Below are 144,179 nucleotides of genomic sequence, written 5' to 3'. Positions count from 1 at the left end.
TCTCCCTGCTCTTAGTAGGTGCCATTGTCTTGTCACTGTCCTTGGGAGTGTCCCTTTCCTCTGCTGTGGGCCTGCCCTTGGGAGTCTCCCTGCTCCTAGGAGGTGCCTTTGTCTTGTCACTGTCCTTGGGAGTGTCCCTTTCCTCTGCTGTGGGCCTGCCCTTGGGAGTCTCCCTGCTCTTAGTAGGTGCCTTTGTCTTGTCACTGTCCTTGGGAGTGTCCCTTTCCTCTGCTGTGGGCCTGCCCTTGGGAGTCTCCCTGCTCTTAGTAGGTGCCTTTGTCTTCTGACTGGCCTTGTCCAAGGTACAGTCCATGGACATGTGAGTATCCCTTGCCTTGGGAGTACCTTTTGTGTTGAATGCCTGTGTAGCTCCTGAAGGCATGTCCCCCAACAACACTTGTGGATCCTGTGTGTGTACTCCAGTGTATCTGACGTCGTCTACGTGAACAGATTTAGCTGATCTAGGGGATGGGGTCTGTGCCCTGCGTGCCCTGACGTGCTGTCTGATGCTGCTTCTAGTGCAATAACCTGTATTTGAGTCCTGCTCAGAATAATCACTACCCCCTGAGACATCCAGTGGTGTAGATGGGGAAACAGAAGTAGCACCCTGTTCATGCGACTGTACTATTGCAGACGACACACTGCTTGCCAATGACTGCACTGTCCTGTGTAGACCTGCAAGATCGCCATGCATCCCTTCCATGAATGCCACCACCTGCCCCAACTTCCTATCATGGTCCTGGAAAGCATTTGTCATATTGGTCTGCCCCACACACAGCTGTCGCAGCAGATCAACGGCCTCAGCACACAGTGCATTTTGGCTCACCGTGGCAGGGGCAGCGGTGCCTGCACCGAACGCCACTCTGCTCCCCCTACTCCTCCGGCCACGAACAGTACATGGTGCAGTTGGCGGAAGTGTGGGCCCTGTGTGCTGTCTTCCGACAGAAGGTGATGAGTGCCCACTCCCAGTCTGTGACAACAGTGCAGGCTCACCAAGAGTGTCCGACGAGGAGGACGATGGTGTCTCCACATGCGAGTCCTCAGGGACGGTCCTGTCCCCCTCTCCGGCGCTGGCCTCCTCTGTGTCAGTCTGCGTGTGTGCGAAGTCTGAGCCGGACTCATTTCCTCGACTACTCTCCACCGTCTGTGGCTGAGTGTCCTCTGTCATAGCTGAAATGCACATAAAAGATGTGTGAGTCATGGGCAGACTGACGTACAGAAGGACCAGGATTGCCAAATTACATAGCTGACAAAGATTTTGTAGCCCTCATCCTGCACACGGCCCACCTCTACCAGTCATCCTCACATTTCCTGCCATGGGGCCATGGACCACTAGGGGATGTGCTTCAACACTCAACTACTAAGCTAGTGGCGTGTCAACATGGCGGACCTGGATGTCAAATGAGAACCACCCAATGGGACCAAAATGGCATCACAGACATACATACGCAAGACGGAACTCAATACTGTGTCTGTGCACCAATACATGCATAGCACTCACAGGTTTCCTACACAGACAGTATGCTCACCGCTAGTTTGCTGTCGATCGGCACTCAGACGTTCGGCCAGTTCAGGATGCGTCACTGCAATGATACGGTGCATGAGAGGGGTCATGGAGCGTCGGGCCAGACGGGGCGTCCTTGGAATCATCCCCAGTGTCACTTCCGCTACATTCTTGCTCAGCCTGGAAATGTCGTCCCAGCGTTTGTGGCAGTGTGTATGTCGTCTGTTGCACACCCCCAATGCCCGTACTTCCCGTGCTATGCTCCTCCACAGGTCCTTGCGAAGGTGCAGCTTGACCTACCATGATGGGAGACAAAAGGGTTTAAGTCAGTGGACAGGTGGCCTGTCACACACATAGGGGCAAGACGTAACTGTCAGCAGCCATGCACAATCAGGAACATATGTCTAGCCCACACTACACAGCTAAGATAGAAATAGGCCTGATTATTTGGCCCCCTCATGCACACCAACATGTCCCACACTGCACTTACCACCCGTCCTGGTGCGCCGTAGAGGCGTCCATAGTTGCGGAGTACACCGTCCACGAGGACATCAAGCTCCGCGGCGGTGAAGGGTCGAGACCGGATCTCTTTGCCTCTCGACATGGCAAGATCACGGAGTATGGCACTAGAGCAGCAGTCGGTGGTCAGCTCAGCAGCAGCAGCAGGTCGAGGTGATGGTCACAGGCAGCAGTCGGTGGTCAGCTCAGCAGCAGCAGCAGGTCGAGGTGATGGTCACAGGCAGCAGTCGGTGGTCAGCTCAGCAGCAGCAGCAGGTCGAGGTGAACAGGCAGCACTGGTCCCCAGGGTAGGAAGTGTCATTTTGGCCAACACACATATATAGGGCCCTCAGCACGTGTCAGTGGCATACGTCGCCAGCAATTGGTCAGCCCTGGAAGCGTGATCGTGAAATGGGCCAATGACTGGCCCTGTTGTTGCGGTGCACTGCTTCCGCTACTTGCGATTGGCCATATGCGGCCAGCGTCCCTCTTCCCATTGGCTGCATGTGCAGGGACCGTCACGGGCACACATCGGCAACCGCACGTGCAAGCCTCAGGCACGGATGCTTCAGTTGCAACAATGTTCTATCACTGGCGCCTCCATGGCGGTGCACGTACTCAGCGGGGGAGGTGCAGGCCTATACACCCTGTAGATGTACTCAATGGACATGCCAGTTCATGACCCCCCTTACAGTCACCTTGCATCATCCACCGTACACCGGCCGGAGCGGCCGGGCCTAGGACGGCCGTGCCCGGCCATGTCCACAACCGCCGTGCCCGGCCATGAACACAACCGCCGTGCCCGGCCATGTACACAACAGCCGTATGTGTGTCCATACAATGCCCATCGGTCGGCACACAATGGGCAACAGATGTGCATTTGTACGTGTTGACGTCGGGTGTGACCCTACAGACGTTCTTACATCTTCACAACTACACAGTACATCACGGCTGTATGGCCAAATTATGCATCTGTTGTCAGTGTCTTGTTCTGGCGAGGTGACTACAGTGGTGGTGGTACACATGCATTCCGTGTATGTGTTTTGGACGTTGTGTCACCATGCATGTAATTACCGTATGCACAACATTATTGGTGTTGGCATTTGTGCTTGATGACATGGCGTGTGTATAATTATCGTTTGTGTGCATGCAGTTGCATGTGTGTCTGTGATGTGGGTGAAGACTGAAGTTTTGTCAGTATGGTTCACATGTGATGGAGTTGTACACGTATGCGTCGTTTGTAAGTTGACCTAAGTTACATCTCTCTCCCACACAGGAGGGCTCCAAATGTGCATCGGCCATACACTGTGCTGGAGGATATGGTTGACGAGGAGGTGATTCGAAATTCCGGCTGGATCGACGTCGGTTGCTGGAGCTTGTGGCTCAATTGTCTCCTTATCTGCAGCCACGTAGGACGTATCCTGGGTCGATTACACCCACTGCAAAGGTCATGGCGGTACTACATTTCTTTGCTACTGGCACATTTCAGTACACAGTTGGACATGCCGGGGGGATGTCACAGGCCATGTTCAGCACGGTTCTTCGGGATGTCTTAACAGCTATGATGCTGTACAAGAATGACTACATACATTTCCCACGGCCGTAAGAGTTGGCAGCTGTCAAAGCTGACTTCTATGCACTGGGCCACATACCTCACGTTGTGGGCTCAATTGATGGCACACACATCGCTATCATTCCACCACGGGCACGGGAACAAGTGTTCAGGAATCGCAAACACTTCCATTCGCTGAACGTGCAGGTGGTGTGCCTGGCAAACAACATCATCTCCCATGTGTGTGCAAGATTTCCTGGCTCCGCACATGACGCCCACATCATGCGGAGCAGCATTGTCCCACGACTCATGGCAAATCTGCGACCCGGTCAAGCGTGGCTTGTTGGTGAGTGTGCAGTGGGGACTCTTGTGATCTCTGTGTTGCATGGGGTACCCACCATATCTTGTTGTGATGTTTGTGTCTGTCATCCCCCTACATAGGCGACTCGGCGTACCCAAACCGGCCCTGGCTCCTCAGTCCCCTACGTAATCCTAGAACAGCGGGTGAAATGCGGTACAATGAAGCACATGGAAGGACACGGAGAGTCATCGAACGTACCTTTGGACTGCTAAAGTCTAGGTTTAGGTGCTTCGATAAGACCGGAGGGGCCCTGCCTTACTCACCAGGAAAAGTATGCAGGATCGTGATTGCCTGCTGCATGCTCCACAACCTGGCAGTACGCAATGACATTGAACTGCTGTTGGACCCTGAAGACGAAGAAGTTCCTCGGCCTCCCATCCCACCCATGTCGACTGATGAGGATAGTGGTGAGGAGGAAGGTGTGGACCAGAGGCGCCAGCTCATAGATCGCTACTTCCCTTGAATGTGAGTAACTACCTCTAGTGGCGGTTGACAATGCCTCATGTATGTTTGCTGGTGTTGTGTGGATGTGGGGTTCATCAGCTGGGTGTTGTTTGTGATGCTTGCATATGTGTGTCTTCATGTCTTTGGACATACAAGTCTCCATGATGTGTGTGCTCTCATCCCATGCTTTTCTGATGGTTGTCGTTTGTGTAATGTTGCTGTGCATTGTGTTGTGATGTGTGTGAATCTGTTTCCTGACGTGTGTTTGCTGTCTCTGATTTTCTCTAGGTCACTCCCGCAGCGCCATGATCATGTACGACTATGATCCCTGAACCTGTTTACGTCTGTTTCTGAAGGCAATCATGTGAATAAACATGGAGGCAAAACATCATTGTGTGAGTAAGTGCAATTTATTTACAGGTTGTGCTTCTGTGCTGGTGAATATTTACAAGTAAGTGGGGTGGAGGGAGTTGGAGTTGAAGGTAATGGCAGATGAAATGTCCGTGCTGACACCACATTGGGGGGTGTCAGGGTAGTCCAGCAGACCAGTGGGAATGATTGTCTGTGGGACAGGATACTTAGCTGGGTGAATGTCTGGCACAGGCAGTGACATTGTCATGGTCGTCCCCTCTTGGAGCGTGTGGATGGCGCTCCAACACTGCTCTCAGCCACTTCCTGCCTCGGCCGGCCCCTCCGTCTCTGAGGTGGAACAGAGTCAGCTGGGAGGGCAGGTTGTTGATGGGCCACATCCGTCGCCAGGGGCACAGGTGGTGGTGGCGGCGGTGGAGGCGGAGGTGACGGTGGCGGTGGAGGCGGAGGTGGCGGTGGAGGCGGAGGTGACGGTGGCGGTGGCGCTACAACACTTGGTGGAGGGGGGGGTTGTTCCGGCCAACCCATTCCCTCCACATCGTTGCCTGCTGGCCCATGATCTGCAACATCTGGCCAAGGATGCCAGAGATTTCGCGCTGGATGTTGGTGTTGTCCACTGAGTCCTGGTGTGCACGATCAGCGTTTGCCTGGGACCGGTCGTATGACGCCTGGCACCTGGCAAGGGCTTGTAGGGACTGTGCCACTGGATGGGGTAGCTGTCCTTCCTCTGCACGGCGGTGTGTGGCTCGCCTGATTGGCTGATGTCCCGTTGCCTGTGTTTGTGGCCCACTCACCCTGCTTGTGTGTGAGGGCGATGGACCAGCGTCGTGCGCTGGGTTATGCTGGGTGGCACCGGCAGGAGTCGTGGTGCTGGTGGTACTGGTGGTACTGGTGGTACTGGTGGTACTGGTGGTGGTGGGGACTGTGCAGATCACAGAGACAGGTGTCGCTGGAGTCACACATGCGACGTTGGTCGGTCCCGGGAGTCCCTGTGAGCCAGATGGCCCTGGCTGCGTGCTTGGTCCCGCTCCATCCTCCACACCGGAGCTGCCTGTGTCCTCGTCACCAGAGAGTCCTGTAGGTGTGGGAGGCAAGGCTGGCGGCCGGGTACTGGTTTCCCCAGTCAGTTGACGATCACCTGAGGGACAAGATAGAGCTGGTCAGTAATGTGGACATTACATGGTTATATAGATTTGTAGACATTTCTGTTTCCTGTCGCACACACCCCACCCTCCACCACCACCACCCTCCCCGAGAACATGGGGGCCTGTTGGGAGTTGTAGTTTGGGCCTCTCACACACCCCACCCTCCACCACCACCACCCTCCCCGTGAACATGGGGGCCTGTTGGGAGTTGTAGTTTGGGCCTCTCACACACCCCACCCTCCACCACCACCACCCTCCCCGTGAACATGGGGGCCTGTTGGGAGTTGTAGTTTGGGCCTCTCACACACCCCACCCTCCACCACCACCACCCTCCCCGTGAACATGGGGGCCTGTTGGGAGTTGTAGTTTGGGCCTCTCACACACCCCACCCTCCACCACCACCACCCTCCCCGTGAACATGGGGGCCTGTTGGGAGTTGTAGTTTGGGCCTCTCACACACCCCACCCTCCACCACCACCACCCTCCCCGTGAACATGGGGGCCTGTTGGGAGTTGTAGTTTGGGCCTCTCACACACCCCACCCTCCACCACCACCACCCTCCCCGAGAACATGGGGGCCTGTTGGGAGTTGTAGTTTGGGCCTCTCACACACCCCACCCTCCACCACCACCACCCTCCCCGAGAACATGGGGGCCTGTTGGGAGTTGTAGTTTGGGCCTCTCACACACCCCACCCTCCACCACCACCACCCTCCCCGAGAACATGGGGGCCTGTTGGGAGTTGTAGTTTGGGCCTCTCACACACCCCACCCTCCACCACCACCACCCTCCCCGTGCACATGGGGGCCTGTTGGGAGCCATGGACATGTTAGTGAGTTGGTGTCCAACGTGCATGGGTTGGGGCGTAGGAGATGTTTCTTCTCAGTTGTGTGAGCCTGACCATGTCGTGCTGATCGTGGTGCTTGGTTTGTACTCACCGGCCTCTTCTCCTTCGTCAAGTCCGTCTAGGCTCTCTGGGTGTAGTATCACCAGCACCTTCTCCTCCCAATCGGTGTAGGGCATGGGCTCCGGGGGTGTGCCACCGCCAGTATGATTGGCTCTAGCAAAGTTTTTAGCTTGGATGCCCTTCACCCTGGTCTTCAGGTCATGCCACCGCCTCTGAATGTCATGCTTCGTCCTCGGCACAGTCCCCGACGCATTCACCCGAGTGACGATCCTGTCCCACATGTGGTTCTTTTGCGCCACGGACGCCTGCTGGAATTGGGCCCGAAGATGTGGGGCTCAACACGGATTATTTCATCTACCATTACCCTCAACTCTGTCTCCGTGAATTTTGTTTTTTTTTTGGGTGCCATGGTGTGTGGTGCTCAGTGTGTGAGTTGAGTGAGTTGGGGGGTGCAGGTGTGTGGTGTGTGATGTGTAGGATTTGTGTGGTGGGTGTTTGTGTGGTGGGTGTGGTAGGGTGGTGGGTGGGTGTCTTCTATGTGAGTTTGCAGTATCTCGAATAGGGCCTCTTGCCGGCAGCAATGCTGTGATGCAAAGGATTGTGGTAGTGTGTGGGTGTCATTTTATAGTCGTGTCTCAATGGTTGTTGGCAGTCAGGTGGTAGGTGGGCGTGTTGACTAGTGTGCATTATTGGATAATTGGGACGTGTCATGGTGGCTTGTGCTTGGTGTTGGTGTGTGGGGGGGGGCGTTGTCAATGTTCGTATGTTTGTTTTGGACTTGCGGTACACTTTCTAACATTTGTTTGCCGCTAGGGATGTTGTGCGTGTTGGCCTTCCGCAGTGATGCTGTGGTTATCGTAGCATTCTTTCCGCCGCGGACGTGGATGGCTGTGAGTTCCGTGGTACGGGCGGATTTATCCTAATTGCGGCCACGGAGTATTCACAGGTATGGCGGTACATGTGTTATTTTCCGCGGTCATTTCCGTCCGCGGCAGTGGTTGTTCATTGGACTCCGTCCGCCGCGGACGGAGTTGGATGTGTTTCGTCCACCGCGGACGGTGTTGGTTATGATACGTCCGCCGCGGTCGGAGTTTCGTGACATGATTATCCTAATCCCAACCGCGGAATCTCCGCGGCGCAGCCGGGAGTAAAATTTCCTCCACCATGGCGGACAGTACCCATTTCCGTCCGCCATCCTAATCGACCCCATAGTTTCTAGCTAGGGAGGGTGGTATACTAGGCACTATAAGTTCTGTTTCCACCATCATTTTAATATGATTTCTCCTTTTGTGTTTTATGGAATTGTAACAATGCTGCTTGTAGTATTTGAAATCATATGCCTGCTTATGCTTGCAAAAATACTGCATCTTAGAGCACGTCGTGTCTCTTTTTTACCCATGTTGTGGACTGGTATGAGAATAACAAACGAAAGAGTGTTCTTGATTCCCACCATTCCTGGGAGTAACCGAAGTCGCATGTTCTGGGTTGTCTAATCATTGGTTACTTTGCTATAGGACGAAGAGCTAATGTGACACTGATGCTAGTCGGTTAGGGGTTCTAGGTAGTAAGGTGAGTTTTTTGGTCCACCACAATTCACTGAGGTCCTGGGTCTCTGTGCACAGTTCAGTGTCTGAGCAGAATCCCTGCAACAGGTTAGTTTCCTGCCTTGGAACTCCTGTTGCAGAACTAGTGTCCCATGTGCTGATATGACAATTCTCCCTCTCTTTGGCCCTGTTGGAAGATAGGGTTGGTAATTTATCAGTGCCGGGCACACTTTTTTTCTCTACATACTGCTGCAAAGTAGGATTTAAAGCACAGAAGGCAGGACAAGGTTCCAGAGTAGTCAGCCAGCTCTGAACCTACTAGGGCCTACTGGGCTGCCAACCTCTGTGGATGTGGGCAGATGTCATCAGCATTGTGAAATTAGTCATCACTCCTGCCTTAATGCACATGACCCACCCTGCTGCAGTTGAGAGGCGTTCTGACGGTGCTGGCACGCTTCAAGGTCAGGCTGCCACAGGCATTTTTGTGCGTGAGAGGATGGATCAGGGCTGCTGCCAGCGAAACTGGCAAGAAGATTCCCACTGCCTAAAACAGGTGCCATGAGATTGGGCCGCAACCACGCCATATGTAAGCTGAATGTTGGCATGAAGCCCAGCTAGAATCAGATTGTATATTTCAACCCGTAACTACACTACCAACAGTGCTGAAACTGGAAAAACTACACTCTGAAAAAACCATAAATTAGAGCATGGGTACTCACAAACATTTGGTCAAGGCAAAATTACAGTGTGGTTTGTGGGTGAGGGCTGCACCGGTAGGGGTGGGGTCAGTGGGGGGTGGGGTCAGTGGGGAGGCGGGGCTAGAGTAAAAAAATCAAAACATTAGACAAAGCGACAATGCTCTATTTCAAATGCAGATGTAACTACAAAGAACACATCTCTTAGTCATGCAGTCTCTCAGTCAGTCAGTCTCTCTCTCTCTCTCTCTCCGTCAGTCAATCTCTCTCTCTGTCAGTCAGTCTCTCTCTCTCAGTCAGTCTGTCTCCCTCTCTCTGTCACTCTCTTTCTCTTTCAGTCTAACTCTCTCTCTCTGTCAGTCAGTTAATCTCTCTCTCTCTGTCAGTCAGTCACTCTCTCTCTGTCTGTCAGTCCTTCAGTCTCTCTCTTACAGTTAGTCAGTCATTCTCTCTCTCTCAGTCAGTCAGTCTCTCTCTCAGTCAGTCTATCTCAGCCAGTCAGTCAGTCTCTCTCTCTCTCAGTCAGTCAGTCAGTCTCTCTCACTGTCAGTCTCTCTTTCTCTGTCAGTCTCTCTTTCTCTGTCAGTCTCTCTCTCTCTCTCTCTCTCTCAATCAGTCTCTCTCTCTCTCTCTCTGTCAGTCTCTTTCTCTCTCAATCATTCTGTCTATCTCTCTGTCAGTCTCTCTTGCTCTCTCTCTGTCAGTCAGTCTCTCTCTGTCAGTCAGTCTCTCTCTGTTAGTCTCTCTCTCTTTCTGTCAGTCAGTCTCTCTCTCCCTCTCAGTCAGTCTGTCTCTTTCCCCAAGTCAGTCAGTCTCTCTCTCTCAGCCAGTCATTCAGTCTCTCTCTCAGTCAGTCAGTCAGTCTCTCTCTCTCTCTGTCAGTCAGTCTCTTTCTGTCAGTCTCTCTCTCTTTGTCAGTCTCTCTCTCGCAGTCATTCTCTCTTTCTCTCAATCAGTCTCTCTCTCTCTCTGTCAGTCTCTCTTTCTCTCAGTCAGTCAGTCTCTCTCTCTCTCTCTCTCTCTCTCAATCAGTCTCTCTCTCTGTCAGTCTTTCTTGCTCTCTCTCTGTCAGTCAGTCTCTCTCTGTCAGTCTCTCTCTCTCTGTTAACTTCTCTCTCTCTGTCAGTCAGTCTCTCTCTCCCTCTCAGTCAGTCAGTCTCTCTCTTTCCCCGTGTCAGTCAGTCTCTCTCTCCCAGCCAGTCAGTCAGTCTCTCTCTCTCTCTCTCTCTCTCTCTCTCTCAGTCAGTCTCTCTCTCTGTCAGTCAGTCTCTCTCTCTCTAAGTCAGTCAGTCTCTCTCTCTGTCAGTCAGTCTCTCTCTCTGTCAGTCTCACTCTCTCTCTCTGTCAGTCTCGCTCTCTTTATCAGTCTCTCTCGCTCAGTCAGTCAGTCTCTCTCTCTCAATCAGTCTCTCTCTCTCTCTCTCTCTAAGTCAGTCAGTCTCCAACTCTCTCAATCAGTCGCTCTCTATCTGTCAGTCTCTCTTGCTTTCTCTCTGTCAGTCAGTCTCTCTCTGTCAGTCTCTCTCTCTGTCAGTCAGTCTCTTTCTCCCTCTCAGTCAGTCAGTCTCTCTCTTTCCCCATGTCCGTCACTCTCTCTCTCTCTGTCAGTCAGTCAGTCTCTCTCTCAGTCAGTCTCTCTCTCTGTCAGTCTCTCTCTCTGTCAGTCTCTCTCTGACAGTCTCATTCTCACTCTCTCTTTGTCAATCTGTCTCTCTCAGTCAGTCAGTCTCTCTCTCTGTCAGTCTCTCTCTCTGTCAGTCTCACTCTCTCTCTCTGTCAGTCAGTCAGCCAGTCTCTCTCTGTCAGTTAGTAAGTCAGTGTCTCCCTCTGTCAGTCAGTCTCTTTCTCAGTCTGCACGTGTTTCATCGCCTTCGCGATTCATCAGGGCTGAAACAAACAAATAAGTAGCGTCTAGCATGTTCTTTGAGCAAAAACATTTACATACAAGGCCATAGTATCTGGCCGTTGTGTCACATGCAATACAACTTCCTCCTGCAGTGGACATACAGTGAATGTATCATTTCATAAGAAATGTCTCGCTCGTGCCACCACAACACATCCGTGTCGGAGTTCCGGTGTATACTACCGATTATCTATAATGACGTGACTATATGTGATAGTGATAGTAATGGACATGTGCAGGGACGAGATCACCATTGTATATCTTAAAGGCAAGCAATGACACATGCTCTATATTATGGCGGAAGTGTCCTAATCGTGTACGGCTCTTACAACATCCATGCTAGTCATTTCGTGAAAATAGTGAGAGACAAGTGTCATTTCAAGAGCATACCTAGAAGGCCGTATCGACGTCAGAAGGTCTGTATATATTAAAGGAAAGAAAGAAAAAACCGAAAAAATCTCATCACTAATTAAAATTCCGGTAATATTCAGGCAAAATGTCACCAAATGAGACTGTTCGCCACTAATTACATGACGGCTTACCGCTCAGCTGGTGATAATTCTCTCTGTCAGTCTCTCTTAGTCAGTCAGTATCTATCTCTCTCTGTCAGTCCGTCTCTCTCTCTCAGTCAGTCAGTCTTCCTCTCTCTGTTAGTCTCTCTCTCTCTCTCTCTCTCTCTCTCTCTCTCTCTCTCTCTCTCTCTCCTTCTGAGTCTCTCTCTCTCTGGCAGTCTCTCTCAGTCAGCCAGTCTCTCTCTCTCTTTTATTCAGTCTCTCTCTGTCAGTCTCTTTTGCTCTCTCTCTGTCAGTCCCTCTCTCTATCAGCCAGTCATCCTCTCAGTCCATCTCGCACTAAGTCAGTCAGTCTCTCTCTCTTAGTCAGTCTTTCTCTCTCTCTCTCTCTCTCTCAGTCAGTCAGTCTCTCTGTCAGTCAGTCAGTCTGTCTCTCTCTCCGTCAGTCAGCCTCTCTATCTCTCAGTCAGTCAGTCAGTCTCTTTCTCTGTCAGTGAGTCAGTCTCTCTCTCTGTCAGTGAGTCAGTCTCTCTCTCAGTCAATCAGTCAGTCAGTTAGTTTCTCTTTCAGTCAGTCAGTCTCTCAGTCAGTCAGTATCTCAGTCTCTCAGTCAGTCGGTCAGACTCTCTCTCTACTCTCTCTTCACTCTCTCTCCACCCTACTCTCTCTTCACTCTCTCTCCACTCTCTCTCCACTCTCTCTCTCTTCACTCTCTGTCCACTGTCTCACTCTGTCTCTCTCTCTCTCCTCTGTTTCTCTCCACTCTCTCTCTCTCTCTCTCTCTCTCGCTCTCTCTCTCTCTCACCACTCTCTCTCAACTTTCTTCTGTCAGTCCTAATATTGGGTTTCCAAAGGCTGGACGTTTTCAAAATTGCATAGGCAAAGCAAATAGCAACGAGCACCCCTTGCCTAATTTTGTGATGAAACTGTTACGGCGGGATTTCTGATCTATTCTATAAATCTAGATCCCAACTCAGGTCGACTGAACCGTTGATACCTGTCATAGAGTAAAAGGCAATCCACTACTAGGTCAATCAGTTAAGGACTTACACCACTCTAAAGAACCACTTACTATGAAATTTTTTTAAAAGTTTATTATAAAGCCAAAGTTAACTGGAGATACAAACATCTCAAAATAAGGTTCAAAAGATATACTGGTATCAATACAAACATACATTTTCTAAATGCTCTTAGTCGGCAGAAGAATATCACCAAAACCAATTCAAAAATCATCAGAGTTGCAAGAATAGACACAAGCTGTAACTTGTGAGTAATTTACAGAAAGGAAGAAAAATCCAGATTAGACTGTCCCTAAACTAGACTAAGTGACATCCCTACTTAGTAAAATCTTAACCTAAAAAGGTGTCAGCCGTGGTGACTTCCAAAGAAGATCACTCACTTCCCTTAGTCTTCGTTATGAATCAGTGTCTCGCAGTTATCCTATCTGCCTACCCATCCGCTCTCTTAGGTTCCTCAGACCATCTGCCCTAACTCCACCCAGGGGTGCTGTCCCTAATACAAAAATCACATTTACAATAGAAACGCCCTTTAGAGACGCCCCTCACGTGGTGTTGGTTCTGGCATTTTCCATGCTGATACTCCTCTGGGCCCATCGTTAGCGTTGACCTTGCTTCTCAGGCTCTTCTCCGGCAGGACCGTACCCCCCAGGAAATTCCTGAAGCCTCCTCCAGGCCGGTGCCTGGCTCTCTGAACAAAACCCTATTCATCACTCTCTTCATTGGAACCTCCTCGCACCTGCAAACAGACACTTGTACAGTGGGCCCCAAATTCCGGCCTCCACCGTATCTTCTAAATCGTAAACCTTCGAGCAGGCTCCGCAATTTATGCTTAACATGACATTCCTCTAACTAACACATGCAGATCAAAAGAAATGACCTTATCTATTCAGGCCTATTAGAATTACATGAAACGGGCCTGTGCACTCTGTAAACCTTTAATTTCTTAGTCTAAACAGTATTCTAACTTATTACACACAATGGTTATATGAAACACTTCTATAAAACATATATTTCAGTTCTATGATCAATAATACTTTGAATTACAACAACATTAAAATCCATATCATGTGAGAGTGTAACAGCACCTTTCATTCTCTGTGAACTGCCATGTGGCCTACACATTTCTTCGTTTAACAGCATTACATTCTCTTCTACAACAGCCACATAACATGGGATTTCAACATCATTCTAACATCTCTACACACTTCTACATTAGCTTTTCACACTGATATATGCATTCTATTTTAATTAAACACTCTTATGTATTTTCTCTCTATAAATTCGACACTCTTATGTAATCTTTACTAAACTGATGCAACGTGCTTGTAAATATGGTGCACTTCTATTTTTTTCTCGATTTGCGCTCTCTCAGTTCCCCCCTTTGATGACTTTTAGTAGTCATCACCATCACAACACCATCCCTGAGGTATGAACTGAATCAAACTGAACTCGTTGCAGTACTCTCTCGTTTCATCATCTCTAGAGCCCTTAGACAACTGTACTGATTATCCTGCATCGCAGCTAATCTCCTCTCCTGCTCTCTCATGGATCTCTGCAACCTATTTGATCTATACCATTGGTACAGCCGCACCTATCCCCACAAGGTGATTATACAAATCACTATTATGATAATAGGTTTCAGTATGTACCAAATGAAACCCTTTCCTAGGTTGGCAAACCAACCTCCAACTTTACCCATTCCATGACCTACTTTTTCCCACACATTTACCTGTGTCAAATCCTCAATCTCATGATGAATTTCAATGATGTTCTGTATATACTTTTCTAGAGGTTTTGAATTGTCTGGAATGTAAGTACAACATTCCTGAACCTTCAAAGCCTTACAGACTCCTCCCTCTTTGGCTAACAGAACGTCTAGAGCAAGTCGGTTCTGAAGAACCATTGCCCTTATCGATTGCATCTCTCCCTCCACCAGCATTAATGATCTAGCAGTACTGGCGGACAACCTATCTACAACTGTTGCCAATCTTCTGATCTTGACATCATTCAGTACTATCCCTAAAAGAGGAAACATAGCACCAAATACGTCTCCAACCACCTCCTCATTGCTTACATCTCTTCTTCCTCTAGCTTGAGTTCCTCCCTCTATAATTTCTAGATCCTTAGCATGGTATATTTTGGGGAAGACAATTGCTAAATAACATGATCCATACCAATTATCCGGTAGTTTCACGTATGCATTTCTTCCACAAACAAAATATACATTCGGAATCACCTGCATTACCTTCAAGAAATCCTTTGTATAATATTCTAATTGGAAAGCATGTTCACAATTTACTTCTCCCACAAACACATTCTCATCATAGGTTTTACCCCTATATATACACAGTTTCCCTTTTTGCTCTCGATCTAAAGCTATTGGACCATTACTACCCTTTCTTTTGTGTGAACTTTCTTCCTCGGTCCAATCTGTTTTCCATTGGCCTGAAGCCTTTAAGATCTTCTGTCTCCTATACCGATCATCCACCTGCCCTATAAACCTTTTCTCAATTTCTGACACTTTACAAGTCAAATTATTTCTTCGGGCATGTGAAGTATCCAACGTTTTCCAAGGAATGAAAAATTTCTTTAATCTATCTTCACTCTTATAATAATCCCACTTGTTCATGTGCTTGTAGTTTGGAACTTCTGGTAAAACAGCATCAAAATTTGAAAAATAATACTCAAAACCATCACGTTCATAAAATATACTAAGCAACAAACTACATGTGATTCCATAAGTCAATGGAAGATGATGATATCTAATACCTTCGTCTACAGAGGCTGGCAATTGCATGCACACATAGCAATCCTTTGCCTCCATAGCATCAATATATTCATAAAGCAATTTAGCATATGCATTTGATTTGAAATTTCCATGTGATTCATCCACATGCAACCTACGAGTCTCTGCTGCTAGTAAAGCTTTATCTTTCTCTGTATTGACCCCCTTTGACCAGCAGTAGTAGGTTTCTGTATCGATACAATTTTTGCTTCCTTTGTTGCCTTCTCTTCATTTTCATGTCCCACTACATATGATATAGTAACTACTAAAACTATAAGAAAAATTACTCCCACTAAAAGTGTGCCTACTATGCATTTTGTCTTGCGGTTTGGGTTGCCGGCCTCCATGATCTCAAGACAGTGTAGTTCTGAATTTCTTTCACAACACAAAGTCTCTTTTCTTTGCTTATTCAGCCTTTCCGAACCACACCTGGAAGCTGATAATCCCTTCTGCAAGATCAGTCTTTGAGTTCTATAGCAACAGACAACCCTAGCCCTTCTCCGTCCACTAAATGAGAAGTCCCTAAATTTCTTCTTCTTCCACTTGGCGCTAGGTTATCTTTCAATCTGTTTATTTACAAAGTCTTTAGCAATCTGGAATCATACGTGTTCCAGCGGCTCTAATCACGTATTCTAATATTTCTAAACGAAGAATGATCTCCTCGAGTGTTGGCATCGTTGAACAAAAAGTCGGAAATTCTATTCTGTTTAAAACCAGTTCTCTTATCCTGCTCAGATAAGGAGGATTGGGGATAGTGAGTGTCAGCAACCCTTCGACCTCCACTCCTGGTACCAACAACACTACTTCCAATGTTATGATTGGGTCAGTACTGGTCACTGTCACTTCCCTCACCCTCCCGGATCTCCGTGCACTGGACATCTGCAGCTAGGTAGGTCCACTCAGGAGTAGCGTAGCTTCTGCAGGGCACTCGCACCCTCCTCGATCTTCTCGGACCTTCCTGTTCCTGTCTTTGTGCACCTTCGTCCAAATCCGAGTCTTCAGATATAGGAGCAAGAGTTCTCTCTGGAGTTGGCTTCAAGCTCGGCCTCTTCTTTCTTTCAGGCCAACTAGCTTCTCCACGCCTTGTTCTCCTATTTCTTGTCCTCACACTCGGTTCTTGATCACTCTTGTCTTGATCCGTGTCTGAGCCGTATTCACAGCAACTTTCTCCTTCGGTGGCAACTTCAGTTTCACTGTCGTCCTGTCTTTCTTCTGCTGGATCTGTAGCACTCCCAACTTCTTCCGACACCCCCACAGCTTGACTGATCCCCTCTAGTGGTTCGCCGTCCACAGCTGGATTTTCATCTGTGAGAGGAGCTGTTTCTTCTAATGGTGCTGGAACTCTTCGAGTATGGGAAGCATGAATCCAGTTTGGCAGCCCTGCACACTTTACAGCAGTATTCGTTGTCAGGATCATTTGGTAGGGCCCCTTCCAACGCACGTCTAGGCGGTTCTTCCGGACGTGTTTTTTCACAAGCACCCAATCACCAGGGCACAAGTCGTGACATAGGTCTCTTGAAGATGGAACTTCAGCAGCCTGCACCTGAAGAGACACAGAATGAATGACATCAGAAAGTCCCTTGCAATAATCCAGGATCAGGTCATCTGTAATATTCAACAAAGCTGTAGTTGGAACAGACGGAAGTCTCATTGCCCTCCCCATTAAAACCTCATGTGGAGAGAGACCTGTCCTCCTGTCTGGTGTGCTACGCATAATCATGAGTACCAAGGGCAGAGCATCAGGCCAGCTTAAGGACGTCGATGAACATACTTTGGCTATTCGGGACTTTAGAGTTCCGTTTATCTGCTCCACGATACCTGAAGCCTCTGGTCGATAGCTACAGTGCAACTTCTGATCAATGTTTAATGCAGAGCAAAGCATCTTCACAATTTCACTGTTGAAATGAGTTCCTCTGTCTGATTCCAAGGAGGTCGGCACCCCAAAGCGCGGGATCAACTCTCTAAGCAACAACTTTGCTACTGTGAGTGTATCGCACCTGCGTGTAGGGTATGCTTCGACCCATCTGGAAAATATGCATACAACCACCAGAACATACCTGAGGCGGTTGATTTTTGGCATCTCAATAAAATCTAATTGCATTCGGTTGAAAGGCCCCCCAGACCTCCCAATGTGACTCATTGTAACTGGTTTTCTTTTCCCTACGTTCAATTGCTGACATGTGACACATCTTTGACACACTGCTTCTGCTGCAATCCTAAACTTAGGATTATACCAAGTCTGCCTAAATAACCTCAGCATGGCATCTCGTCCTAAGTGTACTGGACCATGTATCTGTCGTGCCATTGGACTCACTAATTCATCAGGTAATACTGCCCTTCCATCTGCTGAAACCCACAAATCCATTTCACTTTTCACACGCCTTTTTCTCAGAATCAGTTGCGTTCCCTTGCATGTCTTTTAAATCCTCCCAAGTATCAACTGTTTCTAGCATCATGTTTAACTCTGTCTTTTCCTGAGTCCCACCTACCTCCACTTCCGTGAAAGAATATCCTTGCTCCGCGCAATAGCGAGCAACTTCGTCTGCATATCGATTACCTTGCGATACAAAATCTGTATTTTTGGTGTGGGCTACACATTTAACGATCGCAATTGCTGATGGACCTTGTAATGCTTCTAACAACAGTCGCACAAATTCCCCATTTCGAATAGGCGAACCAGAGGAGGTCATGTAACCTCTCTGAGACCACAATTGCCCAAAATCATGAACTACACCGAAACCATATTGGCTATCAGAATAAATGGTGACTCTAATTTTGCTACCTGCTAAACAGGCACGTGTCAATGCAATGATTTCGGCTACCTGAGCGGAGTGTACTCCTTCCAGGCAAGCGGCTTCCACAACTCCAGTAATGGTGCAAACAGCATAAGCTGCTCTCAACCGACCAGTATCGTCTCTTAAACATGAGCCATCAACAAAGAAAATTTCATCAGGGTCAGTCAACGGCTCATCCACAATATCTGGTCTTGGCTTGGTGCATAGTTCAGTCACATCAAGGCAATCGTGATCTTCACATTCTTCGCCTTCTATATCATTAGGAAGTGGCATCAATGTAGCAGGATTCAAAACAGAGCACCTCTTAATGGTCACGTTCTCCGCAGCAAGAATAACTTGCTCGTAGCGCGTGAGTCTATTACTGGTTAAGTGCTGTGTCTTGGTCCTGGTCATTAACAGTTCTACAGAATGAGGTACATACACCACTAATTGGTGTCCCATTACTATTTTTTCACACCTTTCAATGCTGACACCTGTTGCAGCAACGGATTTGAGACATCCGGGCAACGCTGCGGCTACCGGATCTAAAGTAGCCGAAAAGTATGCAACTGGTCTACGGGCATTTCCATGAGTTTGTACTAAAACTGACAAAGCACAACCCTCTCTTTCGCAGCAGTAAAGTGAAAATGGTTTTTCGTAATCAGGCATCCCCAAAGCTGGAGCACGGCACAAGTCCTCTCTCAGCTGTAGGAACGACATCAAACAATCCTTGTCCCATGGTACCGGATCACTCACCTCCTTGTGCGTCAGTTTTTGTAAGGGATTTGCCTTCAGGGAAAAGTTAGCTATCCACTGTCGGCAATAACCGACCATTCCTAGGAACATCCTGACTTCTCTCTGTGTCGTAGGCGCGTTCATCTTCATTATCGCCTCTATCCTATCTGGTGACACCTTGCGCTTTCCTTTTTCTATCCGGTGACTCAAGTACTGTACTTCTGTCAGACAGTACTGCAATTTGCTCAGAGATACCTTATGCCCATTTTCAGCTAAATGGTTCAGCAAAGCGATGGTATCTATCTTACAAGCTTCTTCTGTTCCTGACACAACAAGTAGGTCGTCTATGTACTGGACCAGAACCAAGTTCTGTGGCAGTACTAGACTTTCAAGGTTTTTCTTCAATAGCTGGTTGAAAATTGATGGGCTTTCTGTATACCCTTGTGGGATACGACACCATGTTAGGACACGATTTTCCAGCTTAAAAGCGAAGAGAAACTGGCTCTCCTTATCTAATGGAATTGAAAAGAAAGCCTGACAAAGATCTATCACTGTGAACCACTCAGCTTGGAATGGTATCTGAAACAATATCACTGATGGATTCGGTACCACTGGACAACATGAAACAACTATGTTATTAATCTTTCGAAGATCTTGTACTATTCTAAATTTCCCACTAGGTTTCTGCAAACCCATAATCGGGGAGTTGCATGGACTACCCACGATTTCCTTCAGTATTCCCTGTTGAATCATAGAGTCGATTAAGTTTTTTTTCCTGCAATCGTCTCCGGGGTCAATTTGTATTGAGGCGTTCTTGGATATTCAACATTTGGTTTTACCATGATCTTCACTGGCTCTACTCCTTTGATCTATCCTATCTCTTCTCCAGTATAATCCCATACTTCTGATGACACTGTATCTCGTAAGTCCCGAGGAAGCTCCTCCCCAGTCAGGGTAGGATACAGTTCTACGCATACTCTCGAATTTGCAACTTTAAAGGTAGCATCCTCGTCTGTAGTCTGTACCTCCACTCCCTGAGGTGTGCAGTATATTGTGCAGTTCAGTTTGCACAATAAGTCTCTTCCTAACAGACACACGGGACTGGAATCACATATTACAAACTGATGTTCATCGGTGTAGTTTCCTATTCTCACTAGCACTGGTTCCGTCAAAGGGTTAGTCATTCTCCTATTTGCGACTCCTACCACTTGAATTGTTTCCCCCGACATTGGTAGATCTGGAACCACTGCCGATCTCAAAGTTGATCGAGTAGCTCCGGTATCTACTAAGAATGTTGTAGGACACCCTGCCACTTCAGCTTCAACAAACGGTCCTCTTTGATCTACCTCTAGAACTGCCCCGAGGGTACAGTCCTCCTCTCTACTTACACGTCGTCCCGTCAATGGATCAACGTAGTAACACTCTTCTTCGTCTATAAAAAGAGGCATTTGTCTATAGATCTTTCCCGCTGTCGTAATCTTTGGTGGCTGCGGGAACTGAGCTCGTGGAGCCGAAGTCCCCCCTTTGGCCACCTTACTCTTTGGCACTGTCACCCTTTGAACTGGAACTTCTTGAACTTCCTCCTCCTCTACTTCTAGGTCTCCGTTTTCAGGGTTATAGGGACACTCGCGTTTCCAATGTCCCACCTGGTGACACTGGTGACACTTTGTCGTTTTTTTCAATGTAGCAATGTCTATTCTAGGTCTCGGGTTTTCCTCGTTGTCCTTATTCTGACTATTTGATTTCCGGCCCATCGTCCCTGTTCCCTGTTGCTGCTGTCCACCCTTTCCAGCCGACTGCATCTGTACCATCATCAGTTTCTCCTTTAGTTTCTTTGCTTTGGAATCTATTTCATCACTGCAATACCTTGCGTATCTCAAAATTTCATCCAATGGTTTGTTTTGCCAACAAATTGAATGTTGCTGAATCATCAAACAAATATCAGTTCTCCACCCCAAAACGAACTTCGATACAAACTGTCCTATCTATTTGGGATCCATTACATCTAATCCACTGTATTGTTTGAACGTTTTCAGCAATCACTCATAAAACTCATGAACTGTCTCCTTGGGTTCCTGTCTTGTTCGGTCTATTTTTACCCAATCTATATCTTGTGGTGGCACCTTCTCCTTCAGCCATGTCATCACCTTTTCATATTTTAACATTACTCTTTCTGACGGTCCATTAGTACGAGCATCCCTTTCTGGTTCTGCAGTTGGCCATTCGACACTAATCTTGCATGCTATCCACAAGTCTCCTGGGACCACAATGTCGAATAAGGTGTTCAAATCAATCCACAATACTTTTGAAATCTTGACAAACCTCTCTACCTGCTTGTACCACTCTACGGGACTTTCCCTTAACTTCGGAAATGAGTTGGTAAATGCAGCCAAATCTCCCCTACTCCAGGGCACGTGTACATAACTCCCATTCGCTATTTCTCGCAAAGGGAATGCCTCCATCTGCAGTAGCCTTCCCTCCGGAGACATCACATTCGCGCTCCGCCTAACAGTTCCCTTTTTGGACCATCTCTCTTCCCATTTGTCCAGATCTCTCCATGCTCTTATTCCTGTGATCAATTCCGTTATGTGTGTTTTTAATGCAGTTGTCCTCCTCTCTTCTAAGTTCTGATCTGAATAATGCAACCTATGGTTACCCTGCAATGCCTTTGTTCTGGACAAATCTACCATATACTTGTTTGCCAGTTCAGACAGTTTCTCATGAGTTGCTCTTGCCTTTCGAGTAATATCCTTTGCTATAAACAGCAGCTCATCTTGTTCGTACATGTCAATCCTTTCTAAAGGCAACGCACCATCTATTATCTCGTCCAGGTCAGATTTTAAGCTGGTCACATCGAGTCTTTTGGCTTTTATCACAGCTTTCAGTATGCTATCTCTAGAGAGTCCATTTACAGCTCTCCCATCACAGCTCTGAGTCCTACGTCTGGGCTCAGGCGTGTTATGGGGAGTCCTCCCATGCTCCCATCTCTCCAGGTCCCATGCAGTTCCATTCTCTCTGGGTGTATAGTGAAACACTTCTCTATTTCCCATAGTCCCACATTTCCCATTCTGCCTGGTTTCTCTAGGTGCATGGTAAGACATTCCATTATTCCCCATGCCTTCGCAATTTGCCTGTGATCTCTGATCACTCGACGCATGGCAAGATCCTTCGCGATTCCCCATGTTCCCATGATTCCAGTGCTGTACGTTATCATCAGGTGCGTGGAGAGTGCACTTAAACCTATCCCTGTACTCTTGTGTCCTTTGATCTCCCTCACTTTGAATGAGACGCGACGTCTCTCCACACTCCGTACTTCTACCTTTTCGCTCCTGCCCATTTCCACCGTCAACATGACGTGTAACTCCTCTACTCTCCTGACTTTTACCGTCCCACTCCTGACTGCTTTCGCTAGCCCCGCAGTGAGATAATGTCCCGTTGCCTCGACTTCCCCATTCAGCTTCTGCTCTTGACCTGTTGCTCGGTGCTTCTGTGGACCTATCCCATTCCTTCAAGTCAGCCCTCAACTCTTTATAGGATTTCGGCCGTGGTCCCCTCAGGTCCATCGGTCCTCTCTGACCCCCCTGTTCTGTTACGGGATCCACTGCTGAATCCAATGGGGTGCTCCACGTTATCGGTCCTGGCAATTGCCTCCAGGCATTTGTCGTGTTATTCCTTCTTTCCATCTCAACTCTTTCTCTGTTTAGCCGTACCTGTTCTTCCTCTCTCCCTTTCTCTGGGTGATAAACTGACACTATAGGACCTATGGTAACGGGTACTTGAAGAGCATCTGGCAATCCATAAGACTCAACCCTCTCTGTTGCTGGCATCTTCTGCACCACAACCCTTCCGACTACTCTCTGTACAGGACTATGTTGAGGTGTCTCCTCACCTTTGGTAGGTACCCAATTCGTTATAGGGAGTGGCCTATTCCCTTCTATGTCAACCCTATCTTCCCTTGGGAGCTCAGTACCTTCTATCTCCCTGTTGTCCGGAGGCGGTCTATCTGTCAACAACCTATTTATTAGGCCATCCTCCGACTCGCTCTCGTCATCCTCTTCTATGGGTCTCTTTTCTCCTGTGACCTCTCTCACTGGGTACAACTTATCCACTTCAATCGTCTGTACCCTCCATTTCTTGGCTTCCGCATCCCATTTGGCATCTTGCACTGCCCTTACTGATCGCCTTACCCTTTCTTGGCGTCTGTTCTGATTCCTGTCGTGCGCCGCCCTAATCCATGCATTAAGGGCCTCAAACTGTGTTGGTCTAGGCAAAGGTCTCAATGAGGACATAACTGCTTTCAGCTCATGCAACACTTCTAGTCTAAACGTTCCGTATTTCGGAAAAGTCAGTTCCTCATTCCCTTCTGTAATCTTACTCCAAGTATCAAGCCACAGTATAGTATGCAACCCAACATTCGTTGCCATATAGTGAGCTGGTGTACCCTCTGGCGGTGCCTCTTCCCCGTAATAAGATTCTCTTCTTTTTCTCTTAAAGATCGCTCTCAAACATTTAAAACACTTCATGTTCAAAATCTACAAAATTTCTATTTTCTCCGCGTTCGTTTACTTCCTGATGACAATCCACCAATCCCAGCGTGGTTCTCGCTAACCGGCCTATCACAGCACGGCTTCACACCAACCGGCCTATCACAGCGCGGCTCTCGCTGACGTCACACCAACCGGCCTATCACAGCGCGGCTCTCGCTGACGTCACTCGTCTCCCCTTCGCAGCAGTTCCCCTCCTTTCTCAGCTCGTCTCCCGGTCATGCATGCGTCCCATTCATACTCTGAAAAATGATTACTTCCTTGACTGTACGCCCACAGTCTAACTGTAATTGTCACCTTAACTGACGAAATGCCTTTCCGTGTACGTCCAGACAATCGCCTTAACTGATAGGTTACTTACACACGGTAACTTTCGACCTGCGTCCGTTACCCACACACTCACTCTTGCGTTCCCCCTATCTCGGTCCTGCGGGCGATCAATGGTACCTCATGACCCCCTTTACTCTGGTCGACAACTACTCTGGATGTTCGATACACCAGAACCACTTAAGCTCTTCTCCGAACTTAAGATTTTCACCAGTTCACCGGTTCACCAGTTTGCCAGTTTGCCAGGTTGCGCGCGCTCACAACCCTCTCTCAATCACACTACAGGCATTCAACTCCGCATGACATTACAATACGGATACAACACAAACACCGCAATCTGTCAACGCATGACTCTTGTTATACTCACTCTCGTCCGACCCTGCTGCTTTTCTCTAGCACCGTCAGCACCTTCTTCGGCAGGCGATTCTTCCGCTGCTCATCTCTCGATCTCTAGGGACCTTGGGGTAATCTTAACCTAGTCTAGATCACCTTCCTCTAGAAGGTAACCATCCTCTGCTACCAACTGTTACGGCGGGATTTCTGATCTATTCTATAAATCTAGATCCCAACTCAGGTCGACTGAACCGTTGATACCTGTCATAGAGTAAAAGGCAATCCACTACTAGGTCAATCAGTTAAGGACTTACACCACTCTAAAGAACCACTTACTACAAATTTTTTAAAAAAGTTTATTATAAAGCCAAAGTTAACTGGAGATACAAACATCTCAAAATAAGGTTCAAAAGATATACTGGTATCAATACAAACATAAATTTTCTAAATGCTCTTAGTCGGCAGAAGAATATCACCAAAACCAATTCAAAAATCATCAGAGTTGCAAGAATAGACACAAGCTGTAACTTGTGAGTCATTTACAGAAAGGAAGACTAGACTAAGTGACATCCCTAATAGGTAAAATCTTAACCTAAAAAGGTGTCAGCCGTGGTGACTTCCAAAGAAGATCACTTCCCTTAGTCTTCGTTATGAATCAGTGTCTCGCAGTTATCCTATCTGCCTACCCATCCTCTCTCTTAGGTTCCTCAGACCATCTGCCCTAACTCCACCCAGGGGTGCTGTCCCTAATACAAAAATCACATTTACAATAGAAACGCCCTTTAGAGACGCCCCTCACGTGGTGTTGGTTCTGGCATTTTCCATGCTGATACTCCTCTGGGCCCATCGTTAGCGTTGACCTTGCTTCTCAGGCTCTTCTCCGGCAGGACCGTACCCCCCAGGAAATTCCTGAAGCCTCCTCCAGGCCGGTGCCTGGCTCTCTGAACAAAACCCTATTCATCACTCTCTTGATTGGAACATCCTCGCACCTGCAAACAGACACTTGTACAGTGGGCCCCAAATTCCGGCCTCCACCGTATCTTCTAAGTCGTAAACCTTCGAGCAGGCTCCGCAATTTATGCTTAACATGACATTCCTCTAACTAACACATGCAGATCAAAAGAAATGACCTTATCTATTCAGGCCTATTAGAATTACATGAAACGGGCCTGTGCACTCTGTAAACCTTTAATTTCTTAGTCTAAACAGTATTCTAACTTATTACACACAATGGTTATAGGAAACACTTCTATAAAACATATATTTCAGTTCTATGATCAATAATACTTTGAATTACAACAACATTAAAATCCATATCATGTGAGAGTGTAACAGCACTTTTCATTCTCTGTGAACTGCCATGTGGCCTACACATTTCTTCGTTTAACAGCATTACATTCTCCTCTACAACAGCCACATAACATGGGGTTTCAACATCATTCTAACATCTCTACACACTTCTACATTAGCTTTTCACACTAATATATGCATTCTATTTTAATTAAACACTCTTATGTATTTTCTCTCTATAAATTTGTTATGTAATCTTTACTAAACTGATGCAACATGCTTGTAAATATGGTGCACTTCTATTTTTTTCTCGATTTGCACTCTCTCAAAACCGTGAAAATCTGGGGGCCATGGGTACATTACCTAAAAAGGTCCGCGGGCTGCCACAGAAGGCCTGCCGGGTCGCTGGCAGCCCGCGGGCCATACTATGAGTACCACGGAATTAGAGGGTCAAGGTGCTGCAGAGGAAAGGGGGTGGAGTCTTCAGTGACTGAACTCGAAAAGCAGAATCTTGCAACTTGCACATTTATTTTAGAAAAAATCTGCGGTAAAGAAATTGACAACAAAGACAAATGTGATGATAACAAATATGTTCTAGTTTACTTAATTAGTCACAAAGAGCCTGCATTTTAAAATATCTTACAGGGTTCAGACACCTGCTGCTGGGATCTTTGTTTGCTCAGCAATTTTGAGGAGATTATAATGTCTGCAAGTTTGGATGATATTTGTGGTTCCTACACATCATAACCCTCATTGTATTATGTAACATCTCCTGCATATTTATTTTCACACTTGTATGATTTAATTTGGCTCTATGTGTGATGTAAAGCGCTCTTACACCCTACACTGGGGTGAGTAACGATATAAAGGAATTACATACAAATAAATTAGTGGGTGCCCTTGAAACCATTATTTGCATACTTACCCATACACACAGATACGTTTTGCATTCTTACAGTTTATGCACTTGTAAAGTGAAAGTGATAAGCAGTGTACCTTTGTTTCATTCCCTTGCATTGCCGTCTAGGTGTTAGGCTCCACATGGCTTCCAACTTGGTGATAGTGACACAAAGGAAAGGCTAACAGCTCTTTATCTCAGTCCTTTGTTTTTACCTAGCTAAAAGTTAATACAAAATGAAGGCCCATTAGCTGCTTACTGGTTGCTGCCCTGAAAGGAGTGCTGTCGGAAAATGACACAAGAACGAATTCAGCATAATTCCCTGGACCCTGAAACACTTCCAGGATCCACCTGCGTCCCCCGACTTTCCAGCACTGACTACCACTATTATCCATGAACTCTTCCCAGTTTGAGGTGAAGCATTATGTAAAGCAATATTCCAGTTGATAACCCTGTGAATGTTAAGTTTGTTGAAAAATCAAAAGAAATACATTCCTAAAACTCATGGCGAATAAATGAAAGGACAAAAAATGGGGAACTAAGGTTAAAAGCAGATAAAAAAGGTTGGTTTAATCACATAATTCTGACAAAGTTATCAGCATGAAAATATACAAAGAGAACAAAACCTTATGGAGAGTATTCAGAATCCTAAAGGAACAGCAATTCCCTTATCACACATTCCTGGTATTGCCCAGACATCATGTTATCCGATCAGAATAAGAAACGGGGCAGAACTTTGCACCAAACTTACACCTGGCCCAGCAAGACATGGTATGAGAGTTACCAACATAACAGTGATCAGGTCACTGAACACTTGGCTATACCTTTTCACCCAATTGCAAATGACGAACCCGGAAGCCTTCCACAAATGAAAAGGAATGCCATTTCAAGCAGAGCAAAACCTCAAATCACAAATAAATGACCAACGGAATATCATTATCATCAATTTACCAAAGAAATAGCCTTTTGAGGCACTCCGGAATAAGAATTTGGAATAGTTGATGGAGAAACTTGATCAAATGTAATCTTGTCCCAAGACTTAAGAGCCTTGATATGTTCAGATTCCATAATGGTCCAATATTGACTGCAGTACCATTGTCTGTGGAACTGAGAGCCTATCGGAATATTTATGTAGACGCTGGGATGTTTGCTAGAAACTACTCTACATTTAAACACTCTAGGGCCATCATAGAGATCAGCCTAAAAATCTTCACACCTTAAAAAACACAAGCAAGAATAACAAGAAGAGTATCCCATTTGCATACACATTTTTAAGTTGGTTTGAACATCAACTAATCTGCATGTTCTGTCACAAACTTGGACTCAAGTTTTCTCCACTTCTGTGGCACAATTTCTACAAGCGTACTACTTGCGAGAAAAGTATAATGAAGGTTTTTGTAGGTGGACACATTATGCTTTATGTGGACATTTTCTTCTCCAAGCTGAACATTTAGCCTGTGGCAATGTACATATCAATTTATATTGTATGATGTATGTTTCTCTTCCCTTTGTTTTTCCATATCCTATTTTCCCCTTTTACTTTTTGTGTTTAAAATATTTTAAGTGTATTTTGTCCAGTGCAGTTTATGATTTGGATTTATCAATCAATCAATCATAGCATTTATAAAGCGCACTACATACCCGTGAGGGTAGGGGATGCAGCTACTGTTCGAAGAGATAGGTCTTGAGGAGTCCTCTGAAGGTAAGTAGGTCTTGGGTCTGCCGTAGGAGGATGGGGAGGGTGTTCCATGTCTTGGCGGCGAGGTGTGAGAATGATCTGCCGCCGGCAGTCACTCTTCATTAAAAGTGTAAAATAAACTTAACTAGCTTTCTTCACACTGCAACCCTAAAACCAAAATTTTGGCAGGTACATGATACCAAAAAATAAAGATAGTACAGTCAAAGTCAATACAAAGAAAAGTCTGCAATAAGATATGTTCATTAAATGTGTAGGACATATATGGATCCCAGTCAGAGGATAAGACAATAGATATACAAAGATATAAAGATAGAGTGGAATCAGATATCTAAGGGGAAAAAGAGGATGACTATAACATGTCTATTGCCATGATATATAATTTGTCATTGAAGCTAGGACCTTAAACGAGTTGAAGGTTAACGTACTGTAGTGTGTATGATCAAAAACAAGGAATAAACAAGACTACAGGTCCTTTCCACCTATGCACCCAGGATCTGGAACAATATCCCCCTTATCCATCAGGACTGCCTTCACGCTGCTCAGTTTAGAAAAGAATAAAATACTCACCTCTTTAAAGAACACATCATCATGCATCCACAACCCAGCTTCCTCTTCTCTTACTCATTGATATTATGCTTGACTTGCACCACTGTATTTTGCCTAGGAGTGTGCTAAAGATATAACATTTACATACATCCCTAAATAAGTCATGTTAAGTAGGTGTTCCTTTAATTTAAGGTTTAGGTTTGCAGTGTGGAGGCAGGTTTTATGTGAATGGATAAAGCATTTTAAATCCACTCTGAGAAAGTGTGTTTGAGGGTGGACTTGTTTTTAAAGCTTGGTGTGATATCTTTTTGCTGTCCATCTTAAGGTTCTAGCTTTTCCTGACAGGTCCACTTTTTGAGTGAGATCAAATGTGGTGTTTATGGTCCTGAAGATGAGGCAGGCTGTTTTGTAAATGAATCGAGATTCAAGTGTTGACCATTTGCAGGGAATTAAGAGTAGCAGTGATATCTATAAAACTACCTCTTCTGAGTGATGCCTCTGGCAGCTGAGTGTAAAATATCTGCGAGAGGGAATAGGTGGGATTTGGGCAATTCTGTTTGTAGAATATTACCATACTCAATGTGAGTTAATATTAGAAGTTGAACAACAGATTTAAAGCTGTGTTTAGAGAAAAAGGTTCTGATGTTATGAAAAAGCTTTGAGAGGAATTGGGTTGTTGGTTAAAGGGGTGAAACCTTACTATAGCAACAGCCACAATCCTTGTCAAGGTGAACCACAAAAAGTCACTAAATTGACCTGTGCTTAACCCTCAGGTTGCTTGTAAAAAGAGTAGTCAGGCTTAACTTAGAGGCAATGTGTAAAGTATTTATGTATCACTTAAACAGTAATGAAGTAAAAATACAACACAATAAAAATGGCACACTAATTTAGAAAAATAAAATAAAATGTAATAAACTATTCTACATCAAAAGGACATACTTTCAATCAGTAGAACTGGAGTTCTACTGAAGCAAGATTGCCTTGTCGAAGGTATTCTGCACCTGAAAGAACATACTCCACAAATCAGGTGTTAAATGTGCCAGTGGAAGAATTGCTTGACTTGAGATTAGAACCGAGCCCCTATGACATCACACTAAAAACGAAATTGAGAAAAAGCTATTTGAAAAGATTTCTGAAATGAAATAAAAGTTTGAGAGACACTAGGAATAAAAAAAGTGCAAAAGACTGAAATAAACCAATAGTTTTATAATTTCCCTACCCCCAAGGCTGTAGTAGAAGGGTAGGGCTAACACATTTAGAAGAAGATGGAGTAGGGATAGGAACGAACATACCAAGACTGCTGTAAGTAATGTTGAAAACAAACTAACCACAAAAAGAACGATCCAAGAAACTGCTTTAAGAAAATCAGAACTGAACTGTTAAAATTATTGTTGCTATATTTTGTTTAGCGATTTCACTACAGGCAAATGTGTTTTCTAAATACAGCTAGATGCAAAGTCATCAATCTGGATGCCCCAGGACCAGCTCCATCCGTGCTGCTGCTGCATCGCTTTTGTTCCTGTCTTCTCCTTGCTTTTCACTGGTTTTCACTGCTTTCCCTTAGCCTTAGCCTTTCTCCCTGCTTTCTCCTTGTTTTTATCTCCAACAGTTGTTTCTCCTCGCCTTTCTCTCATTTTCGTTGCTTACTTCTTGTTTTTCTCACCGCTTTTGAGTGCCTTCTCCTTGATTTTTCCTATTTTTCACTGCTTCCTCCTTGCTTTTCCACATGTTTTTTGACTGCCTTCTCATTGCTTTCCCTTCATTTTCATTGTTTCTCCTTTTTTACCCCTGTTTTTTGAGTGTCTTCTCTTGCTTTCCCCTCGTATTCATTGCTTTCTCTCTGTTTTTTGCCTCCTTGCCGCTCCTGCCTGCTGCCTTATTACTGCCTCTGCCTAGCCTGCGCACCACCCCAGTGCACCTCCCTCCTCCCAGGACCTACTTAATAGAGGCTGCAGTGGCACCACTTTGAGAAGGCCCCAGGCCCAGCTCTTCCTGTCCTGCTGCTCCTGTCGTGGCTTTTCCCCCTGTATTTTGAGCTGCTTTTCCTTGCTTTTACCTTGTCTTCCCTGCTCTCTTATTGCTTTGTCCTCTATTTTTCCACTTATTTCTCCTTGCCTTTCCCTCATTTTCATTGCTTAATCCTTATTTTCTCCCCGGTTTTTTGAGTGCCTTCTCCTTGCCTTTCATCCCCTTTTTTGAGTGCCTTATTTTTGCTTTCCATTAATTTTCATTGATTTATCCTTGTTTTCCCCCCATTTTGAGTAATGTAATGTAATGTAATGTAATATAATGTGTATACTTGTAAAGCGCACTGTTGCCAGCCGGCGTCCTGGCGCTGTATACCGCGTTGGAACCCGTCCTGGCTTTCCCTGTGGGATGGTCCCTGCTGGGAATCCCCAAGGTAGAGCCAGGCATCCCCGGCGTTGATGGGGCCGTTGTGGAGATTAGGCAAGCTAATGCCCAGAGTAGCAGAGTGGGACCCCTGGTTAAAGTAGGCACCGAGGCGAGAATTATCGAGTCCGCTGACCCTGGTCCACGACCCTGCCGCGCCTGTAATCGAACCCTGGTCCCGGGCCGACTTCTGCTTCCGGGTCTGCCGCCTCTAACCAGTGAGCCACACCACTCCACAATTCACCTTGCTTTGCAGTGCTTTCTGAATCTTGATATATTTGATATGGGTATCAAACAAACCGTTTGATCAATCCAGGTTCCTGTGATTTCACAAAGTGGCACTAAAGTCTTTGAAGAAGAAGAGATAAGATTTCAACCTGAGAGAACAGTTAAAGCAACATCAGAAGAAATAGAAGACATAGTGAAGGAACAAGAACTGGATTGAGAAGAGTCACTCTCAATACTAAATGGCTACAGAATTATAGTCAAAAGAAATTGAGATCGAGTGTGTCAGTTAATCCGCATACAATTACTGAAGAAAGTGACTGACGTGCTATACGTGACACACAAGAAGATCAGCAGCAACCAAGAAGATCGAAAAGAGAAAGATTGCCTTGTAGAAGGTATTCTGCACCTGAAAGAACATACTACACAAATCAGGTGTTAAATGTGCCAGTGGAAGAATTGCTTGATTTGAGATCAGAACTGAGCCCCTATGACATCACACTAAAAACAAAATTGGGAAAAGCTATTTGGAAAGATTTTCTGAAATGAAATAAAAGTTTGAGAGACACTATGGAATAAAAAAGTGGAAAAGACTGAATTAAAAAAATAGTTTTATTATTTCCCCACCCCCAAGGCTGCAGTAGAAGAGTAGGGCTAACACATTTAGAAGAAGATGGAGTAGGGATAGGAACAACCATACCAAGACTGCTGTAAGTAATGGTGAAAACAAACTAACCTCAAAAAGGAAGATCCAAGAAACTGCTTTAAGAAAATCAGAACTGAACTGTTGAAATTATTGTTGCTATAGTTTGCTTAGCGATTTGACTACAGGCACATGTGTTTTCTAAATACAGCGAGATGCAAAATCATGACCTGGATGCCCCAGGACCAGCTTCATCCGTGTTGCTGCTGCATCGCTTTTGTTCCTGTCTTCTCCTTGCTTTTCCCTTGTTTTCACTGCTTTCCCTTAGCCTTAGACTTTCTCCCTGCTTTCTCCTTGTTTTTTCCTCCAACAGTTGTTTCTCCTCACCTTTCTCTCATTTTCATTTCTTACTTCTTGTTTTTCTCACCGCTTTTGAGTGCCTTCTCCTTGATTTTTCCTCGTTTTCACTGATTTCTCCTTGCTTTTCCACATGTTTTTTGACTGCCTTCTCATTGCTTTCCCTACATTTTGATTGTTTCTCCTTGTTTTTACCCCTGTTTTGTGAGTGTCTTCTCTTGCTTTCCCCTTGTATTCATTGCTTTCTCCCTGTTTTTTTGCCTCCTTGTCGCTCCTGCCAGCTGCCTTTTTCCTGCCTCTGCCTAGCCTGCGCACCACCCCAGTGCACCTCCCTCCTCCCAGGACCTACTTAATAGAGGCTGCAGTGCCACCACTTTGAGAAGGCCCCAGGCCCATCTCTTCCTGTGCTGCTGCTCCTGTCGTGGTTTTCCCCCCTGTATTTTGAGCTGCTTCTACTTGCTTTTTCCTTGTCTTCCCTGCTCTCTTATTGCTTTGTCCTCTATTTTTCCACTTATTTCTCCTTGCCTTTCCCTTCATTTTCATTGTTTCTCCTTTTTTTACCCCTGTTTTTTGAGTGTCTTCTCTTGCTTTCCCCTCGTATTCATTGCTTTCTCCCTGTTTTTTGCCTCCTTGCCGCTCCTGCCTGCTGCCTTATTACTGCCTCTGCCTAGCCTGCGCACCACCCCAGTGCACCTCCCTCCTCCCAGGACCTACTTAATAGAGGCTGCAGTGGCACCACTTTGAGAAGGCCCCAGGCCCAGCTCTTCCTGTCCTGCTGCTCCTGTCGTGGCTTTTCCCCCTGTATTTTGAGCTGCTTTTCCTTGCTTTTACCTTGTCTTCCCTGCTCTCTTATTGCTTTGTCCTCTATTTTTCCACTTATTTCTCCTTGCCTTTCCCTCATTTTCATTGCTTAATCCTTATTTTCTCCCCGGTTTTTTGAGTGCCTTCTCCTTGCCTTTCATCCCCTTTTTTGAGTGCCTTATTTTTGCTTTCCATTAATTTTCATTGATTTATCCTTGTTTTCCCCCCATTTTGAGTAATGTAATGTAATGTAATGTAATATAATGTGTATACTTGTAAAGCGCACTGTTGCCAGCCGGCGTCCTGGCGCTGTATACCGCGTTGGAACCCGTCCTGGCTTTCCCTGTGGGATGGTCCCTGCTGGGAATCCCCAAGGTAGAGCCAGGCATCCCCGGCGTTGATGGGGCCTTTGTGGAGATTAGGCAAGCTAATGCCCAGAGTAGCAGAGTGGGACCCCTGGTTAAAGTAAGCACCGAGGCGAGAATTATCGAGTCCGCTGACCCTGGTCCACGACCCTGCCGCGTCTGTAATCGAACCCTGGTCCCGGGCCGACTTCTGCTTCCGGGTCTGCCGCCTCTAACCAGTGAGCCACACCACTCCACAATTCACCTTGCTTTGCAGTGCTTTCTGAATCTTGATATATTTGATATGGGTATCAAACAAACCGTTTGATCAATCCAGGTTCCTGTGATTTCACAAAGTGGCACTAAAGTCTTTGAAGAAGAAGAGATAAGATTTCAACCTGAGAGAACAGTTAAAGCAACATCCATCAGAAGAAATAGAAGACTGAGTGAAGGAACAAGAACTGGATTGAGAAGAGTCACTCTCAATACTAAATGGCTACAGAATTATAGTCAAAAGAAATTGAGATCGAGTGTGTCAGTTAATCCGCATACAATTACTGAAGAAAGTGACTGACGTGCTATACGTGACACACAAGAAGATCAGCAGCAACCAAGAAGATCGAAAAGAGAAAGATTGCCTTGTAGAAGGTATTCTGCACCTGAAAGAAAATACTACACAAATCAGGTGTTAAATGTGCCAGTGGAAGAATTGCTTGATTTGAGATCAGAACTGAGCCCCTATGACATCACACTAAAAACAAAATTGGGAAAAGCTATTTGGAAAGATTTTCTGAAATGAAATAAAAGTTTGAGAGACACTATGGAATAAAAAAGTGGAAAAGACTGAATTAAAAAAATAGTTTTATTATTTCCCCACCCCCAAGGCTGCAGTAGAAGAGTAGGGCTAACACATTTAGAAGAAGATGGAGTAGGGATAGGAACAACCATACCAAGACTGCTGTAAGTAATGGTGAAAACAAACTAACCTCAAAAAGGAAGATCCAAGAAACTGCTTTAAGAAAATCAGAACTGAACTGTTGAAATTATTGTTGCTATAGTTTGCTTAGCGATTTGACTACAGGCACATGTGTTTTCTAAATACAGCGAGATGCAAAATCATGACCTGGATGCCCCAGGACCAGCTTCATCCGTGTTGCTGCTGCATCGCTTTTGTTCCTGTCTTCTCCTTGCTTTTCCCTTGTTTTCACTGCTTTCCCTTAGCCTTAGACTTTCTCCCTTCTTTCTCCTTGTTTTTTTCCTCCAACAGTTGTTTCTCCTCACCTTTCTCTCATTTTCATTTCTTACTTCTTGTTTTTCTCACCGCTTTTGAGTGCCTTCTCCTTGATTTTTCCTCGTTTTCACTGATTTCTCCTTGCTTTTCCACATGTTTTTTGACTGCCTTCTCATTGCTTTCCCTACATTTTGATTGTTTCTCCTTGTTTTTACCCCTGTTTTGTGAGTGTCTTCTCTTGCTTTCCCCTCGTATTCATTGCTTTCTCCCTGTTTTTTTGCCTCCTTGTCGCTCCTGCCAGCTGCCTTTTTCCTGCCTCTGCCTAGCCTGCGCACCACCCCAGTGCACCTCCCTCCTCCCAGGACCTACTTAATAGAGGCTGCAGTGCCACCACTTTGAGAAGGCCCCAGGCCCATCTCTTCCTGTGCTGCTGCTCCTGTCGTGGTTTTCCCCCCTGTATTTTGAGCTGCTTCTACTTGCTTTTTCCTTGTCTTCCCTGCTCTCTTATTGCTTTGTCCTCTATTTTTCCACTTATTTCTCCTTGCCTTTCCCTCATTTTCATTGCTTAATCCTTATTTTCTCTCCCGTTTTTTGAGTCCCTTCTCCTTGCCTTCCCCCCTTTTTTGAGTGCCTTCTTTTTGCTTTCCATTAATTTTCATTGATTTCTCCTTGTTTTTCCCCGGCATTTTTGAGTGCCTTCACCTTTCTTTGCAGTGCTTTCTGAATCTTTTGATAGATTTGATATGGGTATTATATTAACTGTGTTAGTGATAACAACAACATGAATAGGGTTTTATTTGACACCAGAGACAGAGAAGCCTATGTTCACCCCCGAAACTGCAACATCTGCACACCCAATAGATGAGACAAAATTAAAGCCATTGCTTTTGAGCTACATGAAAGAAGAATATTTTACTAACGTTTATTCTAGATTAGTTCAAGAATACACAGGTACTAGACGCAAAGTATTGTTCTGCCTGTGCCACTTACCTTCATCAGCTGCAGAGGTGACTTATCACCACATACCACTGTTGTATGCAACCACATGTAGTATTTTGCCTAATTAAGTAAAATAGACGAGAAAACTTTGAACATTTGTATTCAAATATGACTTAGATCTTGCTAGAGCTCCATTTCCCGCCGGACCGGGAGGCATAGCCAGTGGGGAGATTTACCCCGTCCCAGTGAGCAGCAACAAAGTGTCTGGCAGTGACAGGGCGCAAGAGCACACCAAAAGCAGTATACATTTGAACTGCCCAATTGAAGTTAAGGGGGCATGGGCGCACACGCAGCCAAAAGGTGACTGGGACAAGTGTTCCCCAGCATTGTTGCTGAGTAAAGTTATCAGCTGCACACCACAGGATCCAGGAAAAGACCAGAAAAGGGTTCATCTGGGCCCCTGTGACATGCAGAGAAGCAAGCGTCGCACCTGAGGAGTATCTGCAGCATCTTGATGATGCAGGAAAGGAGAAACACGGCTTCTGCACCTCAGGAGTGACCGCGGCATCTGACTCCGACAGCACAAAAGAAGTCAGTCAGTCAAAGCACGCTTTATTCGATTTTCAAAAAAACCATAAAAAGCACATACAATACATATACATTAAAATCACAATTCATAATTAAATATTACAACAAAATGACATATAATTTTACTAAGCTACATCACGGCAGATACTAATAAAAGATACCTTATTTACAATAAAATGTTCAGTGGGGCTCGTTTTTTCCTAAAATGAAAGGCTTCTGCTAGGAAACTGGCCACACTAAAGGTAATATAGATGTTGCCCAGCATCTGAAGGTAAAGTAAGGCAGGTGTAACTTGAATAAAACCCGCCTCCCTCAGCACGGGTAATAGATGTTTTTCCCTAGCAGCAGAATAAAACTCACAGAACATCATAAAATGCATGGTATCCTGCTCAGAAATTTTATCACAGTCACAAGGGGGTGCATCCTTCAAATGATTCCATGAAGGATAATAACCTAAAGAGAATTGGATTAGATTGAACCTGAATCTTGTTAATAAAAATCTGTGAAGGGGTCTTGTGACAAAGTTCAAATATGGTTCCAGGGTTGGGGTAGTAATTAACATGGCATGAACTCTTATAGATGGTTTCATCATTTCCCTCCCCTCTCTACTAAGGCGGGCCCTTTCTGTAAAATGGACTTTAATCCTTTTTACATCCTCTCTCTTGATGTTGCGAGGAGATAAGAAAAGTTCCACTCTACCCAAGGCTGAAAAAGTAGTTTTTAAAAACTTCAACCAGGGTATTTTCATGGCATGGTCCAAAGACATGACGTCCTCCAGAATAAGATGGTTTAAAGTTAATTCTGGATTCAGCCATGTCCTAGCCCAAAGTAAGAGAGGTGCCAAATTCAGCTTATCTGTGATATAACCCAAACCTACTTCCTCATGAATAGAGAATGTGGGGGTCGATTTTGGCACTGAGAGCAATGTTCTAATTAGCCTGTTTTCTACCCTTTGGATGTTTTCTTGGGTAACATAACCCCACAGGGCAGCCCCATAGGAGGAAATGGGAATGCACTTGGTGTTATAAACTTTCAAAAGTGCTTCCATTGGCCTGGCCCCCAACCTTTTGGTGAAGCCCAGCAACGCAGTTGTTGACCGTGCCAGGGCTAAACTCTTTGCCTTTAGCTGTGGGGCCCAAGACCCCCTTTTGTCAAAAAGGACCCCCAAATAGGGAAAAACCGGGACCCTGGAAACCACCTCCCCCTTACATTTAAAGGTTTTAGATTTTAATTTCACTCTCTGCTTCCCCACTATCATAGTGGGAGATTTTTTCGCATTTACTTTCAGGTCGAGTTTTTCCATAAAGGAGCCAAAACAATCCAGTAATGTCTGCAGACCGATGCCTGTACGGGCAATCAGTACTGCATCATCTGCGTATAGGAGGGCCGGAATCGGCTGACCTCCCACCCGCGGCACATCTGCACCCCCTTCCTCCAGCTGTTTTTCCAACCCATTTATATAAATGGTGAAAAGGAGGGGGGCCAGGATACACCCTTGGCGGACCCCTTTCTCTGACCTGAAAGTCCCCGTACATCTCCCCTCATTTGTGACCCTTACTTTGGCAAATAACTCCTGGTGTAGAGAGGCTAAAAAAGCAACCAGGGAAGAGTCTATCCCCATCTCGAGTAGGATTGACCATAATTTGGACCTATTTACCAAATCGAAGGCCGAGGAGAGGTCCATAAAAGCCAAGTAAAGGGAACCCTCCCCGGCCACCACGTATTTGGCAATTAGAAGGTGCAAATTCAAACATTGGTCCAGGGTGCCTCGTTTCTCCCTAAACCCATATTGTATGTTTGATAGCCCTCCGCAGGTCTCCAGATTTTCCCTGAGTTTAGCCAATAAGACTCTGCCCAGGATCTTAATGGCAGAGTCCAGAAGGGAAATGGGTCTATAACACCCCGGGTCATCGCGTTTTCCTTTTTTAAAAATTGGCACTATGATGGAGATTGCCCAGGTATTTGGAAACACCTTATCATTTGCTGCCCTAAAGACAATATCTTTGACCAGGTTTTCGGAGAGTATCTATATAGGTCCGCAGGTACACCATCAGCTCCCGGGGCCTTATTTTTTGATGTCTCCAAAATGGCCTTTAAAACTTCCTCCTCTGAAAATACTATCGAGGTGGCGGCCTGCGCTATCAATTGGCAATGCTGGACTATACCATTCTTCTCGCCATAGATATCTTTAAAGTGACCCACCCACTTCTCGTCTGGGATGACACAGTCGGTGGCTACATTTAATTCATCTGCAAAGAAAGGATGATTAATAATTTCCCAGAATTTTTTGCTGTCACGTAGGACATCAACAGAAAGCAGTCTATCCCACACTTCACATTTAATTTCATCTTTTCTTCCCTTTAAATTCTTTTTATATTCTCTCCTCAAGCTGGCAATAAGCAGCCTGTCCCTTGGTACAGCTTTCAGTGCATGCAATAACCGGGTATGTATCCATGAACAATCAGCATCAAACCATCTTGACATACTAGGCTTTTTCTTAGAGGGCATAACAGTCAAATCCATCATAACTTGGGCACATATGGATTCAAAGGCTTGAAAAATTGAGCTATTAGAGGCCTCTTGATCCAGACATACCTCTATTTCTCCCTCAATTTTAGGCAGTAAAATTGACATAAATTCTTCTGGGATCACCTTGCCCCACTTGAGCCTTCTCCCTTGATCAGAGGGCACGGGTATTGCCTGCACCTGTAGGCAGCCAGACGCCATTCGTTTAAGCTCCCCCCAACTCATCTTCATTACCACAGGATTATGATCACTGTAAGGTGACAGAGTTGTTCTATAGATTACTACCTGTGATAGAAGCACCGGCGTGGCAAATATGTAATCAATTATAGATCCTTGCGGAGATCCTTTGTATGTAGGGACTCTTTCCCTCCCATCTGTATTTAGGGGTTCGTAAAGGTTAAAACTGGCCATTAGAACCTTCAGGGCCTCACCAGATTTTGTATGTTCAAAATGGGGTATGGATGTTCCAGTAGGTCCTAAATGTTCACCCAAGTGACAGGGAAAATTGCATAAATGCGTATTAAAATCACCTAACACGATGAGCTCAGATACAGTGTGCTTACTAAGACTGAAATTATATAAGAATGTCTCTAGGTGTGCAATGTGATCAGTATCCATTGCCCTCTCCCAGGAATTATAAAAATTAAGTAATAAAACTGAATGGGTCGAAGAAACAATCCATTCTACAATTAATAGATTAGGGGAACCTGAGTCCAGCTGTTTAAAAGACCCTGCGAGGTTAAGTGAAAAGAGAAAAATTAAACCCCCTTTAGCTCTCCCAGCTTGACTGGGTATCGCTGGGACAAAGAATGTAACAAAACCATCCAACCAAACATCACATGAAGTTTCCCAGGATTCTTGTAACGCTATGACATCAAAAGAGGTGATAAAATTAATCCATAGCGGGTCATCCTTTTTGGCTCTTAATCAAGCAATATTCCAACTAAGGAATTTGCATAAGGCCGTGTCATTCTCCTGCATAGGCCCGGAAACAGAGGCAATTGGGGAACTCAATCCGGTACTAGACACTCGCCTCGCTTCAGACCTATTAACAGGGGGCCCGACCGTCATTCACAATCGTCTAACCCAGAGAACACTTCAAACCTATTCGAGGTTTCAAAAGGGGTGAAAGGCAACAAATGATTCATTCCACCTGCACTTTGTGAGTGGTCCATACCTCTATAGGTATTTCTGTTCTCCCTATGTGGTACAGTATTCCATGCAAATGGGTTTGGCATTTTGTGGTTCGGATCCTGCCACATATGTTGATTATTAAACATTCCGGGAGGATTATTATGAGGACCAAAAGGTACCCCAACAGATGTTATTGCAGGCACCTGGGGTCTAGGATAGAAGTAGGTTAAATCACAGGGGACAATAAGTGAGCCAGTAGTCCTTGGCATCCAATTAAGGATGTGTGTCACTGCCCCTGGATCTCTAAAATGTATAATTATTAAATCCCCCTCTATATCCTTTACTCTACTCCCCAACCAGGGGAGTCGCCTTACATGAACTATCTCATTGTTAATGAAACATGGGGAGCGGTCTATGTTGCCCCAGCCAATGTATGGTTTTATTTTTTAATTGGCTAAACCCTTCCCTCTTGTTGTCTGCCAACCTGGGGACTCCCGTAAGTACCACCACATAGGGGACTGCCTCTGGTGGTAGTTCAACATGGCGAACCCTCTGGTTCCCTACCTTACCCGGGTATACTTTTCCACCTACCTCCTGAATATTTCTAGCAACCACTGTATAACCCCTTTATAGGTGTCCTTATTACTAGTTTGGGTGGGCTGACGCACTGCCTTAGATGGATTTACCCCTTGGTCGGTACTACTGACAGGGTTACTTGGAGGCTTTCAAAACCTTTTGTGTCAGGACTATTGGCGTAGGGGCTACAGCTCTAGGCGTTAAAACTTGCTTTGCAGTTACTGCCAACTGACCCGTTTTTTTAGTGATTGTCTATTCTATGACCCCCAAACGATCCTCTAACCTCTTCAGCCTCTCTAATATAGGAGATGTAAATGCCCTCAGTAGGTGTTCAATATTTTCGAGGGAGAGTGTTGATAGATTATCAGTAGGAGGCGAAATACTACCAGGTGTTAAATTTAGTCTAACTTCAGTTGATATAGAGGTATTTGGGGAAGATGGTAAATCATGTGGGGCAACCTGAGCCAGGTCAGAGGGTAGGATCACAATGCTTGTGGGTACGGGAGCAGCTGTCACTAATCTACCCTTACCAAAATCAGTGTGGCAGATTTTGGCTCTTTGCTGAGCCCCTCCCTTCCTCTGTCTCTTGTTTGGTGGTGGCCCAACAGTTTTGCCAACCCCCTGTTTCCCAGGTTTCTTTTTCCCAGGTGGCGGTACTCGTATGTTAGTGGGTATGGTTTCAATTGCGATGGTAATATCACTTGTACCCACAGTGTCACTTCCTTCTGTACCACTAATGACTAATAATGATGGGGGGGTCTTTTCTCGCAAAAGCATGGGATAGCCCTGTGATAGTTGCGAGTCATCATTTACTTGTAACAAACCCTCACCCACTTGCTCTAGACTGATCTCTGGTGATATGCCCCTAGTCAAAAGAAGTCCGACAGCAGTGGATGAGAGCAGATTCCCTGGAGGAGCAACTGCAGCATCCTGGTAAGGTGGAAGAGGATGAATGAAGCTCCTGCACCAGAGGAGCCACCGCAGGGTCCGGCGCTGACTTCTTCGCTGCCAATCAGCCTCAAACGTGGGGGGAGAGCGCGGCTCTCTGTTCATCAAGCGGAGGGGAGACAAGGTAGCACAGTGGCTTTGGGAATTAGGCACTGCCTGATTCCTCACTAGACACACTGGTGAGAAGAAGGAGCTCAAATTGAAAGCTTGCCCCAAGCTGTGAAAATTGTGATAACTGTGATAACCGAATCCCTGCTTGAAGGTGCAATGGCTCTTTTGCATTGCATAAGCCCTGAAGATTGGCAGGGAAAAGCACATGTAGCACAACCTTTCCCCGCTACTATACGAGGATGAGTGGAGGAGTGGGGAGTGGCACAAGCGGTCGAAGAAGGAGCAAAGAAGTTTGTTGCAAGGCCAAGTTTGGGCCAGGATAAAGAGACAGAGTAACCATCTTGGTCGTTTGCCCTGATACTTAAAGGGACCAATTACTTTTTTTGCCCAGAATTTCGAAGGCACCGGTGCTGGCAGGGGGTGGAGCCATAGCACTAGTGAGTCCCATGAAGTAGCCCATTCAGTGTGCTGAAAGGCACAAACATAGGTAAAATAAGGGGGCCAGTACAATTGTTCCCCCGAGAGGACAAACCGGAGAAAAGGGCCAAAAAAAGCCCACATAGTTCAAGTAGAGGGCCAGAGAGACAGACTGCCATGGAGCCAGCAGGCGTGCAGAAGAAGCCACCCCTCCCAGCTGGCAGGGTAAAGCTCTAGCAATCACAAAGGCCACAATAATCACCAGTGCAACCCATGGGGCACATGTATTACTTGCTGCCCCCAATGAATGATACTCCCAGCATGGTGGCCGTGGCAGGTGGTGGGAAGCCTAGGAGCCTACCTCCCTCCAGCTTTCCCGTGGCCGAGTCCTTCGCACAGATAAGCAGGGTGCCCAAGGATCAAGAGCACCGGAGGGGGTGAAGCAGGATGCCCAAGGGCCAGAGATGCGTGACTCACAGTGGACAGACCCACCAGTTGCATGGGCAGGCAGCTCTGCACTGGGCATGGCTAATGGTAAACCGGCTAGAAAATTCATTAGTCCTTCCCCAGGTGATCCACGTATAATAGCGTGTGAGACTGAGCTGGCAATCCTGGGTCCCTTGGCCATTAAACAGTGTACGTGGCAAAATAAATTCATCGATATATTTTCATTGCTTGAGGCCAGACAGACAGGGCTACATCTTGTGATACAAGACAAGAAATAGGAGCACAAGAAGGAAAGGTGCAAGCCTGGGCTAGAGAGGTCTATTGAAAATGGGTTTTCGCACTTAAGTGTGTTTGTTGAAATATTTCCATACAATGCAGCAGCATTGTTGTTAAATGAGCAAATGGTGCATGCAGGGGAGTGCAAGTACCAGTGGGAGTCTTGGTTTAAGTATGATAAAGGCTTTAGGGCAAAGATTCAGACATAAACCATCATGGACTGGGATCACAAGGATGTAGCAGAGTTCACAGAACACATGTTCAGTACGCTAAAGGGGCTGTAGACACATGAGTAGTCCTTTCATTCACACGGGGGCAATCAGAGAACAGAGTGGTACCTGCAAGGCAGTAAAGGCAAAGAGAATACAGGGAGTAAATACTCATGGTCACAACCTGTTGCCTTGCTGCCTGCTTTAAATTTGAGAAGGGTTTGGCTTGCAAATTCAAACACGCTTGCAGCAGTTGTGGGGAGAGCCATTAAAGCCAGTGAGTAGAAGAAGGGGAAATGGAGTAGGGGGAAAAAGATTTTCTTCAGAAAGTGACTGCGACCCAACAAATGAAAGCAGGAGGGCGGGGGATTGGCGCTGACCCAAATTTAATACCAGTACCTACTCCAGTTACTCAACCAATACTATAGGAAGGGCGATGCAGACTTACCAGCGTAGGGCTTCAGGAATGATCATCATACCTTGCGTAGGGCCTGTAGAAGGGAGGCTCTGCAACAACTTTAAATCTGTCACATAAAATGCCAAAATGGCAAAGCAGAAAGTGGCCAAAGAATGATAATTGTTCTGTGAGGGCGGCCCATTTGAAAAGCCATCACCGAAAGACTTTATTCTATCTTCTCTAGAAGTGGTCCTCAAGAAAGAACTGGGCCAGTTCAGGCTCATCCACCATTTATCCAACCCAGAGGGAGTTTCAGTGAGTGATGGTTTAGATCAGGAGTGGAACTCTGTGTCCTACGCCATGCTGGATGAGGCAATAGACCTTTTGAGGATGGCGGGTATGGGAGCACAAATCGCAAAGGTTGTTATGGAGTCCTCCTTCTGGCTCCTCCTAGTACATCCAGACAGTCATCATCTCCTGGGTTTCCATTTGGATGGAGCCTTCGAGTATGATAAATGTCAGCCTATGGGCTATGCTAAATCATGTGTGTACTTTGAGGCGCTTAGCACATTTCTTGGAGGGCACTGGGTGAGAAGTTACTAGAGGAGGGAAAACTACACTACTTGGAAGATTTCCCCTTTGTTGGAACACCAAACACGGAGCATTGCAATGTAGTGTTGGGGCAATTCAAATCCCTGACAAAACAGCTCAGGTTGCCACTGGCACATAATAAGAAAGTGGGCCCTGCAACATGCCAGACATTCCTAGGGATAGAGCTAGATTCAAAAGAGGGAGTAAGCCGACTACTGGACCAGAAAATAAATACCAGACCTAAGGCTGGATATTGAGGTGCTAATACACATGATGATGCAACCAAGCTAAAAAGCCTTTTGTAGACCATGCATAAAGACCTCATGCAATTGCGAAAGCTTGAAATCTGGCATGCTGCAGCACTTAGGCAGGGTGATACATACATAATGGAAATATATATGGAGAGCTCCTGCAAGGAAGGGTTTAAATTAATGGTAATGTCAGGGATAAACCAGCTTCAACATTCTTACTTAAGAAGGGGAAGGTAGTTGGTCAGGTATTGTCACACAGGTTACAAGAGTATTCTAGTAAAACCAGGATCACCCGACTCAAGAATTCCGGGGGGGAAATATTAGCAAAAATTGTGGTGAAATCTTAACTCTATTCCAGGAATTCTATGAGTCATAGTAAACTGAAAATATACCCAGTGATGAAGTGTGTATGACTGAGTATGTTAATATCACCAATACCACACCAGTCACAAGGAGAAAAGTTAGATAGGGAATTTACAAGGACAGACATCTTGAAAGCTATCTCTTCACATGCAAGTGGTAAGGCGTCGGGGAAAGACTGTTGATTTTTATAAACACTTTTGCTTCTAAGCTGATTCTGGCGTTGCTACTGGTACTACAAGATATAGATAAGGGGCTTGGAGTCCCGGAGTCATGGAACTGTCTCAATATAACCATGTTTCTCAAAAAGGAAAAGCTGATGGAGGATTGCCCGTCCTAGACCAATAACAATGCTTATTGCAGATGCAAAAGTTTATTCCAAAATCATTGATGGGAGGGTTGCATCAGTAGTGGGCCAATTAGTGAGTCAAGATAATCATGGTTTTATTCGCAGCCAGGAATCCTCTATACACTTAAAGCTGTTAATATGCTTGATCAAGCACATATTTGAAACAGAATTGGAGGTAGGATTTTATTGGATTCCAGAAAGGTCTTTTAACATGTGTCATGGCAATATTTATGTATTATTCTTCCTAAATTTGGCTTGGGGGATAAACTGATCAATAGCATATAGGCACTGTATGTTAAACCAACCACAAGTCTGGTTACAAAAAAGGAATATGGGGAAAACATTTAATATTACACTAGAGAGAGGTCCTGTCATCTACTATTGTCATATGAATATACCCCCAATTTCTCTAAATAATGTTAATCTGAAGGATTCACCTTATGATGATGATATCGCTGTATAATCAAATAATGTCAATCTGGTTGTAACAACAACAGAGTTTGATGCGAATACATTTGGAGAATTTTCTGTTTATAAATAATATTAAAAAGGCGCAATATATATCAAACTATAAGGATAAACTTTGGTTTCCTACTTGGAAAATGCAGTGAGCGTTGTAAGAATTGGAATTGATTGCCTATTTCTATTATGGGCTGATTTAATATTGTTTAAATTAATTTGCTCTCAAATTCTTATATTTATTTAGGTTGGTTTGTCCTTCATATTCCTAATAAATTTTTTCAACAACTTGAATCAGCAATTTATAGTTTTAAATGGGGTATAAGAAGGCTAGAAGAGTATTCAGATTTATCAACATGCTGATTGAGAGAGGTGGACTGGCCTTTCCAGACTATAAGCTATGTAATTTGGCTATAATGGTATGGCAGATTTCAAATTATTGTACAGAAGTAAAAAATAAGTTTGACATGATGTTTCAAATAGAGTTAGGTCAGAATTTTAGGAAACCTTTCTAGCTAGCTCTAAATGATCCAAACTATCACAAAAGGGTCTGCTTTGAGACTATAACTTGTACTATTGATGTATGAAATCAGTGGGTTAGGTCATGTGGAATTAAATCAGTAATGTATCTGTCGTCATCCTCTTTTCCCTAGCATTTTTTCTGATTAGATTATAAAGAACTGGGGTGAATTAGGACTTGTAACTCTGGGACAATTATTTTGTAAGGGGACACTGTGGTCATTTACAGAAATTCAGGACATGTATCATATTTGAAAAGGTTAGAAATGATTTACTGAAATGTGGAACACTCTTCAACTGAAACCGAACAAATTGCTAACTCTATTGTATTTTGATCAATATAATGTCAAGATTAGAGATTGTTATAAAATCTTTCTAGAATATGGAAAAAAAGATTTGGAGAATATGGTCCTGAAATTGGCAAGCTTGATAGGACTGGCTGTTAACTGAATAGATATCACAAATGCATTGAAAATGGGCAACGAAACGTTTAGATCAGGTGTCTCCAACCAGTTGACCGTGAGCTACCAGTTGCTTGCAGACAGCTTCAGAGTAGCTACCAGCCTTGTGTTAATTTTTAAATAAGCACAGGATCACATTGAAGACTGTGTTTTTATTACATCATTTTCATCAGGCCACAGCTAGCAGGGCCTGATACTATGTAGTGCTACGTCAGATTTATGACCAAGGCATGGGCACAGAAGTGAAGAACTGAGGAACTGAAGAACTGAAGCACTGCGGTAGTTAACTCCTTAATTAAAGTCTTTGTTAACTCAATATTTGAGTGTGAAAATACAATTATGTATCTGAATATTTTTCAATGACAGAAAATTTTTATGCAAAGTTACATTAATGACTAAGTTAACTCTTCTTTTTAATTTTCTCCCCTCTTAAAGTGTCATATTTACAAACATCAGGCATCTTTCTCATAGGGGCAAGAAGACTTGCCATATTCATAACTGCAAAATACAATCATTTGCTTTTAAATGGGTAAAATTTAAAGTGAAGAAACATATCTCTATGAAAGTTTAAATCACTCTTAATGTCATTCTCTACTTTAAATTAATTAAGCTAATTGCATCTTAAAGTTTTATGAAGAATGTTTCTTCACTTTAAATTCCTACCAATAAACAAATGGCACTATTTTGCTGTTATTAAAATGGATCTGTGTCTACTGGCCACTAAGCGCAAGTTGCCGCTGTTTGTAAATCTGACACTTTGAAAGTGCAGAAAATTGAAATTATAATTTTTATGGAATTCATATGAACATAAAACTAACTCTTCAGTTGAATCTTCTTTACCTCAGCTAGATTCGTACAAGCATTACAAATTGGAGGGTAAATAGATGCACAAAGGTTGGAGATATTTTTAATATTGGAAATGCCAAGCTCTTTGATCAGTTTAAGAGGATTTCAGATATCTGGAAACTGAGAAATTTTGATTTGCCCAGATATGACTTTGGGTTCTACAGAGGAACATATGGAAACAGCTTAAAAGGGCCCTTCAATTTTATGAAATAAATACTGTTCAAGAAAGAGCACAGGGATTTGATATCTAATTTGTCTGAGCTGTTTTGTTGAAGGACAGATGGTTTATGCATATGGCCTCTCTACAGAGAGGACAGGAAAAAGACCTCCCAATGGAGATGACAGATGGTCAGTGGCCAATATATTAGTCAGAGCATTGAGGTTGGCAAGAGGTGAAATAAACAGGGAGCTTAAAAGATGCTGTCACCGCTGTACTGGGGAGGATACGCTTCTTTGAACCTTTTTGCACTGCCCCAAATGTGACAGATATTGGAAAGAGGTATTGGTTGTAATAGATAGGGCATACATATTTTCCCTCCTTAGAGATCCCCTAGGGATGTTGTAGCAAAGACTAATAGATGGATGTACCCATTTCACTAAAAGAAAAGATGACAGCTTGCATCGGCCCTCCCAACAGCTCAACAGGCAATAATAGTAGGTAGGAGGATGGAGGAAATGGTTGCAACAGATAGGGATCGGCTACTAAAGCTGTGGCTCCTATTAATCATGGGGAAACCAACACTAGGGGAGTACCCATTTGCATGTGCAATGATTTATATTGTTTGTTCAGACTGACTGAGCTAGGGCAACTGACAGATAAGAGTAAGCAACAGGTTAGCTCTTTCCATGGCACACACTTTATCATGATGAAAGCCCAGAACCCCTACAGGCCTTTTCTAGCCAGTGCTAAAACAATTTAATACAAATTAGCCTGTAGGGATATAATACCCCTGCATCACACCACATGCATAGATTCATCTATACCAAAACCATCCATGATTAAGAAGGGATACCTGGATGTTTTGAGGTACTTTTATCCTTTTGAAGACCCCACTGGGCAAATATGACAAATTGCTCACTGGAATATGTTTGAACCCATCCTAGTTGTTAGGACCAGGATGCAACCCAATGTTATTGCATGCCACTACTAGAGTAGGTGAGGGTCCGACAATAAAAAAGAAGGTTTTTGGTTTATATGGGTCAATTATTACATTCTTTGTTGTGGCCTACATTTTGAGTCTTTAGGTAATGATATTTGTAGGATACCTTGAAGTGTATTTGTGGGTCAAACATAACAACAACTTAGTGGTCCCAGCCTCTTTAACTTGCCCATAGCTTACAATGCATGCAGACCAAAGCAGGATCACCAGTGGACTTGTTCCACAAGGCACTGGTACAGTCACTCCCCAGTAGGAAGGATATGTGGTTGTTATAGTGGTACCTTCATGACGCTTTGACCAACGTTCCATGGATGTGGCTCAGATGAGGGAGTAGGTCAATGACAGCCAACTCTGAGCGTAGGGATGAAGGGAGACTCAGTTGAAGGAGTGCAATAATCAGTTGTGTCTGTAAACAAGTTTTACCACTTTACAAAATATTTTAACATCAACAAAAACTTTTTGAATGCAAAGTTTTATTATCAGGTTATGTATTTACAAAAGTGTACAGTGATATTTACATAGTTTATAACAAACTACATTTGAAAAATTGATCACTGCAGTGTGATTAAGTATTTGGTAGAAGACATCTAATTTAGCATGTCACTTAATATTGTAGGTCAATCACTAATGTTTTCATATGTGAAGTTGTGCCGGACTCAACACTGCTGGGCTGCACAGGAGCAAGATGTATGGGCATCGACTGTGTCAACTAAATCTTCAGACTTATCCATCTTAACCTGCCCCTCAGCCAGGTCCAGGGTAGAGTCTGCAAAACAGAAACAGCTGTTATCAGCAGCGTAAATGGATTCCTATGAATTAACTAGCATGAGCACTTCAGTTATCGGATTACACAGTCTCTAAAACATTTTCAATATTGTGAATATTTCATGTTCATGAATGGTACATTCATGGGGTGGCTTAGTACCTATAGTCACAGTTGCCAAAAGTGCAGGATCTGGTGCCCTCTCTGGTATTGTCCATGTATCCCACCTCTGCTATGTTATGCAATGTTTTTAAGGCACACAGTCTAGATTCATGGGATTACTGGCACTCAAGCCAGCTTATCAAGCAGACATAACGTTTCTCTCAACAGCAGGAAGCCTATACCTAGCCACGAAACAATAAGCTTTTTAGTGTTTTATGAACTTGAGGTGGCTATCTTCTATTCTTACACTGCGGGATAGATCATACGATGCCAAAAAGGTGTACATCCAACAGCTAGATTCTTTTTATGTTGGCATAATTACCAGTGCAATATTCCATGCTCTCAAGGTTACATTTGGTGCACTAAATCTTATCATTTCTGCGATGTAACATTGAATCTTCCTATCTTCCTCTAAATTCACCATTGGTTAATAAATAGGCCATTAAAAAAAATAATGTTTATGACTGGCAACTAGTAAAGCCTCACCAGAGCTGGATGAGAAATGCCTTTCTTGATTTGCTCAGACTTTGAGCTGCTTCATTCTCCAATCTTTGGAGGCTAGAAATTGGGAGTTCTCAGCCTTGGTGCACACTGTTAGTATTGTCCACTTAATTCATCCAAAGCCAGAAACACTTGGATGCGATGTTAAAAGGGAAAATAGATACAACTGTTTTTACATAAAAGAACTCTGCTCGGACTACCTCTGTGCAGCGCTTAATTTGTGTCAGGGAGAAAGAAGAGGAAGCGAAAGATATAAAACAGTGGCAATGGAAGATAATGGGGATAAAATAATAAATCTTAACCTGAAAAAGTGAGATAAAGGTACCGGAAGTTTATAAAACTACTGTGATTCAGTGAAGTCAATAACTACTTAAAATCAGCAGGAAGGCCTAAATTCAAATCACAGACTGTCCCACGGAGGGTACATTTGCCTTTAGCCATTTAGTGAAAGTACTTAATGTAAAACCTCCAACCAAAATGTCGACTACAGAAACATTGAGTTGCGAAAATATTTTGGTCAAAATATTAGTGATCTAAATATAGAGAAGGGAAGTGCATATGGGTTTAAGTATAGATTTCTTATTCTTAACTCGATATCTATGTGCCTTGTAGATACATATATGGTCAAGAATATCTTAGCAGAATATCATTGTAAAGAGATATTTGGAAAAAAAAGATTGAGGACCAAAATATTGACAACAAAAGTATAGAAAGGTAAACATTGATTTACTTTACTTAGCTATATCTATCTCTCTCTCTCTCTCTCTCTCTATATATATATATATATATATGTCAGAAAGGGTCCCCACACGTAGTTTAGGAAACACAAAAGACTCACACTCCAGGGTCCGTGTAGAAGTCGTTTATTGGGGACGCGTTTCGACCTAGCGGTCTTCTTCGATATATATATATATATATATATATATATATATATATATATATATATATAATGTCTACAATATTACAGATACATATAATATTGCAGACATATGTGATATATTTATATATATATTATAAAAATCGTGTATCGACAAGCACTCGAATAAATAAATAGAATTAAAACAACATTCATCCGATCGCCAGGAAACTTTGGGAAGTTGTTGAGGACACTCCCACGAAGGTTTCTGGCATAAACAATTCTTAAATATCGGCCCCCCGGGGCCCTCATAATCTTTTGAATACTGATGTATGCACCAGACGGAAAAACAAAAAATCGTGTATCCACAAGCACTCTAATAAATAAATAGAATTAAAACGACACTTTGAAATGTTTTCCATATTAAAATGAATAAGTTTCAATAAAAATGACACAATGTAAATTGAATGTTATCATAACCAGTTTCCTTGAATTTCCTTTCTTCGGAGATCGCAGCAATGCGTGACGGATAAGCTAGTTTATATATATACATATTGTCAATATTTTGGTCCTCAATAATGTTTTTCCAAATATCCCTTCACAATGATATTCTGCTAAGGTGGAGTATCAATATCAAATGCAAATATGGTTTAATTACTTATTTTGAATAATTTAGAAGTCCTCAGCAGCTGTGGGTACTCCACTAGGGCGGAGGAGCATCGTCTACCCTGGTGCCAGCACAGCAATCATGAAAAATAAAATGGTAATAAAATGATTTTATTACCATTTTATTTTTCAGTGCTGGCAGCCCCAGCCAAGTGTCAGGGCAGGGTCATTGCTGCTGATTGGCTGCAGGGGAGGAGTGGTGCATACTCCAGTTTAAAGTTTTCATGTCACTGTGGCTGGCTGCCTTGCCATGACCAGCCTGACTTGCGCACTTTAAACCTCTCCAACCCGAGCTGTCTTAGAAAACAGGGTGAAGAGCGGACGCAGGTCTGTAGTGCCTTTAAGAGCACTGAGTCAGCCCGCTCCAATCAATCCTGGCGATTCTCTCATGCTGGTTAACCACATCAGACAAGCGTCTGGATTGGTTAGGGGAGTTGGCTCTTAGACACCTCGCTGCCCTGGTGACATGGACTGCAGGACCGGAGAGGAGAAGGTAAGTACTTTATTTTTTTACATTTAATATGTTATTAATTTGCCCACTATCAGGCAGAGTGAGAAACTTGCACTGCCTTCTGCCTCAACTCCAGAACATTTGATAATGGCCCATTATAAACACTTTTTATAATGGACCACGATTGAGAGCTTTAAGGTTGTGCCTAATGGCATTCCTGGTTTCAAACAGTGTCTGAGGGATGGTCGAAATGTTCGCCTGATCACTCTACTACCTTGAAATACAAGCAGCTGTTCCTAGTCCTCAGTAATTCTGGGTGGGGGCACTGCTCTATTTATTTAGGTATTCACCCACCAAAGTGGGACATATTACATGTGCATATCATTTTTTTAGATGCTCCGGAGTCCTTTGACCTCCAAAATATAAACTAGTGCTGTTAATATTATCATTAAAAGTGAATGCCCATTGAACACATTGACTCCAGCTTGTTACAATGCCACCATCATGCTTTATTCTGTAATATCTGCATGCTTCACCTTGCGATGATTCTACTTAATTTTTTTCCCAACAGTCACATACAACATCCAGTGGTGTCTCTAGAGGGACGCAGATGGGACCTGTGCCCAGCTGTATTTTTCCTGATCTCCCGTTCCAACCACAGTTGCTGAATGTACCAGGAAGTGAAACTGAAAAAACTAAGATTATTCTTGTTACCACACACATTAATTTGTCTAACCACCTTTCATTCTAAATCACTGTTGGTTGATTAAAACATTGTAATCTAACTTTGTATATATGTGTGTGTATCTATATCTAAACACACACACACACATATGTATATATATACATATATATAAGCATACAATGTCAGCTTTACACATTTTAAGCAAGTATATATATATATATGTGTGTGTGTGTGTGTGTATATATATATATATATTTATATATTAATGTGTGGATATATATATATAGATTGATAGATATAAAATATTGTAGGTGGCTCCGCCAGTTTTATCTGTGACCGGTGTGTGTCTTCCTCCCACAATTCATTTCTGGAGACACCACTGACAACACCCCCATGTACTCTCACACACTGGAGGCACTGCACATTATTCACTTCTTCATCTCGCTGATTTCAGACACTATGGGTTGGTGTCTTACGATACGTAATTGCATCTTACCAGCTGGCAGACAGTGGAAGCCAATGGAAACTGGAGCTGTTCTGGTTGGTGAACATCCTTTCGCACATCGTAAAACTGGTGTTCGCGAGAAGCATTTTGACTCCTCCCCATCAATACGTATCGGCTTCTCAAGTTTCACAAGTGTGCGCTGCAGTTTGCAGGCTGAAAAAAATAATACTTGTCTGAAAACTCTGTATTTATTGTTTTAAATGTGAATACTTTTATTAAGAACCTCCAATAGCTTTCTATTGTTTAATATGTGATACCTTCAGAGCACCCCTCTCCTGACAACATCCACGAGTGTCCAAAGCTCTGCTCATCTTTAGCCACATTTCCATCTGGCATCTGATATTCCTGTTCCAGCTCATCATCATGGCGGCCACAGATGCCACACATCTTCCCCTTCATCCACAATGCTTTCTCAACCTTTGTGGGGCAGAAATAAAGTTAACTATGCAACAGGTAGGTAATGTCATCTGAATAAACTGATTAAAGCAGAAATGGAAAAGAGTACCTGGCTTGTGATTCCATTATAGAAGAGTCTTTCAATGCCATAGTCTGGTGCACTCAGGGATAGTCCGTCTCCGTGCCTTTCAATCAGCACCGAAGGTTCTATGTTGAGAGATAGAAATAGGGTTGCAAATTCAGTCTCTTATATTTTGTAAAAAATATACAATTCCGGGCTGGACCAGCAGCTGTTACATGAAGTTTTGAAACATAATACACAACTATAGCAGCTGTGAAAACATACATTGCAACTAAATTGTATCACTTCAGCTAACCACTATACATCTGTGCGGATGTCATTACCCAGTTTACTAAAGGCATTGTATTTAGGGCCTCATTACGATGTCGGTTGGAAAGCAATCCGACCGGCTCCTTGTCGCAATTGGTTCTGACTGACTCATGTTCGCCGAATCCGAGTGGCGGATTGCGATGGTTTGGAACATCATCGGAAACTCTCCCATTGACTTCAACTAGAGCCTGTGTTCTGACCAACAACACAAGCTCCCATTGAAGATAGGGGTGGTTGCGTAAAACCTTGCACCCTGTCGCATGTTGCCTGCCACAGTGTACATGGTTTAAAGGGGGGTCCCTTGGGTACCCCCAAGGGCCCCAACCAGAGGCTTCAGGGGAACTGGGGGCCTGCTACGGGCCCCCAAAGTCAGTTTCGGACAGCTGTTCCATGTCAGACTGTCGATTCGATAAAGCTGTTCGAATTCGACATCGTAATACATTGGTCGGAAACATGGTCAATAGAGCTGTACGATTCAGCTTCGGCTGACTCGGAGTCTCCGAATGCCGGCCAGAACCAATTCAGATTGACCAAAGGGTTACCTTTCCATCGTAATCGGTTGGTCTGAAATGTTTCAAAATCGGGTGGAAACATAGGGTCCGACACAGTTTAGGAGAATCCGACTGTCATTCGAAGCCTTTCTGACCTACATCATAATTAGGCCGTAGGTGTTCAGATTACCTAATCAATAATGTTTTCCACGGGCACCATTAAAAAAAATATTTAGTTGCAGAGATGCTAGGAAGCCGAATTTCCAGTTTCAGGCGGCATTCTTGTTCCTAAAACCAGCTACTCCTGCAATTCCGCTGAGAGTAGGGAATAACACGCAGACCCCTGGGCCTGATTTAGATCTTGGCGTACAGGGTACTCTGCCACAAAGGTGACGAATATCCTGCCTGCCGAAAAATAAATCCCATAGTATGCAATGGGGTTTATATTTCGGCAGACGAGATATCAATCACCGTTGTGATGGAGTGACCCGCCCCCTGAGATAGTGGGTAGTGGGAGTACCGGCCGGGCGGTGACGTGGAGAGGGGCAGGGTGGGGGTAGTAATGTACGGATTATGGACTTTAAAAGGTAAGTAAACATAAAAATAAATAAAACGAATTTCGTTGCACACACTGCATCTCATTTGGTGATGCAGTGTGTGCAACGAAATTCGTTTTATTTATTCTTATGGTTACTTACCTTTTAAAGTCCGTAATCCATTCATTACTACCCCCCACCCTGCCCCTCCCCACATCACCGCCCGGCCGGTACTCCCACTACTGGCCGTGGCTGCTGAGATCAAAATCAGGCCCACTGTTTTATGTAGTCAAAAACTGAAATCACAGTCCTATTTCAGGCCACATGATGGGCACTCCCCTGCTTCCTTTTAGGTGGGAAAATTTGAAATGGGGTGATGACTGTGGGTTGGTGGTGGAAGGGAGGTAGGGCATCAAGAGTGGCCATGGTAGGCTGTGGGACTGTTCCATGGCTCTCCGTGGAGTTGCAGGCATCCAGTTGAGGCTAGACTATGCTGATACCCACATCCCCTGCCTACAGTAGCACATAATGGTATATATGAAGATGGTCCAACCAAAACAATGATAATCTCAAGAGGGAAACACAGTGAACCAAAAACCACCCCACAATGAGATAATTAGACACTGATCTGATCCACTTGATAATCAACACAATTTATATAATACAATAATAGTAAATTCACAGTTTCAAAGATTGCTCCATAGTGAAGGTAAAATTAGTGCTCAAGAAAGTGCTTGTGACAGAATGAAGAAGGGATAGCAGAAATAAATTGCCAATATTTACATTATATACATTTGATGAAGTCCTGTCTAACAATGTTTAAACAGACTGGCTAAATAGCCCAAATCCTGCGGTGCCACAAAAACCGATCATTCGTTCCTTGTTTCTTTTCTCTGTACATTATCTAATGCATATTCATTGGGATTATCGTGAAAACTGGACTCTGTTTTCCTTTCAACTGGGTCAACAACCCGCCCTTTTTGTATCATTTTACACAACTGATTTCATGTTAAATATTTGACATTTGACTTACCAGAATGGGAATGATATGGGAGACTGTCCACCTTTATTCCATTGATAGTAAGTGTGGGGAACTCAGAGGAAGGATACATGTCAATATCACTGCAAGGAAGAAAGAGAAGGGTTTTAAGTCGGCCATGTTGTCTTAGTTGGGTGACCTCTCTGCTTTTGCTACAGTGCTTAGAAAAGAAATGGTTTGGCAGGCTAGAGACGCACATGCCTCTCTTGATTATGGCTGTGTACTGTATTCTGCACGTTTGGGGATTAATATCTGCTTCCCAGTGCTTACTTTGGAAATAATAACGGCCAGCACCCTGGCCAGGAGGGAACAGCAGTTTGCACCACCCAATGCCTCATTATCACTGAGAATGACGGTATCAAAACAACTACTAACCATCTCTCTCCCCTGCAAGTGCAACAATTCAGATTATTCCAGGTCCCCAAAGCTAAAGGATTGGCTGGGGAGCGTATTAGTATTTTTTTTATGTATTTTGTACTCATAAAAAAACATGTTCTGCTCATCTCTAAATTAGATGAGCTGCGCCACCATGTGGCAGAGTGTCATAAGTGCTGTGATGCCTATTAAGTGCCCTGCCGAGCACCAGAAAGCAATTAAGTGACGGTGCCGAGCACCGGAGACCACCAGCTCAAATTAAACACTGCTTGCTTCCTCAAAACACAGTAAAAGGGCAGGAAGAGTAAGGGTGTTTATCAAACCTATTTCTTTGTGCATTAGTAAACGTATTAGGCTATAAATATTGCCTCAATGTTTATTACAAAATTCTGTGTGGTAGTCAGGTGATGTCATTTGCCATACATTATAGAGAGGCATGGCATCAAAATGCAGTGATTTATCAATTTATTCATTTTATTTACCACAAAACTAGACCTCAAAAACAGGTATCTGCGCTGACAAACTTTTGATTTTTAAGCGGCGCTATTAATATCAAGCATAGAGACAAGCTGGGGGATGAATCTTCTTTTTAGGATCTAATAGATATATTGTAAGCTACGTTTGCTGTGCCTGAGCTCTGGTTGAAGCACAGATGTATAGGCACTTTGATCCAAGTTGCAAGTGTTACTTATCACTAAGAACATTTGTTCACCATTTCTGGTCTTTTTAAAGTTGGGAGCTTCACTCAGGAATTGAGATGCGGATCTCAGAGTTCTGGTGGGAATGTGTCCTTCATGCAGTTGTCAGTCTTGTCACTGTAGATTGCATTGGGACAACTTCTGAGTTCTTTTGTTTAGGACCCAATACAATGTACGTAGCTGATCTGTCATGCTCGTTCTATGACTAAGACCCAGAGCCAACCAAGCGGCCGAATTTTGAACCATTTGCAGCTTCTGGATCACTTACGTAGCAGAGAACAGATTGTCATAATTTTATTCTGGCAAAAGTGCAAATGTATCCCTCTTTCGATATACAATGATCTATTAACGTCCATTTTTTCTATAATTTAACACAAATAAGGAACATGGACGAACTTTGCACTGTATTTGCAACCAGTTATGTAAGGACAGTTCACGTACCTGAGACCCTTAACCCAAACCCCTGATTTATGAAGGTTTGAAACTGATTTAAGACAATGTTATCAGCATCCTTCCTCACTAAATACAGTCTTTTTAAATGGTCTTAAACTATGGACAATCCTTAATTAAATCGGTCAAACATCGAAAAATTTCAAAAAATCATTTACAACCAGTTCTGCTGTAGGGTTGAATATTTCAGGATACATTAGCAGGCCGCCCTTCGAAAGATTCCTCTGATATTATATGTTTTTCAAATTTGGTTGAATATTGAAGTGTATTTGTAGCTCATTCATTCACTGAGGGTGTAGCTATCATTAGTGCAGCAGGTGCACTGACAGTAGCGCTCATGGGTCTAAGGGATCAATGCACCAGTTTTCAGTCATAGCTGCAAAATCACACGGATTATAAAGGTTTTTTTTAAAAAAACAGCCAGAGGGGTGTGGGCACATTTTTCCCACCCACTTTTCTAGGCTATGGTGACCTTGCAATGCACCGTCTTAGTCATGCATTGACAACCTTGTGTCCGTCGTAGAATTTCTTGTAAGGGAAAAATTCCATATTTGAGGTATATCACTAAATTATGCTCCAAACGGTAGAATTCTGGTTGAAAAAGTACAAACATCTATTTTTGTACCTACAAAGTTGAATCATTTAACAATTTTCCTTTTCGGATTGCTGTCATTGTTTGTGATTATTATAGATATTTTTGCCCCTTTTGTTGTAGGAAAGCAATGTCATCCTGATTTTGCTCCACGACATTATCCGCTATACTTTGTGATATAAGATTCTTATTATGCTTCTTACATCCCATGCCCATATTATCTGATGTCTCACTACAGCCTTCTCTGCAACCATTGGTGGAGACATCAGTACTCCCAAGATCTGTGGTCAATGAAGCTCACTTTTATTTTGTAGAAGGAATTTTGACTAACCCTGTATGGTGAATCCCAATTTGACACAACATGTGCTTTTATTCTTAAATTCTCACAAGACTGTGAATCTCCCTCAAGATGGACAAAAGATCTAGGGAACCAAGACTCCACTGTGTTGTATGCAAGATGGAAGTGAGACTAGTGCAAAAAGTCTAAAAGAAATAATAAAAGAAACAATAACTTTAATAAAAGCTTAAATGGGAAATGTGTATATAGCAGTGAAGTTGTTGCAATGATACACAAGCCCAGTGGGGGAAGAATGGAAGGATTGAAATGGTAGAGGTATAAATCTAGATGTATCTACAGTGGAATCTCAACTTATGGGTCAGTAAATGCATTGTGGTGAGGGCCTGTCTAGGACTACAATACACTTCGCTGCTCAGCGTGCATTCCCTGATAATGAGGTCCACTGGTATTACTGCAGTTACTCACTAGCTGCCCAGTTTGACGTTGATGGCCTTCTGTTCAGGAGATCCTTCTTCTTTCTTCATCGTCACCAGGAACTTCAGCTCTGGGCTACAGTCTTGGGCGAGGACATGGTAGCAGCTTGCAGGCATTGAGTAGTTAAAAGAAACACCATTGAAGGTGGTGATTCTATTGTGTGAAACAGTGCAATGACCTAAGAGAAAACAACATGTATATATAAATGAAAATAAACAAGGAACTCATTTCCATTAGCATGTAGTCCAGAAAATGATAACTCTTCCTGTGGCACCCATAAAAGACACACCTTTGAGGGAGTCCATGAGCATTGTTGGGACTTCGGTAAAGATGTTCCACCCGGGGGCCTGAAGGTCTGTAATCTGCGCAGGTCGAGCAGTTGGGATCGCCAACGGGAGCTGAATGGCTCTATAGTAGAGTGTGAGCTGTGCAAGTGGACATAAAGTCATATTACAAGGAAACCTACATTTGCAAATATATAAGATCATTCTACTTATATGTTATTATAAGAATTTTACCCTGGGTATTTGTATAACCGCATCAATGGTCCTGGAAGAGCTTAGAGAAAGAATTATCTTTGCCTGCCGGGAAGGATTCTTTTGATATTTTTCAGAAAATCCTGCCATATATGCAGCTCCTGGAACAAACTGTGCAGCCCTGCAAGACAATCACCAACACAAATCACATGGTCTGCTGAAGATAGATTGAAGCTAGTTAAAACATGCACATGTTACTAGTTATGGTTTGACTTGTAATTCAATTGATTGTCAAACTATATTCGAATACAGCTTATTTGGTGTACTATTCATTTCTCTGTAAGTTATGCAGGATTTATCATCATCATTATATTGATCAATTTGAGCAATAAACCCTACTTTCTTTAATGAGTATCCTTCTTCTTGTTCTCCTTTGGTGAAACTCATCTGTTCTTCTAGATTTATATTCTTCTGTTACCCGAATGATACCCAACTCATTATCAGGCAATATAATGAGATTATGAGCTTCAGGGTTCTGGATCTAAACACCAACAAGACAGACGTGCCTGCATGTCTCCTCCTCAGCTTGGTTCGACACTTGGTGGCCTGCTGAGATGGCCTTCTTACTTAAACCTACCTCAACAGAGCTTCACCAGTTTTTACTGATTCTGCAAGTCAACAAACGCACCTGTGTTTGCTTTCCATGCCTTAGAACACTGCGAAATCATCCAATCTTACCTACTGATGGCTGCAAAATAGCAATCCAGGACCTGGTTTCTTCCTGCCTGGATGACAGCAGTGTGCCCCAGCTCAAGTGGCCACACATTTCTTAGCTAAGTTCCATCTGCTTCAGAATATGACAACTAGACTCAATTCGGGTGTAGTGCCTTGGGACTGGATTGCTCCAGGGCTGTACTGGCAGTAGCAGACACCGGGCGTTTTCCCGGTGGGCCAGAAGCGTGGGGGACGGCTTTGGACCGGTGGGGGTGTTTTTGGTTCAGGGGACCTGTTTTGCAGCAGTGCTACAATACCAGCCCCCTGTACCAAAAGCAGCAGCAGTGTTTCTTTCATGACAACACTATTTTACTTTAGTATTATTCACAAAGTCCTAATTCTATATTTTGCATTATTGTTCTGGTTTCTTCATTTGTACACCTGGACGTAGGCACTTTTAGACTTACACAAAAACAGCGAAAAGTGATCAATAAAACTATAGAATACAATAGACAGATCTAAATCATTCAGATGCCTCTGGTCTGCCAATAGCTTTCGTTTACAGCAGTTTCGCGGGTGGTATAAACACAGGTCTCTGGGGTGGTATTAACACAACTCACACAATTTGTGAAAAATGTAAGAATCCCATGAAAGGAACTTTAAAATTAGATGGACAAAAAATCATACTGGTGCAAGATTTAAGAACCAATTTTGAAAGTATTCATGCAGCAAATTTGAATTGAACGTATACTAGGTTTTCCTCACACAGAAAAAACGAGTAGTGACAAAACTTTGAAAGACAGTTTAGTCAAAAAACCAAGTTAGAAATTGCCATCAGGAAAATGCCCCACATAAAAATAAATGCACACCTCAATGTTCTCTTCCCTTGCATGCTTTATCTGCTTGTGAAAAATCGGATGCTGGAGTACTTGTAACTGATCTTACCTTACTCAACGTACATATGATTTACCTGGCTTTCAAATTTGGCTCTAGTTCTTTTGTCCAGCTGAGATGGGCTCCATGTTTAAGACCACCTCAAAAGGGCACGACCAATGCTTCACCTCACTGCCTTTAAAATGTGGTCACAGTTTTTTTTTTTAAACTAGCAACTAGGTATGGGAATTATAGAAATCTTGTAAACTTGCAATCTGAAATATTTTGTGTTACCTAAATGAAGGTGTTATGCCTTTAAAACATTACTTTCCACTCTAAATCTGCTCTTTTACAAAGGCACTTTCCCTGGGTTGTAGAGCCTGAGTCTAGAAAACATGCAAACACATTGGTTGACGGAAGGTGATCAAGTGGCCCGTTTTACGACTGCAATTTAGTTTGCATTTACAAAATGTGAATTTACACTTGCAGATGAATGTACTGCTGTATCTTGGAAAACTATATGGGAGCCTATGTTCTCACACGAGGAGTGTGATCTTGCGAGCCTGTGTGTTTTCACAACTCTGACAGACGTTTGTAAGGTATCCAGTCGTTCTCAGGAGTAAATCTCTATACTGAATGGGAATACCAACAAGACTGATGGCTGTGCAAGGGAAAGCAGTCCTCCATGAGCATAAACAAAGAAAGAAATATTTAAAATGTAAATAAGCTTCTGCTGCGTATTTACACGTGTCGAAGTACACTTAGTACATTTAGGCATGCACACATGCCTGCGAAGGAGCACAAACATGCAATACTGCTCGAGTCCTAGAGTTTTATGAAGGAGTACATCTTTGTGTACAAATGAATGACCTCTCTCCAAAGAATTGAGACCATAAAAATAATGTCTTTTGAATTCACTTTAACTTTGACAATCTAATTTCAACTTTAAATTCTAACCCACATCATTATTTCTGCATACACGTTATTGTCCAATACTAGGTTCTACAAAATGTTTTATCTGATCTGCACAATGCTTAAGTTTCTCATGTCTGAGTCAGAATTATTCTCAGACTGTACTCTTCCTACACTAATTACTTAGGACACGAACACATTTTTTGCCGTATTTAATTATAAATGATCAAAGCAAGCAATAAAGTCTTACCACTGCTGAGCATCTCTGAGCTTTGAAGGAATTCGTGGCCACTCTAGCTTGATCCTTAGGCCAGGCTGGCTACCAAAGTGACCCATTTCAGCCTTAGCTGATACTTTGTAATCTTGACAATTGCGCCCCCATTTCAAATGAGCCTGAAACAGACAGAAAATAAGTCCATGGCAATTGGATTATTGCTTTGTAGTAATTCATCAAATCATTCTATACGCGTAGTTTAACTTTTAACATGCTGAATCCAATAGGAAAAATACTAAAATGCCCACACCTGTCTTGCATTGCTAGTGTGCTTGACCTTTGTTAAATCATTGCACTGGTGGTTAATATGTAAATCAGCTGAACTCATGGTATTTTAATTTATTATTATGTATGGTACATTTTTGGGCACTTATGTACCAAACAGCCTATTTATACTTACCATGGGGCATATTTACATTAAACTAACGCAGCACAGTGCAGCAAGCAGGGCCGACTGGCTACCGGGCGTTTTGGTGCTGGGGACTGATTTCGTTGATGGGGACCCGCGTGTGCTAAAAAACATTCGTTTTGCTTTGTTTATTTAGAAGCGCACGCAGGTTCTCATCAACGAAATCAGCCCCCACCACAGTGAAATCAGCCCCCGGCTTGGCAGTACGCCAAAACACCCGGTACCCAGTGCGGGCCTGACAGCTAGTCATTTTGCTGCGCCGTGCTATGTTTGTTTTGAAGACAATATGTCGCATTTCTGTTCTGCCATGCGCCGACGTAGGCACCCTTGCACCATGGTGCAAGGATGTCTGCTTCATGGGGAGATGGTTTTTGTTCAGGAAGGGTTCCCTTCCTGCAAAAGAACAATCTGAAATCCAGTTTTTCAACTGATATGTGTGCTGCATTAGCACATATAGAAGTTGAAAAACAGCATTCTTTCAATGATTGTTTATTTGCAGGAAGAGCATCCCTTCCTGAACAAAAACAATCATTAGAGGTGATTTCCTCTTTCAAAGTGTACTGCAGAATGCAGCACGCATAGAAACAGGAAACAAAACGAGGAGAAATTAATACATTGCTCCTCGTTTTGCCTCCCTACGCCTCCCCTGGGGAGGTGTAGCATTAACACGCATTTCCAGATTTACGATTCCTTGTAAATATGGAAATGTGTCTCGTTCCATGCGTGTTGCGTGGGAACACCCCTTTCACACAAAGTGCTGCGTGTTAAAGGGCAATATTTACAAGGACAGGAAAAGCCACGCAGGGTGGCTTTTCCTGTCCTTGTAAATATGGGGCAGTGTATTGTACTGCCAGTGCGTCACATAAAGTGACATAGTGCCAGTGCAAAGGGCTTGTAAATCTGCACCTTTGTTTTTAGCACTTTGCATAGTTCTATATATTTCTTCACTTCGTTCCACTATTGCTCCTTTATGTGAGGTTTTGGTCTCTTGCAACAAGTTATTACTTCCTTTGAAATAGTCATCAAGTAGCTTATCTATTTGAGAGGTAATTTCATTTCATTTTGAGCTGCAGACTAGTGGTGCAAGAATGGGAGGTCTGCAAACTTTCTTTGATAACCTTGAGAATGGACATCATGCTACAAAACGAACCAGCATACTTGGCATTGGGAATATGAACAAATTATGCTTCTCCCTTCTTTTCGTGATTGCTATCCTGTCATAATAAATTAATAGTATGCCCTAATAAAGCAATATACCCTCTTTAAATTTGCAAGTACCTGTTAAATTAAGTTATTATTGACAGTCCAGTATTGTGGCGTTAGACCTAGACCTAAAATCACTGCAACATTTACCGATAATATTTAGATCTCTCATTTTTTTTGATGCATGACAAAAGTAAGCCTCGACTATTTTTGTGACTGAATTATACATTTATAAATCAGTGTCAATACTTCAAAGTTGTTCTGTCTTTGAGAGAGACCCCAAACATATCTCAAACCTCTAGCAGATTAGCTTAGTTATTGAGTACCCTCAACAGTAATTCGAGGCTGAGGGGAACTATGCTCCACGAGTGCTGGTAATTCTTTGTGACATATCTCCATAAAAATCGCGAGGACACTTGGATTTTTTCAAACGTGTGTAATTATGAAGACAATGAAATTAGATGGAAACTTTCTACCAGACACTGTGAATGATCAGAAACATCTTGTAACAAACCTGTTTAACCACTTAGAATGGAAAAATCACAAGTAATTACAAGGGTGCTCATCTGTATAAATCTTAGACATATATAGTTAATTACACACTTGGTTCTAAGGCAGGGCTGATGAATGACCTCTGATGATTTTTCACTGATGCTCAATTGTGGATCCTAAAGGTAGATCACGAAGAACCATCATCTCTTACATAAGGACTTGCAACTCTGTCATTTTACTTGTGAAGACCCTATGTGAACCTGCATATTTCTGATTGCATAAGAGAGAAATATGATACTAGTACTTGTGAAAGGAGGTCTTGTTAGTAGTAACATAATTTAGTCTTTTACAACATTTATAATCATCTAAAAATTGCAAGATGATTTGTGCCCATCACTTTCGAATCCAAATTTGCTAGAGTTCTTTTCAGAAAGAGGCATGTCATGTAGTCCTTAGAAGTTGCTGTAGGCATGCAAATCAACACATTCCAGAAATGTGAATGTTTTCCCACTTCTTTACGTCAACTTTCACTTGTAATATTATTTTCTTATAGTTTTCTTAAGGGATTGAAGTGACCTAACCCCAAATACCCAAAGGACGTGTTTATGTTGAATCTCTCTCCTGGTTTTATTCCATTCTTGCTGGCTTGCACTTACTCTTGTACACTATTTGTCATAACAGTATGTTGTTTAGTGCATTTGACCTTAGGGATAGCTGTGAAAATACGTCGTTGGGTTATATGTGTATAGAGTCAAGTTAATAGAGAACCCGCTCGATCTAAGAACTTGGGCCAATAGTAAATAAAATCAAGAACAGGGGTAATCCTTGCCTTGATCCCACATTATCGCTGTTTCTTCCAATGCAGTGTGACTCAGTCAACAAGAGTACTTGGTGGCTTGTTAAACATCTTTATTCTTGTGGTTTATTTGCCTATAACCCATCATTCTCATTGACTCTCAGAGAAAGGCCCACCCCAGTCTGCCAACCATTTTTACCCCATTAAACTAACTACAATGAATCTGGCATATTCCCGGAGAGCAACACCATAGAATAAGCACAGAATTTGGTTTGGTTAAATATGTTGTAATGGAGAATACATATCTCTGTGCCCATGCTTTTAAGAATGATATTTGAAAGTAAGAGCTTATTAATTTTAGTTCCTTGCTCTATTTTAGAAAGAATGTTAATTTGCCATATCTCTGCTATGGGTAGTTTCAATTGTTTTTCTAAATGTCTTTGTCCGACAGATGCAATACTGCAAGAAGTGTACTCTCGAAAGCTTATAAAATTCACTGGACAATCCATAAATGATTGTCACAGTCATGTTTTTAGATTGGAAAATAAGCTTCGTATATCTAAGTTAGATAATGGTCTTCAAAGCCGTTTGCTTTACTTTAAAAAAGGGTCCAATAACGGTCGAGATCACCTACCTGAACAGTTTCTGATGAAAACACACAAATTCATAACAAATATTTCGGTCAGAGACTGCACTGTATCCTCACAATGTATTCCTAAACTCTTTGGCTTTGCTTCAGTAGTGCAAGAGTCCATTTGGACATTAATTTGTGTCACGATTCCTTTATGCAAAATGTTCTGTTTTTCATTTGTAAGGTTTTTAATAGGGTTTCAGTTTCTAAGAATAACCATTTTTTTTCCTAGTTCAATCGCCTCAAGTAGTGGCATGACATTATAACACGGTATATAACGCTTAGTGAAATCATGCTTACAGTGGCTTTGCCTTTTAACCTGAGTTTCTTGTGCCTCACCTGTGCCTCATGAGAGTTGACAATGACAGCATTTGCACAAGCGCGCCATCTGCTGGAGCCGGTTATTTCAACTGCATAGGCCTGGATCTGAGGTTTGGAGGCATGGTAGTCGGCGTACACGATCACCTGGTATCCTTGTTTCTTGTTGTCGTTTCTCACAGCTTGAGCAGTAACTGCCAGAACTGGGGGCTTGTTGTCTCCCATAAAGTGTGGCTAGAACAATGGGGAAAATATGGCAAAGTATAGTTAAAATGAAGCTTAACTTAAGTCACTCGGAACCAAAGACAAACAGCATCTGTTGAAGAAGATTCTGCAGTGCTGTAGTTGTTGGATATATTTTAACATCAGGGTGATATGCCCAGAAGAAAATCTTTTATAGAAAGGAACCTGTCTTTGCTAGTTTACCTGTCAATGTAGGAGAGTGGTGATAGTGTTTGCCTGGAGTGTACCCATATTTTTAGGTGCAAGGGGTCTATATTGTCTCTCTTTTAGGCAGTAAGAGGAAGCTGATGTGCCACACCTTGGTGGCCTCTGCTCTGTTAAATTAGTGCTTTTGCTGCCCAACTATGTCATTTAGAAAAAATAGATTTTGAATTGAAACCTTTTTTTGCTGTTAATGGCTACAAAATCAAAAACTTTGGAGGATTTGTTTTCACATTAAAATACCACAGAAGACTGGCTTTGTGTTGAGTACCACAGTACCGACTTAATTTTTTGTTGTTGTATCAAAATCTGATGACTGAGAAGCTGCATTGCAATGACCTGCAGGTAAATCCTTTTTGGTCAGTGTACGTCTATACCCAGGGAGATTCCTCAACGAAGAGACGCAGGAGTAAAATGTCTCAGACGGTTTGAGGAATACGTGAACTAGGTACACAGGTCAATGGACACATGGACTATGGTGGCTCCTTCATCTACATTATGTAATGACTCCTGATTAATATTCTATTTCGAATGGACATGGACTGTGATGGTTTCACGAATATACTTGCAGCTTTTGAATAATAGTTGAGGTGGAAACACTAAAACGATCTTTAGAGTGGTTCTAGGGATGTGGCGTGTCATTGTACATAGTTTTCATTAGACATCATTTATAGTGCCCTGAAGAAGCCTGCTTATTTAATCCAGAAGAAAATTAATAAAGAATTTACATTGGGAACCATGGAAATTGGAATTTTTGAAATTTTAAATGTCTTAACTGTAGTGTTATTATAGTGCCTCTCATCCTGTTCCTAACTTTTTATTTAATTCATGGCCTTGTGGTGGTTGGCCATTAGAGATGGTCAATATATCTTTTGTTTTGACTTGTATTTGACTATACTGGGTGGGGTGCCGTAGTGTGTGCCTAGCTGTCATTCTTCATTCATTCTCAGATAGCCCCTTACTTGGAGTTAATGCACCTTGCATTACAATGTATGAACTGTAGTTAGAGTTATTATCTAAGAACATCTTTTCCTTATTCGTACATATTTCCAAATACTTCTGTAATATCGAACATCTAAAAATTTGAAGCACTTAATGCACATTTTTACAAAAATGTTACATCAATGTTTAAGGTATGTTGAGATATTTGCTCATGCTTGACTATACACATACATTTGCCAGTCCTATAGCAGATACATCTGGGTATAGGTCAAGAATCCATATATTGTGTAATACTACAGAAATGTCTATAACATAGTGTAGGCTTTAGTATGGTCTTGCAGTATATACAATCATAGGAGCATGTTGCAATGTTAGCAAAATGATAAACAGGAGAGGAAGGAAGGAAGGAATGAATTTATTGTATAGTTAATAAAAACCATTACAAAAATAAAAATGCATTAGTTTAAAATTGGTCAGTATACATGCCTGTTTAAAAAACATTATTATCTATTTATATTCGTAGAATATCAGGTGTAAAAATATTACTGAACTACATTATACAAGTTCATATTCGTTCTATGCAAAAATAGCTCTTAAAACAGGAGAGCACAGAAGAAACCCCTTAGAGAGGGTTAACCCTAGCAGCAAAATCACAAACTAGTCCTCATTAGGTAAGGGAAATTAAAATATACTAATCTGGGGCCCCTCAAAGGAAGCATTTCTGTGTGAATGTTGCACTTACCATGTGTTGAGTTTTATGTGCAGAGGAAGCACTTCTGCTGCTTGAAGAGCTGGATCTTGAGGAAGAACTGCTGCTGGAAGATTTTCTGTTAGGATTCTGTAACATTGAAGGATGGTGGTGAGTAGATACATCTTGCATGAAAATAGAAGAAGTAAAAACACACAGACTGGGGGCACCAATTTGGAAATGGCAAAAGTCTATAGACCTGCGCTAGGCAGCTTTCTCAATGTTGCTTCTATTGCGAACAAATGTTGCAGTCGACTAGCTTTGGCCTTCATCCTGAATCGCATGGAAAATATGGAAAGGCAGCTTAGATGTGCTGATAAACCTGAGGTCAGAATCTAACCAGTCCCATTACATTATTGAGGGCCTGATTATTAGTTAGCCGATGTTATAGACATCTGTGGTGTCGCAGTGCGGGCCTCTCAGACAGACTGCACAAGACACACGTGTTTACTTTGGTGGCCAGTAAACTACTTAACCACGCCCAGAGCCCTGGGCTTTTTATTGCCTACTTACGTGGTCCACGCACACGTCGGACTCAACCAACTGCCCCCTCACGCTAGAGGGGTAATCAAAGGGGAAACAGTGGGAGGGGGCGTGTGCCGCTGTGGTACGCTCCACAGTCGGCAACACTACATTCCTCCTTTGCCTAGGGATGAGACAAACTGGGATATAACAATATATAAAAGTCTTCTCATAGTCACTAGGGGTGCTGCGATGAACATGGCAGGCTATGCTTAACAAAGTTCGCAAAAAGTCTCTGACGCAGTTTCTGAAAGGAAAATTACAAAGGGGTACAAATCAGAACAGTCTTACTTTATTCTCGGCGGGGTGAGCCATCTTGATCAGTTCAGCGCCAACACTGGGCCACGAAGTCCCGATACCTCTGGGAACGTTTGGGCCACGGGCGTAGACCGTATCTCGTTTGGCTTCGCCCTTCTGCCGCAGCCTGGGACTGGTCTTCTGTCTCTCTCTCGTTGCCATTGGGGTCTTCTGTTGGTCCCTCTGATTCTTCTCCTCTTGGGGTGAGGTCACAGGCTTGGCTCGCCAGAGTGTCTGCGTCCGTCGGCTCCGACGGTCGGTGCTGGGGGGTCAGATGCCAGGTGTCTGATTCCAGGTCTTCTACTGCTTCGGGTGTTCGTTTAAAAAATGAAATGTTCCTTGTCACTGTCTCTCCATTTTTGACGGCAGTGACCATGGTCCCATTCACCTCCGTTACTCTCCAGGGATCAAGTTCAAAAGGCAGACGGAACTTCCCGCCAGGGTGGCGGTCTTTGACCAGGACCATGTCCCCAACTTGAATCGGGCTGTCTGCTGCCCTCCGTCTCTGGGACGCTTTCTGGTTGTTCGCCAGAAACCGGTCCCCGGAAGCTTGTTTCCTTCCCAGTGTAAGAATTGGCTTTTGTAGTTTGGTTTGCCCTGTTCCCATCATGCACTGGGACAGGAACAGACTAATTTGCATACAGCCAGGTTCTGAAACTGGGATGGTGCAATGAGCTAAAAAACGGTGTTGGATCTAGCCCTGATCTCTTGACTGGGTGAGAGTATTCTGCTTAATTCAGAGACTCTGTCCCTCACCACCCCTTGTTGTAAATAATTTTGTCCACCCTAAGCGTGGAAGGGTATACTCAGACATGAGTCCCTTGCTCATTGCACCATCAGGATTCAAGCAAGCCGGGCCGAAGACGGCTGTAATGCCAGAAACCGGTCCCCGGAAGCTTGTTTCCTTCCCAGTGTAAGAATTGGCTTTTGTAGTTTGGGTTGCCCTGTTCCCATCATGCACTGGGACAGGAACAGACTAATTTACATACAGCCAGGTTCTGAAACTGGGATGGTGCAATGAGCTAAAAAACGGTGTTGGATCTAGCCCTGATCTCTTGACTGGGTGAGAGTATTCTGCTTAATTCAGAGACTCTGTCCCTCACCACCCCTTGTTGTAAATAATTGTGTCCACCCTAAGTGTGGAAGGGTATACTCAGACATGAGTCCCTTGCTCATTGCACCATCAGGATTCAAGCAAGCCGGGCCGAAGACGGCTGTAATGCCAGAAACCGGTCCCCGGAAGCTTGTTTCCTTCCCAGTGTAAGAATTGGCTTTTGTAGTTTGGTTTGCCCTGTTCCCATCATGCACTGGGACAGGAACAGACTAATTTGCATACAGCCAGGTTCTGAAACTGGGATGGTGCAATGAGCTAAAAAACGGTGTTGGATCTAGCCCTGATCTCTTGACTGGGTGAGAGTATTCTGCTTAATTCAGAGACTCTGTCCCTCACCACCCCTTGTTGTAAATAATTTTGTCCACCCTAAGCGTGGAAGGGTATACTCAGACATGAGTCCCTTGCTCATTGCACCATCAGGATTCAAGCAAGCCGGGCCGAAGACGGCTGTAATGCCAGAAACCGGTCCCCGGAAGCTTGTTTCCTTCCCAGTGTAAGAATTGGCTTTTGTAGTTTGGTTTGCCCTGTTCCCATCATGCACTGGGACAGGAACAGACTAATTTGCATACAGCCAGGTTCTGAAACTGGGTTGGTGCAATGAGCTAAAAAACGGTGTTGGATCTAGCCCTGATCTCTTGACTGGGTGAGAGTATTCTGCTTAATTCAGAGACTCTGTCCCTCACCACCCTTTGTTGTAAATAATTTTGTCCACCCTAAGCGTGGAAGGGTATACTCAGACATGAGTCCCTTGCTCATTGCACCATCAGGATTCAAGCAAGCCGGGCCGAAGACGGCTGTAATGCCAGAAACCGGTCCCCGGAAGCTTGTTTCCTTCCCAGTGTAAGAATTGGCTTTTGTAGTTTGGTTTGCCCTGTTCCCATCATGCACTGGGACAGGAACAGACTAATTTGCATACAGCCAGGTTCTGAAACTGGGATGGTGCAATGAGCTAAAAAACGGTGTTGGATCTAGCCCTGATCTCTTGACTGGGTGAGAGTATTCTGCTTAATTCAGAGACTCTGTCCCTCACCACCCCTTGTTGTAAATAATTTTGTCCACCCTAAGCGTGGAAGGGTATACTCAGACATGAGTCCCTTGCTCATTGCACCATCAGGATTCAAGCAAGCCGGGCCGAAGACGGCTGTAATGCCAGAAACCGGTCCCCGGAAGCTTGTTTCCTTCCCAGTGTAAGAATTGGCTTTTGTAGTTTGGTTTGCCCTGTTCCCATCATGCACTGGGACAGGAACAGACTAATTTGCATACAGCCAGGTTCTGAAACTGGGATGGTGCAATGAGCTAAAAAACGGTGTTGGATCTAGCCCTGATCTCTTGACTGGGTGAGAGTATTCTGCTTAATTCAGAGACTCTGTCCCTCACCACCCCTTGTTGTAAATAATTTTGTCCACCCTAAGCGTGGAAGGGTATACTCAGACATGAGTCCCTTGCTCATTGCACCATCAGGATTCAAGCAAGCCGGGCCAAAGACGGCTGTAATGCCAGAAACCGGTCCCTGGAAGCTTGTTTCCTTCCTAGTGTAAGAATTGGCTTTTGTAGTTTGGTTTGCCCTGTTCCCATCATGCACTGGGACAGGAACAGACTAATTTGCATACAGCCAGGTTCTGAAACTGGGATGGTGCAATGAGCTAAAAAACGGTGTTGGATCTAGCCCTGATCTCTTGACTGGGTGAGAGTATTCTGCTTAATTCAGAGACTCTGTCCCTCACCACCCCTTGTTGTAAATAATTTTGTCCACCCCAAGCGTGGAAGGGTATACTCAGACATGAGTCCATTGCTCATTGCACCATCAGGATTCAAGCAAGCCGGGCCGAAGACGGCTGTAATGCCAGAAACCGGTCCTCGGAAGCTTGTTTCCTTCCCAGTGTAAGAATTGGCTTTTGTAGTTTGGTTTGCCCTGTTCCCATCATGCACTGGGACAGGAACAGACTAATTTGCATACAGCCAAGTTCTGAAACTGGGATGGTGCAATGAGCTAAAAAACGGTGTTGGATCTAGCCCTGATCTCTTGACTGGGTGAGAGTATTCTGCTTAATTCAGAGACTCTGTCCCTCACCACCCCTTGTTGTAAATAATTTTGTCCACCCTAAGCGTGGAAGGGTATACTCAGACATGAGTCCCTTGCTCATTGCACCATCAGGATTCAAGCAAGCCGGGCCGAAGACGGCTGTAATGCCAGAAACCGGTCCCCGGAAGCTTGTTTCCTTCCCAGTGTAAGAATTGGCTTTTGTAGTTTGGTTTGCCCTGTTCCCATCATGCACTGGGACAGGAACAGACTAATTTGCATACAGCCAGGTTCTGAAACTGGGATGGTGCAATGAGCTAAAAAACGGTGTTGGATCTAGCCCTGATCTCTTGACTGGGTGAGAGTATTCTGCTTAATTCAGAGACTCTGTCCCTCACCACCCCTTGTTGTAAATAATTTTGTCCACCCTAAGCGTGGAAGGGTATACTCAGACATGAGTCCCTTGCTCATTGCACCATCAGGATTCAAGCAAGCCGGGCCGAAGACGGCTGTAATGCCAGAAACCGGTCCCCGGAAGCTTGTTTCCTTCCCAGTGTAAGAATTGGCTTTTGTAGTTTGGTTTGCCCTGTTCCCATCATGCACTGGGACAGGAACAGACTAATTTGCATACAGCCAGGTTCTGAAACTGGGATGGTGCAATGAGCTAAAAAACGGTGTTGGATCTAGCCCTGATCTCTTGACTGGGTGAGAGTATTCTGCTTAATTCAGAGACTCTGTCCCTCACCACCCCTTGTTGTAAATAATTTTGTCCACCCTAAGTGTGGAAGGGTATACTCAGACATGAGTCCCTTGCTCATTGCACCATCAGGATTCAAGCAAGCCGGGCCGAAGACGGCTGTAATGCCAGAAACCGGTCCCCGGAAGCTTGTTTCCTTCCCAGTGTAAGAATTGGCTTTTGTAGTTTGGTTTGCCCTGTTCCCATCATGCACTGGGACAGGAACAGACTAATTTGCATACAGCCAGGTTCTGAAACTGGGATGGTGCAATGAGCTAAAAAACGGTGTTGGATCTAGCCCTGATCTCTTGACTGGGTGAGAGTATTCTGCTTAATTCAGAGACTCTGTCCCTCACCACCCCTTGTTGTAAATAATTTTGTCCACCCTAAGCGTGGAAGGGTATACTCAGACATGAGTCCCTTGCTCATTGCACCATCAGGATTCAAGCAAGCCGGGCCGAAGACGGCTGTAATGCCAGAAACCGGTCCCCGGAAGCTTGTTTCCTTCCCAGTGTAAGAATTGGCTTTTGTAGTTTGGTTTGCCCTGTTCCCATCATGCACTGGGACAGGAACAGACTAATTTGCATACAGCCAGGTTCTGAAACTGGGATGGTGCAATGAGCTAAAAAACGGTGTTGGATCTAGCCCTGATCTCTTGACTGGGTGAGAGTATTCTGCTTAATTCAGAGACTCTGTCCCTCACCACCCCTTGTTGTAAATAATTCTGGTTGTTCTTGGCGCGCTGTTCCATGGACCGATTCTTGGGGATCGGGGCTAGCTCCCACGACGGGTGGTGTGGAATAGTGTCGGCTATAGCCCGGTTGAAAGAGAGACGGCTTGGAGACACTCCTGTGGTGCAATGTGGGGTCAGTCGATACTCACGGAGGAACTGATAGATAGCCAGCTCCAGACAGTGGCCGTCGGCTATTGCAATTTGGATTGTCTTATTCAAAGTTCTCATCAGCCTTTCGACCTCCCCATTGGCTTGAGGCCACCTTGGGGTGATCCGTCTCTGTCTGATGCTGTGGCTCTGCAGGTACTCTGTGAACTCACTGCCATTGAATGGGGGTCCATTGTCAGTGCCGACCTCCTCCATGAGCCCATGGGTGGCAATAATTTTCTCGAACTTTGGGATTACCTCCGACGCTGCTGTTGATGTTACAATTTCCACTTCGGGATAGCGAGAGAAATCGTCCACCACTACTAGCATGTATTTGCCCCCGGGGAGACTGCCGAAGTCTGCGCTTACTCGTGCCCACGGGGACGTTGGCCCTTCTTCGGTGATCACAGGTGCTGGAGGGTTTGGAAGGCTCGTCGCTAGGCACACTGGGCAACTTTGGACCACCTCCTCAACCGCTTTGTCCAGTCCCGGGAACCACAACTTGCTCCGGAGTCTGCTCTTGGACTTGACGATCCCTTGGTGTGACCCGTGGGCTAGCAAAGCCGCTCGTTGGGTGAGGCTGTTGGGCAGTACCAGGCGAGGGCCTCTCAGGAGGCATCCTTCGGCTGAGATGGACAGTTCATGCCTGACTTGATACAGGGCTTTTAGGGCCGCCTGGGCGTCTGGGGTGAGGAAAGATGCTGGGCTTTGTAGCGCCTTCCAGTCGTCCAACTCTAGGGCGCGGATAGCTATTTGGATGCAGTCATCGTTCTTGGTGGCACTCGCCACTTCCTCCAGGGACATAGGCCGTGGTCGTGACCGTTCGACGATCAACCGGACGTATTCTTCGGTGGCCGCTGCTTCGGCTGCTTCAGCATCGGTGACTGGACGGGCATGCAGGGGCCGGAAGTGCAACCACCTCGTCCCCAATGTGGTGTAGCAGTGCGGGCCTCTCAGACAGACTGCACAAGACACACGTGTTTACTTTGGTGGCCAGTAAACTACTTAACCACGCCCAGAGCCCTGGGCTTTTTATTGCCTACTTACGTGGTCCACACACACGTCGGACTCAACAAACTGCCCCCTCACGCTAGAGGGGTAATCAAAGGGGAAACAGTGGGAGGGGGCGTGTGCCGCTGTGGTACGCTCCACAGTCGGCAACACTACAACATCCTGCTGCAGCAATGGGACCAAGCACTCCGCTGAGCATCTGGCCTCCCTTCCTGCAGTATTGGGAGGTTCCCATGGGGCTGGTGATGAATGGCAGCAGAGTAATGATGGTGGTGCCCTTCATGCAGGAAACAAGCCCGAGGATATTTATGATGCACACACTGCTTTCTGCTTGACACATCCGGAACATGATCCCAACCAGTTGGGCGTATGTGTGCTTTTCAATTCCTCCTGCTTTTTGGCACTGTGAGGCCTGACATAAAGGTACTGTAGCGTATTCCATGTGAAACAGTGACATTTCACATGAGCAACATTATCTTCCGCTCAATATTTGTCTCCTTAAAATGCCTTTCCGCCAACTCTCGCATGGCCATGTGCCTGCCATTAAAAAGTCAGCAAAAAGGTGTGAAAAGCCCAGCAGAAACAATGCCGGGACCACTACTATGGGCCACCTCTGACTCGCCGCCGCAGTAGCAGACATGTCGGCGGTGGCAGCATTCTTGAGGCAATCTCCCTGCCCTGTTCGTAATCCAGCTGTCGGACTTCCAAGGAAGTGGGCTGCCAAACCGTTGAAAAGCGTTAGCGGTTCCCTTACTACTCGTAATCAGCCCCTAAGTTTTCAAATCTCTTCCGCCATCTGGAGCACGTCCCTAAATCTATAGGCTGTCTGAGGATTGTACACTTTAGAATACAGTGGTCCACATAATAACAATTATGATATAAAACCCTGGAGATATTTCTGCATATCCCTTTAGAGCACGAGTTTTAGTAGGGAAAATCCCACTCTTCCAACGCAGAATTGTTGCTTGGTGTTTCAGGATATTTCGAAATATTATGTCAGAAACCATCTGGTTTTCTAAAAACATTCATGAGAATGTGTACTTAAAATAATATAAATGTACTTTGAGATAATTAGATGAGAAATGGAACATATAGCACTTTGCATTCACGAAAAACCTGAACATTAGTTCATGAGCTACATTAATGTAAAATAAGTTAGAGCAACTGATTTATATACAACAAGAACTTAAACAGGAACACATGACTACCACTATTGTGTCCTGAAGAATTTCTTTTGAATGAAACGCGTTGATTACACGGCTAGATCAATTTTGAAAAATATAATTTTAAAACCAATATAGGACATTGCTATCTTCATGATAAATGGAGTCAAACACACTGCTTGTTAAGCATCATACATTTGTATACATGAGATAGATATGTTTCAAATTTGTTTAGAGGAGAGTGCTGAAATTGGTTGTATAGGTGGGAAATTCAACTTCGTATGGCAAACCCCTCCAGTCCTTAAGTGGACATGTCACTATATTAAACAGTGAAGTAGAACAGGGCTTGACAGGTTGGTGTAACTTTATAATCACGTTTATATCCACAGCTCCATGTGCCCCAGATCCCCTCTTCCCAAGGTTGAAAGATATGTTTTCTTGTCTTGCCCTCTGAAAGTTATTCATGCCTCTCGAAACTTACATTTGTTTTATATTCACCCCATCTCTTTCTGCTCTGCTGTTTTCAAGTGTCTGCATCTTTAACTAAAACTATACTAACTGTATCTGATCATCACTGCACATTCAGCCGTTCTATAGTCATTATTTTTAATAATATTTTTCTTGATATTTCTACAACCATTACCAGGCAGTTCTTATAATAATGGGATGCTGCATTTAACATATATTATTAGCGATTAAGATATATACCCAAGGGCAAATTCATCCTAATGATTTCTTCTGGATCTGGTTCTTTGCTTATGGGTTTTGGACATTTAATGAACTGCATTGTGGACAATTCTAATTGCATCTTGAGACTACGAACTGGTGCTTGGTGAGCCCTTTACGTTCAGTTGGTATTTTTATTTAATCAGTTGGATTTGCTTTGATATTTGCCCTAGACATGTAAGGCCCGAAGTCTAAAACCTAAAACCTACATCTGAATGCAGGAAATGGTAATGTCCATCAGGTATTTCCATTAAGATATGATTCTATCATGCATAGAATGGCATGATGCTTTTAGTCATTTTTAAATTAAGGGATGGGCTTCTTAGTTGGTATGAGTGTTTGCTTTTTCAGCTCACTGCTGACCAGGTTGAACATAAAAGTGTGCACCTTACAAATCTCTGCCGTAGAAGTATAGATTAAAACACTTACTCCTCGTCTGTTTGCTGGTTTGAATCGATATTCAAAAATCGCTGGACTCTGCAAGGTGAAAGAAAGATAAGAAAGTCATGTTTAAATTTTTTTTTAATTGATGGTACTTTGATACTGTGAAAATGGCCATTAGCTGTATTTATTGTGATTCAAGCCTTTCGGATACCCTCGTGTGTCTCTATCTGTTTTTCTTTTTGTGAGAGTACTCTTAATACCAACCATAAACAGCTGGCCTGCTACATGAGAAGGATGAAAAGCCATTTAAACGTTGCCGGGATTCAGACCACGGCCCAGGGGACAGTTGCTGCCTTAACCAGCTGAGCTGTCTTCTAAAACCTGCCACACTGTTTATCATTTAACATCTGGATTATGCCCCTTAAATAGTAAATAAAACCATTACATTGATATATCATAGTTACCCATTCAAAATGTTTATATTTATCAAATAGATAAATACACAACTTCAAAGTTCTGAAGGTTTGGTTTATCAAATTCAGAACGTTTTTTCTACTTTTCAAACAAACACATAGTGGAAGAAAAACTTCCACTAAAAGTGGATTTGCTGATGGAAAAGTATGTAAAAACATTATTAGGAGAATTGCCTTATAAAAATGTTTTCCAAAATGAAAATGGGTGTACTTGGGAATCTTGGTGGGCTTTGTGAGGTCCCAAGTTTGCCAACTTTGCCCATCTTCGAGGGATAATTTGAATCTTCACAAATCAGCTACATTTTTGGATGAATTCTAAATAACACTGTGTGCACCCAACAATCTTTTACTGATAGGTTGTATTCTGATCATGGCCACAGGGAAATAATACCGACTTTTGTGACTAGGTTGCATGTCTAAACTAATGTCACATGACTATTGCAGAGGTAGTGTAGGTAGAAAGCGACACATACTATGTTATGATAATACTGTTATACTACCAAACTGTAATACTTGTTGTTAAACTGTGCATTATCATAGCATTTACGTTTTGCTAAAATTATGATGTGCATGCTGTCCTAACCTGAGCCCTACATTCAGAAACCATACCATAGCATAAGGGGTTCACCTGATGTCTGGAATTCTGGCTGCTGCTACTGCTGCTGCTGCTGCTACTGCTGCTGCTGCTGCTCTTTCTGTGTTGCTGGCCTGGCTTTTGGTGTTGGTTCTTATTTTCGTGCTGGTGTTGCTTAGAATGTTTGCGGCTCGCCTGGCTGCTGCTGCTGCTGGAGCTGCTGGAACGGCTGCTGCTGGAACTGCTGCTACTACTCTTCTTGTGTGCATGACCAGAGGCATGGTGCGGATTGCGTTTCTTGTCACCCTGATGTTTGGATTGTTGGGCACTGCTGCTGCTACTACCACTGCTTGAACTGCTGCTGCTGCTGCTACTACTTTGCTTCTGGTGCCTGTTCTTGTTTCCATTGCGGTCCTTCTCCTTGTCTTGATCGCGATGCTTGTGATCCTTTGCACTCTGAGCAGAGGATGAAGAAGAAGAGGAGCTTTCCTTGGCATGGTGCTTGTTGTGGCCATGTGCATTCTGAGCAGATGAAGAGGAAGAAGAGGAACTCCTTTTGGTTTGGTGTTTGAGATCGTGTGCCCTCTGGCCAGATTTGGGCTGGTTGTGCTCCCTGCTCTTCAGAGCTTCAGTAACTTTCCCACTATCTTGGTTAGGGCTTTTGCTGCGTCGGCTGCTGGAGCTAGATTTTGAACTGGAACTAGAGCTGGAGCGTGAGCCAGAGCGGGAGCTAGAGCGGGAGCTAGAGTGGGAGCTGGAGTGGGAGCTGGAGCTGGAGCTGGAGTTTGAGCTGTCATCATGGTGTGAATGTGTCTACAAAACACAATAAGACAAAAGAATAAACCTGAGCCATATAAATGTACACTTACATGTCTAAAACTTTAAATTATAACTTGCTTCAGGTTTAGAAAGGAAAGCATTTGAAAAAAAACATTATGGAATGCTGAATGGCTCAACAAGGAGTTCTTTAAAGGGTGGGGCAACAAACAAATACAACATACATAACCCATTGTTACCTTGCTCTCTATCTTTCTCTCACACACACACGCACACTCACAAACACACACAAAGTGTGTATCAGTCACAAGTCCCTCCCACCACCCAGCACCCATCATAAGGATACTTCTAATCTAGACACACATCCAACTGTGTATGCAGCTAAAAAATACCACACCCTTGTAGTTCTTCCATGATAATCATATGACTCATGATTTAGACACACATTATGCTATGTTATGTGGATTTGTTTAGTGCAACTAATCACCCTTGAGGGGCTCCAAGCGCTGGAGAAGGTATGTAGGCATACAACGGAAGGTTTTGGGTGTCCGCCCCACAGAGTTAGTTGAAGAGCCAGGTCTTCAGCTTCTGGCGGAATTCAAGTAGTGAGGAGGAGGCCCTGATGTGCTGAAGGAGGACGTTCCAGGTCTTGGGTGTGATGTAGGAGAATGCTTGACTTCCCGTTCTGCTTTTCTATATGCAGGTTTTTTTTTTCAAGTGAGGCTGAGAGTAGGTTTCTGGTGGGTTGGTGAAAGTGATGGCAGTTATTCAGGTAAGTTGGTCTGATGTTGTGCCTTGTATGCTTGTGAGAGGAGTTTGAATTGAAAGTGTTTGTAAATGGGGTGTCAGTGGAGCTCTCTGAGGTGTGGTGAGATGTGAGTGCATAATGGGCGGTCAGGGATGATTCTGGCTGCAGCATTTTGGGTAATCTGGAGTTAGTGGAGGAGATGGTTCAAGATCTCGGCATAGAGTGCGTTGTCATAGTCTAATCTGCTTGTGATGAGGGCTTGCATGATGGCATGCCTGGTGTACAGGGGTAGCCATTTGAAAATCTTGCGGAACATGCATAGAACATGGAAACAGGACGAGAATACTGCAATGACTTGTGCTGCCATGTTGAGCTTGTTGTCCAGAATGATTATCAAACTTCTGGCGTGGCCATTTGGTGTGGGTGTGGGTGTAGGTCTGAGCCCTGATTGTCACCAGGTCCCAATGAGAGTTCTTGTTCCCAAAGATCATCACTTTTGTCTCGCTGGTGTTGAGTTTCAGGCAGTTAGATCTCATTCTGTCTGCTACCTTAATCATACAGTTTGTGAAGTTGGTGGTGGTGGTAGTGGACTTGTGAGTTAGAGGAAGGATAAGGCACCACTACAGAGAACACCCTCTGGCTAAGCCAATTTGTTTTGCATTTTAAAGCAATGCAGATGTATCGGTTTTGCCAATGTTTTTGCCAATTCTGTTTGGCACAAATTAAAAAAGCTTGTTTGTTGAAGTTTGAATTACATCAATGAAAATAGAATCACAATGATATGAAAGTATGCCTGTATCATCACGGACGTATGTGTGATGATGTGACATAGGTCAGGATGATGATCTTGCATACGCACACATGCAGAATTTTGTGGCCACCATTCCATTTTTGTATTTGCCATTTCAAAATAGCTGATGCCCAAACCTTAAACTGTCAATTAACAGGAGTGGTCCGGGAGCTAATTGAAGCATCTGGGATGTCCCCAATTTTTTATTTTTTTAAATGCGATAGGGAGAAGTGAGACAGCAAAAGAAGAGTGGGTTGAGGAGTAAACTCATGTCTCCAACAGGGAAGGGGAGGGGTTAGGGAGTAACTGCTAACCTGGAGTTTAAAATTTTTCTTTTTTAATGTAAAGCCAGATGGAAAGAGCAGGAGAAACAATGGAATAGCTGTGCATGAAGGTACAGACCAACTCAGAGAGTGGGAGTAAGATTTAAGAGCAGAAACAACACAGCAAGAGGGTAAGAACAATCAAACAACAGAGAGAAAGCCATCAAATAAGAAACAGGGGAATGAGATAGATAAGATAGGCACCTGATAATGTACAAGGGTCCAAAATGCACCATACATATGTATTTTAATTTATTGGGGACAGTATTTAATTCACAACAGCCAGCTAAGACTGTCTGTAGATGAGAACTAATGACATGCAAGAGCCAATAGGGCTGTTGGGGAAGGTTGCAAGACCAGATTCCCTCAATGAGACCCTCACAGTAGGGACAAATGCAATAAGTAGAGGGCACTGGTCTAACCAAGAGAACCAGCCTTGCCCTAGGGTGTGCAAATAATAGAGGGAAATACATATAAAAGAAATGCAGGGGCTGTGACAGTTAGCTTAAAGAAAATATGATCTGATATTGGCAATCAGACACTGTGTTTAGACACTAGTTTTTGTTATATTCAAAAGGCCTCAAAGCAGATGAATCATACTCTGATGTGAAGTTCCACATCTTGCAAAACGTTATCAGACAATGCCTAGTAATTCTGTTCTAAAGATGATTTTTATATAAAGGCCAGAAGGTTTTAACATGGTTATTTTCTCAATAAGGTAAATTACCCTTAGCTTGTCTATTCCCAGAATTTTCTTCAGTCTCATTTGCACCATGGAGTCTTCGTGTTCCTCGTTTTCCTCCAGAGCTACCAAAGAGATTATCTTTGAAGCTGCTTTTGGCCCAGCCTGGATCTCAAGTAGCAGTTTTTCAATGGCCACATCAGTATGAGCTGCAAGCACACAACACAGATGTTAGTTGAGGTTGTTAGAATACCTCATGGAGGGCATACCACTGAAGGAGTGGATATGCTGCTTCTGAAACTATCACACTGATAAAAACATGGCAGTGATTGGAAGGAAAATCTTGATCCCATTGCAGGTTTGTTCTTTCCTTTATGGTTCATATTCGAAACCCTCACATTGAAGGATGCATAGTTGCTTTTAAGCAAAGAGTAATATGAATATAAATGTTTGTAGAAGGATAGATACCAGTCATGAAACCTGACCAACAATTTAAAAATGTCTCAAACAGGGAGATTGTAATAGGTTGTAGCCTTGTTAGGCAGCATGTCCATGCCCGCTGACTATGGCAACTTACCGGACACACTCTAGTGAGCAACTAAAGATGTGTGCGGTGCACACTGATCACCACACACCATGTATATGTTTGGGTGATTATAAGGGCATTTTGTCTTTCATGTATAGGCATCAAATATGAACACCTGGATGGGTTGATTTCTATATTATTGTGGTGAAAGGGGTCACAAATAAGACCCAGGAAATAGAACTTACAGTCTGTACATTAGCTGCATCATAACATGTCCAAAGATTAACTATGTCTGGACTTCTGCCGTGATTTTACCTGGCACAATAACCACTATATTACTATGATGGTTCATGATCTTTAAGATGTTTGCTGCCTACAATAGCACCTGCATAAATGCCCCAATACATTTTCCACCAGCAAATTCTGTTCCCACTATTCCAGTTGTGACATAAAGTGCATATCAGCTCGCATCCTGACTCTAACAAGGGCAGGGCAATTAGAGAGCAGAAATGTGTGGATGACCTGAAGCAAAAATAGTGTTGTGAGAGGATGGCAAAATGGGGACATGATTTGTGACATCATCATGGAGAACCAAGTGGAAGAATAATTGTTATCAAATCACAAAAGATGTCTGCTTTGGACAATGATGACCATACTCAGATAAGCATTCACCATGAAAGGCTTCAGAAATCAGAGCTCAGGTGCACTGATCCCAAATCCATTCCTACTCCCTACCTGTGAAACCACAATATTTGCGCTCATCACTGTACCTGGTTTTACCACCACTTTAGCTTCATGCTCTCCGACGACTTGGTATAGTGGTGAATTTTTCACAAATGCTGCATTTTGTGAATGAGATTCAAGGCAGACTTGGAAACCAAAGTTTCTTGCTTTGACACATGATTGATATGTAAATTGGCTTTCTGCTGCTGCTCCGTGGTCAAACTGTTCTGAATATTTCTTGGAGACCAGTTCAGAAGAAACTTCCTGCATAGACAAAACATGCACACTTTAAATTCTTGTAAACAATATATATTCTTGAACAAATCGACCATGTTTTGATGTTTCTTTTTTGAATATCATCTCTTGAGATGCGTCTTGTAGACTGTCACACACTTTCATTTGCCCATCTGACTTGCTGGCCTAACTTACCACAATCTTCCAGCTGATGCATAAGCAATGAGTTGTACCATGTGACTTGAGAATCTGTCCATTCTGCAGGGCCATTACAGAATCGTTTCGCCTTTGCTGGGCATTAAATATTTGCTGTGCACTTTACCCCTGCTAATCAGTAGTTAAGTGCTTCTGTTCCTCTTTTCAACATGATGAAATTGGCATAGCACTAATCGCCATATGTAAATTACTTATAATTCTCTAGTACCAAAAGTGCTCTAGGGTATGTAAGTTAAATGCTACAAGTGGACTGTAACACCCATTGTCCTATCCACTACAGTGACAATGTAAACATGACATCAAGCTTGCCATGTGAAGCCTGACTGTGCAATTGTGAACTGCAAATTGACAGGCGAAACGTTGGGCAGGCCTAAACCCTCATTTTGAATATTAACAACTCACCCCAAGTAGGCCTTACTGCCCATAAGGGAGGGAGCATTAGTAAAACAATTTAAAAGTAGGCATGTAAAAGTTAATTGTTAAATATGTCCTTACCATGAAAATGCACTTAAATACATTTTCACTGTAGCAGGGTAGCTGCTACATAGGAAAGCACTGAGACACATTATTAAATTGAATGATGTTATCTCGGACTAGGAAGCAGCTACAATTTCCATTCTTTAATTTTTTTAAATATGTATTACAAGATCAATTCACTGTTGGATATCTAATAAACATTTCGGAAAAGACACTTCTAGAAAGTTTCCTTTTCTCTATCTAATGCCTCAGGCGCACCATTTGCATGAGTCCCAGATGTAACCTGACAGCTAAATAGCCCCTTGATGAGGTGTGAAATGCTCACAGAGGTAAGACAAAGAAATTTGGTGTGGACAGTGTTCTGTTCCTCTGGCAGAATGACCTTCCAGGATGTGCCCAGGAACTTGATTGACTTCAAAGAGGTCTAACCTGTGGTCAGCTGAAACCTTGACACAACTCTACTTTTGTTCCTATAGTCAGCACCAGCCCCAGTGGTAGAGGAGCTGCAGGGAAATGACCACAGGAAAGAGGTTGCTCATTTCCTTGGCTACACCTCTGGGGTGGGCACCCAGGCACTGCAGCATGGGATAAAGTAATATTGTCTTTGATTTAGGTGGAGAGGGGCACTTGGGGATTGTTTTAAGTAGGGCATACTGGAAGTGCTGCAAAAGTGGGTAGCGTTAACCTGGAAAATCTCACCATATTGATTAAAGACGGGCCAAGTGTCACCCCCTCGTACAGGCTGGTGCCAGGCATCAATGTGGCACCCACAGTACCCATCTCAGAAGACATTCTTAACTGACCTGTGGAAGAACAGAAGGGGGGTGGACCTGCTCTCTGTGACCTTAGGAGAGTCTAAAATACTGGGCTTAAGGCTGGCCACCTGTTCAAGCTACACGGACACAACACGCTACAAGAGGCCTTTTCTGAAAATGTTCAGCTGACCAGTTCCACGATTTGCTGAGGATTTTTGCGTTCCATTCCAGAAACTAAGTCCGATAGAAAAAGCTTCTGATCAGGTCATACCTAGTTTCTATATTCAACCAGCAATCTATTATGATCGTCCTTCACTTGCACCTGGGTACTGGTCAAGCGCAACCAGATGGCCTTGGTTGGAGCTTAATGCTTTTTGGTGCTATTTTGACCCTTAAACTTTAAAAAATCATATCTGGTCTCCCTTATTGGATTTATGTAATTATGGTGTAATTGTATTTGTGAAAATAGATGTACTCTATTTTCCTAAATTGGTGGAGGATTTTTCTCATGTAGTGTTTTGACTTTATACTGTTTTGGTACTGCATACATACTTTACACTTTGCCTCTAAGTTCAGCCTATGTGCTCTGTGTCATAGTTAACAGAGGGTTGAGCTCAGGTTAATGTAGTGACTTTAAAGGTTTAACCTTGCTTGAATTGTGCATATTACTTAAGGTGGGCCACTACTCCCTTAACAAATACCCCACATTTCCCATAGTGACCTAACATACATTTTAAATATTTTTTAGCCTGTGATCTTCCATCTTCACATTCCATCTTTCCACCTGCTGATTTGTCATGCTAGTGTTATCTTGAACAACAATGGATCATTCTACTGTTTGGGTACCTCCTGCTCTTCTCTGATATTCTCCCCACAATAGTTGAATTGGCATTTTGTGTACATATTTAATTGTTAACATATTTTAATTTTTATAACATGCTACATGCCACAAGAGATTTCCTTGTACTGAGCCACAAGGACAGAGATCAAGAGGGAGCAGGGAGGACAGATTGTAGATTAGGGTCTGCAAAAACCAAGGGTCCGATTCACAGAACTAATCTGAGACAAAATCCTAAACGTACTACTTTTGGTATTCACAGAAGGCACTTATTACTTTTGGTGTTCAAAGAATGTAATAAGTGCCTTTTGTGAATACCAAAAGTAGTAAGCTTAGGATTCTGTCTCAGATTAGTTCTGTGAATTGGGCCCACGTCTTTAATCTATCTCTGAGTTTGAAGAGGATGCATTGATAGCCAAAGCCTGGTCCTTTAGTTGTCTTACTTTTTGTGGTTGCAGTGTGTGTCTGAGAACACAGTTTGGTGGAGTGTGTGGGTTGGACTTTTCAGATGTAGGATTTAGGACCTATTGTTGGTGTGGTTACTGAAAGACAGATAGGACAATCAAGATATATTCTTTGCAATCAATTTGCACTGTAAGCCTTGCAACAGAATTCTGGGGATAGTCGTCATGCTGGAAATGACCCAGTGAAGAACTGTGAATAGAATGTTGCCATAGTTGTAGTGTGGAGAGATTGAGGCAAACAAGAATGTTAATTTGCCTGCAAATAAGAGGTACTGAAATATCTGGTGGCGAAACATGAGTTGGTTGCTCACCTGGGGTGTCAGATAAATATTCAATCAGTGACAAAAACTAGATATTTCAAACATTTGGAAAACGTAGAGAAGTACCTATAGATGGAGCTACAGTCATTCACTTGACTCTGAGGAGCAAGGATTCAGTTTCACCTTATTGGTGCACATCCAGTGGATCACTGTCCCGAGAAAAGGGGCAAGTGGGAGCTATACAGGGAATGTTTTCCTATCTCACCATAGCAAGACATTGTTGGAAGTATGCACATAATAATTGAATCCAGAGGATGAAATGATGACTCTGAGATGCTCAGTTGGAAGTTGTAGATGGGAAATGGTAATAGAAATACCACTGTATCTCCCAAGTGATTGGGGAAAAGAGCAGAGAAACAAGGGACACCATGATGCTCTGCGATGTGTGGTTCAATAGTCATAGCAGCCAGTTTAGATTGTTGCTCTGGAGACTAGCAATAATCTGGTTGACTTTAGACAAATTCTGGATGATCAAATTAAAGGAAGCCAAGCGGTGTTGAATGATCAATGAATCAACACTAATAATGTAAACTGTCACCCATAACAACTACATTTCAACTTCTTTCTTTTTCTCTTTGAAAAGGCTCTGTCACTACAAGTGTAATTTCTTTCTGTTTTGGTCGAATAAGTGTGCCAAGAAACAGATTTTCATGGAAAAGGTGCACAGGAGAAAGACGGAGTTAGAAGGTGCATTTAGCATCCTGTGCATCCTTCATATGCTCGTCCATGTCCCTTGGACCACATTCAAACTTGTTAAGTTGTTAATAAGGACACGAAAAATAAAGGGGATAAACAAGTAACAAAAGCCGGCTCCCCAGCAATCCCAAAATAAAACTCTTTTTTATTGCTCGCAATCCAATGTGAAGACTAAACTTTCCATGTCAGAAATTCCTAGAGAATGGTTTCAGCTAGTCTGAATCATGTGTCATTTATTCACCTTGTCCTTTGACAGGAACTATATTAGAAGTATGTCAAAACATGCACATTTGATTAGTCAGCTCTTCTGAAAGATCTTTACCAAATACATTTATTTTTATGGATTGTGATATCTGTTAGACTAAGGCTTGGTGCCTGCCTTACTAAAATCCCAGGGGAAGCGAGAGGCTGAGCTGTTCTGGAACTATGGGTTCTTGTTGGGTACCAGAAACCAGGGGCAGCTTCGATGCAAAGGTCTAGAACTCACAAAAATATTTGGCATTGTGATTAGTTTGTGGTGGTTTGTGTCTAGTGGATCAGGGAATTGGACTCATAAGGTATGGGAGGATGCAAAAACACTTTTATAACTCTGTCGGGATTGTTTTGAGGTTGAGGATGTCAACAGGCTTAGTGAATAGAAGCTATAGATGGAGAGATCCTCAGCATTGGTGTCCTGATGTTTTTGTAGAATTTTAAGGAAGTGAACAAACTGTAAGACTAGAATTATAGGATGTGTGGTAACCAAGGAGCTGTGGGATTGTGGAGCTTGGTAGTTTCGTCTTCAATAAGCCAGAAATTCACAGAGTTGTCAAGTTGCAAACTATCGCTGTTTGAGATTAGCATACTAGGATATGGTATTGTGCACGTAGTTCAAAAGCAGGGAGCTAAGTAGCAGATTTAGCAGGGAAGAATGGATTTGAAGTGCTGTTAAATGGGCAGGATCAATTCAGTCCACTTCATTGAAACACATTAAAAATCATTGAAAATGTTTGTTAATGAAAACTCGTTTGTTAAAGAAAATCTTGGGATTGAAACTTGGAAATATATTTCATGCTACTTCCATTTTCGCATATTATTGCAGCAGGCTAGATGGATATTGGATTTCTTTTTGATCTCCTGTTTCTTAATTTTGTGAGTCACAGTGTGATTTTGGCTAGGGAAGAATCTAGTAGGGGTCATCTCATCAAAACACGATTTGTGTTGCAGATGATGAATTACTAAAAAAATTCCATCCAGCCTCCACATTATACTTAATGGGGTAGCTTTTCTGTAAAGCTTTATAGTAGCTATTGTACAGAAAGAAAGATGGCAGCTTGTGAAGTAAAATTGAAAAATGGGGAACCCACTGCATCACTTTGGTTGTATGTCAAAATATTCTGTACATAAATACTGTATTCCTGAAATAGAGTGTCATAAATATTGTTTACAAAAATATCGTACCGTGAGGGTGGAAAGGGAGATGGCTCCATCTACACCGGAGTTATTTGCAAGAGACATGATATTTAACCATATAAGCATTAGGAATTCTAAAAATCTTATATTGCTTTCCATTTTGGGCATTTACTTGTGCAAGCATTCTATAGAATCTACTAATGTCATTTGTAAGTTAAACAGGCCATTATTACTGTTGATTATTCAATTGTGTGATACCTTCAATAAAGCTACTACCATGCTAGCAATGCATTGTGAGAGCACCCGGCTTACATACTACTATATTTCACAAAGGGTGTGATCTTATTTTGAGCTGTAAAGTAATCCAAAAATGAAAATGTTTGCTGTCAATTTACCATCAGGCTTGCAGCTTCAGCTGAAGTCTTTCCTGTTGTCTCGAAATGCTTCTTTAGAATATTAGCTGCAGCACCTCGGGGCAGAATTGGAGTTTTCCTCGCTGCCTCCAGCTCTTCTATATTTCTTGTTACAGCAAATGCTTGTGCCCTAAGCAGACACACAGAAAGGGATTTAAAAAAAATTGTTTTCCACCAACTCTTTCGATTTATAGGACTTTTCCTAAAACCTATGGCTGCCGGGTGGTTCCTTGGCACCTGAGACAGAATGGTACCCAGCCGTGGCCCGTGCAGGTAAGAGCGGTGGGGCCGGATTGGGGGGAGGTTCCACAGATGACCAAGAGGGAAAATTAAATAAAAAAATAATATCCCCTCGTCGTCTGTTTAACCCCTCCTCCTCCCCCCCCGGACGCCACCCCGTCCCCCCCCACTACACTTACCTGTACGGGACCGTGGCTGATGGTATCACGTTAATATTGTCAGAATATCGTGTAACATAAATAATGTGTCATAAATATGACAAATATATCCCTATTGGAACTGAAAATTTACACTAAGGCATGATGTTTTTGGAAGTTATGCGTATGACACAACAATATTCTGACTTACAGCACCTGGGAAGCTGTTTTACAGCTCTGGGTAGTCACTGAAAGACATATTGGAATCGGAGAGTTACAATGTTGTTCATCTCAATTAAAATAAAGTTATAGGGTACTGTGTTCGTGTAAAGCAGCATTAGAATGGAGCAAGGGGTTCCTGTTGACATGTTGCCACCTGGTAACCAAGGACATGTATCACCTAAACTAACATTTATTCTCCTATAGCTAACCAAGGTTGTCAGTTTATATTGGTATCAAATGTAAATCGTTTGCTACCATTCTCACAACTCTGAAAGCTGAAATGCTTATACACAAGTTCTCTTGTCACTTGCTCAGATTGTTTTTTAAACTATTTTTATTTAAACAACAAGATGAGGAAATCTCAGCATCCAAAATATACCTTTCCAGGGTATCAATGCTCACAGTCCTCCTCCCCTCAAATCACAGTCCACCATCATCTGATTTCTTTGCCTGGTATACTTGCTCAGATGTTAAAACAATGTTGAGTTTCCCTCACCCTGTACTGACCAAACTGTGGAAACATGTTTTACAACCAGTCCATGTCTTTATGACCCTTCTTGTTTTGTAGGTGAGTTGAAACACTAAAGTGTTTACTGGATGTCCTATTTACGGATCCAGCAATGGAGAAGCAGCCAATAACACAAACATTTCTTGTAATTTACTTTTCCTAGCAACATGATCACAACACACCATTAATCAAACCTATGCAAAAGCATAACAATCATGCATACACACCCAGGGTCATGGGCTGATGGGTATTTACAAGTAAGGGTTTGGCATGGATATTATTGTTGTGTGAGGTAACAAAACCACTGTTTTAATCAGTAAAACAAGTCCATGTTTTGAACCAGAAGGCCAAACTGTGGAAAAGTTCCGAAGGAAACACTCCCAAAACACTGAGATGAATTTAGCATTTTCAAATTATTAGAGGGGCTGGTGGGTGTTTACCATCATCATCAAAAAAGTATTTATTGCGATTATTCATCATGAAAGACAGAAAATATTAATAAAATGCAAAATACAGCTGTGGGCAGTCATAAATACACATAACATGTATCGTTGCAAGTTACCGTTAAAATTATAAATATCTATAAAAAGATAAAATTCATTAAAACAGAATTAAATATATCATACGCAAAAGACTTTTACAAATGTCTACGAGACAATAGATAAAAACCCATAAAATTCCAATTTAAACATGCCAAGCCCGGGAGTGTCAGGACTAAGTAATAAAGCCTCCATTTTTCTCCCGAATGGCCCAAGACCAGTTCAGAAACTTAGCTACCCCTATCACTACGGTACCATTACAACTAGTTTTCAATAGCCTTTTTGAATAGCCTTTTAGCAGTTAACGCTGAACTAGTTCCCAGGGATCTACATAGGGGTATGAGCCACATGCTTCGCGGTTGTTGGTAGGCAGGTCAAACATATAGTAGGTGGTCAATGTCTTCTGTACACTTTGGGCAGAAAGGGCATTTATCACCAGTAACAGGTTTCCATTTACATGTAAACTTCCTAAGTGGAAGTGTCTCAACTCGGAACTGGTGGTAAAGCTTGCGATCTCTAGGTTTCGCTATAACATCCCAATAGCCTTCCAAACATGTTTCATCTTTGAATTCCCAGAAAACACTAGACAGGGATGGACTAGTCAAAGTGGAAAATCTAACTTTAATATGATTCCAATAAGCTGCTCTATAGATTGCTTTTGGTGGGAATTCAGCGGACACTGGACTGTCCAGCTCAGTTTTTCACCAAAGGTGACACCTAGATAAGTAAAGACATTGGTCTGCTCCAAGAGCTTCCCGCTCATGAAAACTCTTGATTTAACAGACCTGGCCCCATGGAGTACCATGAATTTAGTCTTCTCCACGTTGACCACTAGTTCATGGTCGCAGCAGAACTCCTCAAAGCGGGACAGTGCCAGCTGAAGCCCCTGTCTCGTTTTAGATAGAATCAGGGTGTCATCTGATGTCATCTGTTGTTTACCAAATTTTTTAGCAAATCAAATGGTTTGTGCTTCAAAAGTAGTTTTATCAAACAGTGCCTTTGCAGTCACTGACAGTATGTGCCAGTTAACCATATTGTATCGGAATGATTGTTTTACTTAGATAGCTAAGGACAATGTGTCTCGGTCTCTTTACTGGCAAGAATTTGTCTGCCCTACATTAAATTCTTTGAGCGCCTCAAGAAATAGGGCAATGTTATAATAATGGCGATACAATACTGTACAATTTTCACTATTATCCACAATTCATGGGTCTTTCATGTGATGGTAACTAAATGTGATCACATTTTGTTGCCTAGTTGTTTGAGGGAGACACCCAGTCACTTGCCCATCATCTGTAAAAGGGCTCTGCTTTATACACATGAAAGACTATCCCTCAGCAATTTACAGTCACATTGTTAGGTATTATTGACAAGGCCAAGAAGGACCACCCTAAAACAGAAGCTGCTTGCTCGCTCTGCCACTAGAGCAATGTTTTGGCAATTCGACCTATGGTAAGAGATGTTTTAAGGCATGGGCAACGTGGGGTATGGCCTAGGGCCCCGGCCTTTCAGGGGGTCCCTGAAGGAGACAGTTCTGTTCTGCAGAGTATTTTCCTGATTGCCTTGACTATTTCTTAAGCATATTGTTTTAAGTACAGTTTTCCTTCAATTTATTTTTAATGTGGGTCAAGTGTGAGAATCAATTACAGACATTTTGCGGAGAAATGCTGTGTTTAAGTTTCATGCAACATCCGTAAAGAAGTTTCTTTCACATCAAAACAGGATCTAACATATGAGAAATGGCAGTAGGGTGTCACATACATTATTTGCATTAATATCAGTGAGCTGCTGCTGTGTTGCATTAGTAGAAACACCAGTCACTAACCCTGAATATTAGATGCAAAGTCATTTAGAATTTGGTCAGAGTGCTCTGTCAATGACCTGACCAAAGAGGGCTAAAATTGGATCATAAATCCAAAGCTGTTCCGAACTGGGGGCCACAAAATACAGTTAGCCCACGGCCCCCAAAATCCTTAAGATGTCCGGGTCTCCCTGCTCCTAACGTCAACCCCCTGGCTAAAATAGCTACTTCTATGTCATTTTCTGGTCAACAAAGACACTTCATAGATCATATATCTGGCCAAATATTTTTTTAAATAGAATAGAATGGAATAAAACCCCATGGCAGAACCCACAACTCTTGTCATTCCTTTGTCAGTACTTGGCCTTGTACCTGGCAACAATGAGTTCATTCTCCTGCTGGCATGGGGTTGTCTCTATCCTTAAGTTCTTCTGTTTCATGTCAATCTTGGCAGTCAGTTTCATTGGGGCATTCGTGCGGAGCTTAGCATGGAACTCAATGCCAGCCTGGATGAGGTGGGTGTTGATTCCCATCACAGCCACCGTGTGCATGTACATGCTGAAAGAGAAACCATGTGTTAGCAAAGCCATATTGATGAGAGTAGCAATCGGTTCAAATGTATCCCCTGAGAGAATAATCTGGTCAGCATTTTGCACATACATAGTAAATGATCACTTAAGGTTGCAGTATTGAGATCATACCATTGGAGAACAGCTTTCCAAACGTGTTCTTGTCTAGTGTGCAACTAACACTGTGGAGAATGTCTGTTATCATTTGACCCCCATGACATTAGCAGGTTGACACTTTGTCATGCGGTTACCCCTTCAGCAGCCTACTTTTTCATGCAGAGAGACTGGAGGCTGCATAAAAAGCACAGTTTATAGGCAGTTAATAGGGATCTCTTGGATATTTACTTTCTGCTCCTGTTGCTGCCTTTATGACCTCTGTAACCTGTTATAGCAATAGGAGAGCAAAGAGTATCAAACGGAATGCCAAGTGTTGCAGCCGCTACCCCTAACTTGTGCCTAGAGGTGATCATTGTTTGCTTGTTCTTGCATTAGTTGCCCAGTGAGTGAAGGTCCTTCTTGTGGAGGTGCAAGGAAAAAGAAGTAGCATTGCAGTGGTGTGGCTCCTAAACATCGAGCTCAGGAAAGCATGGGACACTAATATCATGGACAAAATATTGCGGGACAATATATTGAAAGGTTAGTATGTATTCATTTTCTATAGCTAACTCCACATCAATACACCCTGACTATAAATATATGTATATATATGTATATGTGTGTGTGTGTGTGTATATATATATATATATATATATATATATATATATATATATATATATATATATATATATATATACATGTTTTTATATTTATATATATCTATATATATATTTATGTACAGAAACAATGGTAGCGGTGTATAAACGAGTCACACATCAAAAGAATTTTGAATAAGTACAGGGCTTACAAATTAGAATTGCGAATTTGTGCACAAAAACAAGCAATCAGATAAGTTGCGGTACCACTCGGGATCAATAGCACCCCACTACCATGGGTGCGAAAGACACTAAAACCCAATGGGTCCATGTGTACACAGATGGGACTGGAAGAATCCCAGCACTCTGAAATGTTATCAATTTATACATATATAACCTTGATACGTTTTTACACCAATTCAACAAAGGTCTGTTGGTTCCAGGACTGTAATTTCCAAAAAGCCTTGAGGAAGTCACTGGATGTGACGAAACACTCTGCTACCTATATTCATCTTTGGATTAACTTTGAGTGCATTCAGTCTTGATGAAAATTGTTAAAGTGATATTTTTAGCTTCCATGTATAAACAAATTTTTTGGTGTGCATTAAATTCACAAAATTTTTGTCTAAAAATCGTTGGTGAATCTATCTCTGGGTTCTTACCTGTGAACGAACAGACCTTTGTTGTATTGGTGTAAAAACGTATCAAGGTTATATACATATAAATTGTTAAAATTTCAGAGTGCCGGGATTCTTCCTGTCATATATATATTTATATAAATAAAATTCGTCAAGGAAAGCGGCATCATGACATGCCAGAGGATTTCACTGCCCAAATAATGGAAACAGATCAAAACTTCAAGTTCTCAAGAGAATACAAACCATTCATACTTCATTCTAATTCTCCATGGTGCCACCTATAAGTCTGCACTGCGAAACTGTTTTTCTTGGTGCATTTTAAATTCTTTTGCTATCCCCACTAATCAATTTTTAACATACCCTTTTCAAATGACCAGCAAAGTTTGGTTAGCATCAATTAGTTTTGTTCGGCTAAACAATTTTGTTGTCTGGCTTGCTCTTGCAGTAAAACAATCAGCCAAAATATATATGTTACTGCCATATAGGGCAATATAGTTCATTTCAACTGTTGTTAAAGGCCAGATGAAAAGTGGATACTTGCGCATGGTATAATAAATGAATTTGAATTGAATGATGACATCCAGCTAGATATTTAGTACTTTATGTGATTAACCTAGTTCTTTGCACTCATACAATTGGCAGATGTTGTATCTCTGTCACTGAATTATGGCTTGTGGTCTGGTGGGGACCGACACAATATATGGCAGAGGTTGGCCCACTGGACAGTTATCTTTGCACTCAGGAGTTTCCTGTGAAAAGTGAAAGACATCAGAATGGTCGCTGATGCAGGTGTGTTAATGTGTGACTGTCTGTGCAAGGTAGAATTGTTGACACCTGATATGGAGGCGCTGTGACCCCTTGGACATGGGACTGATATTGTCCTATTGCGTCAACTGGAATGAGCAACTCAAGCAAAAGCTACATCCATCGGGACTCTCTGGTGGACCCCATGGGTCCAGATAGTCTCTGGTTCATCAAGTCTTATGGACACCTGCTTTTTAGTGAGCTGAAGTGCAGATCTGGTCTGGGTCGGGCTGAGACAGAAAATAGGCCTAGGCACCAAAATAAAAGTGGCCACCATTAATGAATTAGTAAACTAAAAAAGTAGCCGATGTTTGTAAATTGGCGCACTTTTGAATTAGTCAAGACACGCTGAAGAAGTGTTCTGCAAGGTTTGGAACACTGCATGGATTTGAGCTTGCTGCAGGCAATGTTTGTTATAATATCAGGGAAATCCATAGTAAAAACCGGCCCGGCAGACAATAAAATAGGCACACAAGCAGTCAAAAAACAGGCCCACACACTGACCTGTCAGACCAGCTCATCGAGCACTGCCTGAATGCACTATAGGTTAGTCCAACATTGAATCTGGATGAAAAGTGAGGACTTCATGAAAAAGGTTAACACATTACTGATATCAAGTACCTGCTATGAAAAATGGCCTTGTTAAGCTGCAAAGAAAATTAAAATTGTATTTATAATTTCAAGATTTTTACTAAATTCAGAAGGTTATCTTTAGCTGCATAGAGCTAACTTTCAATTAGCACAATGTGGCCTACATCTAATAAAGTTTACGCATGCAGACAGCATACCTTGCCTGTACAAAGGTAAGTTAAAAGATGCTATCTTTTGCATGGAGTTGCGTCACTTGAGCATCCGTGCAAACATTTAGAAGATTTGGGCTTTTGTGTGATGAATGGCTTTCAAAACATCAGAATATCCACACAGTTGGAAACAGAACCATACCTCCTTAATCACAATGGAATAGGCAGCCTGCAAACGTTGTCGATTACAAACTTTGCACTAGCCGCAAACATCAACTGTTCGAGATTTATCAAGGATTTTCATTTTCAAAGAGGACCCAGAATTTGTAACTGAGCAACGAGACATTATCGTTGCTTGTTTACAACATGATGGACCAAGAAGCTAAGAATTGATGGGCTTATGTAGATAGATCTCCTAAAATGAAGACAGATGTCTTGTTCAATGCTTTGTTCCCTCATCCAATATTTATAAAAGTGCATAAGTTTCTGCCTCTACTTTTTTCATGCAAAAATGCATGCTTACACACCATAGTTGGTTGCAGGAGCGGCCCGTCCAGTGCACTGTGTGTGTGTGTGTGTGTCTGTATATATATACACACACACACACACATATATGTATATAATGTGATTTTTTGTTGAGAATTAGAGTACACCTGGTCTGTAATTGATATTCTGTTGGAATACCGACAAGAACATTATTCTGGTGGAATACCAACAAATTAGGAAAATGTCATTACCTTGGTGCTACATCCGCATGAAGTTGAATAGTGGATTCTAGTAACTGTGCAACACTAAAATCTGAAGATGGAGTTGGAGTCACTTTCACATCAGCTGTCAAAGAAACAATATATATTTAATAAATGTGAATGCATTATTTGGGGATAAGGTCTCTGTAAGAAAGATTGTGACATACTGTTGATGACCGCGTTAGCCACAGCCGTGGAGTACAAGCTAAACTCCATGGGCAAACCAACACAGGTGGGAAGAAGTTGTCGAACTTCTGCGGCCAGCACGGGTTGTGCGAATTGTCCAGCGATGCCATTCAGAAGTTTGTGTACTGCATTCTTCACAATACTATGCCTTTCTGCTGGTTCATTCAGAGCCTAAGATGAGGTAAACAGAGTGGAGGGTTAAGTTAGCAAAGAGAAAGCAAACTTTGTTGAGGAAAATCAGCTCCTTCGTCTATTTTACCTTGATGGCACTTTGGATGACTTCCTTGTTGATGTCAAGATAGGCGATCTCCTGGCCAAATAACTTGATGTTGCCTGATATCAAGGGGACCTCCGATGGCAGTGCCTTCCAGCCCAGCAACTGTGGAAACATTGCATTTTATCAATAAAATGTATTCACATGTTCAACCTGTCAGCTGAAAAATATTTTCCGTCAACATTCGCTGTTTAATTTGAAACAGATTTCCATCAATAGTTATCTGGTTGAAACGGATAGGTCAATTAGTAATTAACATTTTACTTTCTCCTTTTTCTGTTGTGTGAACTTCGTGGATAGGTAGGAGATAACTGAATGAAATGTCAAAGATCAAATCTTGGGAAGGGAGTGGGCTTGTTACTCAGAACCCTTATAATAAAGTGAATTTCTCGCCCGGTAGACTAAAGCCACTCTCTGCTGCAACATGGACCTTCATGGAGTTCCGGGGTGGGGAGGGGCGGCGGGGGGAGCGCAGTCGGGGATACCACTTTGAAATTTTTTGAGAAGCTGATATTTCCATACTTGGAATTACTGTTTCTGAAAATACTGGGCCCAGTAACCCCAGACATGAAAAAACTAAACCCAGAATTGGATGTGGAGCCCTAGGGCCTCCGTGTAACAACTGTGCCGGTCCCTGCCCTTCCTGCACGACAGGAGGAGCTAAATATCCTACCCACATTGACATCCCAACTGCTCAACTGCACAGCTCGAGCCAAAATAGCTGCATCCATTTTGCACCTGCGCCAATCAGGTGGTAAATAAATACAGATCAGGGAAAAAAGACACAGATTGGGACTCGGTATTCTTGGGTCCGTGCGTTATTTTCTTTTACGGGGAAAAAATAACTTGTAATCCCTGTATTTTATTACAAGGATACTGAATGGGATCAAATATTTCAGCCAATCGCTATCCCTGCATTTAAGTCTGGGGATCTCATCCTAATGACTAACGTAGGTGCAGGAAGGCAGAATCCTTTTCCAGATTTTCAGGGTAACCACGTAGCTAACAGGTTTACATTGCAACTGCGGAATTTGTTATTCTGGCATGGATCAGGCTCGCCTGAAACTATTTTGGAAACCTATCATGTAGAACCATATCAACCTGTCTTTTCTACAGGTGGAGACTACATTCCCTATCTTGATGTTATTTTTCATAAATAGAACTTTACAGATGTCTTTAATGTTGCATTTTTTAACCAAAAGGATCCGGGCAGCGAGCGAACTTCCACAACATGTCACAAAGGCACATAACTCAACATTTGTATTTTTCCTGCATGTGTATATTGTATTTTATAAGTATACCCCCACACACTTTCTTGCTGATTTGCCAAAAAGTTCTGCACTGCACTATACAGGCCTGATTTGGAGTGTCCTGTTCATTTGTGATATATGCTGTACCTCCTGTTATCCAACATATCACAATTAAGAGTTTAGTGGCAAATGCTGCACTCTCCACAATTGCCTCAGATTAATATTGTCAAGTCAAACCTGCCAATGTTTGCTGGGGGAAAACGACATGGGACACGAAAGGACATGTGGACTTTTGTGCATTTGCACGCAAACCCCCTTATAATGCATTGTTTTATTGAGTGATGCTTGTAATCAAAGTAATTATTGTTCCAACAGCTAATGTCACCCATGGAATCGTTAGAGTAGCAATCCAACGACGGGGCACTCGAGAACTGGCACTGTTGGGTCTCTGGCGAGATCTTCCAGTTATTTTGATATCTTAACCTCTTCTTTTGTCTTTTGACAAGGGTCAATGAACGTCATCCACAGGAGCGACCCTTAATACCATTAATTGAACTATTAATGGTATTAGTGGGTGCACATCCTAGTATTACCTCTGCAATTATTATGGTGTTGCAGTTTTGAAAATGGGATTCTAAGGAGCCTCTGAATTACTACTTAGGGCTTGAGTCTGAGTTGGCCAGCAAGACTGACTGAGGCACAAGTTTTTATAACTGAATCAACATTACAAATCATTCCCAAATTTCAAACCAACCTGGCAAGATTTGTGCAGGTATACTGCGACATACTGAATTTTGGAGCTCAGCATGTGGGAAAAGGTGTGATATTGAAGAGGTATCCCCCATTCCAATTGAAAAGCTCAGAAAGAATGATAGTTTTATAGAGGAGAAAAAAGCCCCCTACGGGATCTACAGGGTTGGACCGGCCTATAGGACAATCAGGCAGTGCCTGATGTGCCGGTCTCACAATCAGTCTGTGGGCTATTTTTCTAGCAGTTTTTTTGGCCTGTTTTATCACCATGTGGGCTGGTGTTTACTATTGATTCCCCTGAGATGACCACATAGCTTGCCTGAAGCAAACACAAATGCCTGCAGTTTCCCAACCTTATAAGAAAATACTTATACACTGTTTCTTTACAAGCTCAAAACAGGCCTGATTTGCAAACGTGGGCCACTTTTTTAGCTATTTTGCTGGCTCAAGGGGATCTGCAGTGTCTTGGGTGTATTATTGCACCCAAATACTGGACCAGTAGGAACGACAGCCAAGCCTGAAATTGCAAGACGATTAGACGTAGAAAAGAGCCAAGTACTTGTAAGTGGGCGATTTCAATTAAAGGTACCCACATTACTGTGCGAAACATTGTACTCAATGATCAAAAATACCGGCTACACTGGTAATCAACAATGATCCGACATTCTCTTCCTTATTTTAGAACAAGCCCAGATGGCCTTGATTGCAAAAGGATACACAGCCTGCACATGGCATTGTAGATTATCTTTCTAGACCCATGCTAATGTGTTTACCTGATTGTTAAAGTAAAGTTGTCTTGTTGAAGACAAAACTTAATTCTACCTAATGCATATAACCAAAGACTATTTACATGAAAGGTTGATTATCCCATATGCATATGCCTAAGCATAGACTATCTGAGAGCAGGTGTCTGTCTACAGGCAGCGCAGTTTATTGGCTCAAGAATTCCTGGACTACTCATACACACTCTTTTCAATTAAGCTGAACCTATAACAATGTATATGGTGCAACATATATTCAGTGAAACCTTCGAATATATGACTTACCGTTTTTGCAATCTGTCCTATCTTTTTGTGCATGGGATATTCAGCAAATGGGATGTTTTGCTTTCTCAGCGTTTCCTCCAGACCTTCTGCTCTGACAACAATCTATGAAAACATATGAAAATATATGCAAAAATGTTTATACAGTTTCTGTTAAATTATTCATACTGAGATACAGATATGTTACGTAAGCAGGCTTTATCATCAATATATTTACCAAGGCTATATTTTATGTAACAGTTTTAAAAATATAAAATGTTGGAAAGTGCAAGGCATGCTATTATAAATGTCTCATGTTTTGATTAATATTTCTGCCTATTGAAAGACTAGCACACACAGAAGAGGCTTCAATGATGGGACTGAAACTTATCTAACAATATTTGCATCGGACTGGGTTGTGAGAAATATCTCACATAAGACATGGGTAGGAGGGAAGGATAACCCTGGAGGGATCTGTTAAGATTAAGATCTGGTAGTCTGAGATCTTGTAGTGTAAGACTTGATGAAGGTAGAATTGGATAGGAAAGGCTTAGAAAGAGTTGAACTAAATAAGGTAAGGTTTGGGTTGGTGAATGGTTGTGTACATTATATCTGAATAGGGCTGAATCGTGTATTAGATGATCTGGTTGTGTGGGTTTAAGTAGTGTACAATTGGATTGAGTTTGATTAGTTACAGTGACAATCAATATATGATTATTGGGTGCATTGGGATCTTGAAAGGCTGGCATCATGTAGATGGCCCCCCAGATGTTATGGTCAGACTTGATTGGGTTAATGTGGGCTGATAACGGTAGGGCTAGGTGTGGATCTGATGTGGTCTGATCAAGTTGGGTACATTTGGTTGACAATGGTAGGGATAGGTGTAATCAGGTATGGTAGATTGGCTTTGTGTGGAATAAATAAGGGGAGGATTGTGGAGGAAAATGTGGTGATGAATGATTGTACAGAGTAGCATAGAGTGGAACTATAAAGAGAAGGCTCTATAGTGGTGAATCTTAAACCAAACAATTGGCAGCCTAGGACTGGGCATGGCAGGATTGGGCTTAGTGGATTCTGATAGGGCATACTCTAAAAAGGTTACATCAGGTAGAATAAAACATTGTAAGATTGAGTAGGATTGTGCAGTGTAGGGTGGGATTGGATGGAAAAGAACAAGAAGAATACATGTTAGTTCATGGTCAGTGAGATTTGGTAAGTACAAATGGGTAAAGTATATCTGGTATGGTAGGCTCATTTATGACTGACTTGTATATTGCCCTGTAGGATGGTATTCTATGTAAAAGGTCAGCATAGAGGTGTGTCAGATATAATACAACCAGGTCTGTTTAAATGCGATAAAATAGCACCAAGTAAGTGGGATTTGGTAAAGTTTAATTGGATAGGGTTGGATTTAGGAGGAGAGGTTTTGGAAGGCCAGAGCTAAGTTGAGTGTAATCTATTTTGATTGCATCGGGGATAGCTTTAGGTAGAGTTTAGGTCAGATGAGTTGGCTGAAGATAAATCAGATAGCTTAAGACTGGGGAAGGTATCAGCCAATAAGGGATGATCATGCAGTTTAGTGTAATATTTTTTCGGAATGGGTAGAGTCGAGAATAGAGTATAGTTTGAAAGATAGAATGAAGTAGAGAATTTTAGGTCAAGGTAGGACCTGGTAGGATGGGATCCACTGAAGTAGGTTTAGCTAGATCAGAATTTCATGAAGTAAGATTTGATATGGCTATTACATGTTAAGATTGAGGATAGAATGATAGTGACGGTAATACTAGTTTAGCATAGTTCTGTAGGATAGATTTGGGAAGTTGAAGATCAAACACAGTGGAGGTAAGCAAAGCAGGGTTACATAGTGCTACAGCCCCTTATTTTTGTAATTCTTGTGAGTGATCTTTGGTTTGTACCATACCTCAAGAAGATCGGCCTCGGCACCAGAAAAGTATCCTCTCAATTTCCCAAGCAGAAGTACGGGCAACATTGTACTTGCACTGTTGATCATGAAGGCATTAGCACCAATTCCTGCCATTAGAGGATCTGCAGGAAAACATACAACATTTCGATAAAACGAAACCTCTGATGCTTACAGAGAATATTGACTTTCAAGGTTATGTCAAGTACATGCAAAGCAGCCTCTGTAACATTCAACATATTATTTCCTACAAATTAAAAAACTAAACTCAGCATAACACTTCGCAGCCTTTTGGCTAGGGTATCAATAGACAAATACTACATACATACATAGATAAAACTGTAAAATATTTTTCGAACATCTTTAGTAACAGATTTAAAATCATAGCAACACTTTAAAAGTCAAATTCAAAGATAATTATGCAGGTTGAAAGAATATCTAATAAAATAATAAATAATGCCCCACAAAAGATCTTCTTGGGACTTGCTCATGGACGTGTTTTTTTCCATGGCTACTCTATGAAAACAACTTGTTTAGTGTAGAAGATGAGTTGATAAAGCTGTAACTAGTTTGTATGGAATGACATTCTCAGTGCTACAAACGCCTATAGTCTTACTGCTTGTGGGTCTACTAAAATACGGTTGTGGTTACAAGTCTATACCCAGGGCCTGAATGTGCTATTGAGTAATTGAAATGGTGTGCATTTGCAAGAAGAAGAAGCTCAAATGAACATTAGGGGCTGTACTTAGACTCAATATCTTTGTAAATCTGACCCTATATAAATATAAGTTTGCGTCAAATTCAATATGTGACTGTTTGGAACGACCATGTACTACCCATAGAAGGCCTACCTGATGCAAAGTAATACAAGGCGGCACAATGAACTGTGTTATTTTTTCTTACAAAGCCATGCAAATCAACATTTGTGCAGCTTTTTAAATACCAAATAGAATTTTGTACCTGGGCTGCGTCAAAAAGTGATACTACCTCAATGCAAAATCTTTGTAAATCTGGACTTAACTATATTTAGGTTCCTGATTAGAATAGCAAGTTAAAACATGTTACTGATATCAGTGTGACAAGAAAATTCGACTCAGATTTAGCAGACCTGACCGATTTGGCCCTCAGAATCACCTACCAAGCCAATAATGTATTTATTTGGTGAGTTGTCACACCTCAAACAGCCCCCTCCTCAACGCTGCCCCCCTGGGGATGTAAAATAAGGTCTCAATCTTCCAAGTTCAGAAACATGTAAATCGTCTCATCTTTCCAAATTGGACTCCTGCTATAGAACCTCTTTCTCTGTGCATCCTCTCTAGGTCATGCTCCTTTAGCATTGATATTGCTCCGCCCATAGAACGATTCCCCGTTCTACCATGATCTGTTGGAATTGGGAAGTTGGTGAGATTGACCCCATGGTCATGTTCTTCGATGTGGCAAGACCCACACTTGCAATACAATGAATTATAAAATGCAGCATCTAGTCTTATGAGAAACATGAGAAAAGAAATCCGAAGCAATCTTGGCGCACTGTCTTAACAGTGCTGCTCCAAAACAAAGTCATATAGTTGAATAATATTTATCCTTCTTAGTGCTACTCATATAGGGTAATGGTAGTACTTTGAGCCACCATACATCCTTCATCTAACTTTCAAATAGTCTTAGAAGATTGATCATGGTTCTGCATCTTCCACAGTCAAATATTTCAAGTACAAATCTAAAAGCAACACCATTTTCTGAGGTGTAACAACAGCCCTTACAAGGTTAAGCCTTAGATAGATGAATACTCCAAGCTCATCAATTTGGATGAGCCTGTAGAAAATTGTGGGCTAATTCAATACTAGATGCATGCATCACTAAAAAGTCAAAAGCCCCTTATTCGGTCTTGTGTAAGATCTCAGCAGCCAAGCATAGAAAGGTTGCTTCTAACACTAGAATTCAGTTTAATAATCATGGCTTGCATTTCATGTAGCGCTTCATGCCAGGCTGCTGCTGCTTATAAGCACTGCAAATATTTTGAGTATTACCCATCATAATGGTAGTAAATATACCGACCTCACAAGGTTAGAAAGCTCAGCAGGCTTTACTAGTATTCAATCTTATCACCTGCAGATGATCCCTTTTCAAAAGGTCATGGGTTTAACTCACTGAACCCTCTTGCCAGCCTTGTTTTGTAGCCAGCGCTGTGCAAAAGAGATCCAAGCCGTTTTGAGTGCACATAGCTGATAGGGATTATTGTGAGAAACAGTCTAATTTTATGACTCTAGTAATGACCGCTAATATAGATTTAAATCAGAAAAGTAAAAAAAAAATCACTAAGGGCCTTTCATGATTGCCCCTTAAAATTGGGTGCTGCCTCTAACTTGTGATTGTGCAGTGTAAACAAGTAAGCAAACACCTGTGATATGCACCTGGATTGTTATGCAGTTTTTCAACAAATTTGTCTCAATGCTCATCTGCTTTTATTTTGTACCCACTGCCAAATATTTGCATTCTTAATGTTGGGGTTTGATTGTATTAGGTGTGCTTCAGATATGTTTAAGACACTGGGTACTGACCATATGCATGTTTGCATTTGTTCAATTACACTGTGCATATAAATGAAAAAAGTGGTGTCTAGACTCCATAATTCATTAAGGCTGTGGATATATTGTGCAATCAGAAGACCATGATAACAGGTAATTGAAAAGCCAGGACACCCAGTCGTTGCAGCAGGACAGCAACACCTCTGCTTTAAGATGGAATGGCAACTCAAAAAATCTCTGTTAACCCATGATTTGTAATTGATGTGTGTGACAAAGCTCATCCGAGTGCTATATGTTGGCTCTATAGCCTTCCCAGGTAAATGTGGGTCTTTTCTAAATGTATCTCAATACAAAGATTCCCTTCTGATCCTGAACACATTACTGATTAAATGCTTATCCTCCTTGAGGCACGCAGTAGCGGTGAAATGTAGAAATTCACATCTGGAAGGAGATGCATGAGCATATTGGAGTTAGCAATGACCTCAGCCCTCTGAGATTTGCACACACTAAGATAAACAAGCACTCCATAAACCCATGAGACCTTGGAGTAATTGCAAAACTAAACAGTGGCACTTGAAGTGCTTTATGCTTTGTTTGCCATTCAGCCTGCCGCCAGCTGCATCTAGAGACACAGCACCGCTAAAAGCAGGCTTCGACCAATGAGATGTGTTTCCAGTGGTTCAATTCCTGCCCCTGGGTAAGGCATTGTTATTTATCATTCACAGTGAAGCCTTTTATACTTTCCTAACGGCAGTGGTGGTGTCATGCTTCTTTCCATTCCTTCCTCCAATAAAGGTGGCAAAAGATTCCTCAGCCAAAAGACGCCCCCCCATTGTTCTTGTCCTGATCAGACAAGGCTACCTTTCTGGCCATTGACACAATTAATCAACAAACAAACATAAACAACAAATAGCCTTGAGCGGGCTTATGGACTATAATCATTTAAAAAAAATGCGTGTTTGTTAAAAGAAACACTTGTATTTGTTGGATGTATATTTGTGTGGTTCTTAAGCTCACGGGGACAGTGTGCACTTGCTTTTATTCACAGTGATATGATTAAAATGTCTTTAGCTATTTTCTCCTTTTGAATGAACTTGTGAAAGATTGAGATTTACAAGAATATAGCATTAAATGATGTGTGGTATTTTACCACTTATATCCTTTATATGTGTTTTAACTGATACCTATGAGCGCCCATGATTTGTTGTGCTCTGAGACTTGCAGGCAGACCCTCTAGGGGAAATCTCTCATATACCATCTTTAAAACAATGTTGAATAAACAAGTGAATCAGAATACCTTTCTCAAGGATAAGGAGAAAATAAGAAAAAGAAGCCATACTCAGCGGTGTAATGAAACTTGAGGGAGATCCCCTGCAAAGTACATGAGACCCCCTCTGATACCCCCAGCCCACCACCTGTCGCTTTGGTCCCAGACCCAGTGTACTGCTCTGAGGGTGCCCCCTGGAGCTAGGCCCCCTCCACACCGACTGACCCAGCGGGCCAATGTTATGCCACTGACAATGCTTGGATGACAATCAATACATGCAAGTGTTTACAATCCCAGACCTATCTGGCTGAACCTTATTACGCATTTTAAACTAAGGCTGTTGCAACTATTCTTTGGGTTGAGCGCATCCCAAGATTTATGCAAGACTGTGCTTATCGTACAAGGAATCATAATTGCATATACTCTGCATTTGTTCCCCTCTTCTAAACTAATGCAGATATTGGTTTTGACTGATCTTTATTCAATTCAGTATTAGAACATGTTAACAAGCAAAGTTTCTCTATGAAGCATGATTTCCAAATAGTAACTGTTAGTTTTATTAAAGTTATGAATACAGCTGAGCGGCTGCTAAGCAGCAAAAATGATCCAGTGACTTTTCCAGAGAATGTTGGCATCTGCTAGAATGCTAAGGTTCGCAGGTTTATCATCAACATGGTGGGTGGATTCATTTGTTTATTGTGAACAGCTTCCTAAGCTTTTTTGATTCTTAAATATTCCTGTATTACCTTTAAATGATACTGTAACTCATTGGCCACCACTTCAGCCTGATAGATTCCTTTAGAATTGCTTCATTACTTATTGATGTGCTGTCAAATGTGATTAAAAAGATGGATTTATTGGCATTGGGCACTTTAGTTACTATGTTTTACAGCGGGCTCCTCGGATCATGGAACTGGCTAAATCTGAGGCGTCAATCATGTGTCTCAAATGCCCTTAAAGAGGCAAGTGAATAACACTGCTAGAAAGCACTGAGAAGTACACCAATATGAGAAGAGACGCATCATTGAACAGCAGCATCAAGCTAGGGCATCCCAAACATCCTGCTTTGGCGCATTGGTGGGTCAAAAACTGAAGTGGAAGTGATCTATAATGCAATCTTCTTCCAAAAACCTAAAGCTGTTTTGTATAAGATTTCTTCATCCAGCCATGGGATACTGGCTAAAGGATGAAGTTTCCCAAACCTTCTGGATCCAAGAAGACTGAGAGTAATGTAAAAAGTTTTGTACTGTGATGATCCTACATTTTGCACTAAATCACTTAGGATCTGTATAATGAATGTATTTAGACTATTTGACCGGTTAAAATTTTAATATGTCTGTAATGTATTTTATATTGTGCTTTTATGGGTACTGTGGTACCCGAATAAAGATTGACTGACTGACTGACTGAGTGGCTTATTTAAAAATAGCTACTACTGTAGCCATCCTCAGGTTATTAAGAATAATGCCTGAAGCTAAAGAACAATTGACCTGCTTTTGAAGAATTGTGGAAGGATCTCAAAATGGGCTTTGACTGGTCTGGCTGAAAGAGAAGTTTCAGATTTATAAGTAGCACTTACAGATTAAAGAAGAAGATTTACGCTTTTCAGAATCTTCGAAATGAAATCCTTAGATAAAGGGGAATATGAAGCAAAAAGTTGGAATTCTGTAATTTTCTGGATGAAAAAGGACATTGATAGGCTCTGTCTTTTCTGGCGAGGCAGTGAACTTTTCTCGCAGTATAGATGGTGAATGATAATTCGGCACAAGGTTTGTTCACGGAAGAAGAAATATTTATGGACATAAAATATCCTTTTGCTTTAATCAATGCTTTTAGAGGGTAAGGCAGATTTCCAGACAAAAAATGCTATGGAATACCAAGTAACACACCAGTTAGACCGCCTGATGGCATATTTTCCCTAAAGTAGTAAGTTCACCTCCAAACCATGGTGCATATATATCTTTCCACTTGCATGTAATTAGAGATGCTAAACGCTGCCAATATGGTTTGCCACTTTAGTGAAAGAGTGAAGTAGGTAGGAAGCTGTTGTAACTCACCAAAGGCTTCACTTACTTAACACTGTCCCTAATTCTATCAATGTGCCAGTGTGTCTAACCGCTCATTCCCCATCAGGTACATTTACATATCATAACAACATTAACAAATGTAACATTGACGTTATTCTAGTAACAACACAATGAACAAAACGGATTCTGAATGCATAAGCAAATAAATAATCCTTTTAAAAAACACAACTTTTTTTTTACTTACATTTGAAAGTGTCGGCGTAGAAAGCTTTGCTGTAACGATAGCTCAGGCGATCAAGCGCTGGGTTGAGCATCTTAATAGCAACATTGCAGGCAGCAGCCCTAAAAGAATGAGCATCAACATAGTCACTACAGGAACAGATTTGCCAGCCTCAGCAACATTGTGTAGAATAAGTAGCCAATTTAGAGGCTGGGCTCAGGCCAAACTCACAGTTGGTGGAGTTCTGGGGATCGGCTTTTGGACAATGACTTCATGTGTGAGTAGGTGAAACTCGCGAGCTGCAGGTTGAGTTTGCTCTCCTTCAGTGCAACGCTAGCAATGGTTGATACCAAGGCAAGGCTAGGCTTAGTTTCAAACAGGACCACGCAGGCGGCCATGCGGACTTCAGAACGAACCCTGCGGTCCATGAAGATTTGGAGCAGAATGTCTTGGACCTGTAGACAGAAAGAATTGTATGATCTAGAGAGGGACTTTGATTCTAAAGGTGTAGCTGTCTTTAGTGCCTTGGTTGCCTTTTGATGAACAAAATGGATGATTAGTAACACAAAAATTCAGACATAATGGGTTTGATTTAAAAATATACCCATGCGTAGACGTCACATTATATATTCAGGAGCTAGTTAGTAGTAAGTCACACCTAACAGAAAATCTTTGCCAGTCAAAGAATGTGGACACACAAATATGTCATGACGGGAACATGTAAAGATTTTCAGTGCTTAAAGCAAGGTGGTATTTTGCAAGAGGAGAGAGTCCTGTTCCCCAACATAAAGGCAATTGTTTTGCCTTCTCTTGTATTTTGGTTTCACACAGTGGTTTAGCCTAGGGCTGCTGCTATAACATGCTTCATGGATTTACTAACGCTCAGTAGAGGTTTTAGCGAAAGCTTGCCACATAGTTACTTCTATTAGAGAGGAACATCTACTAGCAAGTACGCAGTCAAAACATCTTGACAATGGAGACATATTTTATACTTTGAATAGTTTCTTCTTGATCATCAGCCTTCGGGGTCCAGAGATTCCTACAGACATTGTGCTGGTTAAGGCGTGACTTATGTTACATAGCAAACCCCAACAAGGGTACACAACTCTAAGTCCTTTCCTGGTCAAACAAAAAGACAGTTTTAGCCGAAAGAACAAAAAAAGTAAAAGAAAACAATAGAATAGCTTGTCTTTGTGACGTTGTTAAATAAACAACATTTCTTATTGTTATAAGTTCCTCAGAAGGAGTTTCGAAATTAAATATATGTAATTGAACAGCCATAGAATTTGCCTTCTAAATATTTAGCAACAAATATGGAATTTACCGTAGATGACGGCTTGGTTTACTCTCCAGCTGCTAGGTGGGATTACGCTCTAGTTCATCATTTGTGATCTACGTGAATTGGTACAAAGGAATGACCCTCTGTGGGCAGCGGCCCTGAAATCTCATTGGACCACTAAGACTAACCCAAAAACGTTCTTCCTCAAACAATGCTTTAGCAGCTCACAGTTTAAGCACTCTTCTCCCAAATGGTCTGGAACCTCTGACCAGAGCCGTTTACTTTCCAACACAGACTAAAACGGCCAGTACAAACCAGATGCATAGAGCAAAGGAGACTGAGGACACACCCTTCATGATGCTATCAATACACTGTGACTCCTCTGGACTTGAAAGGAAGCCTTCCTGGCACCTGTCCTGACAACCAATGAATGGGGCCTGCTCATGCTTGAGTGATCAGGAGGTACAAATACAGGCGATTCGAGTCCACCAATAGGGGTGGGCTAGCCATCTTGCTACTCTTCTCTTTGCCAATAGGCTGTTTGCTATGAGGTTGCTTTCTCAGCAAGATTGGCTGCCCTGACCCAAGCATGCCCTTTACGCCCTGCACTGGACGAGACATCCAGGCATCTGAGGCTGGTGTAAACATTTTTGTTTGGGTTTGTTTTAATTTCCAATCAGGCCATGTCTCCTAAATTAAAAAATACACTTAATAACAGTGAGGTAGGTAGGGGAAAAGCCGCTTAGATTTGGCACTATGGCTTTAAAAATAAAATATGATTTTAACAGCCAGTGGTGTAGAGCGTTCTATGGGAAATTATAGCTAAATAGAATACTCAACAATGTGGGTTTAAAAAATAAACACTTTCAGTATATACTTTATAAAATACTGAAATGCATTCAATACTACTGCCAGTAAACATGTTTGGGCTGGGAGAAGGCAAAAGGTACCTAGTCCTAGGCTGTATCCAGGGCCAGACTGGCAATCCCCCGGTTGGCTGGATGGGGTGGGGGCCGTTTTTTTGGCAGGGGTCCGGTTTTTTTTCTGGGGCCGATTTTTGGTCCGGCAGCGTTAGTCAGTAATAAAAATCAGAGAAGTAAGTTTACGAGTACCAACTCACTCTCTGCATGCATCTCTCCTCGCTCTGTGCAGGGGGAAACAAAAAGCACGACTCTGGATTCCCTCTGCATCCTACATAAATAATGGCATGCAAGCACACTGTGCACCATTTAATAGGGTGGGTAGGTCACGCGGCAGGTCTGCGTGGTCTCTTCAGGTGGCTGGTGGTGATCATGCGCATTGGGGCTCTCGTGTGACTGGTGACTGAGGCCAGGTCGAAGAGCATTCCAGAAGTATGCCAGAGCAGAGACTGAGATGACGACACCTGGTGAGAGAGGCACCCCTTCATTTAATTATTTTCTAGGCCCCTCAAGCAATCCATAAATGAATTTTTTCTAGCCCCTGCTGATTGCCTGTCCAACTCCATGGCCCCTGCCTGCTGCCAACCACCCGCCCGTGAGTCACTCACTGAGTCAGAGAGAGTCACACTCACAGTCACTCTAGTGCCTGTCTGTCTGTGTCTGGACTCCGGCGTCCAGTTGGTTGCATTTTTGCAAATTGCAAGATTCTGTGCCGGGATTAAACAAAAGGTACAGGCTCCCCCCTCGGGCCATGGGGGGCCTTGGCCTATACCTTTTGTTTATTCCTCGGCCCGGTTCTGCGCAGGCCAGGCGCAGCACACTTGCGCCTGGCCTGAGTGTGAATTTATTGTGAGCAGGGCAGCCAGGCTGAGGCCTGCTGAGCCTGTTGGTGACTGTGAGCAGGGGCCAGGCAGACGAGTCACGACCCGGCGGAGGCCGAGCTGGCTGCCAGAGCAAGGTGGTGATGGTTGCCTGCAGCCTGCCTGGCTTGAGTAGTTAAGTTGAGTTGTTCAGGGCTGGTTGAGTTGCGCTCCTGGTCTCAGCTCGGGTGGCGGGCCGCGGTGCCTGCGGGCCTGGCCGCCCTGACTTCCCGAGCCGAGACACACACTGGTGAGTCCTCTCTGGGTACATCATGGAGTGATCTGGAATCTCTGTTGGTTACTATTAAAGAGATACAGACACTGATTACCAGTGCTACTTGAACACGCTTACACCAGGTACACCAGGGATCGAATGGGCACGGCGAGGTTTGTTGCTTACAGCAGGTGAGAATTTCAGTGTGTGTGAGGTATGGAAAGGCATGGAGACCGAAGCATTCCATTTCCGTGTAGAAGTACATTCACCAGTGACTACAAAGAGGGAATGGGTGTTGAAAATCTATTCTTTTCTCCACCTTGAATTCCATTTTCCGTCAGCCCTGCACCAATGTTGCATGCATCCATTGAGCTGTCAATTCATGTTTTCATCCATGGTATCGCTCTTTGTGTTCCATCACACCATCCATGGGTGCCTGTATGTAGGCCCTTGTTAGTGCTTTATGTGAGTGAAAGTGTATCTTTGTGTGTTCTATCTAAGGATGTTGTGTTGCCACTATATTTTGTTCTCTCTGTGTGCATAGGTACAGTTATGCCTGTGAGCATGTGTGCAAAAATCCCTCTATACTTGTTGACTTGGCCTCCGTGCATGGGTGCATGATGTTTGTCTGATTATGCGTGTAGGTACATGTACTGTTTGTGGGAATAAGTACCCATACGTCATGAATGGAGGTCTTCTTGATTATATGTTGGCTTTTGGGCAGGTTGAGCCCCTGTATGTTTGCCTCTGCACATAGGTACTTTTCTGTTGATTGGTCTTTTTCACTGGTATACGTATGTACATGTATGCTTGTGTGACCAGGTGCCTGTCTGACTGTGTTTGTTGGTCTGTGTGCAGAGGTATCTCTAGGCATGTTCATCAGCATGTGCGCATAAGGTGCCTGCAGATGTGTTATCACAATCAACCCCCTCTCCGTTTGTTCAACTGTCAATCCATGTATGCTTTAATATAGTGTTTGTGATTAGATGCACATTGTATGTTGCAATGTGTCTCTGTATGTGTGCTTTTCTGTCAGTGTATGTCTTTGTCTGTAGGTGTGTGCACGGGTTCTGTCTGCTTGCTGATCTGCATGCACAAATGCCTGTGTGCCCATTTATCAAGGTATGCATGCTAAGCTGTGTGTGCTGGTGCGCCTATGTCTTTTAGCACTCAATAGAAGCTATTTTTTCAAGACCTGGAAAAGACAGTGGGACCATTCCTTTATCTACCTAAAATACTACTTCCTCTGCAGGGGGTCTAAAAATTAGGCTAGCTTCTCTGCGCCTATTGTGTATGTATTCCGCCACACCAATCCATCTATCTAGTTGCCCATCCAACCATCCTTGCATCTATACGTGCATTGTATATGAATGTATATTTTTAAGTTTAAGCTGACTGTTCACTGAAATCCTAAATTGATGTGTTTGGTGCTCAAGTACCTGATGTGATGTCTTTGATCGTTGCCCATCAAACCCAGAATGAGTGACATTTTAGGTATGAAGACTTGTAGCCCTCCACTCAGTGCTGCCTAAAAAGTTGGTAATTGAAGTATTGACAAAATTAATTTTCGCAACTCATCCTTAGAGGAAAACAGCAGGCAATACGTGTTTCATGCTGGCATTTATCACAGAGCTTTCACCAGGTTCTGAAAGAGCAATCACAAGACATTTGAAGGCATAAACCATTCTTTCTGCATAACAACCTTCACCATCACCCATTAGCGACAACCTTGTAATTGAAAATATGGACACCCCTCAGTTACATCACCAAATAGAAATGTGCAAATGATAAATTAACCTTTTCAGTGCGACCGCGTTTCCCCCTCCGGTGCTGGGCCCTAATAGAAACGGGCGTGGTCATGACGGAACGGTTCCGTCATGAGCACAGCTCAACCGTAGCTCATGACGGAACCGTTCCGTCATGAGCATGAAAGGGGTTAACAGTGGAGTTATACAAGACTGCAATGTGCACATTTTATCAGTAGTGATAGAAACAAAATAAGACCACACTTCCATGTTCATGAACCAGGGGTGAGGTGGTGAGTGTGATGCTGTTGTAAGTAACTGGAGCGAAGGTTGGGGTCAGTAAGCCTGCTTAAAATATATTTTTTCACCACAAGCCCCAATTTGGAGCTTGTGCTGAAAAATATAATTCAAGCTGACAAGTTATATTTTTTTTAATTGTCCAGATTTCAGTCTGGATTTATTTCACAGGAAAGCTCCTTTCTAAGAAAGGAGTTTGCACTGTTCAAATGAGCACTTGTCTGTTTAGTGCGGGGTGGTGGCACTGCCTCCTGCTAGGGCCTGGTCTTTTGCTGTGAGGAAACAGAAATGGCCCCAATCAGTTGGCTTCATGGCTTGTTGACAACAAGAGGTAGGGACATAGCTGGTTTTTGCGGCTGGTAAACGTTTCCTATATTTGGCTAACATGGGCGCCAGAGAGAAGCCCATCAAACCTCCTCACTTCCCCCAAAATACAACTTAACAACAAGCATTGGCATGGCCAATAGGTCTCGCTTTTGGGACCTTATAAGTATAGAGTTACGCAGCACAATATCCTTCGTGGAACAACATTAACTGTTGTGTGGCTAAACACTTATAAGGATATGCCAATGCTTGTTTTATATAGTGCTTCCTACCACACTTTTCTCTATTTTAGTGTTTTCAGTAGCAGTTATTGCTTTTACCACTTTCAGTTACTAAGTTTACAAATCTTGGAATCATGGGACGTCTTCGTTGACTTACATGCTGGCATTGCCTGAATCAAAGTACAAGTGCGGGGAGGACCTTGGTGGAAGGAGTGAGTCTCCTCACTAATTTTAGAGAGTGGACACTGCCCCCCTCAGCTTGAGTTGGAAATTTCATTCTTTTTATAAGAAACTGGAACTCGTGGTATCCCCTTACTTGTACCCAATCTCTACAACTGTTATATTAGAGCCAGGGCCAATGGAATTATACGTAGGGGAGGACCAACCTATGCATTAGGTTGACTAAATTATGTGGCAGCAAAAGGCAAATAATGCTGCACATGTTGTGTTAGCATAAGCTTATTATTTTTGCTTTTTAACACATGTAAACGCTTTTTTTCACATATTGTACCTCATTATTACCAGTTTAATACTCCAAATACAGAAATAAGGAACAAAAAGGAGACCAGTCAAACTTTAGGAAGGACCCTCCACTGTGCTGCAATGCGTTTCTGCATTTTTAGTAAATTTAGTCCCAAGGGAAATCTGCAGTTGATGGGTCATTTGTGAAATGCAGCAAATCCATAATTAGCATGCAAAACACAGCAGCCTCAAAATCACATGATTCCCCAGTGACTTTAAGGTCATCATCTACTATTTACTGTGCTTTGAAAGTTGATACAATTGAATATGTAAAGAAAAATGTGCTGTAAAATTCACCATTTTGGTCTGTTGTTATCTAAAATTTTCTTGGGGGGAGTACCCCCCTCAAATTCCCTAATAGCGGTGGGGCTCGCTCGTGCATTCGCTCGCTCCGCGCCGTACGGGAGCTGGTTTGGCAAAACAGTTCTCTATTTTTGGGCAGGTACGTTTTTATGGTCTTCAGTTTTGCACTCTACATTTCTGATTATTGCTGTAATCTATATTTTTGAAGGAGTTGGCTTTCCTTACAAGTGACCCATGGCTATATATATGACCCCGTTTGCGTCGCTTTTGCACCACTCAAAATGGTGCAAGAGCGACGTAAACAATACATCCTGTCTTTGATGCCACACAAAGCCACTTTGCGTGGCTTTGAACAGCTTCAAAAATCTGGAGTAATGCAATGCAGTAAAAATCGCTGCTTTGCATTACTCTGCGCAAGGGAGAAATTCCTTGGGCGTTCCTGTGCAACTCCCATGGTTTTTGGCACATTTCCAGATTAACCAAACGTGGTAAACCTGGGAAGGTGCCAAAAACAAACGACTCCCCAGCAGCGGCGTAACGAGGAGAAATATATTTCTCCTCGTTACTTCCTTATTCTAGCTGTGCTGCATTAAGCAGCACACATACATAGAGGAACATGCCTCTAAGGATTGTTTTTGTGCCGGTGTCCTTTCGTGTACAAAAACTATACTGCATGCAGCTCAGGCAATCTTGCACTATATTGCAAGGATATCCGCATTGACGCTACGAATCCCATTGTGAGGCAGTGCTAGGGGAAAGGTCGGGAATGTGCTGTATGCATTAAATACGGTACATTCCTGCCCTTTCTCAGTGACACAATGCAGCACAGCAAGGGGACGTGCTGCGCTGCACTCCACCATTTTGCTATGAAGATGGCAAAAGTGAATAGCTAATATTTATTGTACCAAATTAAATCCAACACCGTAGTGGTCAGAATTCATCAGGGCAAATATAGAACACCCTGTCCCTAGTAATGGGGAATAGTAAGCAAACTTTGCTGCTAACTGTACTAAAATAAAAAATTAATGGACATTATTCCCCTGATAAATTTCAGCAAGCTTGAGCTGTCGAACCTTATCAGCAGCAAAATTCAGCAGAAGAGTGGTGTTAGTAGTCAAGACTCATAATTTCGGTATACGAATAAACTTGTCACTCACAATGAGTGAACAATGCAGACTTATCAATGTGGTTGTGGTGAATTGGTGTACCTTTAGACACAGAATATTTAGCAGAAGTGAGGGCCCTGTACCTGAAGGAGCTTATTCATACCTGAGCATCCACATGCATATCCAAGAGGAAAGGAAGTCCCAGTCATCTTATAATTAATGTATTGCCGGATGGAAAATGTAATCGAGCCAGCAAATAGACTTCCTCAGTTAATTTTCAGTTTCTAACAGTGTTCACCAAAAAGCACAAACAGGACCTTCAAACCGCATTCATCATCTAAGTAGGCTATTTAGGTGACCATCCAGGTTCTGGTTAGGTTAGAGCTTGTAGTTTCTTACCCTTCTGGGATCCTCCTTGGCGATGTTCCTAAGGGCCATCACTGCATCGGTCTGGACCCTGACTGGGAGCTGGAAAGCGCTGGAGGAGAACACTGGCAGGAACTTCTGGATGCGCTTGATGCTGGCCGGCTGACCCGCATTTGCAAGAGCCTTCAGAGCCAAGGAGATGTCCTCTTCATGGGCTTTGTTGGCTGCCTCATTAGCGAGAGTATGCAGAGGCTGTAACATAATACATGATGCATTTAACACATTTTCAGACTAATAAGGAATGTTATGTTATATGTGTGTATGGAATGTTAAGGTGGAAACTAAGTTCCACTTCTAATTTTGGGTTCATCTAGCAAACCTGCTTTGAAAAAAACAATCTGAAAATTTCTCAACTAGGATTAGTCCTATATTTAGAGTGACATTTCGGAATTTTGAAAGAAAGAAATCTTGTGAATAATAATGCCAGTCTTAGAACTATTTAAATACTCAAAAAGATAACTATTTTTGCATGTAGGAATGTGTACATTTCTGAACCCAAACATATGAAGCAAAAACATTTCTGTTGAAATTATTTTCCTTTATGAGGAGCAAACCTAGTGATTGATGGTAGAGTTCACTATTCATTCACATTGAATTGTAGTTATTTCTGCCCTTGACAAAAATAATTTGTGAGCATGTTTCTTGTAGAAGACTACCTGTAAGTTTCTGATAAATGTCAACACACGTGTGTTTTTGGGTGTTCAGTAAACTCTAGAACTAGAATTCCAAACACTGAATTTTCACCTCTCTGGCAGGATTGTTTTGTGAGCAACTCCCAGTGCTGTAACTGTGCTGAATGAGATAACACTGCATTTTGCCAACTGCAGATACTTTTTACTGAGTTACAGACACTCACCTCAAGTGCTTCCTCAGGACACACTGATCGGGAAGCGCAGTACTTGTTGACCATGGAACCGTAATGGAGCGCTGCCATCTTGTAAAGTTCTGGAGACTTCCGAATCCTGGCATCAGTCAAAAACTCCTGCAGATGGGGGAGCAATGATTAGCCCCATCAGTCCAGAGAAATGAAGTCAAGATCACCCCTCTTATAAAAGCATTAGGTTTCTAAACAAAAGCAATGGCTGGTCACTCGAACCCAGAAATTTAAACCTGTGGTTAAACAAAAGCTGGATAGGAACTCGCAGCTTTGCAGGTTTAAAACAAAATTATGTTTAATGAGGAGCTATGAGCAAAGATTTGCAAAGCTCTTTCAAAAGGTGCTGGCGGAACGCCTCCATATGTGCACACGACAAGGTGAATCCCTCATTCACCTCGGTTTAGTTCAGATGTTCCCTCATTTCTCCTACAACATTTGACTTTACAAACCTGCCTTGGGGACTGTTCCTCTGAGTGGCTTTGCTTGATATCTCTGCTCCCCTCTTTCTAAGCAAGACCTGGTTCACCGGAGCATCGGTACATGATAGTGCCTTGGACTTGAGTACCTCAGTAAGGGAGGTCGTAGTCATAAACCGCAGTATGACTGCATCCACCATCCCTGGGATCCTCAGACCTCAGCCAAGTTGTTCCTACCTAAAAGGCCAGAAGCAGCCATCTGTGTATTTGCACCACATGAAGTAAAGCACCAGGGCTGGTGCACATCCTGGATACGCATTACATATGTGGGTGTGCATAGGACTACTGTGGGAATGATGCAGGATAGGTCACGTTCACACTGCTTCCAATTCATACAAATTGCCACCTAAATTAGCTGTCTAGGCGAAGCAATTTTGGACAACCACTTTTGATGCATTTTTGTGTGGAAATGATAGATCTTTCACTGATCAATGGTTTTGTATCCTGTCCGACATTCATATTGCACAATGGTTTACGGTGTGATTTGACAATCTTGACCACGTTCTGGCATTTCAGTTTGGCTGAACTTGTTGCTGTTATAACTTTTATACCTTGTATATGATGTGTATAGTTATTATCTCTTTATTTGGCTATTTTACTTGCCACATTCAAAGTGTCTCTACACTGCACTTGGCACTTTTTTAAGCAAATACGAATAAAAAAATAAAAATAAGCAAATTAACAAGTGATTATATAACTAATGAGTATCAGTGTTTATAATTAATTGGAGCAGGTTTTGTGAGCCACTTGCTTCTCCCTGACGCCAGAATGGAACAGTATTTATAAATCTGATTAACTTACATCTTCCATATGTGTGGCAGAAAATACTGTTCCACAACAGCAGAAGTTTTTTTCATCAGAGACCTTAATATATAACTAATATTAACTTTATTTCATTTGACATTTGTAAAATCTTAAAGTATGACGTCTCTAGATGTGATTTTAGGCGGACACGAAAGATACCACATATAAAACAGATGGCTTCATATACAACAGGTGATCATGAAGATTTTGTGCAAGGGTTATTTACACATTCATACACACACACACACACACACACACATATATATATATACCAAGTAATTTAAGCGTTGAAGAAGACTGTGATTTCAACATTACTATGTTACTATGGTCTGTGGAAGGGGCATGATCTTTTCAGTGTCTCAATCACTCCCATTGTCCTTTTCACACTACTCTTTTCTGGAGTCTCTTTGTGAGAAATTGAAATTCTTTTTCTCATAATATCTTTCTGAAACACTCAATCTGCATGTCTATCCTCTTGAGCACCCTCTTTTAACTTCTGCACACAGTTCCTTGCATCTCCTTCACTTCATAAATGGCGCCCTTTTACACAATGCACCCACCTGTACACACTGCATTTTCTATAACTTTTAGCCTGTCGGTATTTTGACAGCTGTGTACCTCCTTCACACGCTTTCGCATATGATCACAATTATAATTGCCACACCTGACTATTGCTCTGTGTGCTCTGCAGAGAGGCTAAGGATTGGCTGAGCATATTTTAAGAATCCCTTTATAATGTACTGAGAGGCACTATGACAAATTTGCAGTGTTTGGCTTGCAGTTTGCTGGTCTCAATTGTGGCCCTTCCTCTTCCTGAACTCACACATGTTTCACACTACACACTATACAAAACTACAAAAATACACCATCCTGGAAATAGAAAATACTCTCAGGGAATCCAAGTGTAAGTAAAATGTTAAATGGAAAAAGGAACTGCAACACTGTTCCCAGGGTGATAGGACAGGGCCTGTTTTTGCTGGCTGCTGCTGTCGCCATTCGTGGGGCACATGGGGTACCAGGACATTCACAGATGGGGATCCTGAGTCATCATCCCCCCCAGCAAAGCCACTCCAAATTAAACGTCCCCATGCTAAAAACTCTACCTATTTGGTGAACATTCTATATGACTAAACATACTAAGTGAAAGATGCAGCATGTCAATTAATACTAAGAGCATGGAGTCCCAAAATGAGGTACTTACCGCAGCTGTCTGAAGGGTGCGGTGATCGGCCTGTGTGTACTGCATGGCGAGAATAATGGCCTGAATGCCTTCAGAAAGAGTCATGTCCTCATTGTGAATGCTCTGCCTAATAAACTTCAGGGACTCAGCTGTTCCGGCCACAGGGATTGCATTCAGCAGCCATCGCCTGAAGTTAAGAGAAGGATTTGACAGTATATTGGCTGAGTCCACCATAGAAAATGGGTTGAATGACAATGACTAAAATAGACGTCCTTACCTGTACTGGGGTCTTGAAGCATGCTGTTTCCAAAGTGCATTGATATTTTCAGTGCTTGCTCTGCGCAGAAACTGGGTGAGTTGAAGGAACCTGGCTGGTGCCTCTTGGTGGACCTCTTGCTGGTTGTTCTGCACTAGATGCTGCAGAGTCTCCACAATCTACAGGTAACACAAAGATAGTTCCCAAATATTAGCATGATTTGTTAGCTTAGGATACTAGCCCATTCAGGATGAATATAAAAACATTGTGTACCTGGGCTTCAGAGCTTCGGCTTTTCATCAAGTGGATGGGCATCTGCAGCAGCTCCGAAGCAAAGTTGTATTGAAGGTCTCCACGATTCTGCAGCTGAGTCTGGGGCTCTTTCACATTGTTGCTTTTACTCTCCACCAGGGTGAGCACTTGTCTAGAAAGCAATGGGAAATAAATGAAGTCAGTTCTAATTAAAATATTACTTTTTTCATAGATTGATGTGCTAGCTATAAATCATAGTCATTTAAATGTATGGATTCACATGCTGAATTTGAATATAAACAAACACATAACATGTTTGATATTAACCTAATAAAGATTAATGTGCAGATTCTCCAGGGAGTTACCTATCCACAGCCCCCCTGGTGCCAGAAGAAATGAATTGCCTGACTCAGTTTAAATTGCTCTGCTCATAAATGTGAGAATGATTAAATGAACCTGTTGAATGGTGAGTTCTGGTGACTCTCTAGATTTTGTTTATGTCTCCTTGACCTCAACCTATTGTAAAACAAAGAGTTCACGCAGTTTTCTGCCATCGAGTATTTACTTTACGTGTTTATTGACATTTAATCTCCTGGCTGTAGTTTTACAACTTAGTGCAAAAAGTAGGGGACCTCTCTGAAAGAACAAATAACGGTCAGGGAGGAGAGGGGAAAGAATATCAAGATACAACAAGAGTCTCCCTCATGACCAAGATAATTACACAATGGAATAAATCCCAATACATACAGAGAGCACCCAACCCATATTTTAAGCCCCCTAGACAAAAAATATCCAACAGTTATCAAAAATATTTATTTTATTTAATTTCTTTTCTCAAAAAATATTTTCATTGTTATTTCTTCATACTTTTAACCTGCATAGTGTATAAAGAATCACAGAATAAAAAGACAATACATAAAACTAAATCAAATAAATTAAACCCCGGTAGAGGAGAACAATAGAAATACACACCAACTCATTCAAACCCTACTCACACACACCCAGCCAAACCTTCACATTCGTAACATATCTGGGGAACATAACTACAAGATGGTAATGTAATTGAAATGACCAAAGACAGAAACTGCAGAGAGCAGAGTGTTCTCAAGGCAGTGGTCGATGCGTTTCGGTGGCTGAGAGATGATAAAATGCCACCTTCCTCAGGACCAGACAGATATAATTTCCTCACAAGGGCTGCTCCACCCGGGGAGAAATTTCTTTTTTTCACTCGGTGAACAGTCAGACAATCCTCTATTAAGGAACAACCAAACGTTTCTAGATATATAACATCTGAGGACTGCTCAACCTGTCGGTAGCAGACACTGCTCTCAGTACCTAGAGCATTAGCAACCAAAATTATCTAAGGGCACATTATTTTTGTGTATGTTGTTCCTTTAGTGTAACATGTAATGTTTTTGTTTGCCACTTATCTGGTTTGTGATATGTTTTTTTGTATAGCAGCACCTTGTCTTGAGCGTAACTGTTTTAGAAGGTTTTTACTATGTGTAATAAATAATAACCTTTGATATTGAAAATATTGTGCTTTTTGATTGAAAGGCTTCCTCACTTTTTTCCTTTTCTTTTTTCCTTTATTCATTTAATGTTCATTCATTATTGTTTTTTACTCTAAACTGGATGTGTAGAGTTGCACATTTTAAGTGATTGTTCTCCAGAAAGTACTGTTAGGTTAGGTGTATCGATCCTCAGTACCTAGAGCAGCTCAATACCATTTGACATCATTCAGGGTTGCCTGTAGAAACTCAGAAAGAAGCAACAATATCCTCCTGTGGAGAATTCTTTCCGCAAGGTAAGTGCAACACCAATCCAAACACTTCTGAGGGAGTATATTCATACGCAGGACATCAAGTGACATGAGATATAATGCACCTGTACTATGGCCGATGGCATATCCATCACATTTGTGACAGAGTATCCCATTCACCAAACACTAAATCCAGCCCTCTTTTTCTATGTGTTTATTTATTGCTTTTATTGTTTTGCAAAATTATTATAGGAAGCCCCTGTATATTTGGTGACTATCGTGATAGCTGTTGTGATGTTGACAACCCTATTCTAGTATGCTGGGCAATTGTACGCCTTTAGGGCAAGGTGACTGATTTTGGATCTTCACAGATTTTGCTTCAAAGATATGGGACCTGCATTCTGGGAGGCCATGTTCCTTTTTATGGGGAATGAGTGGTTAAGGAGATTTATTGACGAAAGGAGAGTTTTCAGTTTTCTTTTGAGAATTGATGGCTAGGTTACCAGGCAGAGACAGCACTATTGCAATGTGATAACTAGTGGGGGAGGGTAATTCTTTTCTGCAGCATAATGGAGAAGTTTGTATTTGTAACCAGTGGTGTGATTTTGTGGGGAATGCATTTCGAATCCAGACAGATTCAAATACGTTTTCTTTTCTGTTAATGGGATAGTTCCTAATCTCACTGGCCAACTGAACGGTACACTGTTACCAACAAAGAGGATTTCAATCTTTGTACAATTCAGAATGAGGTGGTGATCGATTGGTGTATGCATTTCAGGCAGATAATGATATACTGTTAAGTTTTCTTTTTGTGCATGCCCAGATGAAATTAGACCAAATATTGTCCATGTACATTTAAAACTGCAGGTGATGGTGAAGAATAACTTGGGATTGTTGTTTCTTAAAAGTGTTCAACTTAAAAGAAAACAGTAGAGATCACAGTAGGACCCCACCCAGCACGTGTTTTACTTTCAACGGTGACTTGATGACTGTGATTTGAGAGAAGTTAATTTTACCACTGAAGGGCCATACCAGTGACCAATGGGTCAAGATATACCATCACAGCATGTTAGGAAATGAATTAAGAAGTAAGCAACATCAAGGTGACTGCTAGCAAAATTTAATACATAACTTGTCTCACCCTATGGGCATGCTATTGTGCCTTTCTATATATTAGTGGCCACTGAGTATGCCACATTCTTGAAATAATGAATATTAACTACAGTCTTGCTTCCCTCAACACCTTTACAATCTTATTTATAAAAGTAATGTGCCTGCCAGCATGTGTGTTCACAATTCTGAACTTCCTACCACTATGATAGCATTTCTAAAACAGGTTCTTCCAACTCACAGATGTTGCATTCATTACAATTCCTTGACAATGGTCTTTGGTTTACACTGATCCAAGCTGTTGATTTACATCAAGCTGATTTCGCATACACAAATTCACCTTGTGGTTAAAGAATGTAATGTATGTTAGAAAGATGGTTGGATGCCCCGCCTGCCTACCTGGCTTTCATGACTGCAGCACCATAGAGTTCATAGAAGGGGGAGTAGTGGTACACCTGCTCAGCGGTAGCTTCAGTGATAAGAGCACCAATATCCTTGTTCTTCAGTTTGTAAGTGAAGGTAGCAGCTCCCCTCAAGTTCTTTCCTCTCTGCCGAAGGCAAGAAAAGGTAAGTTGTGACCATTGAGAAAATGCATTTAGAATGTTAATAAATAGACACTAAAAGAGGCCTACCTGCTGGCAGTTCCTGCAGGTCTCCATGTACGCCATGCCAATGTTCCTCTCTACTTTGTCCTGACAGTTATTGAGATCCCTGGATTTGATGACAATGATTCGATCAGCCTTCTTGTCTTCCTGGATGACATACCTTGTGTGGCAAACACCAGTGACACCGACCTGTGAAAAACAGTACATTTGATTCAAATAATGTTTTCCACTGTTAAAACTTACAAAGGTAATTTCCTTCCTACAAGCACTAAACCTATGATTTAGTAGAAACTGGTAGATGCCAACCTCCTGTAAATCATAGACGTTTTGGTTCTTCTTGATGGTGAGTTGAAACATGTTGACAATTCCTTTCTGAATGTTGATCACAGTTTCAGAAACATCTTCTGGGGCATAAAACGTCCCAACGCGCCCATTGCTGTACTCAAACTTCACCGGTTTGGTGAGCTGAGCTGCAAGAGCCTGGGTCAGCTTTGAGGAGCGAGTGAATGGATCCTTGGGAAAGATGCCATTGTACTCTTTGATTTCAGGAGATGAGATCTGCAAATAAATGTACATCGCATTAGGGTTTTTATGGGTATGAATATACAGTGCTGCAGAAACACTTAGAAAATAATTATTGTAATGATAAATAAACTTGTAGGTATTACAGCGGTATTACACAAATATGTACAAACAAGCACAGAGAGAGAGAGAGAGAGAGAGAGAGAGAGAGAGAGAGAGGGGGTGAGACAGATAGAGAGACAGAGACAGAAAAAAAAAGAGAGAATACATTGCAAGTAACTGTGTAATATGCCAATATTGTTTAGGGGCTCTGGATGGTGAGATCATAACCAATGAAGTCAAAGGCCTGGTGATTTGTAAATGTCACCATAGCATAGGTTAACTATTACCTATTTTTTATATATCACATGTATAATTTGGGCGACTAATATTTGAAAAGCTGTTGTCTTCAAAATGCAGCCAATGAAGGGCACTGGTTGAAATTAAAAATTTTAGGTTTTGTTTACCTTCCAGAAATAAATTATTCATAAATCAATGAATAACGGTGATGGGCAGAGGACATATGTAATAATTTGGCTGCAGCGTTTATCACATATTTATGAGTTTACTGCAATAAACAACAAGTTGATTGAAGGAATGCTTGAATTAATTTCAGTCACATCATTCGAGGCCATGCTGTTGTCCATCGGTGTTTGCCCGCTACTCCACTTGAGACACGCCAATATGACACTTTAGTCATGTCATGTACAAATCAGCCTTGGTCCTGCGCCCAACCTGCCAGGACTGGTGCCCTCTAGATGCGAGCACAAGCAACACCAAACCCAACTTTGCCTACTTAGTACTCATTAGTGAGTTGTTGCTTTAGTCTGGTGCCACAGTGTGCACGAGACCAGTGATGGGCAGACCTAACAAGGACTAACTAGGCAAAAGTGGTCTGAGGCTGCCTTAGTACCCTCTCACAGTGGACCTGGTCGGGCAGTTTTGCTGGACGGTTCCTCTTGTAGCAAGACCGGGGTTGAGTTGCTTATGGCTAGTTCCTATGAAAGGTAGCATAGTGGGCCAAAAAAAGATGCACTATCATGCGGGAGACTAATTACCAGTAGCTAAGATTAATTAACTATTTTTCTCATCACTGTTTTTGTTTTGCTAATTGTAGATATCTTGAATTTACCACATAAATTACAGATTTCATTTCAAAAAATGCTATGCCAAATGGATGTAAATAATACTGCCAAAAGATGCTGCATAATTTACCCGTTTGCCACAATATTTAAATAACCTTGCTGCATATTTTCGTCTTTCATGCCACAAGCTCCTAGTAACCGTACCAATGGTATAGGTCTGCAGAGTGGATTGGGGACTCATATTATGATGATGAAATCCATATTTCAAGTTGAACAGTAAATTAATTATTTTATGTATTTTACTGTACCTTTAAAATACGGCTTTTTGTACATTACATTTAATGCAATAAACACTCCCAAACATGTAAACTGTGCATTTTACACCCTTAATCTTTGATGTGAAAGATGCAATTACAGACTTATTGCACGCACACACGCACACACACAACTATCTAAATATATCTTCATATGTATACTTATACACACATGTAGTCACTTAAAAACACAGTTTCATTTTAGTTATGTTTATGAATTAAAACCAGAAACATATTGAATTTGCAGGCGTTGTGTATTCTTGTCTGTGATTTATTAATTTATATATGGCGCTTATATTGCATCGGTCACATTAAGGGTAAGGTGTTCTAACCAAGTCGAACCATACGTTCACTTTACATGCAGTTTTTTTCAATGTACACAAAGTCTGATAACCAATACTACTTGTGCCTCATAAAATAAGGACACATGCATGAGCTGTAGCATTGTTGGTTTATGGTTGCCTTTGCATAATGTTTAAATTCTCGAGTTGAGATTATGTGCACGTCATACGTCATAAAGTGGCGGTTGTACCAGAGCATCTTTTTAGATAATCTGGAGACTGAAACCTACCAATTAGGTGGTTTACAATCTTCCCGGAGACCAAAAACAGTTCCCGGTTTTGGTTATGCTATTTTGTGACTGAATCAAGCGATGAGCTAATATTAATCAAACATACTTCAAGCCAGCATTGGTAAGCTTGCGTTACGATATAAAATGGTAATCCATTCAAAGGGCCCCTTCATTACATCTTTTTAATTTCTACATTTTGTGATTTTGTAGAGCATGTTTATAGCCCTTGTGGGCGTCGCTTCATTATGTGTAAAACTGTTGCTGTGGGTGCAAAGACGTTTTAAACAGTTACTTGCTGCGAACAATGAATCCCCGTTTTGTACATATCTAGTAACTAGTGAATCAGCAGGACGTGTTTACAATTATTCATTTCATGAATTACTTCGGTATTAATCGGAATTAATCTCGAGGCAATTAATGATGGACCTCTGTTGATTTGTAACTGCTTTAGTGATTCAAGTGAATTGCATCGCCTTCATTCAGGGTTTATTATATTTGTGCTAAGAGATAAAAGAACTGAGTCATCCTCAAGCGGGGTTTTTCTGCTTCAAGTATGATATTATTTTTTTTACAAACCTTTATTTAGGGCCATATGTATCATACTTCCGTTTAGCGAATTCCAAGTAGCGAATTTTAAGGAATCGCTATTTGGAATTCGCAAAACGGTATGTATGTACAAAATCGCTTTTCAATAGCGATTCCTTAGCATTCCTAATTTGCGATTAGCAAATTGCTAATCGCAAATTACCCATTCATTTCCATGGGCCAGGAGGCCCACAGGAATGAAAGTGCAATTTGCGAATAGCAATTTGCTAATCGCAAATTAGGAATTTCTTCAAGGGTGCAGGGGTGTCTCAAGAACACCCTGCTGCACCCCTGAAAAAGACATCTGGGGGCATATGGCGCCCATACATGCCCTAAGGGCATGTATGGGCGTCATATGGCACCTTTGTTTTTTTGTAAAAAAAGCTTTTTGAAAAGAATTCGCAACTTACCACCAACTAGAAGTTGGTGGTAATTTGCGAATCCTTAATGGCAATTTTTGAATATTTTTTGTTTGATACATTGCATTTAAGGAATCGCAAAATTTGCGATTCCTTAAGTGCAATCGCAAAATAAGGAATAGCAAATTTTGCAATTCCTTATTTTGCATCAAACATGTTTGATACATACCATTTATCTAATTAGCATTCGCAAAGGCCGAAATTCGCAGAATTTCGGCCTTTGCGAATGCTAATTAGCTTGATACATATGGCCCTTAGTCTTTTTATAAACAGGAATGACCGACGTAAAACGCCCATTTTATGCTCTGTGTTTATTAATTTATTGTATGCATTTGATGGAGGGATCACCTCTCTTACCAACCCTTTTTTAAAAAACTATTTCCTGACCACTTTTCCCATCCGTTATTATGAACACTATTTATTTACTTCACTCCTTAACCCTTTGTATTTATTTTCCTTGCGGATATTTCTTTAGACTTCCGTTAGTTTTGTTATTCCTGGTTAAACTACTTCGAGATACTCATCTTCCGAGGTTATTGATTGGAAATAACACTTCACCATGTAATTACGTGCAGTGAGTAACAAAGCAAGAAGTTCAGGTTCAAATCTTCATCAGATGTCTGAACTAACTGGCACATGCATCAATATTGCAATTTGCGATTCCTTAATTGCGAAAAATAAGGAATCGCAATTAAGGAATTGCAAACTGCAATGCATCAAGAAATTGCTCAATTCCTTAATTGTGATTCTCTAATTTAGAATCGCAATTAAGGAATACCTCCCCATCCATTCCTATGGGCCTAGAGGCCCATAGGAATGAATGGAAAGACATTCTTAATTTGCAATTCACCATTAGTAATTCGCAAATTAAGAATGCAATTTCAAGGGTGCAGGGGTGTCCAAAGGACACCCTGTTGCACCCCTGAAATCTGCTTAGAAGTACATTTTGCACACTCACATGCCCCAAGGGCATGTGTGTGTGTAAAATGGAACTTTGAAAAATGCACTTTAGTGCATTTTTCAAAGTTTTTGCAAATTACCATGAAGGTCAACTTCATGGTAACTTGCTCCCCTTATTTGCGAATTCGCAAATTTTAAAAGTTTGGGGCCATATGTATCATAGTTCCGTTTTGCGAATTCCAAATAGCGATTTTTAAGGAATCGCTATTTAGAATTCGCGAAACGGTATGTATGTACAAAATCGCTTTTTTATAGCGATTCCTTACCATTCCTAATTTGCGATTAGCAAATTGCTAATCGCAAATTACCCATTCATTTATAGGGGTCGCAAATTGCCCATTCATTTCTATGGGCCAGGAGGCCCATAGGAATGAAGGGGCAATTTGCGATTAGCAATTTGCTAATCGCAAATTAGGAATTTTTTCAAGGGTGCAGGGGTGTCTCAAGAACACCCTGCTGCACCCCTGAAAATGACTTTTGGGGGCATATGGCGCACATACATGCCCTAAGGGCATGAATGAGCGTCATATGGCACCTTTGGAATTCAAATAAATTGCATTTTGAAAAAAATTCGCAAATTACCACCAACTAGAAGTTGGTGGTAATCTGCGAATCCTTATTGGCATTTTTGCATAAATATTTCTTTGATACATTGCATTTAAGGAATCGCAATTCGCAGAATTTCGGCCTTTGCGAATGCTAATTAGCTTGATACATATGGCCCTTGATGCATTGCATTTAAGGAATCTCAATTTGAGATTCCTTAAATGCAATCGCAATTTAAGAAATCACAATTTTGCGATTTCTTAAATTGCGAAAATAACAAAAAGGATAATGCATCTCAAAAATGGGAATTTCATTCACAAACGGCCGAATTTTGCGATTCGCACCATTTGCGAATGCAATTTTCTTTGATGCATGTGCCCCTTAGTCACTTGACTTCAGGATTTTAAGTCCTGCTTCTAATTAACCAAAGTAACAGGTTCCCACAAAAACAGTAAATTGATACCCATATGGACCATTGGTCACATTCTATAGAAAGATAATGTCAAGCCTTGTACTTTGCAGAAATAGAAGTCTATATAAGTTACAAATGTCATCTGCAAGTCACTTCTGCTCTAGGGATGTGCAAGTAGTTTGCACATTCCTAGAGCAGAAGTGACTTGCTTGACATGAAATGAAGCTTCTTTACTGTTCCTGGTTTCAAATCATGGATGTTAATTTCTTTCTCCATCAGATATGCTATGTTTTCTGTAGGCTCCTGAACCACCCTGTTGAATGGGTCCCCTTTACCTTGAGGAGATAGGCCTTCTGTGCAAATCCGCTGATCTCGACCTTGCAGTTCAGTTTTATTCCAGCTCTTGCGAAACCACTTTCGGGCAGTCCGTTCATAATCAGGGCCTCATAGTTGTAGACATGGGTCTTGCTTTCACTAAAGGTAGGCTCTACAACAAGAAAGAAAGAGCAGATTTTGAAGATATATCATTTTTGTGTAAATGTACAGGATCAGTAGACTTGACTCCAATGACCAACTAAAGCCGGTGGGGAGGATCATGGCCTTCAAACCACCTCGTTTCAAATGGCTTGTGAAGAGGGAATGCATGCTTGGGCTTCCATGTAGACACAGGCTCCCTTCTGAGATTCCCAGCAGTGATGGCCCTTAGGGGCATCTTTCACAGCAGATTTTGCCTTCTAGCCTACCCCAAAAGAAACATTGGTAGGCTGATTGAGTCCAAATGCTAATTAATCAAACATATCCTAACCAGATTGCTTGTATATCCATACTTCCCTACTATGACCTCTACTGAGATGTCATTTCCCACACGTCTGATGAGACGTCTATTCCCTTTGCTTCCTTATCCGGGGGCAAGGCGAGGCGTATTGTGCATATGCTGATAGGCATCGCAGTGAGTCTCACCCAGTTCAAGATGGCTTGAGTCGGATGGAGTGTTCTCCCAAGAAGTTGGCTTTAATATTAGGACCACATAGCCCTTTTGAGGCTCGGTTTCCCGAATATCATACATAAATAAATGCCCTGACTTTTACAAGTAGCTCTGAAGAGAAACTCATTACAAGCTTCATCATATTGAGAAAATAACTCTATTTGACACACCTGACCACAGAAATTAGAAGCAACATATTCTTAGGCATGTTAGAGAGTAAGTTACAGCATATTTATGCACATTTGATTTAATCTATATAATCATTATGCCTATCCATTGTAGTAGCAAGTTAGTTTTGAATTTACGTTCTGGATGGTTTCATTTGTAAGAAAAAACTTAATTGAGACGGTAAACAACTAGGTTTTAGTGATTGTGGCTTGTCACTCCCTCTTCATACAACACACAGCCTGTCCCCTTGTGCTACTTTCAGCCCAAATTCTCTTTCTCACTTTTGCAATTTTGAAAATCTCTATTCATGAAAAATTGCAAAAAAGTGAATCCCACAGTTTTTAATATCCTCACATAAGTACACACAAAGTAGGCTTACCATAGTTGTATTGCTCACTGCCTGCAGAAAAGAAAATACATTGATATGTGAGAAACAGCACAACACCTCCTCAACACAACATCTAGTCCACTGGAGTTTCTTCTGGGGGAAAGAAACCATCACAGGGAAGTAAAGTAAGAACTTACCCACAAGGGCTACCACAAGGGCTAAGATGATCCCCCTCATGATTGCGGTGAATGAAAACGAGGGGCACGCTTCGGCTTTTATAGTACACAGATGCAGGGTAGGTGAATGCCAGCAAAGATATCCCAGGTCAATGATTAGCTTTATACTCACTTAGTTAAACATTATTTTGGCTTCGATTTTGATTCCACAGTTTTTGGACAACGTCATGCCTCTTTGCTTGCAACATAGGTTACTTTCCTTAGTTGATCAGCTGTATCTAACTTTGGAGTATTAATATTCAAAATCATTAAAAACAACTTCACTCGTTCTCTGGTGGAAGTCAAAGTGGGAAACTAAGAATTCCAGAATGTAAATGAGAATAAACAAAAATGAAGCAAAACTGAGGGACTATAGGTTTTCCCCATTATCTCCGTCCATCTGTCTGCCTGTTTGGGATCGGCAGTAGCAACACAGTGTTCATTGATAAGTCCATCAGAAGAGCGTTTTGCAAACGTTTTGAACTGGGATCCATTTCAGTCTACGGAAAATTTTCCAAAACGTTTACATACAGATCATATTAATCCTGGAACACAGTATGTGATTGATCAACAATTGGAAAGTTAAAATGGATAACCCAAGAGTTGTACTTCCAGTACACATTCAATGACAGTACAGAAGCGCAATCTGGCTCAACACCTAATATACATTGAATGATCAGATTTACTCCAACTAGTGCACCTATTGGTTTGGTGTATATTTATCTAGCGATTAAGATAGAATTTCCAGAAATCTATAGTCCTAATTTAAACATATTTTACTATATTCAATGGTAATATGGTGGTTCATTAATATCTATTGAACCTGTAAAAATGTGTATTGATCTGATTACGGCACATTATACTAGTACGCAGTATTCTAAATGAGGGGGCAGTGGTTCAAAATCATACGGGTATGTATGTTACTTGGGTCTGCACAGTGGCAGTCAGACCAAAACCCGATTTGAGCTTGCCTTCTGATTGGATGAGTAGAGTGTAACAGGCTTTATTGTGAAAAAACCTTTCCGGACCTACGTATGATCAAGGCAAGCAGACCTCACTATCCCTGCAGAACCAGAAGAGCATAGCCTGTAATGCTGTGATTGGAAATGGGTAACAGCCATGGCCTTCTGCCACGCTCTTTACCCATTATTCCTTCCCACAGGACCTGCATAAAGGTAAAGCCCTCCAGGTGCTGAGATAATGGCCAATCTGCACATGGTGAGTGAAACCCATAACCTGTGCCCTGAACGTGCACTTGCTCCCCGTCAACAAGAGGATATCCTTCAAGCTCCTCACCCACGCACACAAGGCTCTTCACAACACCGGACCAACGTACCTCAACAGCCAACTCAGCTTCTACACCCCTACCCGCCAACTACGCTCCGCCGACTGCACCCTCGCCATTGTCCCCCGCATCCGAAGAGTGACCGCCGGCGGTAGATCATTTTCCCACCTCGCCGCCAAGACATGGAACACCCTCCCCACCCACCTACGGCAGACCCAAGACCTACTGACTTTCAGAAGACTCCTCAAGACCTGGCTTTTCGAACAATAGCAGCTTCCCTCACCCCTTAGTGCCTTGAGACACTCATGGGTAGGTGGTGGGCTTCACAAATGCTATAACTGATTGATTGATTGATTGCAGGATATTGAAGTGAACCATGCTTTATTGGCAGTTTTCCTCACAGTCACTGAGCACAGGCAATGCAAGTTGAGAGTTACCTTGTGCACACAGCATAGAGGACAGGTGTGCTCTGCTCATAGCTAACAGACATGATTGTGTACTCCACCAGCAAGGCAAGGCCCCTTAGGGTGCTGAGGAGATGCTTGGTGGATACATTGTTTGGCTGCCAGTCATGCTGTTTCCTGTACCAGCAGAATAGGATCCGCAAGTATGGGTACAGTCTAAAAGGAATGGCCATATTACTTGGATACCTGGTATAGCTGATAGCCACTAGCCATATTATGTTAGGCACCCAAGCTGGGAATAAAGCAAAGCCAGGCCAATGCTTTTTATCCAGTATCTCCACTGCATGCAGTTTGGGTAATAAGGGAATGGGTATTTTTCATGTAGTGACGGAAGTGTTTTGAAATAGCTTACAGCCAAGTAAAACATTGTACATTTTTGTTATAACCTGATGAACTATTTTCCTTTTGAATGCTAAGGTCTTGTATGTTTTCATTTCTAACAGGCCCCTGACGAAGGGTTTCGTTTATAACCCGAAATGCATTGGGCATAATTTTATGTTTTGGAGTATTTATGAATACAATGAATAACTCAACGGAATTGATTTCAATCTAGAACGAATCTTTCTTTGAATAAAAACAACTATCATGAACTTAACGTCTCGTAAAAGCCTTTTTTATGAGAACAAGATCTAAATTGTTTAACGTAAGGAGAAACCAGTCCGGTTTCAAGTTAAAAGAGCGCACCCTTTGTGATCATGTGACTATCTGAGACAACACCTACAGTGGTACGTTCCCCGAAGAAGGCTGCGTTCCTTGGATGCAAAGCAAGTGACTGTCCCCCAAGTCAAAAAAGACAACTGGGGTGGCGGGAGTTTCATCAGTTGTCCTGCAAAGGCCTGGAACAATCTACAAGTGCAAATTCAACTGAGCTCCTTTCCTTTAGGAAGGGGCTGGAAACCTGGCTCTTCTCTGAATAGCCACCTCGTCACTGGTAACCAATTAGGCAGTGCTTTGCGCCAGGAAACCCTTGGGTAACAGTCGCGCTTTATAAGCTCTATTAACATAACATAACATAACTTTCTACATTTAAATGTCCCCACAATGAATATTTTATTTCCAACGTTAATCTGACATGGTAAACAGCAAATGTTGAGTTAGTCTGTGTTTTTTCTACTCTTCTACTCTCGGGGAGCAGGCTCCTGTAGAGGATTTCTTTTTCACCTGGGAGTAAGGGCAGAAACACAAAGAGAATTTTCCAGTTTCTTTCATTGCAGTAAACCAAGGCAGCTGTTGGCTGTCCCAAGATTCCTATATCTTTTGTTTCACCTCCTACTCTTATAAGGAGAGGAAGAATCTCCTGATGACATTGCCAGGCTATTAACTTCCGCTGTCATCTGCAAAATGGTAGTCAGAGAAGGATCAGAGCAGCTGGCAGTTGCCACAGCACCCAGTAAGGAAAAATGGGGGTTGGACCTCCCCACCCTGCTCTAAAACATACAAAGACAAATAAATTGCTCCCTATATATTCTGCATGTCCAGGGAGCTTTGAAGTGGTAGGGTAGAGAAGTGAGAGGGGAGTCAGACTATAGTGGTTGCACTCTATGCACATTGATCCACCCTGAGGATGGCCTCCATCCCCACAAGAATTGATCAGCTTAGATTGGGTAAAAAGGGCGGCTCCTTAGTTGTGTTGTTTTATGGGCAGTGAAGACAGAGAAATATTTTGTGGCTCCCAGGCCCTTCATCAAGCCAGAAAGCCTTTTTATGTATCCCCTCCCTTGGGCATGTTCATTTTTGGGTCGCACATTTCCAGCGCGCTGTTTCATGAATGCTTGCCCAAGATCTCAGGCAACCTTATTTTCCTGTCATTTAGATGTTGGCTCGTTTATTAGTTGACGTTTCCAAATGAACATATGTCTACATTTTTTCTCATTAATTAGCTGTACAGAAAAACAAACCTGTAACCTAAATTGGACCAAATGCTGCCTCCTGGTTGGAGTGTGGTCTAAAGCTGCCATGGTGGTGCCCGCTGTGATTTTTGTGAAGCAATTCCTATGGGAACATGACTTGGCAATACAAATGTGGGTACCTTTCCACATCTAGCCACTCTTGAAACAAATCTACTAGAAACGTTAAAGGGTCAATGTTAGATACATGACCCTGTCAGGGAATGTTTTAGTTTAGTACAAGTTTAGTGTGTGTTGGTATTAAAATGCGAGAACATTTTATATCGAAGGTTTGTTCAGTTAAGTCCTTGGGTTTTGCAATGGCATACACTGACTGCAGCCCACGATACCCACAGGTCCGGGTTGGTAGCCCTGATATTTGGTCACAGCTCCATTCACATGACCAGTGCCCAGTACGCCTGCCCGCTGCGGCATGGCTTGTGGGAATGCCCAATATCCATGTGGACTGCACTCAAAGGACATAGTCTTGGATGTGTGCTGCAGACACTAGACAGAACATGTGGCCAAATACCATGACCCTTTCTCAGCATTGATGTCCATGCTGGACATAACCTGACACCATGCCTACTGCGTACTGCGTGTAAGTGATAACACACACAGTACATGGGCACATCGCATGTGCTGGGTCTTCTTGACACAGGCCATGGCATGTGGTTGTTTTAATTGCTCAGTTCGTTATTTTGTTATCTTGCCTTACTATTTTCTATGGTTTCTTATCTGGCCGTCAAAAATGGGTATGTTTAGTCAATGTCTTTTAACTGAGGTTTGTTGTTAACAGACCCAAACCCCCAAACGTGCAAGCTTTTTTTACTGCAAAGTCATGTTCTACCACTTTGTGAGTGTCCTGGCTGAACTTGCAGCCTTCATGCGACCACCTTACTACAACATGTTTCATTGCAAAATTCACAAACCTGATTTCAGTTTGAAGGCCAGTTCAGTTTTTAATTTCGTTATTGTGAATATGTTTTCGTTTTTGTGGACTTTTTCTCTGCTCTTTATCACAAAACACCCCTCCTTCCCACCTTGGCTAACCAGATTTCTAAGATAGAACTGTATCTCTGCTTATGTGGGACGTCTGAGCAGAGTCATCAATTAAGGCCATCATTGCACACGATCGTGCAAAATGGGTTTGAACCATGGGACTCATTGACAGATTCGGTGTTTGTCAGAGGTTATGATAACTTTAGTCTGGTTATTCTGACCTGGCAGAGTGCTCTTTTCTTATCTAGCATATGATGACTCCAACAGACTTTTGGCAAACAACGTGAAACTAGCAAAGTGAATCTGTCCTGAAGGCATTAATTTAACATATTGTCGTTTCTGCAATATTAAGAGACCATATTATGATCTCTTCCTAAACGTAGATGTTTTTAAGAATAACAAAAATAATTAAGAGAAATCTAATTAATTCGTGCCAAAATTACCACCCTTCGTTTGAAAGTGTGTAATGCAGATGGCGTTCTTGACTACTTTGCAAAAATCAAGGACTCCGGTGTGCCATTTGCACATGATGAAAACCCTAGGGGGCGTTTTTATGAAAATGTCATGCAGCCTGGCAAGGCACCATGATGCACTGTGTGATAGGAAAGGGGCAGGAATACGGTATATTTAAAATTATGCTGCGCATTTCTGTCTTTTCCTTGCACTGGCGCACAATTTGCCGCCAAAAGCGAATGTGTTCTATACAGGATTATTTTTCTGCAGAAAGGTGCACCTTACTGCACAAAAACTATTCTCAGAGGCATTTTCCTGTTCCTAAGTTTGTTGCAGCATGCAGCATATTTAGAAAGAAGAAAAAGCGTGGAGAAATAAAGATATTTCTCCGTCTCACGCCTCACCTGGGGAGGCACAGCATTTTGACACATTGCCAGATCTACCAGTAATGGTGAATCTGAGAATGCACCAAAATACATGGGCGGTGGCATGGGAACACCCACGCTCCACCCAAGATCCACCCAAGCTCCACCCACGCTTCACCCACGCTCCACCCATGAAACACCACCCTTGGGCAGAATAGAGCAACGTAGCAATTTGCGCTGCGTAGAGTTACTCAAGATTCATCAAGTCACGCAAGGCCACCTATGGTGGCCTTGCGTGCGTGGCTTGATAAATCATACTTAGTAGTTGTGTTGTCTTTGTGCCTCATTGTGTGGCACAAGGGTGAGACAACTGCTTGATAAATGTGGCCCTGTGTGTGCTGGGTTCAGTATTTACCAGGTGCGCAATTTCTTACCCATTCAAGTGGAATGGGGAATGACATGCTATACCATATGCTATTCCCCTTTCTGAGGTTGGCAAACAGTGCATGTACACTATTTGCTAGTCCAGTTTATGATGTGTTTGACTTAGTGGAAAATGAAAGGGAAAATACTTCAGTGTGCACAGTTTACACCTAGATTTAAATACTCTGTTGTTCACCAAACTAAGGTCCTGATTCACAAGTGTGACTTACACTATTGATTAGGTTTACACTTTTGAAGTAATTTAGGTCCTAATTAAGACTCAAGCGGTATAACCAACAGTCCACAGCGGTCCCAAAGACACCGCCAAGCCAACAGTATCCTGCCTGCCATAAAGCGCCGGGACACCCCTTGGGGTAGCCATGCGCTATAAAAGAGATACTACATAACATAACATAACATATTTGTATGTTCCCGATGTGCTGGTGGTGTGACGCGATGGTCACCCAATGGAGGGAGACGGTCGAGAGTAGTAACCCATAGTTTTTCTCACAATGTCACTGCATATGTATGTATTTTAATGTGGATAGGTAAAAAAAACATACGTGTGGAGACAGTGCTTGTGTGAGCAATGTCCATCAGCACAGGTATACGGCCATTGGAAGAGTTTAGGAATGTACGAGTGGCTTACCTGTGCCTATGGCGACAACGGTGTGGATTTCCCGCATGGACAAGTGTCAGCTGTAAAGATGGGACCTGGACATTGGGACCTGTGATGGGAAGAGAAATGGAAATGGGACCCAAGGTGAAATTTCACCTTATATCCTATCTTCCCGCCTGGTTGAGTGTGGAGTCCTTCCCGCCACAGTCGGCTTGACGGTAAGGCACATCGTAATCTGCACAGCGGTTACGGTATCTGGACATCTACTATCAACCGCTTCAATCTGTTACTACGTCGTGGCGGGGTGGGAAATCGTGGTAGTCTCAGAGGGAACTGGGCAGTGGGACTGCCAACATCAAAATACAGCTGGCGGACCGCCAAGTCAGTAGGCAGGGCCTCCAATGCCGCTGCAACGGCAGTACTGACACCACCAAAGTCATAATCAGGCCATACTCTCTTGTAGTAAGTCCAGCACTACACAGGACCAACCACTGGTCTTGCACATCCTCCCATAGAAAATAATAGAGGATGGGACTTACTGCAAAAGTGTAACTTACTACAGAAGTGCAGTTTGTGAATAGCACTTTGTAGTACGTTTTGTAGTACTACTGTAGTACTACACAGTGCAGTTTGTGAATTAGGCCTGTAGCATTTATGAACCATTCGGCCTCAGGGCCTACGATGAAAAAATCAAATGCAATTGTAACTGAATGATTTGGTTCACCTTATATTTTTCGACAAGGTGACCTACGTTTAAGTTAAAGGTAATCAACAGAGAATAAGGAAAATATTTTTGCAGATTTTGTTGTGCTGTAGCCTAAGGATTGTTGTTTAGCTGTTTAGCTTTGTAGTTTCTTTCTTTATAATCTGTACATTAGTAGGGAGATCACCATAGCCATTAATTTGAAATCAATTCAAGTTTGATGATGAAAATTAAAACAAGCTGCTTTAGCGTCTCTTTCTTTATATGCCATTGATTTATAGGTGGTGGTTGCATTACATTTCGACCTTCAAAAGAAAACATGCTGAGCCAGTTCAATCTCTCTCAAGTATGCCAATTGAAATATAATTTCAACACCCTGTTCACTGACATAAAATCCTATAATGCAAGATTACAAGTATTGGAAACCAACATAAAACATGTGATCCCATTGCAAACCTTTTCATGCTCTTGCAGATGTAATATTACAGAAGTAGCAAAATAGCCCTCTCTTTAGGTGCAGAATTGTGGCCATTGATCCAACATCAGTCAATTCAAAATGGACAAGAACCTGTTTTACATTTTAACCCCTTCCCTGTTCATGACGGAACCACGCCGTCATGAGCCAAGGGCGGCATGTGCTCATGACGGCGTTGTTCCGTCATGCTGCGGCCGCTCCGCCCACGCGGCACTGATTCCCCGCCTGTTCGGGTGAATTTAATAAGTGGGCAGAGTCGTGGCGGAACCACGCCGTCATGAGCACAGCTTGCCTGTGGCTCAGGACGGCGTGGTTCCATCACAAGCATGGTGGCACTGCGCTGCCCCTTCCCCTCAGCGCTGCAGCGGAATTACTGCAGCGGCCAAGGGGTTAATATGGCAATGCAAAAAACATTGACCAATATACAGCAATGCATGTGCGATTAAAGTGAGTGATCTCAACCTTTCTTATGAAGTGTCATGGGGTTTAAACCCCTGGGGAAAACTTGCTGAAAATGGTACAAAATCTCTCTTTTTATTTGAAATTTGTTTCTAGTTCTCTATTATTCTTCATATTTCATTATTCTTGTCAGGCTCCAGTCCTTCCTTCCTATCTTCTTCGCATCTTGTCTTTTTGTATTCTTTCCATTTGTTATTTCTTTTCCCCCTTCTTTCCTTCAGTTGGCCATCCTTTCATCTCACATTTCTTCATTGTTATTTCATTATATTTTTCTGCTTTGCTTCTTTTTCTCCATTCATTTCCTTTTTCATCTTTGGATTCCTTTCTTGTCTTCTTTCCAGCCTTTGTTTTCTTTCTTACTTTTTTCTTTTTCATTGTATTCCTTATTTGCAACGTTCTTGTGTATCCCCTTTCCTTTATGCATCGTTTTTCTTCCTTCTTTCATTGTTTTCATTTTACTTTCCTTCAATTGTGCTGTCTCACTCCTTTTGCTGCTAACTTATTTTTCCTTTGCTATTTTAATAATTTTTCCTTCTTTCTGTCTCCATTTTAGGTTGCTTTTAGGCTTTCTTTTGTTCCCAACCCACAGCTGTGTTTTTGTTTCTCCTACTGATTTGAGATGACCCAGAGATGAAAGTGTAGAAAGGACATACAGCAATCTAATCTGCTCCAGCAGCATTTCTACCTAAGCTAGTGTAGCGGGTGGTTCACTATGCCCTTGCTGGGCTTTTTAACAAAAGAGAGGGTAACAATTCCGCTTTGTAAATAAGCACATATTGCTCTGCTGACCATGTACAAATGTAGCTAAGCCACAGTTGTAAGGCTACGCTATGCAATAGGATTGATGCTTTGACTGTAGTGAAAATACCCTTGTGTGTTAACAGTTATATGTGAAGCACAACTTTCTGTAATTGGCTCCCTAGTCTAGCTCCCTAGTCTTTGACATCTTTATATTATGGCAGCAGCAATCATTGATGTCGTAGATTAGCTACTCTTGGCCATGGGTAAGGGTTAACTAGTGTTTCTGGGTCTTTTGCTAATATCTGTGTAATACCATCAAGTAAACTATCTTATTTATTAGATTAGAGATTGGTTTTATATTCCTCAGACAAGATTAGGGTGGCTTGGGAGTTTACTTCAAGCAGGGCTGTCATAAAAATGTGTGGATCCTGTGCTGTAATATTTTGTGGTACACTACTGACCCTTTTAGTGTACCATACGTGCAAGAGGATCTTAATTGCTTTACAGTATTATTCCATCTTCTATCTTGTACCTACCATCAGTGGTCCTCTCTGCTTCATCTCCACGTTGGACTCCACAACTTTTTCCTTTGAACATCAGTTCTCTGTAGTTGCACATCTACCTTTAATATAGGTCTGCAAAGAAGCCATGTGCCACGGTGTGATTTTCGTCACCTTCTACAAGACCTGGCATTTTAGTCTGTGACTTTTCCATTCTGCAGCCTGTTATTTGCTATTTCCATTGTAAGTATGAGCTTACAAATTCTTGAATACAAGGCACTGCAGGGTGCAGAGATATGACCTTGACGTTTTCCTTAATAACATGAGACCTTTTTTCAGTCATGCCTTTTTCAGGCGCATCTCTGTTTACTCTGTTCCATGCGCCGCTGTCCTACTGCACTTTTCACGTACACCCTGGCCAGCTCATCTACAGGGCCGTTTCTAGGTGTTTTGCCGCCCTAGGCAAGAATTGAAAAATACCGCCTCCTCCCTATTACTACCATCACTCTCTACCTCTGTCATCCAGGCTAGAATAATTAATGCATTAGATATAAAAGAACTTGTATTTTTAGCTCTTTACAGGTACTTAAGAGAGGCATGCTTATGACTTTTTTCAGTACCGTTATGCAAGTGCATTAACTGTAAGAATGTCAGATGTGTTGGTCTGTCCCAGTATTTACACACAATATACATAGCACTAGTTTATTTCTTTTATAGCACTACTCAACCCAATGCAGGGTGTCAGAGTGCTTTACATAACATACACATTGGCAATAAATCGTGTAAGTGTGTACATCAATGTACAAGATGTATTGCATGACTCAGTGAGGGTTAAAAGATGTAGCAGTCACATATCCTACATAGCTCACTGTGGTATATAAATTATGAACTGCAAGTAACGAAAGGATCTGTCTTCAAAGCAGTAGCCCACTTACCTAGCTACTTTAAAAAAAAGCTGTCATCTACACATTACATGATGTGCTTTGAAGGAGACACATTAACCTTTGATACTACTTTGATTCAGACTTGGTGAACACACAAAAGAGATCTCTCCAACACATACTTTCATCTCCAGAGTTATCTCACCAATTATTATTCCCTGGGCACCTCTGCAGAAGATGTCTTAACCCCATGAAATATTAGAAAACGCAGACTTTGCAACCAGTTAAGCATAACCGATGTACTACCATGCTCCTCCTTGTTGCCAATTTCTTTATGGCAGGGTTTTAAAAGAATTAATAAAATTAGTTGAGGCCCACATTTTGAGTCAAGAGTGTGCCACTTTTTCAGCACAACCCTAAAGCAAAATGTGTTAAATCAAATAATGCTCTTAATGCACTCATGATATACCTAATAAAAACCAATGCGTGGGATCTTGTATCATGTTACTTCTTGTGATGTTACTTACTGTAATGCCACACATTGTGACATCATTAGATCGACCTTGATGTCACCTGCATACTGACTAACTAGGTTATTCCCCCCACATGCTGAGGCTTCAAGAAACTCCATAGTGTCAAGGCCTTCCATTTTAGGAAGGAATAATTTTACCCAACACGACACCTGCCTAGACAACTTTTTCCAAAAACTACCACCCATTCATTTCAAGAGTAAAAAAATACAATTTACATATTTTTTCCTGTAATGCAGCAGCAAAAGTAACACACTGTTCCACCATGGAAAAAGGCACTATAAAACACACAGGGAAAGCAGTTCCATGCTTTCTCATCCACATGCATTCCACAGGCCTGCCCCTCGCCTTAGGGTAACTTCACATGTGGTGTCCTTCCAACTTTCACCCATATCGAGAAACAAGACCAGAGATACCTTAAACAGCAATCCTGAAGTTAATTTAACAAATATTAAGTTGGCTGCACCCGGCCAGGAATGCTTTGGTCAGTGCACCCACCCTCTGTAGCAATGTTAATTTCACTTACTTAAATTAGGGCAGGGGGCGTGCTTCTCACCAGCAGTGGTGAGTCTCTCTTGATCAGATTCTCAAGCTATTCAAGGGAAGGCTGGGGCCGGGCCGTTCCCGCGGGGCCACGGCAGCACACACGCCAGGCCCAGTTCAAGCACGCCGGACTCCGAGTCCGACAGACACTGCGTGAGTGTGACTAGTATTACTCCATTCTGTCGGTCCATCCAGAGAGTGAGACTTCGGTCTGGGGTCTCAAAGCGGGAGGACTCGGAGTAAATGACAGGACAGGACTGTGTGGCACTGCCAGCAGTAATCAATTCACCAGAGCAGCAGACACACACAGTCTGTGCCCCACAAGCCGAGAGAGAGGGTGGTGCGACCTGTGAGTCACCGTCATTGTCTGCTGCATACAAAGCACCGCTCAGGGACTAGCCAAAAATTATGCCCATGGCCGTCATTGGTAACGCTTTTCTGCTCTACAAGATTGACGGTCCTGGGGACCCACATACACTGGGACTGCCGGTCCGCTCCACACACCACTATGCAGGGTGCACTGCGCAGCATGTACAAGCAGGTGCTCTTGCACTCACATACAGGTGCTGCTACCTTCAAATAAATAAATAAAAATCCCCCTTTTGCCACCCTAGCCCTTTTGCTTCCCTAGGCAATGGCCTAGTCTTGCCTAAGGGTAGAAACTGCCCTGTCCTTGTCTCATGATCCAACCTGGACACCTCTTATTTATCAATCATGCAAATAGGAAAGATTGAAAAAATTAGCTCTGACACATCCATGGGAGATAGAGCTCAAGTCTCTCTGTCAGCCTGTCTTTTTTTGTTTTTCCATTTGGGAGAATGCACTATTGCTTGCATTCAACCCTTCTTTTTTCTTTTTTTTTAAATTGAGGGCACGTGTGTGGATTACTTGTGCTCAGTTTAACTAGAAGTTTTTATTAATTGTTTGTATCCTCATATACCCTCCCCATGAACTTCATACTTTCTCTGAAATGGACCTTTTTAAAAAATAAAATAGATATGTTTATGGGTTTTTCATGGTTGACAAATGTGGATTCCTTCTGGATATTTCCTGATTACATGGTTTGGTAGCATGTATGTTAGTTTTGAGGTAAACACTTAATTTATTTGCACACTTTTATGTACAATTTTTGTTCCCACTTTCAAGAGGCCATATTTGGTTAAAAAAGTATTTTTGGGTACAGTCTTTTTTCACAATTTCACATGAACAAAATATGCCTCATACTTTACGGTGTCCATTTATTGGGCTTATCTGCGAGAGTCAGGAAGTGGATTTTGAAATTTCTTCCCACACTCAAAAAAGGAAGACTGCCTAAAGCGGAAAAAAAAGAAGGGATTTGATATCATGTGTTTTTAGCCATAGAAAATGCTTAGCTAATTTGTATACAAGAAAAAGAATTAAAGGCTACTCTCAAGGTAGGAGAGTAAAACGCAATATTTTGTTGGGCTGCATGGATAGTAAATGAGGGGTGTGCTTTTACAACAGAACTAGAGAAAGAGTTGCGCCGCACCTTTGGCATTGTTATTGCATTGTTACTTTTTGCAGACCATTCTAAACAGGTTGAGTAGCAGTTTTATAAAGGGGGCATTGTATGCAACCGTACCTGTTTAGATGGCCAATCCAAGTCTGCTCAAAATAATTTTGTAAGTGTGCCAATTCCTCTTTATTTTTTGAATACGGTGATTATATAATTGCTGTGTAGAAATCGTCTGCATGTTCAGGGTGTACAAAGGCTAATGCTGTTAACTATTTCTAACTCTAATTTGTCAGATATATAATATCCAGCTGAGGATGTGTTTTCTATTGTACACCACGCGGCCTGGTGAAAAAGAGAAAACACATCTTTATTTTTATTTATAGATGATATCATTGCAATTTCAAAATCACATTTTGTTTTCACAGGACATATCTTCATATCTATAGAAGTTTCGTGTTTTGGAACTACTGCAGAAATGTTCTTGGATACGTTTGGAACAGGAAGAAAGTTGTATTCATTTACATGCATGCTAAGGAAAATAATTACTTAACTCACAATGTCCTGTGTTCTGCGAAGACTGTGGGGAGAGAAGACACGGGAGGACTTTGAATGGGAACGGTAATGAACAGAACATCAGAACAGTACACGTATTGATAAAAATGGCGTCCTCGTAAATATTGTGGTGAAACTAAAACATATTTATAAAAACGTATAAAAAGTGTCAACTACAACATTAATAATTTATTGGTTATGGCTAGATTTATCATAAAATCATTAGTATTCAGTAATAATATGTTCATTAAAAAACTTCTACAATACCTCCTAGCACAAAGCCTTTGGGAATAGTGCAGGATCATTTCAAAAACACTGTAGGGTTAAGTTTGATCCCATTGACGATCCATAAGGAAGAATGTATGTAGTTGTCCTTTGTAATCAGTAGCTAATCACTAACCATAAAGTATCTAAATCTGCTCGCCACTACAGCTTGCACAAAACATTCTGGGAATGTTGGTCACAACATACACAACCCGCTCTCTATCCTGTAAGCCTACTCCTTTGTGGTTTACTCTGCTTGTTTTGTCTGGTTAACTTTAATTCCCCTGAGCAGATCCAGGACACAAAGGGCACCTTTGCTATCAATCCTCCTCTCACCAAGATATGAACGCAGCTGTCTGGTATGATGTGCAGTGTTCCCCAATTTAACTGCACATTACATAAAGAAGTTATCTAGGCTGTGTAGGATGGAGGACTGTTCCTTGTGTCCTCCTTCCTAGCACAGCCTGGCTGTCTCTGACACTTCTTGGTCAGATTTAGGAATACTCTGTATGTTGTCATCTCACATGGTCACATTTTGTGTGGGTGCCCTTAGGGCTCGAACAATATGTCTCACTTACTCAACGTGGATTTCCCCAGTGAGCACTGACAAAGACTGCTCTGAAATATTAGCTCCATACTACCTGGCAAGTGACCTTTAGCCAGTCCTTCCGTGAAATCTAGTAACACATTGAATGCATGAATTATTTAGTGCATACAATGTTACAATGTTTTCTATTAGTCCCTCAATGCAAGCTGTGTGTGGTACAAATAGCTGACTAAATTTGTCACCGATTACATGGATGCATTTGATTGCAAGGCTCACCCACCTCTATATTTAGACTGCAATACATTTATACTGGGTATGAGGAAGATAGCCAGCAGACTTTACTGTCTGAAACCAAACATCTAGACATTGAGATTTTAAATGCATGTATTTGAGCCTTTGCAATAATACGATTTGTAGGGGTAGTCTTACTAAGTGATGCGTTATGCAACCCAGTGCACAGGTTAAAGCAGT

The 144,179-nt window shown here is 42.5% G+C and overlaps 1 protein-coding gene across 1 annotated transcript; it reads right to left on the bottom strand.

Annotated features, from left to right (window-relative positions):
* Positions 1-48,394: 48,394 nt before the first annotated feature.
* LOC144756211 (vitellogenin-A2-like) lies at positions 48,395-128,330 on the bottom strand. Its single transcript, XM_078645827.1, has 33 exons — positions 128,179-128,330; positions 122,697-122,948; positions 122,418-122,579; positions 122,185-122,333; positions 118,935-119,085; positions 118,683-118,840; positions 118,427-118,592; positions 115,925-116,050; positions 115,042-115,260; positions 107,083-107,306; positions 106,876-106,973; positions 100,813-100,937; positions 98,916-99,017; positions 95,855-95,974; positions 95,577-95,766; positions 95,401-95,494; positions 91,593-91,778; positions 87,756-87,903; positions 82,016-82,232; positions 80,765-80,928; positions 77,454-78,212; positions 76,398-76,445; positions 67,494-67,589; positions 65,387-65,599; positions 61,493-61,635; positions 58,786-58,924; positions 58,557-58,692; positions 58,259-58,445; positions 55,375-55,463; positions 53,033-53,130; positions 52,785-52,944; positions 52,519-52,680; positions 48,395-48,704 (listed from the first exon to the last, which is right to left on the bottom strand). Exons 1-33 carry the CDS (start codon positions 128,275-128,277, stop codon positions 48,595-48,597), a joined length of 5,490 nt encoding a protein of 1,829 aa, XP_078501953.1. The 5' UTR covers positions 128,278-128,330; the 3' UTR covers positions 48,395-48,594.
* Positions 128,331-144,179: the final 15,849 nt, after the last annotated feature.

Source organism: Lissotriton helveticus, chromosome 1_1 (assembly GCF_964261635.1).
Source record: "Lissotriton helveticus chromosome 1_1, aLisHel1.1, whole genome shotgun sequence".
Taxonomy (NCBI): domain Eukaryota; kingdom Metazoa; phylum Chordata; class Amphibia; order Caudata; family Salamandridae; genus Lissotriton; species Lissotriton helveticus.
The sequence above is the reverse complement of the archived record's forward strand: the minus strand, read 5'-3'. Positions and strand labels throughout refer to the sequence as shown.

What these genes read in the sequence shown, in the direction of transcription:
- LOC144756211 (XM_078645827.1), bottom strand. Translation starts at nt 128,277, where the DNA reads ATGAACGGACTGCCCGAAAGTGGTTTCGCAAGAGCTGGAATAAAACTG. An exon ending in GCACCCTTCAGACAGCTGCG is followed by an intron (nt 116,051 to 118,426) that starts GTAAGTACCTCA and finishes CCCCATCTGCAG; the next exon opens with GAGTTTTTGACTGATGCCAG. An exon ending in GCTCATGGACTCCCTCAAAG is followed by an intron (nt 58,446 to 58,556) that starts GTGTGTCTTTTA and finishes GTTTTCTCTTAG; the next exon opens with GTCATTGCACTGTTTCACAC.